At 46.7% G+C, this 144,179-nt stretch overlaps 7 protein-coding genes and 1 long non-coding RNA gene across 8 annotated transcripts; 5 read left to right on the top strand and 3 right to left on the bottom strand.

Annotated features, from left to right (window-relative positions):
• Positions 1–34,860: 34,860 nt before the first annotated feature.
• On the top strand, positions 34,861–35,466 carry LOC135810623 (uncharacterized). The gene has a single exon (XM_065324116.1). It carries the CDS (start codon positions 34,861–34,863, stop codon positions 35,464–35,466), a length of 606 nt encoding a protein of 201 aa, XP_065180188.1.
• Positions 35,467–37,604: 2,138 nt separating this feature from the next.
• On the bottom strand, positions 37,605–38,228 carry LOC135810622 (uncharacterized protein K02A2.6-like). Its single transcript, XM_065324115.1, has one exon. It carries the CDS (start codon positions 38,226–38,228, stop codon positions 37,605–37,607), a length of 624 nt encoding a protein of 207 aa, XP_065180187.1.
• Positions 38,229–56,333: 18,105 nt separating this feature from the next.
• On the bottom strand, positions 56,334–60,353 carry LOC135810621 (uncharacterized protein K02A2.6-like). The gene has a single exon (XM_065324114.1). It carries the CDS (start codon positions 60,351–60,353, stop codon positions 56,334–56,336), a length of 4,020 nt encoding a protein of 1,339 aa, XP_065180186.1.
• Positions 60,354–67,837: 7,484 nt separating this feature from the next.
• On the top strand, positions 67,838–69,527 carry LOC135810911 (uncharacterized). The gene is made up of 2 exons (XR_010552453.1): positions 67,838–68,216; positions 68,900–69,527. It is a non-coding gene; the product is annotated as an uncharacterized LOC135810911 (long non-coding RNA).
• Positions 69,528–81,356: 11,829 nt separating this feature from the next.
• On the top strand, positions 81,357–84,762 carry LOC135810620 (uncharacterized protein K02A2.6-like). The gene is made up of 2 exons (XM_065324112.1): positions 81,357–82,200; positions 82,622–84,762. Exons 1-2 carry the CDS (start codon positions 81,357–81,359, stop codon positions 84,760–84,762), a joined length of 2,985 nt encoding a protein of 994 aa, XP_065180184.1.
• Positions 84,763–91,021: 6,259 nt separating this feature from the next.
• On the top strand, positions 91,022–91,645 carry LOC135810619 (uncharacterized protein K02A2.6-like). The gene has a single exon (XM_065324111.1). It carries the CDS (start codon positions 91,022–91,024, stop codon positions 91,643–91,645), a length of 624 nt encoding a protein of 207 aa, XP_065180183.1.
• A 7,351-nt stretch (positions 91,646–98,996) lies between these two features.
• Positions 98,997–100,127, top strand: LOC135810617 (uncharacterized). Its single transcript, XM_065324110.1, has one exon. The coding sequence runs from the start codon at positions 98,997–98,999 to the stop codon at positions 100,125–100,127; it is 1,131 nt and encodes a 376-aa protein (XP_065180182.1).
• A 38,837-nt stretch (positions 100,128–138,964) lies between these two features.
• On the bottom strand, positions 138,965–139,741 carry LOC135810616 (uncharacterized). The gene has a single exon (XM_065324109.1). The coding sequence runs from the start codon at positions 139,739–139,741 to the stop codon at positions 138,965–138,967; it is 777 nt and encodes a 258-aa protein (XP_065180181.1).
• Between the last annotated feature and the right edge of the window lie 4,438 nt (positions 139,742–144,179).

Here is a 144,179-nt window from a genome sequence, read left to right as displayed (position 1 = left end):
AGAGTTATGGCCGAAAATGTGCCCTTGCAAGGAAAGATTTTTTTGTTGCACGCTGTCATTTGTTGGCAGCACTGTATTTGAATGTGAGCAGACCGTGCGCAACTTGTCGTATCATGGAAACACGTGAAAGTGTGCAGAATTTTGCTCCAAGTCCAAAAAATCAGGTTTTTGAGCCACGTATTGGGCTGCACGGCGGCGGGCGAAGCCCGCCGCCGTGCAGCAGGACTTTTGCCAGCACCCTCGTGACGTTGCAGATATGTGGCTTGATTATTGTAGTTGACATTGATTTAGTGACTTTGGCAAGTTTGAGTCGTGTCAAGAAGTCAGGTAGGATTCAGTACTAGGCAGTAGTGAAACGTGAGTGGTAGTCTTTGCCGGTTTCTGAGGGTATCCTGGATTTGGTGTGCAGCGCTGTGGAAATGGCTTGCTGTGGAGGTCCCAGCACTGGATGTTGTATCAAAGGTACGACCTCGTAGCACACCCTAAACCTAAAAAAATTCAAAAATTGACTTGGGTCTGTGGGAGTGTGTGAGAGAACGCCCACTCGTTCCGTTGTGACAGATTCCAGGGCCTCGTTGAGGGGCCCTACCCCATCACCCATGGCTGCTTCTGGACTTGTTCTAGGTTTGAGTCCCGCGCACGAACAGAATGAGCACGAAAATGTGAAAAATTGTAAATGCATTTGTTTGGCTCCTGGGTGGCTCGCACACCGTGGCACTATGCCGGAAATTTGAGTTTTTCCGGCCTGGAAAGCCTGTCAGTGAGGCGCAAGAACTTGTAAATCATGTCCTGAGGGCCAGCATAGTGGCAGGAGTGTGTGGTCAAATGTTCACTCAAATCCATTGAGAAACACCAAAGTTACGGTCAATTGAATGCCATATGAAATTTATGGGTAGGCTGCCCCCTTAAGTTAAGTTAAGTTAAGTTAAGGTGGCAGACTACCCAAAAATTCGCTGAAAAATCGAATTTGTAAATTCATATTGAGTGCTACGTCTGTTGAAAGAGCATGAATAGCTGCAAATTCTCTGAAAATTGTGTCCCGATCTGGCCGGCCGTTCAAGAGTTATGGCCGAAAATGTGCCCTTGCAAGGAAAGATTTTTTTGTTGCACGCTGTCATTTGTTGGCAGCACTGTATTTGAATGTGAGCAGACCGTGCGCAACTTGTCGTATCATGGAAACACGTGAAAGTGTGCAGAATTTTGCTCCAAGTCCAAAAAATCAGGTTTTTGAGCCACGTATTGGGCTGCACGGCGGCGGGCGAAGCCCGCCGCCGTGCAGCAGGACTTTTGCCAGCACCCTCGTGACGTTGCAGATATGTGGCTTGATTATTGTAGTTGACATTGATTTAGTGACTTTGGCAAGTTTGAGTCGTGTCAAGAAGTCAGGTAGGATTCAGTACTAGGCAGTAGTGAAACGTGAGTGGTAGTCTTTGCCGGTTTCTGAGGGTATCCTGGATTTGGTGTGCAGCGCTGTGGAAATGGCTTGCTGTGGAGGTCCCAGCACTGGATGTTGTATCAAAGGTACGACCTCGTAGCACACCCTAAACCTAAAAAAATTCAAAAATTGACTTGGGTCTGTGGGAGTGTGTGAGAGAACGCCCACTCGTTCCGTTGTGACAGATTCCAGGGCCTCGTTGAGGGGCCCTACCCCATCACCCATGGCTGCTTCTGGACTTGTTCTAGGTTTGAGTCCCGCGCACGAACAGAATGAGCACGAAAATGTGAAAAATTGTAAATGCATTTGTTTGGCTCCTGGGTGGCTCGCACACCGTGGCACTATGCCGGAAATTTGAGTTTTTCCGGCCTGGAAAGCCTGTCAGTGAGGCGCAAGAACTTGTAAATCATGTCCTGAGGGCCAGCATAGTGGCAGGAGTGTGTGGTCAAATGTTCACTCAAATCCATTGAGAAACACCAAAGTTACGGTCAATTGAATGCCATATGAAATTTATGGGTAGGCTGCCCCCTTAAGTTAAGTTAAGTTAAGTTAAGGTGGCAGACTACCCAAAAATTCGCTGAAAAATCGAATTTGTAAATTCATATTGAGTGCTACGTCTGTTGAAAGAGCATGAATAGCTGCAAATTCTCTGAAAATTGTGTCCCGATCTGGCCGGCCGTTCAAGAGTTATGGCCGAAAATGTGCCCTTGCAAGGAAAGATTTTTTTGTTGCACGCTGTCATTTGTTGGCAGCACTGTATTTGAATGTGAGCAGACCGTGCGCAACTTGTCGTATCATGGAAACACGTGAAAGTGTGCAGAATTTTGCTCCAAGTCCAAAAAATCAGGTTTTTGAGCCACGTATTGGGCTGCACGGCGGCGGGCGAAGCCCGCCGCCGTGCAGCAGGACTTTTGCCAGCACCCTCGTGACGTTGCAGATATGTGGCTTGATTATTGTAGTTGACATTGATTTAGTGACTTTGGCAAGTTTGAGTCGTGTCAAGAAGTCAGGTAGGATTCAGTACTAGGCAGTAGTGAAACGTGAGTGGTAGTCTTTGCCGGTTTCTGAGGGTATCCTGGATTTGGTGTGCAGCGCTGTGGAAATGGCTTGCTGTGGAGGTCCCAGCACTGGATGTTGTATCAAAGGTACGACCTCGTAGCACACCCTAAACCTAAAAAAATTCAAAAATTGACTTGGGTCTGTGGGAGTGTGTGAGAGAACGCCCACTCGTTCCGTTGTGACAGATTCCAGGGCCTCGTTGAGGGGCCCTACCCCATCACCCATGGCTGCTTCTGGACTTGTTCTAGGTTTGAGTCCCGCGCACGAACAGAATGAGCACGAAAATGTGAAAAAATTGTAAATGCATTTGTTTGGCTCCTGGGTGGCTCGCACACCGTGGCACTATGCCGGAAATTTGAGTTTTTCCGGCCTGGAAAGCCTGTCAGTGAGGCGCAAGAACTTGTAAATCATGTCCTGAGGGCCAGCATAGTGGCAGGAGTGTGTGGTCAAATGTTCACTCAAATCCATTGAGAAACACCAAAGTTACGGTCAATTGAATGCCATATGAAATTTATGGGTAGGCTGCCCCCTTAATTTAAGTTAAGTTAAGTTAAGGTGGCAGACTACCCAAAAATTCGCTGAAAAATCGAATTTGTAAATTCATATTGAGTGCTACGTCTGTTGAAAGAGCATGAATAGCTGCAAATTCTCTGAAAATTGTGTCCCGATCTGGCCGGCCGTTCAAGAGTTATGGCCGAAAATGTGCCCTTGCAAGGAAAGATTTTTTTGTTGCACGCTGTCATTTGTTGGCAGCACTGTATTTGAATGTGAGCAGACCGTGCGCAACTTGTCGTATCATGGAAACACGTGAAAGTGTGCAGAATTTTGCTCCAAGTCCAAAAAATCAGGTTTTTGAGCCACGTATTGGGCTGCACGGCGGCGGGCGAAGCCCGCCGCCGTGCAGCAGGACTTTTGCCAGCACCCTCGTGACGTTGCAGATATGTGGCTTGATTATTGTAGTTGACATTGATTTAGTGACTTTGGCAAGTTTGAGTCGTGTCAAGAAGTCAGGTAGGATTCAGTACTAGGCAGTAGTGAAACGTGAGTGGTAGTCTTTGCCGGTTTCTGAGGGTATCCTGGATTTGGTGTGCAGCGCTGTGGAAATGGCTTGCTGTGGAGGTCCCAGCACTGGATGTTGTATCAAAGGTACGACCTCGTAGCACACCCTAAACCTAAAAAAATTCAAAAATTGACTTGGGTCTGTGGGAGTGTGTGAGAGAACGCCCACTCGTTCCGTTGTGACAGATTCCAGGGCCTCGTTGAGGGGCCCTACCCCATCACCCATGGCTGCTTCTGGACTTGTTCTAGGTTTGAGTCCCGCGCACGAACAGAATGAGCACGAAAATGTGAAAAAATTGTAAATGCATTTGTTTGGCTCCTGGGTGGCTCGCACACCGTGGCACTATGCCGGAAATTTGAGTTTTTCCGGCCTGGAAAGCCTGTCAGTGAGGCGCAAGAACTTGTAAATCATGTCCTGAGGGCCAGCATAGTGGCAGGAGTGTGTGGTCAAATGTTCACTCAAATCCATTGAGAAACACCAAAGTTACGGTCAATTGAATGCCATATGAAATTTATGGGTAGGCTGCCCCCTTAATAGAACCATTATGCATTAGCAGCATATGTGAGCATAATGCAGAATAATATGATAACTTTTAGCATAAAAATAGCATAATTCTGCATTTTTTTCGGCAATGCGAAAAGCATAATTTCACAAAAATATTAGCATAATCCGTTAAGGCCTAATGGATGTCGTGTTCCTTGGGCACCGCGTGTTGGCAGACGGAATTGCCCCCGGTCCGGACAAGGTTTCCGCGATTCTTGCGTGGAAGACGCCGAAGTCCGTCACTGCCGTCAGGTCATTCCTTGGTTTCGCGGGATATTACCACCGATTCATCCGTGGATTTGCGCAGCGGTCAGCCCCACTGACGGCTCTCACTGGCAAGAATGCGCAATTTGTTTGGACGAAAGCTTGCGACGCTTCCTTCCGCGCCCTCAAGTTTGCGCTATCCAGTGCTCCGGTTATGACATTCCCGGACTTCGGACAGATAATTCTGCATTAACTGCGTTGCAGGCAACCAAGGAGCCCCGTGATCGGAAGGCTCGATGGATAGAGGCTTTGGCCGAATTCGACTTTACTGTTGTTCATCGCTCTGGGTCTCGACACAGGGATTCTGATGCCATGTCCCCCTGTCCTGGTGGCAGATGTGCCGTCTCCTCCGCCGAATCCACTGGCTATTGCCCGTGATGTTCCTTTTTCAGCTGCTGCTGAAGTGCCACTTGCTGCTGTTGTTCCTCGGGCTGCTGAGATTGTTCCTCCTGCCTTTTTTGTACGTCCTCCTGGTGCCTCTGCTGCTGGACCGTCGTAACCTGATTGTTTCAAGCCTCTGAGTCTTCTTGCTCCGTCTGATCCTGTTCTGGCTGAACGTTTCTCCAGTTATGATGCTGCCAATGGCAAGTTTGTTCGTCCGCCTGAAGCCGTATCCCGTCCTCCCGACTGTCAACCGCCCGCCGTTACTACTTCTCGTTCTGACCTGCTGACGCTACCTGATGATGGTCCGCCACTTCAGCCGCCGGCCTCTGGTCCAGTTAGTACTTCTTCTCCTGTTTCTCTTTGTTCTGGCCGTGTTCGCACTGCTCCTGCTCGACTAGCTGACTATGTCCTGGGCTGAGTTTATTATTAATTTTGATTTGTTTTCTTTTGTTTGTTTCCTATTTATTTCGTCCATTCCCGTGGACGTGAATTTTTGCTAAGGGCGCGCTCACACTGCGACCAAAACCAGCGTCCATGCGGCCATGCGGCCAAGTTGCATGGCAACTGCATGAACTTGACCAAAACGTCGCGGCCACGTTTCAAATCGTGACCGCGACCTCCGGAGGGGGGTGCCACGACTTGGCGGCAACATGATCGTAGACGTGAAGCGTATTTGTGTACAACCTGGCCTGAAGTATGTTCAATTTCTCAAATTCCGCTGTGTTGATTCATGAAAATCGGCGGTTGTCGATGTCACCTCGACATTTGCACATTTTAAAATTTCTGTAGTTGTGGTCCTGCATGCACGCACCGCCATATATGCATTCTTTGCCCTTTTTGGACGATGTCGATTTTGTTTTTGTTTTTGTAGTTGCTTCGTTGTGATCGGGTCAGTGACCAATTTATACAGTGTACTCGTTCAATACGATGGCAGCTTGGTCTGGCTTTTCGGTTTCGGAAATCATCTTTCTCTACTTTTCTGCGATGATGGAATGCCATACCTCAAGACATTTCAGTTACATATCATCGGAAAATACAGTTCTAATCTCGGCAACAGACGAAGGAAACCACTACCGGAATTTCCACTGCACTGGCACTTGCTCTGACCACGAGGTCAGGAAAGCAAAAGCGCTTGGATGTCAGCGGCAGTCCCTCAAGAGTCCAAACCTACCTGATTGTATGAATTATTTTCGTCGACTTCAAGAAGAATGGCACTTCTTTCAACATGCAACATGCGAAAAATTACATCGAAAACGGGCCACAACTTTATTAGGAAACGCACGAACTCTTTTGGATACGAACTGCAATTCGTAAAGTTTGTGTGACAACTTCACGTCTACGCGTGTACGAGGTCTTGTGTGAGCACGACTCCCACTTTTCTGCGTTTTGCTGACGCCTGGACGCGTGCCCATGGTCGCAGTGTGAGCGCGCCCTAAGGGGGGGGGGCACAGTGTAATAGGTGTGTTTATGCAACGACCTGTACATACTCACTTTTCATATTTCCCGCTCGTTCCCCTTGGCGATGAGAGCCACCCACGTATAGAAGAAGGCATGCTCCAGTGAATCTCTAGCGTTGTCTGAGTTGTCGTTGTCCTGTTCTCCTTTTCATTCTTGTCTACACTCTTGTCGAAATACTTTCCATACTCAATACTATAAACCGCCTGTGTTCTGGTGTGAGGGGACTTCATTTAGCCGGGAGCTTGCAGTGCTGTGGGAATGGGTGCGTCCACCCTACTACTCTCCATTATTCTATCCTCGTGATTTTTCACTCCAAGTGTATAAACTCTATTGTAGTTTCATAATTCTCTCCACTCACAAATTCCATTGATAATTGTGACAAGAATACGTTCTATAATACTTTATTCGTCGCCATGGTTGTGATATGAGTGCAAATAGAGTTGTATTCATTGCATTATTAAGATTATTGTCTCCACGTCCCCTTATTAGTAACACAGCGATTAATTTTGTTGAAACGGTGCTCGTTCTGAATCAACATTATCTTGATAACAATAGGGGATGATGAAAGAATTCCACATACAATGTACCATGCATTCCTTTGGCACTTATGTTATGCTGTTCACCATCAATGTCATAGCTTACCTTGATTGAAGTACACACGAACCCATGAGTCAACAAGGACACATCCTGAACAGCTGCGGTAATTGTAGATATTGCCGATACTATAAATACTGACAAAGAGACTTGGTGTCAGAATAAGAGGATTGGAAATGAGCGTTCTACAAAGGACAAAAGAGATCAGAGCAAACTTGGGGTTAATAATCGGAAAAAGGAAGATGTAGTGGCAGCTACTTCGGCGGTATTTTGTTATGAAGGGTGGTTTTTACGCCACGCTGGAGCTTGCGCTTATCCAGTGACTTGATACTTGACTTACCCACTACTGCCATCCAGAGCACTTCCAAAGGCCATTTAACCTTCGTTTCGAGAAGGCCATTTAATTTGTTTCGGAAACCCTGCAAGAAAGCGTCACTCTCTATACATCGTTTCGGGGAAATCACTCCTCATCAGTTGAGCTTGAGTAGGCTGAAGAATATTGTGCTGAAGAGCATCACTTATATAGTGCTCTCCAGGTACAAACATCACCACGGGTGTAACTTAGCACAGACACTCACTTTTCAGCGTAACAAATGCCTAGCGAACACCAAATAGCAGTCTGAGTTAGTGTCGCTCTGGGACGAAAAAAAAACAGACGTCGACGCACCCTCTCTCATTCACAATGCTCTCACCTCCGGGCACAACAAAATTGTCTTGCAGGTTTGCCCAGTCGAAGGTTCAATGGTATTATAGCGGTCCTGAGTCCGAGTCAAGTCAAGTCGGCGCAGAGGCGCTAGCTCCAGTGTGGGAAGCAAATCCTTTCCTAAAATACCATCGCCGAAGTCGCTATCACTACTTTCTACTGTGCGCGACAAGCTGGTTTGGAAGTAGCAGCGTTGCGAATTACGGGGAGCCCTCGACACTTTTATTCATTTATATATGTCTGTACCTCATAGCATTTCAAGACAACCAATTGAATTGCGGAGATGGTGCAAATCATGCAAACCAGCCGAAATTGTTTGCATAAGCCACTTCGAATAATATACAAAAGTCCACAACAGTTACAGAAAAAGACAACAAGAAGACAAAACCGACACCACACGGGCACAGAAGCCCACCCACCGCTTCGGTCAGCATTAAGGGCCCATAACGCCTCCAGATCGATTATGCTTGACAAGGAAAATGCATTCTGCTTGGCATCATCTCGTCACGAGTAGCGTTTCCAGCGTATGTCTTCGTCGTCCCCTCCAGCCCCCTGGACCAGGCTCTGCGAAGCACGCTCCCATGCTCAGTAATGGTGAATAGTTTGCCGGGAGCTGAAGGGCGTGCCCAAAGAGCCTCCACCTAGCTCTTGAGATGATCATACCAAGAGAAGAAGAGAGGTACGCTCATAGTCATCCACAAACTCGAGATTGACTGCATGGACAGCGAAACAGGTGAATAAACAGACCCATACCTTGGTCATGGAGGAGTTAGACTGCTTGATAAGCAATGGTCCAAAGTAGTCCAGACCGGTGAACTCAAATGGATGAGCAGGGTTGACACGCTCAGCAGGTAGAGGCGGCATCAAGGGAAGACGATACAGTGGTGAGTCTTGACGAAGGCACACAAGACATAACTTCAGTTCATAGCGAACAGCCTGACGACCATGACGAACCCAGAAGTTGAGGCGAAGCTGTGCGAGGGTGTGGCTTGGACCAGCATGCAGCAGGCGGACATGGATGTGGAGAATGATCATGTCCATGCCGCATCTGTCTCCGCTACTCCCGTTTTATACACGCTTCCCGCTGCTGTGACTGTCCCTGTAAACGTCTCACTTAGTCAGCTGAGGAATAATCGTCTCTTTAATAGTAAAGAAGCAGTTTTATACAGTAAGTAGAATAACAGGTGCCAAGGTTAGCCGTGAACAGTAAGTGCTAGAAGTTGCACAAGGTATGCAACTGATAGGCGCGCACAAGCTGTGCAGTGATAGGCGCGTACATAGGTGTGCAGTGATAGGCGCGTACATAGGTGTGCAGTGATAGGAAGGCAGGAGAAGGTGTAACGGTTACACCACCTCTCGATTGTGCAAAACACAATAGAATGAAATACTTAAGAACACAAGTGGAGCAATGTTTCTTCCGGATTCGTCCTTAAGAAAATTCTCTGGCTCCCAGGTTGTCTCGTCATAACCCTTCCACTTAACCAAAACTCGGGTGTGCCTTTGCATACTCGGTTATCCAAGATTTCCTCCACAATGTACCCTGTGTTGCCGTCCAAATCAGTTGCAGGCGGCTGAGGCGGCTGGCGGCGCCCAGGAATTGCGTTCACTTCGTATGGTTTCAGCGCGGTCACATTGAACACAGGGTGGCAGCATAAGGTTGTCAGCAGGTTTAGGCCATATGCATTGTCATTACCTGACTGGGTGAGATGAGATCCATTAGCTGACGGGGTGACTCCGTGACTGGGTAGCTGGGTAAATGGGTAACTGGGTAACTGGGTGACTGAGTAACTAGGTAACTGGGCAACTGGGCAACTGGGTGACTGGGCGACTCTGGGTGACTCAGTGACTCGGTGACTCTGGGTAACTGGGTAACTGGGCAACTGGATAAGTGGGCAACTGAGTAACTGGGTGACTGGGTAACTGGGCAACTGGGAGACTGGGTAACTGGTGGACTCTGGGTGACTCTGGGTAACTGGGTGACTCTGGGTAACTGGGTGACCCTGGGTAACTGGGTGACTCTGGGTAACTGGGTGACTCTGGGTAACTGGGTGACTCTGGGTAACCGGGTGACTCTGGGTAACTGGGTGACTCTGGGTAACTGGGTGACTCTGGGTACTCTTGAACTGGGTGACTCTGGGTAACTTTTTTTTAAACAATGCCACACAATATTGTGGAAAGGTCACAATACTAAGAAGCAAGATCAAAAGGAAAGCTTTACAATACAGTTGAACATCGACTATCCGACCATTCGATTTTCCGTAACAGTTTTTTTGGGCGCACGTGCCGTAGAGTACGCACTGTGCATGTAGTGAGCCATTCAAAAAATACGAAAATTTTGAAAAGTAAAAAGTAAAAAGGTCGTGCGGCTAGTAATAACCACTGAAAGTGTGTGACAGTTTTTTCTTATCCAGAACATTTGCCTTATCTGAACACCGCCTGACAGTTGTCTGCCCAGAGGTGGTCGGATAATCGATGTTCAACTGTAATAATAATAAAACGTAAATGTTGAGTCACCTCCACCATTACACTGCGCTCTTTAGCCGACTAGACCCTCCTGCACACAACCATCACCATTGCGAGGACACTTCCGTAGACGATATTGATAAACTCCTTCAGAGAGCTGTTTCGCTAATACATAGCTCATCAGTGAAGGTAGATGTTGAATGATTACAAATATAGACCAAACTGCTATTATATAGGGGGTTTCCACATACAAAACTGGCATAGCTGAGGTTATAACGTGGGAAATGGAAAGTGTGAAGTACTGTTGACGCGCATTGGACATGCATGCAGCGTCGGAAATTCGGCGCGGAAAATCAATCACTATTTGTTGCGAAACCACAAGTTCTCGAGAGTGAAAGGCCCTCTCGCTTGAGACATTGTGTTCGTTTCAATGCAGTTGTACCCCGACTCCGCCGTACCGCTGATGATTACGACGTAGTATACGCTACATGCGCTATGTGCGGTTTGCTGTGTGCGCTGTAGTTGTATGTTGTATGTGTATGCTTTTCTCATATACGCTGTCATTTTCACGCTATAACTACCTGGTGGTTTTAGTGTTAGTTATTCATTCATTCATTGTTTAGTTAGTCGATGGAAGTGAAATGTACTGTTGAGAATACCGTACTGGCAATATATGTTGCCGCGTAACGCGTAACGCAGGGGGGTGCGGCGTACCGCGCGACCAGGCTTGTGCGACAAATTTTCGTTGCGTTCGTAACGCGCGTCCGGCGGGGTGCGGCGATCTTCTCATTGCAGTTTGCACTGCAAAGGCTGAAAACTGTGAAAGCACGTGTACCGCGTGGCAAAAAAAAAGGACTGCGGCAATATAGAAACCTGTGTAACGGCTCCTGTGCGACTTTGCATGTAACGCCCTGCGTGCGGTAAACATGTACCAATGTAACGCTTCATGGCCTCACTGCGACCATATAATATTGCCAGTACGGTAAATAGTTGTCCTCGTGCCGTGTGGGTTTTTTTTCTTTTTTTTTCTACAAAATCCACATATCTCCAGACACTGGGGTGAATGATGGAGTGTGATGGTGGGGCCCATTAAGCTCCGCCGACCAGAGGTCTCGGCTTCATAGCTCCATGGACGCACCAAAGGGATATTGGGTAGGGAGGATTAAATTGAAAAAGAAAACAGAAGAAAGAAAATGGAAAGATTGTATTGCTCAGTGAGCAAAAGAATAAGTTGAGTATTGATGTGAACGCTGTTAGACTTTTAAATTCAAGAGGAGACTGTCCGTGAGGAGAGATTACATGTATGTCCAAGCAGGGTAGGACACTGTACCCTCTTACTCGCGTATGCTATGAGTGGCCCAGTGCCAGTTCGTTCTGAGGAGATGGTGATAAGCTGCTGTCTTGAACTTTTGGATGTTCTTTGGGTGAAATGGGTGGGGAATGATAGAGGTAGGCAGCTGGTTCCAAATTGGGATGACGGAGTGGGGAAAGGCTCGGCTCACATTGTTCCGGGAATTGGCAGGAAGAACATTCTGTAACTGATGGGGATGCGCGGTGGACAGTCGTACAGCCTGGCGGGTGAGGCGTGTGGTCCTGGGTTGGTGTGTCGGGGGTGAAGCCATTCTCGAGAGAAGAGAGGGAGAATTATCGCAAAGGGCTTTATACAGGAGGCAGAGGGCAGCGATGGTGCGGCGAATTATGAGGCTAGGAAGCCAGCATTGTGGATGTATTGCCTTGATGGCTCGCTCCTGCACCCAGTCCAGCCGATTCAAGTGGGAAGGAGCTGCCCCCATCCAGACGGTTGGGCAGTACTCCATAACCGGCCGGACAAAGGCTTTGTAGGCTCGAAGCCGGGCAGGAATAGTCAGCAAGTGAAATGCCTTGCGCAAGGCTCCAAGTCTCTGCGTTGCTCGGACTACAAAAGTTTGGATATGCTGGCTGAATTTTAGCTGATGGTCAAACGTGACGCCGAGTACTTTGATGGAGGGCTGCTCCTCGACAGGAGTTCCATTGAAGACAATGGGGGGTATTGGCCAGTCCCGACGATGGTGGGAAATTGTAAGGGCCTGAGATTTGGCTGGCTCGAACTGCACTTTCCAATCCGAGCCCCAACTGGATACTAGGTCGACAGCAGCCTGGAGTACCCTAGCGTTGTCAGGAACAGCACCGAGCGTTGCAATTTCGGCGTATAGGGTTGTGTCGTCGGCGAATGAGGCAAGGTTGGAGCCGATTGGGAGGTGGTCTTCCAGGTCGTTGACGTAGACCAAGAATAAGGTGGGGCCCAAGATACTGCCCTGTGGCACCCCAGCCTTAACTGGGCGTCTGGCTGATGTCTGGCCGGAGATGAGGACTTGAAGTGTGCGGTTGCAGAGGTAGTCTTGGAGCCACCGATGCAGGTCTCCCGAGATTCCATACACTCTAGCCTTGTGCAACACACCAGGGTGAGACACTCGGTCAAATGCTCCAGCAATGTCGATGGCCAGCACTCGAGAAGCTCCTTTATCTCCGGCGGTGTGCCCCCACTGGGGGTGGAGAGCAGTCAGCAGGTCTGCTGCACTGTGACCGCGACGGAAGCCAAATTGCCGTTCTGACAGGACATGATTCGTTTCCATGAAGTTGCTCATTGCCCTGTTGACTATGGTCTCCATAACCTTGGAGAGGATGCTCAGTAACGACACTGGTCGATAGTTTGATGGCGACGATTTAGACTTGCGCTTGTGGACTGGAACTACGTTTGCAACCTTCCACTGTTGTGGCTGGATGCCGGAGCGAAGACAGCATGTAAATAGTTTTGAAAGCGGCCGTGCCAATTCTGCAGAGCAAGCTTTCAAGACGCGGGCAGGTATCCCATTTGGACCAGTGGCCTTGGTGGGGTTGAGCTGGCGGAGAGTTCGCTCGACTGTGGTCTTGCGAAACCGGACGGTGCAGAGGTTGCGATCAGTACGTGGTCGGACGTGAGGAAATGGAGCGGATAGGTCGTCTGCCCCTAAGCTGCATTTGTTGGCGAAGTGTTCGGCCATGCACTCTGCTTTGCTGCGGTTGGTGTCGTGCTCCGTACCATCGGTGCTGCGGAGAGTAGGTATTGATGGGCTGTTTTCGTGGTCAGAGGCCTTCTTGATGGTTCGCCACCATTCACCAGACGCCATACACCCAGAGGCTAACTTCTGCGCCAGGCTTGCTGTGAATGCCTGCTTGGCAGTTGCTAGGCAATGGTTAGCTGAGTGCTTGGCGACATTGTAACGGGCTTGCAGCTGGGCACTTGACCGATCGGCGCAGAGTCTCCTCCATGCTCTTTGTTTCTGTGCTACAGCCTCAGTGCATTCCGGTGTCCACCAAGAGGGGTTAGATGGTTTCATGCACAACTGCTTAGACGGTATGTATCGGCGCATTCCTTCCAGAATATTCTGGGTCAAGTGCATACACATTGCATCAGGATCATCACTGACAGTGGACTGCCAATCTGTTGTTCTAAAGAAGTGGCGGAGTCTGTCCCAGTCTGCGCGTTGGTAACGCCAGACAGTTCTGGTCACTGGTGGTTCCTCTGCCGTGCTTACATGAAAGTCAGCTAGGACACAGGCATGGTCAGAGTTTCCCTGAGGTGCTAAGGTATTGACTGTCGCATCTCCCGGTAGGTCAGTCATTATTAAGTCGAGTGGGTTAAGGCCCCTGGTGGGCTCATGCACGTGCTGCTCCAAGCAGTGAAACGCACACATGTCTTCAGTGTACACACCTGCATGAGTTGTCTTGGTGCTGCCGAGCCAATCCACGTTGTGTACGTTAAAATCTCCAGCCAATACCACATATTGACAAGATTTACGGGCCAGGTCTATGCCAGCACTGATGGCTTCAAGGGTACTGATGTCATTGTCGTGGCAGGAGCCAGAGCGATATGCAGCACACATAGCCACTGACTTCTCATCTACAGTTCTGACACTCAGCCATATTAGCTCCTCATTACCGACCTGGATGTCATCGAGTTCTCGGAGGGCCAGACTGGCTTTAACCCAAACCGCAACTCCTCCTCCATGAGCTGTTCGATCCTTCCGCAGTGGGGAGTAGTACCCAGGCAAGGACAGTTCGGAATCAGTAGCCTTCTCAGGGGTTAGCTTGCTCTCTGTGACAATGGCAATGTCAGGTTGGTGAACGTGCACAGCATGGTGAAAGTCACCAAGTTTACTCAGTAGTCCAATGTGTTCGTCAGCAGGATCCGAAAGGATCTAATTGGAGCTTTGAGCTTGAGTGTCGGAGGACTCGGAGAGAGCGTCACTGTGTGAGCCGGACAAGGTGTCCCCCTTTGGAGCGTCACTGAGAGTGTCACTGTGTGAGCCGGACAAGGTGTCCCCCTTCGGACGCTCACGGTGGCGCCAAACCCGCGCGTACAGTGGCCGAGGCCAAAAGTTTGGAGCAGTGGCGATTTCAAGGTCAGTCGCATCGATCATCAAGCGGGCAGACACTTTCCCATCTTCTGTGGTGTGTATACTGCACTGGTGAACCTTCACCAGTTTGTTCACTGCTGCAGAGCGTTGCTCAGTGAATTCCTTGACACTTTCTTCACTGCTATGTGAGTTCAAATTGCCCACATAGATTACGGCTTTCTTCACTCTGTGAGGTTCGTTTGATACCAGTTTCCACGTGTCATCCGTGATTGGCTCTAGCTTCAGTGGCTTGGGCTTGACAGTGGGCCGCTCAATTGCCTGGGATTTGTCCTCATCCTCGGTTGACGTTTCATGGTCACTGGCAGGGTCACCTACGCTACGGGAAGTGCTACGGTGTTCGTCTGCATCAGTGGTACACGTGGCAGCCTGGCCTGCGCGAGTACGGGTACGCTTGCTGGTCCTTCCCGCTGTACTCTGCATCGTACGCTGGCTGTGCTGGTTGTGGGCAACTCCTGGAGGAGTCAGGGGAGAAGCACTTGCTGCGACAATGGCGGACTCCCTGAGGGCGACAACCTCCTCGTTCAGGCCTGCAATTTGCCTCGACAAATCATCGATCCTATTCTTTAGTCGTGTCTCACGGTCTGCGGACTCCGTCACAAATGTTGCCAGCGTCTTTACTACGTCTAAAATCGAAGACTCGATCCTGGGGAGGGAGCACAGCAATTTTACCTCCGAATCCGTCAGCCCGCGAACGGCAGCTTTTGCTGGAGGCATGGCAGAGGTGGGCCAAAGCTATCCGATGTCTACCTAGTTTCCTACTACTACTACCATACCTAATGTTTGAAACCAGGCCGGCCTGATGCCGGTTTCCTGGCGAGAAACTGTGGGAGCGTCAGAGCGCGAAAACCTGCACCCTGCTCCAAAGTTTTAGTATACGATTATTTTGGGTCGTTCGTACCTGACATTTTAGAGAACCAGAGGGTTCACAACATTTTGCGACCACGCCGGGATATTATTATTATTATTATTATTATTATTATTATAGACAACACCTCATGGCATGAGAAGAAAATCAGCCAGTACGGGAGATGTGGGTGTTAACCAACCATGGTGAATAAAAGAAGAAAAGTAATGGTCAAGACGGAGAAGCATGGGAGGGACAGGTGATGGTGAATCTAGTGAGCAGATTTAAATGCGTCCAGGGTACTGGCATTGCGCGTAGTAGCGGGCAGCGCAAGCCAAGCAGAGTAAGCAACAAAGAGTGGAGAGCGTACAAGGGAGGACGTTTTAGCCAAGGGGAGGGCAACAGAGCATCTTGTCTGGGAGCCATCTGTGATTCGGAACCAGTTATACACGTTAAGATGAGGAGGATGTAGAGCTAGTTTAAATTTGTGAGCAAAAGTGCAAATTATTTTTTGACGGTGGGTCGACAGTGGGCAAGCATTTGCAAGGACATACAGGGAAGCAGAAGAGTAGAGAGGGGGTAGACTAAACAGGATACGAAGAAGTTTTCTATGGTGGATTTCGAGATGCTCAGCGAGAACCAAGGACAAGCCACACCAGCTAACAGCAGCGTACATGAAAAGAGGCAGAATGTATAGTTTGTAAAACAAAATTTTACATTTGAAAGGAAGATGGAAACAATGGGGACGTATAACACCTAGGGCAGAGCTTGAACGGCTGCAAAGAGCATCAATATGGAAAGACCAAGAGAGACGATCATCAAGCATTATTCCCAGGTGTTTATGGTTGGAAACAACCTTTATGGGTTCTGGGAAATCAGGATGGTGTAAAAGTGACATGGATGAGATTGGGGGAAGGAACATTATTTCGGTTTTAGTCAGGTTGGGTCTAAGTCGCCATGTTTGCATCCAGCGTAGGACACTGCATATCTGAGCCGACACTCGAGGTACAAGAGCCGCTGAGGACGAGGATGCTGACAGTAGGGTTGTATCATCAGCAAATAACGAGACACCTGGGTCTATAGAGGGTAAATCATTTACGTATGCTACGAACAAAAGAGGTCCAAGTATGGAGCCTTGGGGAACTCCAGAAGACACTGGTAGAGGATCAGAGTTGATGGAGAGGGCAGAAACAAACTGTGATCGGCTACTCAGATAGGACTTCAGCCAGGACAGAGCAGGGCCAGACACACCAAAGACAATATGTAGCTTGGCAAGGAGGCCACGATGCCAGACAGTATCAAAGGCCTTTGCCAAGTCAAAGAAACAGAGAGCGATATGGTGTCGAGCATCACGAAGGGTGGCAATGTCTTGTACTAGACGAGCTAGTTGGTCAGAGGTTGAGTCGTTGCGCCGAAAGCCAGATTGGGAAGGGCTAAGGCATGGTGAAATGTGGCAATACAACTGGTCGTAAAATACCTTTTCACATACTTTTGAAAGGGAGCAGAGAAGAGATATTGGACGATAGTTTGAGGCTTGTGATCGGGAGCCTTTACACTTGTAGATGGGCGTGACCTTAGCGATCTTCCAACGATCAGGAAATACGCCGGAGGAGTAGGAAAGGTTGAATATAAGGCACAGTGGGTACGCCAGAGATGGAGCCAGAACTTTGAGAACTTCATTTGGTAGGGCATCAGGACCAGGGCTTTTGTTGCTTTTTAGTCTTTTTAGGTAGCTGCGAACAGATGATGTGGTGGTATGTATAGAGCGCAGATCAGAAGACACAGTCGCAGAACGTTGCAGAGGTGGTATTGGAGAGGAATGGTCGTCTGGAATACCAGCTGATGTGAATTGCGCATTGAGAGTATTAGCTATAGACTTGGGGTCAGTCACCATCGAACCATTGGAAGCTAATAACGGTGGTATGTCTTGACGTGTACTAGTTGTCCTTTGAGTGCGAACAAAGGTATACAGGTTAGGCCTGGAAGAGGGGTGAGATAGGGTGGTAGTGAGCGAACGTAAAATATGTTCGATACTTAGAACGTGACAATGACTTCACCAGATTGCGCTGTTTTTTTGTATAAAGAAATATTAGCATAGGTGGAGTACTTCTTACTTAAGCTATAGTAGTCATATTTGAGTTTAATTGCACCTTGGAGATCTTTGTCGAGCCAAGGGATCTTGGGGTTACGGCTGGACTGACGAGGGTGGTGGCTACCATGTTTGGGTGTAGCGGGTCTTGCTCCGTATTGTGGCACATAGAAGGAGAGCACGTCATCAAGAACTGTGGTGAACTTCTCCACAGCTTCATCAACAGTAGTGGAGGTGAATAAAAGATGCCAGTCACAGGCAAAAAGTGCAGAGTTGATGATTGACCAAGTGGAGGGTGTAACCTTGCGGAAGGCATATCGCGGAGGGGTAGGAGTCTGATAGCAGTTGTAAGAGGTGTTAGCAGTGGCAATGTTGTAGGCTAGCGTTGTAATGACTTGCAAATGATCCGATGCACCAAGCGGGGCAGCATCGTCAACAGACCGTACAGAGAGGGGGCGGTTCGTAGCAAGCAAGTCCAGACAGGACAGTCTTCCATTCGGAGCGACACGGGTGGGGAAATTGACAAGCTGCTGGAGGCCAAAGCTAGAGAACACGTGTGATAGCTCCGTACCAGCACGCGATGTGGTGTCACCACTCCACCAGTCAGAATTGTGGGCATTGTAGTCACCGGTAAGAAAAACATCAAATAAAGAGAGGTCCAAGGAACACAGCGTGTCGGTAAGTATGTCGCAAAAGGAGGTGATATCAAGAAGGGATTGTGAAGGGGGGCGGTAATGACAGCAAATGAGTAGCGGATTGGCCCGGAGACCTGCCGGTGCACCAAGCTCAAGCCATAAGGCCTCGCTTTGGGGAGAATCAAGGTCATGGCGACGGGTGCAATGTGGGAATGTCCCATCACGTATGAGAATGGCCACGCCACCATAGCCACGTAGGTTTGATCTCAGGTTCTTATGTGTGATACGAAGCGAGCATTGCACAGGAACTATGGATCATTGAAGCCAGCTTTATCGCTAGCGGAATTCGGTATGGATTTAAAGGCGATAGGTTGAGAGAATACGTGGAGAAGAGGCTCCGACAGAGTTAGGAGTTTGAAGAGCGCAGTGCTAGGCGGCAAGAGGGTGCGCTCCGCATAGAGTTTGACGAAAAGCTCAAGAAGATGAACGAGCGCATCGCCAGCAGTAAATATGTAGGAGCAAAGCGAGATTTGCTTGCCTCACGCGAAAGGACGCCGGACAAGGCGTGGAAGACTTTGCTTACAGAAAAGCAGCGGTAAGAGGAGTATTCGAAGCCAGTGGGAGGATTAGATCCAGGCCCACTGCGTCGGTGCAGTGCATGGCTGCCCAGCAATTTAAGCTTGCCTCCATCCCCTACACCTTGCAATGAATGCTCTGTCTGATTTTTCCCGTCCACACACCACGTCATTTACTCTTCTCTGCGTGCTTGTGCGCTTATGAACTCTTTGTGTTCCCTCTGTTGACGCTTCAAAATCGCTCTATTGACACTGCAAAATCGCTCTGTTGACGCTGCAAAATTGTTTATCATCTCCCTCCCTCCCTCCCCCTCCCCTCTCTCTCTCTCCCCGTAGCTCTCTCCCTTTTGAAATTCGCTTCCAAAGAATTGGGCACCATTGCCCATTTGGCCTTGCGAAGTAAAATAAAAATCAACAACAACAACATGGCGACATCGGTCGGAGACACTCAGAAGCAGCTGGAGTCTCGGCCGAAGGACGTAGAGGCGCAAGACGTGGAGGCGCAAGACGTAGAGGCGCAAGACGTAGAGGCGCAAGACGTAGAGGCGCAAGACGTAGAGGCGCAAGACGTAGAGGCGCAAGACGTAGAGGCGCAAGACGTAGAGGCGCAAGACGTAGAGGCGCAAGACGTAGAGGCGCAAGACGTAGAGGCGCAAGACGTAGAAGCGCAAGACGTAGAAGCACAAGACGCAGAAGCGCAAGACTTAGAAGCGCAAGGCGTAGAAGCTGAGGAAATGAGAAGGGCGATACTGGTTAGCACGGAAGAAGTAAGCGGCGAGACTGTGCGGAACACGGAGATCGAATGTAGGTTGTCTGGTCCAGCGTCCGCCCCATGTCGAAGTGGATCGGTGACAGTGTCGTGTGCGACAGCCCACACCGGCAAGCTTCACGAAATCGTGTTGGCCGAAGTGTTGGGCATTAGTGATATTCTACCATGGCCACCACCGCAGCAGCAGATGACGCGTAGTAAGCCCCAAATCGTTTGACTTGTGAGTTGTTGTATGGCGGTGAGAAGCCCTTTGGTGGGGAGAATGTTATGAAACGACAAGTTCTCGAGAGTGAAAGGCCTTCTCGCTTGTGACATTGTGTTCGTTCCAATGCAGTTGTATCCCGACTCCGCCGTACCGCTGATGTTTACGACGTAGTATACGCTACATGCGCTATGTGTGGTTTGCTGTGTGCGCTGTAGTTGTATGTTGTATGTGTATGCTTTTCTCATAATATACGCTGTCATTTTCATGCTATAACTACCTGGTGGTTTTAGTGTTAGTTATTCATTCATTCATTGTTTAGTTAGTCGATGGAAGTGAAATATACTGTTGAGAATACATAGTTGTCTTCGTGCCGTGTGGGGTCGTTCGTTCCTGACACTTTAGAGAACCAGGGGGTTCACAACATTTGAGAGAACTAGAGGGTTCACAACACTATTCAATGCAGAAATAACGTGCCAGAATCAGAATCAGAGTACTATGTAGCTAGTGAGAGTCTGTGTACTAGCAATGCCGTTGTCCGAGCGCCATGAAGGCCTGCGAACGCACCTCACGACCCGCCGATGTTGACAGCCACAGCAGCCCCTGGGGCATGGCACTGTACTGCTCGCCCGTCACGCCAAGACGGTTGGCAGTCACTAGGCTTCATGCCACCGATGTTGTCCGCAAGCTACCTTGTTATCTGCCCATCACCCACTGCCGCTGACACGCTGGGAGGCCCCGCGGCATTCGCTCAGTATATCGTCGCCAGAGCTGTGTCGACGGTACAATAACGCTGGTAGAAACAAACAGTTCGTCGTATGGTATTCACTGATTCACTGATGAGCTATGTATTAGCGAAACAGCTGTCTGAAGGAGTTTATCAATATCGTCTACGGAAGTGTCCTCGCAATGGTGATGGTAGTGTGCAGGAGGGTCTAGTCGGCTAAAGAGCGCAGTGTAATGGTGGAGGTTACTCAACATTTTCTTCAATGGCCTAGAGCTCTGTTTCACCCTGTGAGGATAATAAAACGTAGCCTGTAAAATGTAAAGAGTCACTGAGTACAGTTTAATTCAATATCCACGTCCAGTATTTATTATAAAAATAATTTGCTGCAATTTATAGATTCTCACATGCGAGCAACCTGGGCCTCAGCAACAACCAGCTCAGCAGACTCCGGATGCCGAACCGATCGCTCACGGCGAAGACCTCGTGAGCCCCGCAAACACGTGATTCATGATAGCAACAGGGCAAATGAGAGACGGCATCTGATGTAAGATATTACGTGGGAGTACTGCTCCTTTCTCCTTTCCGCTCTCAATAACGCGATATGGCGATGGAGTGATGTCGCCGCTCTTCCCATGCCACCACTTGCCGACAGCACAACAGGCATGAACATCGCATGCTCCACCTCTCTCACTCTCTCTTCATAGCATCGTCGCTTTTCTTTTTCCTGGCGCCGATAGACAGTGGTGTGTGTTGCAGATCGATTTAAGCGTGCATGATGATTAAAAACCCGTATATCAAGTACAGTACGCTCAAAACGACTGCCCCACAAACCACTGACTGCTACATCAAGCCGCGCATGCTCCTCCAAAATAGCAGACCTGTATCTCATTCTCTCTTCAGTGAGTGGCTGAAGCAGTGGCTCGATCGAGACATTGTGACAGGTCTCTTGAAGGAGAGAGGCTGTCACATCCCGGATCTCATTATGGCGGATAATGGTAAAACTACCAAGGGGACATGACAAGGCATGGTCAATACCATTTTCCCGTCCACAAGAGCAATGAGTTGGTAACCTCGGCGGCATCCAACCATAACGAAGGCACAAGCCGTCCATGAACTCAGCCTTGCTCAGTGAAAAGCCATACTTTTTCAATGGACGGCAAGTCAGCCAACTCGAGGTGCCAGGTTCACGGGCGAGGACAATGGTGTGTCGCAAGGCGTCCGACGCACCATTGCTGATACGCCGTGCCGACTCCGCCTGGCTATGACGTACTTCCTTCTTCCTCTTCGCCTTCTCCCGCTGGATGCCAATCAGAGAATTCTCAATATCAGAAACACGATCCACGATTTGCCGGGAGAGAGATGCTGTGATGGCGACAGACGGCTCATACTGGGAGCACAAAGTCATCGGGCTGACCAGGCCCAGGCCACCTAAACGACAGGGCATTGCGAGTACTTCCCTCAACACTGTGCCAGGCGGTGGCCGACCCGTCATTGCTGGTATAAGCTTCGTGCTTATCACGTCCTCCAGTGGCTGGAACTGGGACGGAGAAATAGACTGAACGCTGAATAGGAAAGCCCAGCGACTTCTCAAGCCCGAGACATATGCATAATATGCTGCCGGGGGCTGCGAGCGAGCGAAATCAGCCAATCGAGTTAGCTCATCAGCCCACTCCAGGACCTTAGTCGATACAAAGTTCTCCTTGAAGTCAGCTGAGCCGATGGCTGCCCCCAGATACCGAGCTCCATTACACGTAATGACGACACTGGTGTCGCTGAATAGCTCAACTGCCTCACGATAGCAACGCTCCTTCACCACCAGAATCGATTTTGATGTATTTGGGAAATATCCATAAGCTTGGCCATCACTTGCCAAGATGTCCCACCAACTACGGAGCCTACGCAACACACTCGCCGCTGCGGAATCATCTGCAAACCAAGACCGGATAGTCCCGGCTTGTTCAGCTTTGTGCACGAGAGGCATCATGCCAATGCCATACATGTACATTGCCAGAGGGTCTCCGTGGGTTGTTCCCTCCTCCAACAAGATGCAATCAACGTCGACATATAGGCATGCAGGAGTCCTGTAGGTGTTAATTAAAACAGTGGCCAGAGGCGGGCAAAGATGTTGAACATTCCGAATGCAGACGCTGCGATTCAGGCGATTGAAACCATTTGTTGCGTGGTGGTGGAGTGCACAGCATCACTGATGAAATTGACGGTGTTCCAGTAATCGATATATTGAAGCAGAAGCATTATGAGGCTGAGCCCGTGTGCGACGAGGCTCTGATACCGGGACAGCCGCCTCCTCCTCCGCATCCCATCTATTTTGCTTCGCTGGGGCGCCGTGCTATCCGACAGGCAGCGCTAGGTGCACAGGGCGCAGCGGGACCAAACGATGTGGATGCTACTCGCTAAAGCGGGTTGTTGGCTGCTCCCAGCTGTGCGCCGGTCAGGACTGCGGGGTGGACGCGGGCATACATGCTATGCAGGAGGCGTAATTCCATCGGTCTCTTCACGAGCAAACGCCTCCTGCATAGCCTGCTGAACCGCAGGGCCCACAATTGACACAATTGCTTTCCCCACAATGCGACGAACAACCTCGCCGATGCCAATTGGTCTGACACCGTGCCGCTTGTCCAAGGGCAGCAAGCGACTTGCAGTGAACGCCATCAATGCACCAGCATCAATATGCTCAGTGGCCACTCTCCTGGCACAAGAAGCAAGCGTGTTACTCCACCACTATGCTCTCTATCTCTTCCAGCTAGCACTCCAGCACACTCGCACATGCACTGAGCCACAACTATCAACAAGGAATCAAGAGAGTTGAAATATTGAAATAGTGGTAAAGTTGGGAGAAAAGAAAACTCTTCTTTTTTCCACGAGATCCAAGATCCATCAAGAAAAAGGACATGCACAAAATGGCGACCATGTCGTCCATTGACGCGTAATCATGGTAATCACAAACTAGTGCAGCGACCAAAGAAAAGACACAAGTGAAGAAGAAGAAACAGCGCTGCAGCAAGAAGATCGGATCGCTGCAGTCGCTAAAATGCACTAGCCTACTGACTGTAGTTCCACGTGAGCATGCAGTCACGTGGTCATAAACAGAGTGCGTACACACTCACGTCATACCGATACGTCATACATGACAAAAAGAAAAGAAAGGAAAGTCACGCGCGAGTCAAACAAATCAAAGAGCGCGAGACTACGTACTGCAAATACTACGAAGAATTTGTTGCACAAGACGAGGAATTTGTTGAGAACAATTGGACAAGAATATATATCTCTTCGAAACTAGAATGGAGTCCGTGATGAGAATTCCAACGATCCTGGACGCAGCTACAAAGTAAGAATACAATCAAATAACTAATATCGTCAGAACTATTGTAACAATACAAGCAGTCGATTTACCACAGTGTTATCTCTATATTTACAAGCGCCTCACACAACCCATCCGAAGCGTTCGTGAAACTGGAGCACATATGACGCCAGGCCTCAGCATCCACATCGTTTGGTCCCGCTGCGCCCTGTGTACCTAGCGCTGCCTGTCGGATAGCACGGCGCCCCAGCGAAGCAAAATAGATGGGATGCGGAGGAGGAGGCGGCTGTCCCGGTATCAGAGCCTCGTCGCACACGGGCTCAGCCTCATAATGCTTCTGCTTCAATATATTGATTACTGGAACACCGTCAATTTCATCAGTGATGCTGTGCACTCCACCACCACGATCAGCTCCAAGGCAGCGCAGAGCAGCCGATAGCCTCCCAGATGCGACACAATCCGCAAACTCTCGTGCAGGATCATCAGAACGACCTCGACCCCTTGTACTGGACTTCTCTCGGAGATTGTGGATGGTCTCTGTTTCCAACAATAATTCATTAATCTGACCATGAAACCACTGGTCCAAACGCCTGTCCAGGAGCTTGGCATGAGCAGGAGGATCACTGCGCGGAACCTGCAGTATCAGCATCTGAAATACTGCTGCCACCATCAACACGCTGTCAGCGTATGATCCTGCATCACCAAAACAGTTGAAATAAGTAGATAGAGTTCTTATAAATCTCCGGCCAACATTTCCGCGAGGCACTAGCTTGAAATGCATTCGGAGCAAGATGCACACACATGTCATATGCTGTGGAAAGAGCCGTCATAGTCTCAGATGCCGTCAAATTCCCCAGACAAAACGTTTCACAAGGGGCTGTCACATGGCCGCAGTCATCCACACCAGGTACTACTGTGGTCGACAAGGGTCGATCCTGAATATGTTCCTCTGGAGAAGACCCCGCCAATGGCTGAGCACAATGAACCGCACCATCACCACGAGCAATTGATGCACATGACGAAGCAGCACAAATGCCATGGACAGCATTGTAATGTTCGATCTCGAGGGTCCTGCCCATGAAGTTTCGGCAAGATGGCGCAGGTGGAAGAGATCATTCCAGTACTATGTGGATGGGCAGAACATAACATCCGCGAAGAGGCAGAGGAGTCTGTTGCTGTACTTGGCTGGTATGCCAGTACAGGAGAAATTCGAAACGCTAACAGAAGATGAGGACACCGACAATTTATTCGAGCGAGCTGTGAGTGCTTTGGACAAGGCGTTTGAGTTCGTGGCCAACAAGAGGTTCGAACGGTATAAGCTTCGTCAGATGTCACAACGGACTGGTGAAACAGTATCTCAGTTTTCGACCCGTTTGCTTGGGCAAGGCAAATACTGTGACTATGGCACCGACATGGAGGATCATGTATGCGACCAGCTCCTGATAGGGATATCGGACAATCGCCTCAGAAAGAAATTGTTAGAAGTCGACGACCTCACTTTGGCGGTGGCCTTGAAAAAAGGTCGCGAGTATGAAACAACGGAGCAGCACGCACGTGATATGTCAACATCGACAAGTGCAAGTCACAGTGCAAGCCATGATGGGCATGGGTCCAGTTCGTACGGTACGGGTGAAGCTGCACCAGGAAGTGTGAATGCTGTGCACGGCGTACCCCAGCAAGAGTGTCACAACTGTGGAAAAGTTGGCCACTTCGCCCGCGACCGGAACTGTCCTGCACGTGGCCAAAGGTGTAGAAAGTGTGGCATAAACGGTCACTTCGCATCCAAATGCAACGGAGGTGACAAACAGCGTACAGGCAACACGCGTCACGCTCCCAAGTCGTCGGGAAAGGCAAGTTTGTACAGAAAAGAAAATCACTCGGCAAATCAAATTCAAGATGTAGACGATTTTGTGTTTGGAGTGCGAGGAAGTAATTATTTGACACAGGCCTCTATCGATGTCAGCTTCAATGGTGTGTCGACGCGAGTGCTAGTCGATTCTGGAGCATCATGCAACTTGTTAGGAGAATCGACTTTGGGCCAGCTGCAATTGCAAGGCCTCGGTGTCACTTTGACGAAGTGCACCAGGAAGCTTTTCGCGTATGGAGCACACCAGCTGAATGTCGTCGGCAAGTTTACTGCAATTTTCCAATGCGGCTCAGAGCGCACTGAGGACGAAGTGATCGTCGTCAGAGGAGATGGAGAGTTCTTGCTGGGACGTAGTACTGCACTCAAGTTAGTTGAAGGCCTTGGTGCTACCTGACGTGAATCAAGTTGGCAGCGCCACAGCTAGCCCCAGTATCAACGATGAAATCAAGAATGAGTATCCTGGTGTGTTCAGTGGTGTGGGCAAGTTAATTGGCTACCAAGCACGTGTTCATGTAGACTCTGAAGTTCCACCTGTGGCCCAACGCCAGCGTAGGATACCATATGCGTATGAAATCAAGGTGGATGAAAAACTTCAGGAGTTACAGCAAGCAGGAATTATTGAAGAAGCTGTGGGCCCGACGCCGTGGGTAAGCCCAATTGTGATAGCACCAAAGAAGCATGGCGACATCCGTTTGTGCGTGGATTTACGCCGGGTCAATGAAGCCATCGTCCGAGAACGACATCCAATGCCAACAACAGAGGAGCTGCTGCATGAAGTCAATGGCAGCACGGTGTTTTCGAAGATTGACCTGAAGTGGGGATTTCACCAAGTAGAGTTGGAAGAAGAGTCCCGCTACCTGACAACTTTTGCTGCAAATGGGAAGTTGTACCGGTTTCGTCGACTGCCATTTGGTATAAGTTCAGCACCAGAGCTGTACCAGAAGATCATCAGCGATGTGATCAAGGATTTGGCCGGTTGCAGAAACGGAGCTGATGACATCTTGCTACATGCGGAATCACTGAACCAGCATGATGTGAGGGTTCATGCATTGATGAATCGCTTGCAGCAGGTCAACCTCACAGTCAACCCAGCAAAGTGTGAGTTCGCTAAGAGCTCCATTGAGTTCTTCGGCTTGCAGATACGCTTTATCTCGCCTGCCCGTTGCAGCGGCGGATCCAGGAATCAGCAGTGATGAAGAGTCGGTTAGACTAATCACTCAGACAGCAGCACCCATCGCTATCGGTATCAGAACGATTGAACGTAGCTCAGCTGAAGATGAAGAGCTATCTGCTGTTCGCAAGTGCCTTCACGACGGATCTTGGGATGGTCTGCCAGCAGCATACCGTCAGGTCCGAGGAGAATTGACTGTTGTTGGCAAGGTGGTGCTCAGAGGTCAACGCATTGTTATCCCTACAGAGTTGCGACACCAGACCGTGCAGTTGGCACATGAGGGCCACCAGGGCATCGTGAAGACGAAAGAGCGTCTACGGTCCAAGGTTTGGTGGCCAGGCATGGATAGCGAGGCCGAGAAGCTCTGCAAGTCGTGTCATGCCTGCCAAGTGGTTGCAGCACCAGCCAATGCACCGCCAGTCAAGTCCACTCCTCTTCCAGATGCGCCATGGCAGCATTTGGCTGTTGACTTGCTGGGTCCACTACCGTCTGGCGAGCACATTGTGGTGCTTGTGGATTACTACAGTCGATATTTCGAAGTAGATGTGGTCAAGTCAACCTCAGCTGAAGCTGTGATTCCGATGATTGAAGCCCAGTTCAGCCGACACGGTATCCCGACGAGTTTGCGTACAGATAATGGCCCACCTTTCAACTCGGAAGGGTTTGCGAAGTTTCTACATGAGTGTGGTGTTCAACAGCTTCGTACTACACCACTGTGGCCGAGAGCTAACGGTGAAGTTGAGCGACAAAATCGATCCCTGATGAAAGTGATTCGTGCTGCATATGCGGAAGGAAAGACGTGGAAGCGGGAGGTTCAACGATTTTTGATGGCATACCGCTCAACGCCACATAGCACCACCGGAGTTGCTCCAGCTGAGTTATTGTTTGGGCGCAAAGTGCACTGCAAGGTCGTTACTGTCAGGAACCAATGCGACAGGGACGCTGGCACGCAAAGGTCCAGCCATGGAACTGCAATGAGAAACAACAGCCACTGGCACTGTTGAAAGGTCATCACCCACATGTGCACTCTCATCAGCAGCCACCATCCGAAGAACAGCATTATGGCTATGGTTCGAGTTACCACCACCGCCGGCATTGGACAATACCACGTGGTTCACTGGAAACAGAGGACCCACATCGCCGTCCGGCAAGATTAACAAGATGTTGTGAGGATTCCGACATTTCTCACTCACGCCAGGTTTGCAATCCAAACAAGCCCGATCATCACGTTTACATTTGCATTGTCGGCACTGATCAAATCCATTCTGTTCCTGATGCCTCGTCGCGTCCCTGGTGGTAACAGTTTGGCATGGAAGTTTAACCTCATAGTGCATTGGCGCATGGGCCTCCGTGCTCCCCTCCTGTAATGTGCTAGAATTAACACCATAATTATTTGGCATGTACCCTCACTTCGTAGAGCAGAACGACGCGCTCTTCTTCTCCGTGATGTGCACAGTTGTATCTTCTCTCCCCCCTCTGTATAGAGGTGACATAACTCGCATCATTATTTTATTTTTTTGGCGCTACACTCTGTGTAACGCCGTTCACAGAGCACAATGCGCGCTGCCTTCTCCTCCGTGATGTGCTAGTTGCGCCTTTTCTCTCTCTCTCTCTCTCTGTCCCCCCCCCCCTTCTGCATACTAGGTGACATTATTCGCATCTTTTTTGGCGCTTCACTCTGCCTATATATACTGCTCTTGTGTGGCTTCCACGTATTCATTGTTATTACCTGACGATGGCCAAGTGCCGAAACGTAAAAAATAACGGAACTGGTTCGGATGTGATGTGCAGCGCTATGGGAATGGGTGTGTCCACCCGAATTCTTTTCCAACATATACAGTTAAGAAAAGTAGATGGCCTTGTGACGTGTGGTCATTCGTTCCTGACACTTGCGAGAATCAGAGGCTTTATAACAAAGCATTTCACACACAGCGTTTACAACTGTTTCCTTCAATCAGTGCAGCAGATAATAATACTCACCGATAATCGAGGTTTGTTCATCACGTATTCAGCAGTACTCTATATATACACAGTTATAATTACTGTTCTCTGCGTTCAGTGGTGCAGATGAGAATACTTACAGGATTTCGAGTTTTGTTAGACCAGAGAACACACCGTCACTTAACCTTAATTTGGCCCTCACAAGAATTCAGCGTATTCTTGCAGTTTTTTTCTTTTGTTTCGGCTTGTATTGGACCAATTCAGCATGTTTATAAGTTTGAACTGAATATGTCCATGCGTGATGGAAATATTTATATGTTCCCAAAAGGGAACGTTGACCGGACCGCGTACCAAAAAGACCCTGGTTTTTATGAAGGGAAGATTCAATATGATATAATGGATTATGTTGCCTTCTAAGTGTTTGTGGAGCAATGCAAACATGAACAAGCAGTTATGGAGAAGAAAAAATATGTAATAGTCGTCAAGGAGTGTCCAGCAATGTTTCTTAGTGTTTTCGTCTGCTACCATTTGCGTCTCGTATACACCGTGGTATTCGATCCACGATCGAAATGCAGTCGAACTCCACACTTAGAACAGTAACATATCGTGGTTTGTCTGCACCATTTACAACGACACTTTGTTGTCCACATTCTGTGTTGTCAAACGCCCTTATATTGCACATCAACAGCAAGACACTGGTGGTTCTGGGCGGGGTCGGCTATAATAAAATAGGACGGCGATCTCGGGATGAAACTGAATGTAGGACATCGGCTTGGGGTTCGCCGCTGCTTGAAAAATTGGCACTCTCAGATTAGTTGTAAGACTGTGGAGCCACACAAAGAGAATTACAATGAATCTCTCAAGATTGTCGGTCTCCGAGCTAATGTGGGCCTTGTCCGTATCGCGGGTATCGCGCAGTACTTACTCGTCCAATAGTGTTTAGAGATGTACAGGGTGTGTATATCTCGCGATTGGCAAGTGGGTGATGCTGTAGTGATCTCGTGGTGATCGTGAAGGGATTTGTCCGGTTCGATTTCAGGACGCCTATCGTAAACACCAGTCTATTTCACCCAACGCGTTGCTCCAGCGGATTAGCGTTTTTTTGCCGTCGCACTCACTATCAACAGGACAGGCACCAATATCATCATCCTCTCCATTCGTCACCTTGTAGTTGTCTAGGTCCATATATCTTGCAAGTTCGATGAAACCCTTATCATCCGTTGAATCATCTGATTACTACTCTATTTCATCGTCCACGTTCAGATCAACGAGAAGTGATGAGCACACATGCTCTTTCCCTGGGCGCAGCAAATTCACTGCATCAGAATCACTGAATCATTAGCACCATGCAGTGAACTGAGTTGTGAATTTGCAGTGCTCAGGGAAGGAGCAAGTGTGCTCACCACTTCTTTTCGAGTTATGAAGCTGCAGGATGCCTTACCCCTATAGCGCTTACGTTCAGATTGCCAGTAATCGGTGGCGCTATGACTAGGTCCTGAAGTGTGTTGGAGTTCTCAACAATGTCCTTAGCTTCCATTGGAATCACTTTTGAGTCCCTTTCCAGAAAGGACTCTGCTACTGTAAAACTTTCCCTCTGCCACACCTAAAGCGATATTTTCTGACAAAAATGCAACCGCGCGAGGAAAAAATCATCGAAAGTCCAGGAGAACGGCATAAAGCATCCATACTTTGCTGAATATTGTTCAAGTGAATCTTGTTACACAAAAGAAACCCTACTTCAGAAGTATATCCCTTTGGAGACTGTTTATTTACTTTGGCAAATGTCATGCTCGCAAAGCATTGCTGTATCCCGCATGCTAGTAAATCACAAGTATATGACCAAATTTGGTTACCATGGAGATGGTCCAATCACCATCAAAACATCAAAAAGGCTCCATCAGTTATATATCCACGTTTACGGATGTTATAAACAAGGCATATGCGCAAGATATACTGGTTCCTGAAATCTGGTGAAAATGAGGTATATCTGGGTCTCGGATCAGGCCAATGTTCCCTTTTGGGAAGATCGAAGAAAGACGGCGGGTTTCTATGTGCCATGACCAAATTTCCGGTGAATCTTTAGGCCAGTTTGGTGGCCATAGTAGCAGAGTGCACTTCTTACGTGTGGATTAGTCACACCAGAATTCTCAATTTCTGAAGTATGGCCGAATACCGAAAATTCACATTTCGCGTTACATCCCGATACTTGAAAATTTCAAAAGCCTGACAAATATTCCAAGATTCATGATCATCAGCCTTCTAGATATGTATATAAACAGAAAAGGCGGAGGAAAAATGAATTTCCCTTGACCAAATCGCATGCGGAAAGATATGTTCCCTTTTGGGAACATTGGCCTGATTAAGGTTATTAAAGTCCGGATCTGATTACTGTTCAACTCTCTACAAACGACAAAGCACAAAGACAATGTTGTTCTTGCTTAGTTGCGGGTAGTGCACAAAACACCGAGTCTAGGGTATTATTATTTTATTATACGCACGTCCGCGTTTACGTCAACAGTAAGTCCACGTGTTCGCATGTGCCAGAAGACAGGCAGAGTGGGCAGGGAGGAAAACAAAAATAAACAAAAGTAAAAAATAAATGTAAGACAGCAGGCGATAGGCACATAACTCATGTTCGATGATAGGTGCTCAATGCACGGGATCTATTCGAAAGATCAAAAAAATAAAACAAGAATAACAGACAACGACGATAGGTTTGTAACTCATGGTCGATGGTAAGTGCTAAATGCACGGGATCTGTACAATGCCTCTGTCCCATCCGTTAGTTACTGTGTACATCCTGGCACAGCTCGCGCCACGCAGGCCTGTCAGCGGCGATGGCCCGCAGGTGCTCCAGGTCTGCCAAGTTCCTCAGACTCCTCAGTCCTGCTGATTCTAGGTCCGCGGATAGTGTGGACACGATGGTTGTCCGTGGCCGCCCTCGCCATACCTTTTCCCCACAGGTGAAGTGACTCCGCATAGCGAGGGCGGCAGGCGTGTCTTGAGGGAGTCTAAGAATATGCCCAAACAGGCCCCATCTGGATCGCCGCATGAGGGCACTGATGGGCTCTGCGTGGCATCTGCCGTACAGGGCTTTGTTTGGAATCACCTGCGCCTAGGGTATAGTGGTTCTAATCTAAAAGGCCGAAACATGACGCTGTTTTCAGGAACAACCTAGACTCCTAACCACAACATGATTCATAATTATGCAAATTGGTTAGGTTGCACAGTTCACATACACCACTGTAACATATAGTTTCCGTCATTTTTCTTTCCATTGTCAAGCATGAGGGTTTTTGCAAAGCTAAGAAAACGCATTTTCTGAAGTTACTTTATTTGACACTGCAGAAAAATAACTAACCACCGAAGCATGAAAAATAGACTGGCTTGAATTGTTACAAGTTTCGTGAGAACTGAATATGACGTTAAACAGTGTACCTAAACGAGGACTTCCCCAGGGACTCATAGACTCATAGTCTTTGGTGGATAATGGCGGTAGAAAAGGTACAAAAACCCGTTTTTTTATGGTTAGTGTAGTTAATATTTTGTTATGTTGGCAACCGCCATTTTTGTTAGGAACATGAAGAAATGGAGCAGAAATAACGGAAGTGCGCGCTACAAGGTTGAAGGTTCTGGAAATTTCAATGCTTTTCAAGTAGAATCTGTCATTGTTTTAGAGAATTATCCACAAAGGGCGAATGATTCATGGATTCAATAATATTATTAGTAATCTAAAGGCCATAATTATAATCTTCGTTCCGCGTTTCCTAAAACTTCAGAACATTTGTAAGTTAGAGAGGGATACATGATTTTTCTTTAGACACTGTAGGGCAGCTCTGAAAACGTAGGACATTTTGCTGCTCCATTTACTGTGCGTGGCTGTCAAGGTGACCAATGCATGTAACCCTTTACATCCATACATCCAACTATTAGGGCTTCACTTCTTGACGGTACCCAGTTACTGCTCTGGACATCTGGACACCGTCTTCCATTCTCTCAATGGACTCTGACTTTCTTTCAAAGTCTTGCTCGTTACAATCAGGTAGACGCAACCTCTCTGTGTAGGATCTGATTGCGCTCGTCCTTCATGCCATTTCCTCTTTGCGTATCAACTGTGATTGTCGGCTGTAGCAGGATATCCCTTTGCTATTTGGATGGGGACTTAGTGAAATGGAAATAGCGTTGTTGTCCCACTGGCCCCCGGCACACAACAACGCGAACTCTTGATTGTGTCTCCATTCCTATTATTATAACAACAAATGACGAGGGCGCAGGAGAAGAATGGAAAACAAAGGTCAAACGAAAAGTCAGTGCATATCTTGCAGGCTAGGCTGGTCAGGTCTTGAAAGTGCAGTACATAGTCGGAAGTGCAAGTGCGCAGCGTAATGTTTTGAAGAAATAAAGAGACATTCGAGGGTAATGCATGGAGTTTTCAGGAACATTCTGTATCAAACAAAAACACGTCACTTTACCGGGAGTTTTTGTTTGAAATCCCCGAGATCCCGAGAGTAGTGTATGAAGCCTCTTTTACCGTCGAAAGAAGCACAATGGAGGAAAATGCAATACAAATTTAATATGTCGCATCCCTGGCTCTCAGTGACTGGACCCAAGAATCACTACGAGCGGCGACTGAATAGACGTGTGGCCTCACGACAAGCCCATCACATCCCAGGGGCCAACCAATATAGCTGGCTTGGTCCAAGTTCAACCCCACACGATCAACAGACAAAGACTGTTAGTTTTACGTTGTGAGTAGTCATTCAAATCAGAGCTCAAAGTAAACCAAGACAGAGAGCTGAGACCAAGTCTAGACGGCAGTAGGAGAGAGAGCGAGAGCTTCTTTTACATGTTGGGTTAGCTTTTGGGCTAACCCTAGTTAGCGATAAGGCCGATGCGCTGCTCTCTATCTCATGCTAGCTGCGGCTGAGCTGGCTTTACACGTGCACTCAACTGCTGCGCATGCGCGCCCAAATCAAATCGCCTTGGGTAGCTCTTGCTGCGCTGACTTTGGCTTGCGCTTTCCTTTGCAGTGTCACTGAGCAGCAACCGGAATTTGTTTGCCGAGAATAGAATTAATTATTCAGACTCCTTGTAGATTCCTCGCAGCCGTTTACTGCACGACAAACATGTTGTCTTCCTCTGAAGCACGCCGTATGAACGTGTCGGACTTGCGGGCCGAGCTGGAAGGCCGTGGGCTGAATTCGAGTGGAACAAAGCCCCAGCTTCTTGCCCGTTTGCTGCTCAGTATCCAGGACACATCGAGCTCGGCGGCACGGGAACCTCGATCTCCGTCGGCCACGCCATCCTTGCGGCAGGAGCACGAGCAGGAGCAAGAGCAGGATCTGGAGAGTGCTGCAGCATCTTCTCCGACTCCCCAGATCCCGGACCGGAGCAGGAATGACGATTTGCGCCAGTTTGTGCGGCAGGAAGTACATTCCGCCGTCACCGTTGCCTTGTCGGAGACGATTGCTCCAATGCTGGCCCCCATCACTGCCCCTGGATCCGCTGGAACTCAACCTCCGGAGTCTGGATCCGGAGTCTTCCAACGCTGGTAATCTCTCCGTTCCCCAGACTATACGAGAGAAAATATTGAAGGGTGACTTTGTAGATTTCACCCAGCTGCTGCCCGATACTATCGCCACCTCGTATTTTGCCCCACGCCTGCTTCAGCTGCAGTTCAGCAGTGGCGGCCAGTCTCTGGAGGTGGTGAAAGGTGGAGCGGCGCAGCCCGTTCGTCGACGCGTCCACGACTTGCCGACATGGCTGGAGGCATGGACTCTCTTCATGAACGTCGTGTGTTCTGCCAACCCGTTCCGCCTGCAGGAGATGCTCTCCTACCAAGCCACCATAGTTGCAGCCAACAGGCAATACTATCCGGAGGCTTGGCTGTCGTACGACACCCAGTTTTGCCCTACCATTTCTGCTCAGCCAGGCAAGCGCTTTGACGTCATCGACATAAATCTGTGGCAAATGTCCGTGACTTGCCGATCAAAGCCCACATGTGAGTCCTGCCGCCTCGTCCATCCCGGAGGCGGCCAGTGTCCCTTTCGTCCGCAACGTAACAACCAGCCAGCCTTCAATGGAGTCCGTACGGTGTCTAATGGCCAACCGATCTGCCGGAACTTCAACGCTGGGCGTTGCAGTCTCAGCACATGCAAGTACGCCCATGTCTGCAACCGCTGCGGGTCCAAGGACCACAACGGATCTAAGTGCGGTAGGCGCCAGTAACTCTGCTGCTTTGGCTGCAGCTCCCGCGATTGTACATATTTCTCCCTGCACTTCACGTTCTACTGATTTCACAAGCGCATGTCCTGCTGTCCACATGCCCCTCTCTGTTTCTCGCTTCGAATCACTGCTCCGTAACCACCCTGACAGTTCATTGGCTTCGTATGTTATTAACGGCCTCCGCTGCGGCTTTGACATTGGCTTTACCGTCAACCGCATAACTAACCAGCACTCGTCCAACCTCTCATCAGCATTCCAGCACTCTGCATTTGTGTCTGCACAGCTCGCCGCTTCCTGCAACGTCAGCCACACGGCTGGCCCATTTGACTCGCCCCCATTCCCATTTATGTACTGCTCTGGCATTGGCGCTGTTCCGAAAAAGAATGGCAAACTACGCTTGATACACCACCTGTCCAGCCCTGCCGGCTCCAGCGTTAACGACGGGATCCCTGCCGAGCCTTTCTCTTTGCAGTACATCAGCATTGATGAAGCCATTAACATCATTATGTCCTCCCCGTCTCCTGTCTATCTCTCTAAACTCGATGTGAAGAGTGCTTTTCGTCAAATACCTGTCCGCCCACAAGATTGGCATCTCCTCGGCATCCTGTGGCAGGGGAAGTACTACTACGACCGTGTCTTGCCAATGGGCTCCGCTCTAGCCCGGCGGTATTTCATGCAGTGGCAGCCACCATTGAATGGATAATGCACCACGAATTCTCCATCCCTAATTTGCTGCATTTCCTAGACGACTACTTGTGCGTGAGCGTGGGCCAGGCAGTGGCGAATCGGCAGCTGGCCATTCTTCTCCGTGCATTCTCATACCTCGGAGTCCCGCTCGCGCCTGCAACGGTGGAAGGCCCGTCTCATACCCTGACATCCCTGGGCATTATCCTGGATTGTGAGAAGATGGAAGCCCGGCTCCCTGACGACAAATTGGCTGACATCAAGCGCCTGTTGACTGCAGCGAGCATCAACCCCACCATGTCTCAGCGCGAACTCGAATCTCTTCTGGAGAAACTCTCCTTCGCTGCAAGAGTCATCGCACCCGGCCGGATATTTATGCGGCGCCTGTGGTCTATTTGCAGTCGCTACCAGCAGCCTCACTACCGCATCAGTCTGACTACCGAGTGCCAGGAAGATATCCAATGGTGGCTACGGCTCCTGGAACAATGGAACGGAAAATCATTCTTCCTGTTCCCAGATTGGACACCATCTCCAGACTTGGAGCTGACTTGGAGCTGTTCACTGATGCCAGTGGCACCCTGGGCTGGGGCGCATTCAACAGCGGCCGCTGGCTTCAAGGGACCTGGTCGCCTGAGCAACTCACTCACAGCATTGAGTGGAAGGAGCTCTACGCGTTGGTCATAGCGTGCACGTGGGCCAAGGAATGGCGCCAGCTTCGTATCACAATCTCGTGCCTTAATAACTTGTTCTTAGCTCTCGTGCATTGGTGGTGAACGCTTGCTGGGGTGCCGTGTGCTGGTTTTCTGGGAACAGCTTCCTTCAACTGGTTGCTTTGCTGCTACTATCTCTGCTTAAAATTGCATACTATTGGTCGGCTGTTTGCGACGCCAATCAGTAGTCATTGCACCCGGTCGCGGGTACAATTGCCGCTCAAGCATGAGCGATTGCTTTGGCCGTTTGCAACGCCAACTGCTTCACTCTGGTTGGCTGTTTGCAACGTCGATCAGGGAACTTTGCACCTGGTCGCGGGTACTGCTGCAGCTCAGTCGTGAGCGATCACTTTGGCTGTTTGCAACGCCAATTGCTTCACCAGTTGATCGAAACCAGCACACTGGTGTACCCCAATCATCCTTGTGTGGTGTTGTGAGAATACGTGGGTATGCATGCAGCTTTGCTCTGTGACTTTCCATTGCATGTAGTCACTTGGCTCTCCCATTTCCTATACACTGCTCTGATGCATTCGGGTGCAAGCGCTAAATGATTGGTAAGCTTTTGGGCTAACCCTAGTTAGCGATAAGACCGATGCGCTTATACATCAACGCACCAGCAGCTTTCTCAGTGAGCTTGACAGTGCGGCCAGCGCGGGTTACATAGCCCTCGCGATAGAGCGAACCAGACTGGGCATCGGGCCGTGGTAGGCGTGATTGACGACGTGATTGGTCACTGGACTCGGGATGAATCTTAGCATCGGCCTCTTTAATCTAAGATTCCACTCCTGCTTCACATGGAGCAGTAGGCGTAGCAGGTGGCACATCTGCATTAGGTGCCGAGGATTTCACTTCTGACTGTAGCTGGCTGGGGATCTGGCGTCGGAACTGGCTGGAGATCCAAAGACCGAGAAGAGGTGGCAGTTGATGACGCAGGTGAAGCATGTTCTCGCACATGCTGCCGATTTCGGAGCAGTATCCGCCTGCCATCAGTGACGCCGACTTCTCTGCCATACTGCTCCACAACACGCCAAGGGGTAGTTGGGTCGGAATAGCCATCCTGCAAGACTACCATTGTGCCGGGACGCAGCATAGGCAACTGGCGGACACCGCGGCGACTATCATGCGAGACTGCCATGTCATCTTTGGCGCGAATCTGATGAGACGCGTTCACAATGCGTGGGGTAGAATGGTGAGGTAGATGGGTGCGAACCATGCGACCGAAGAAAGCCTCATTGGGTGACATGCCCAGCATTCGGTGCACTGAGTTGCGAATATCAAAGAGAACATGTTGCAAACGGCGTTGCAAAGACAGGGACGGTCGTAGAGATTGAATTCTCTCTTTGACGACTCGATGAAGACGTTCCACCATGCCATTAGATCTGGGGTAGCGTGGGCTTGATTGATTGTGCTGGATACCCAACCGCTCCAGGAACTGGGTCATTTCGGCTTAGGCAAACTGGGGGCCATTGTCGGACACCAACACCCTAGGCAGGCCGAACCTCGCGAACACTTCCATCAGCCGGTCAATGACAGCTGCGGTTGTGGTAGCTGACAAGGGAAGTAGCTCCGGATAGCGTGAACCGTAGTCAACGATGGATAATACTTGTTGACCCTCGATACACACCAGATCAACCGCCAGTTTCTGCCACACTCCTTCAATTTCTGATGGCATCAGCTCTTGTGCGGAGTTTGTATGACGGCGCCAACACTCCGAACACTGCTCGGCAAACTTGTCGGCATCTTTAGACATGCCGGTCCACCATACTCGTCGTCGCAAAGCATCCTTGAATATGTCCAGACCAGGATGACCTTCATGGGCAAACTGCAGTACGGCATGTCGGAGAGCTTCTGGTATTACACAGCAGTTACCGAATAGCAGGATGCCGTCAATGGTCGTCGGCTGATCTCGGATAAGGTAGTATGGCTCTTCAGCGGGTGTGACTTGTGACCATGATTGCATCAAGACGCGCTGCTGTATGCTGCGCAACAGTGGGTCATCACTAGTCACCTTGGCGATATCGTCGATATTGACTGGGCACTCTTCCAAGACCAGGCCAATGAACTCAATCATAGAGCAGGCTTCTTCTGGTGAGGCAGTTGAGTCTTGGACAGGCGCTCTTGACAATGTGTCTTCACACACCATCTGCTTCCCAGGTGCATGTGACAAGGTGTACTGGGGATGGCATGAGAGCGACCATCCAGCACTGCAGCCGTGGTGGTACTTCGTAAAACGGCTTCTGGACGATTGAGATCAGGGGCTTGTGGTCGGTCACAACTTGAACAGATCTCCCCAGGACGTATTGTCGGAATCGAGTCAGAGAGAATACGATAGCAAGCATCTCGCGCTCAAACTGGGAATAACGAGATTCAACATCGGACAATGAACGACTGGCGCAGGTGACAGGTAACCAAGTGCCACTCTTGTCTTGCTGCCACAGAATAGCACCCAGAGCAAATGGAGATGCGTCACATGTTACCTTGGTTGGGACGTCCAAGGATGGCTTAAAGTACGCTAAGCACTCTAGCGACGAGGCGACGGCTGTCTTCGCATCGGTGAACGCGGCCGTCACCTCATCATCAACGACGAATGGTTGTCGCTCAGCCAGTTTCCTCAGCGGCTCAGTTGCCTGTGAGAGCTGCGGTATGAATTTACCAAAGGTACGTCACCATACCAAGGAAACGCCGTACATCTGCCAACATCTGCGGCAGCTGACCCTGTTGGATTGCCAGCAGCTTGTCACCGTCAGGACGCACACCATCCTTGATCAGCCAGTGTCCCAAGTACTTGATTTCTGACTGGCGTAACTTTGTTTGGTTTAACAACAGGTTTTTTAAACTCTTCTACAAACTCCTCCTGCTGTTGTTTGCCGATCCTTTTTCCAGTTGACGTTGCTTGAGAATTTCTCGATTTTTGAGAAAGGTGTCAATGACCTCCTTCCGATGTTCAGGATTTTCTACTTGAGTAAAACGAGGCATGCTTATCTACCAATACTTTTTTTTCTTATCACTTCTCCAAGAACCTATCGAATCCACATCCGTACATCTCTGGCTGATATGTTGCTGTTTTATCAAGCATGAAAAATGAATGTGGTGTCTCTGTTGTCATTTCATAGGCATCCGCAAACTGGGTTTTCTTAAGATTTTTGGAGTGATCATGTGCTAGACATTGGACGTCTCTGTTGTCTAAGCCCTTGTACAGCAGGAAGCACATGGTATTTCTCCGGATATATTTCGGTTCATCATAGTATGGTTGACAAAGATATAGTTACATTTCTTGTTCCGAGAAAGACTTTTAAAAGTATTCCATCAATTTTGTCATGTTCTTTTTATCAATCTTGATGTCATCAAAAATTATCACCTTATTTTCCTGATCATCGAGATCCTCCACTGGACAAACCTTGTCTGGTTGTTCAATGATAAGATTACCAGGAGATATTCCATTGTAAAACCCGTCAAGAATTTGGTATTTTGGTTGTTGAGGATTTATTGCATAAAGGATGACCTTATCACAGTTCAACCATGATTGTAACATTAGAAGCATATTACATAAGGTGTTTGTCTTCCCACAGCCCGTTTGTCTGATCATCATGTAGTGATAATCAGGAAGCAAGTAATGGTGCTTTGTTGGTTTCTCCTTGTGCTCATCAAAGTTTATCATTTCCATGGTTTGTACCTGAAAAGAATTTTTTTTATTGTTCCAACGCTGTCAAGAAAAAAACGGAGTTTCCGCCGAGTGTTCTGTGCTACGGTGCACCGTACTATGCTGTACTTTGTCCCCTGTGACAGCTGCTGACGGTTTGCCGCTCGTTGTTGCGTGTCCAGCTCCAACTGCCCTTGACCTTGGCCTGCTGCCGCTCATAGATTTCGCAATGGCGGATGTCTTGATGGTGACCAAATCCTCATTTAGTCCTTTGACTTCTGCAGATAGCTCTGAAAGTCTGTGGCTCATCCTGGACGCACTGTCTGCAGATTCTGTGGCTAGGAAAGATAGCGTCTGGACAACTCCTAACAGCGAGTGCTCAATCCCTGGGAGGCAACAAAGCAGTTTCGTCTGGGCTTCGCTTGAAAGCTCACCCATTACGACGGCCTGCCACCGTTGTGCTACCTAGACTACAACTCCACTATACTACTACTACTATCTACCTAAAAATACTGTACCTTCCTCCAGTCCGGCCTGATGCCGGCTGGGCTAAAAGAGAGGCAACAAATCAAATCTACGAGCTCGAAAAACCGAACTGCACTCGATCTCTGATGCATATGGAGGAGCCTTATTTGTATGCTTCGCTTGCTGGCCAAAGCCCCATTGACCGCGATGCGTGCGTACCCGCAAACGTCATTCGAACTTCTCCACGTCGCCTAGCCCCGCCCCCACCGCTTCTGTGTAGAGTTCCGGTTTTATTTCTCCTTGTTGATTACTTCTCCCAATATTAAGTTCGGCTGTTGTTTTCTATATACTTACCTAAATAATTGATTTCCAAGTTTCAGTCCTTTTATTTACCTTGCAGTCAGAGTCCGCCGTTGTGAGTGCTGTGTGCGGAGTAGTAGTGGTGAGTAATTGTTGTGCGTGCGTTACACAACACGCACAAGGCTCCTTGCTGTTATGTCAGAGATTACCGGACCTGACAAGACATGCCTGATTAACCATTTGCTGTATGGTACAACATTGTGAAGAAGAGGTTGGTGCGACTTCGGCGATAATGAGGGAATTGGGTGATGCTCCCTATGTGGGTGCTTGCGCTATTCCTGCCGACTCGAATTCTCAATTCACTGACTCACGGCTGCCATCAAGAGGATATGAGAAGTCCACCGAAACGTCCACTCGGCAAACCTGCAAGAAAGCACCACTCCCTGATCAAGACACAGTGTTTCGGGGAATTCACCCCTCATCAGTTGAGCTTGAGTAGGTCGAGGAAGATTGTGCCTGAAGAGCACCACTTATATAGTGCTCTCCAGGCACAAACATCACCAGGGATACAACCTTACAGAGACGCTCCGTATCCATCTCGACAAACATCTCGTGAACACCAGATAGCAGCGTGAGTCAGTGTCGCTCATGCAGGTGCTGAACAGATGCTGAGGAGATGATTTAGAGGCCACGCTCGCTATGACTGAAGATAGTGAGGTGGACACCGAGTATAGCGCTAGTATTGGTAAGATGGCCCATGTGCTGCTAGCAATGGCAAAGCAGTTGATCTTGGAACAATGTGAATCTGAGATGAAGACCAACCTGATCTACTGGATGTCTGTGCGTCAGGTTCAGGAGCACGGTGCGTATTACCAGGCCGCACACATACGACAGGGTGATACTGCCAAGAAACCAGTGGGAGGATCAGGTCTAAAGCCCACTATATCGGTGTATTGCATGTCGATATCGGTCGGACACGCCGAGAAGAAGCTGGAGTATCTGCCTAAGGAAAGGAGGAGGCGAGACTGTGTGGAACACAGAGATAGGTTGTGTGTTGTCTGGTCCAGCGTCTGCAACGTGTCGAAACAGTAAGCCTGTGACCGTGTCATTTGTCACAGCCTACATCGACGAGCTTGGAACAATTGAGTTGGCAGAAGTGGTGAGCACTGATATTCCACCTTGGTCACCATTGCAGCAGCAGATGACACATAGTGAGCCCCGAATCGCTTGACTTGTGAGCTGTTGTACGACGCTGAGAAGTCCTTTGGGGAGGGGGGGGGGGGATTTTACAAAACCACAAGTTCTCGCTGGTGACATGGTATTCGCTTGAATGTCGCATTTCGACTCCGCCGTACCCCTGATGCATCATGCATGGTATACGCTATATGCGCTGTGTGCGATTTACTGTGTACGCTGTCATTTCCATGCTATATTTATCTGGTGGTCTTAGACTGAGTCAAGCGTTAAGAGTCAATAGTTGTCCTCGTGCCGTGTGCTCGTTCGTTTCTGACACTTACCAGAATCAGAGGCTTCATAACAAAGCATTTCACACACAGCGTCTACCACTGTTTCCTTCAATCAGTGCAGCAGATAATAATACTCAGAGATAATTGAGGTTTGTTCATCACGTATTCAGCAGTACTCTATATACACACAGTTCTACAACTGTTCCCTGCGTTCAGTGGCGTAATTGATAATACTTACAGTCCTCCGTATGGGAATTTTGTTTGACCAGAGAACACACCCTTACTTAAAGTCTTGATATCATTATAACCCAAATTTCTACAAACGACAAAGTACAAAGGCAATGTTGTTCTTGCTTAGTTCCGGGTAGTGCACAAAACACCCAGTCTAGGATAATAGTAGTTCTAATCTAAAAGGCCGAATCATGATCTTGTTTTCAGAAATAACCCACACTCCTAACCCACAACAAGATTCATATGCAACTAGGTTAGGTTGCGCAGTTCGCATATTTTACAGTGTTATATTATAACACTGTAAAAATATAGTCTCCGTCATTTTCTTCTATTGTCAAGCATGAGGTTTGTTGCAAAGCTAAGAACACACAATTTCTAACGATACTTTGGTTGATATTGCAGAAATATAGCTGAGTGCCAAAGCATGAAAACCATTCTGACTTGAGTATGTTACAAAATGCGTCAGAGCTGAATATGATATTACCGTATTTTTCCGGTTGTAAGTCGACCTTTTACGACGTAAAATAGAAGGAGAAAGGGTGGGGGTCGACTTACAACCGGGATTCGACTTATAACCGGGAACTATCAGAATCTTACAAAAAATCGACCTGCACTGCATGCACGAGTGCACTATGTGTACACATTTTTCCAGTTTATTGGTCTTTTGAAGGATTGGGATGGTATAACCTCCAACAAGGAATGTTTACATGATTTGTTGATGTGTTAATAGCAGGGAAGGGTTAGTAGTGCTTCTTTGGGTGAAAACTTTAAAACGCAGAATTGAGACCTCCGGATACGGGGGTCGACCTATAACCGGGGTCGACTTACAACCGGTAAAATACGGTAAACAGTATACCGAAACGGAGACTTCCCCAGAGACTCATAGGTCCTTCGCGGATCATGGCCATAGAAAAGGTACAAAATTATCGGTCTTCTTTATGGTTCGTTTAGTTAATGTTTTGATATGTTGATACCCCCCCCCCCCTTTTTGGTATGTTGATGAAGAAATAGAGCAGAATTTTAAGGAAGAGGGTGCCATAAGGTTTGAAGGGTCTGCAAATTTCAATGCTTTTCGACCAGAATCTGTCATTGCTTTAGAGAATTTTCTGCAAAAGGGCAAATATCCCATAGATTCAATCTGCAATCTAAAGGCCATATAATCTTCGTTTCGCGTTCCTTAAAACTTCAGAACATTTGAAAGTTATAGAGGGATACATGATTTTGCATTTTGCATTAGGCACTGTAGGGCAGCTCTGAAAATGAAGAGAGATGTTGTTGCTCCATTTACTGTGCGCTGCTGCCTTAGTATCCCATGCACGTAACAATATTTAATCCAATAATTAGGGTTTAACCTCTTGACGGTACCCAGTTACTGCTCTGGACATCTGGACATCGTCTTCCATTTTGGGCTCTGACTTTCTTTCAAACTCTTGCTCGTTACGTCTCAGGTAGACGCAACCTCTCTGTGTAGGATCTGAATGCGCTCATTCTTTAAAGAGGAAATAGCATTAAACTGCCCTTTCCTCTTTGCGTACCACCTGTGATTGTCGGCTGTAGTCGGACGTTCCCTTGCTATTTGGATAGGGACCAAGTGAAATGGAAATAGTGTTGTTCTCCCCTGGCCCCTGACACACATCAACACAAGCTCTTGATTGTGTCTCAATTCTTATATCATAACAACAAAATGACGAAGGTGCAGAAGGAGCATGGAAAACGAAGGTCAAACGAAATGACAACAGGAAAGACACGGAGAAACCACAAGGAACAAGCAGTTAATATTAAATAATAAAGCGGATAAAAATCCATACCGACCAGCCACCAAAATCTCTATTCCTTGACAAGACATACAGAATCCCTGGATTTCTCTCAAAATCCCTGAATGTCACGAAAACAAGTGAAAAAAGAGCTTTCCCGCCAAAAAAAGGTTTGACGGCATAAACTGCAGATCCAGTCAATACTGTTCAACCCTGCAGTGCAGTTCGATCAGACGGCACCCGCGCCTGCAAGTGCAGATCTTGCAGGCTAGGCTGGTCAGGTTTTGAAAGTGCTATGCACAGTTCAAAATGCGATTGCGCACTGCAATTTTTGGAAGAAAAAGAACGGGACATTCGAAGCGAATCCATGGAGTTTTCCAAAACATTCTGTATCAGACACAGATGTGAATTTAACGTGAGTTTGTTTGAAATTTCCGAGACCCCGGTAGTACTGTATGAAGCCTCCTTTATGGGGAAAAGAAACACAATGGATGAAAATGCAATACAAATTCAATGCAAGCTCAGAAAACCAGAAAAGGAGAACAAATGTAACCCAAAAGGTGTTCGTAATGTTGAGTTCGAAACAGGACGACTGACGACACATTACAACGGGAACAGGTAGGTTAGGGGAACGACATTTATTATAGACGACGAGACAAGAGACCAAGACGAACGAAACGACTACATTGAAGAGTGAGAAAAGAGAGAGCGAGAGATCAAGTCTGAACGGCAAGATAAAGGGCCTGGGTAGCTATGGCAAATATGGGCGCGCAAGTAGCTACCCAGGCCAACGGAACAAAAGGAGACAAAAGGTGAGTACGTAAGTGCATGCAGGCCAGCTAGAAAGGGTACGGGAGGAGGTACCTAACATACCACCCCTCCATGAAAAAAATCCCGCGTCCTCGCGGAGAGAAAAAAAAGAGAGAAAAAGATTTAAAAAAAATGAACTTGAGGAGAAAACACACACACACACACATACTGCACGCGCGCATGGATCTCACGAAAGTGTGTACTAAAATGCACTCGTACAGATCATTCCTGTACTACTTATTGTGTGAAATAACTATTGGAGTTTGACGAGGAACGTGAATTACTAGTATTTTGCACGGCTAATACAGCCTAGTTACACTTTTGCTAAACATCCAAAAATTAGAGCGTGGCTCATCATGATCGGACCCCTAACTTGGTAATGTTTTACGAACACACGCGCGCGCACACACACTAAAAAAATTCACGAAAATAAATTTGACGAAGAAGCATACAAAAAAAAAGAAAGATAGAAAGGTAGCTGACCTGCATGGCTTGAACGAGAATAGACGAGGTAAGGTTGGCGTAGGAGAGACGAGGTTGATAGCAACTCGCGACAAACTTCGGGGGATTTCAAACCTGCAACCAACTGGTCTCGCACCTGTGAGTTTACCACGCTGTCCACATCCGTCGCCCCGAACTTACATAAGTCCACTCTCTCGTAAACGGCCAACGAAGGTGGAGACGGATTCCTCCGGCCCTTGTTTGAGCTGCCGGAATTTGTGACGTTCTGACGTCGTATTGATGGTGGGACGGAAGTGCGCCAGAACGGCGTCCGTCAGTGCTACGTATTCGTCTCCAGGAGAACCATCATCATTTGCTGGCGGAGAAGTAATAACCAGGCCCTTCACAACTTTGCGAACTGAGAGTCCGGCCAAATTCAAAAAATAAACGCTTTTTGTCAGCAGCAGTAGAAATATTACAAATTGCTAAGTAGTCATTGACATCCTCGAGCCAAAGCTCAAAATCGGCCCCGATGTCGCCGGCGTAATCGGGTACAAAATCCTTGGGCACTCTGCCCTTGGTTGTCATCTCGACCTGTTCACTGCGCCAATGTAGATGGGCAACACTACAACAATGCAAGTCTGGAGGTAGCCATTGCAGGCTTCATCTTCAAGCTCTGCGAGTTCTCTACTGCAAGCATGCACGCATGCGCACACTATACATACTTGGTCCGGCTCATCGCAATTGTCGCTTATCTCCCACTCACTTTTTGACAGGTAAAACCCAGTCCAATCACGATATCTAACTTACTTTTGCTTGGGCGGTTGTGATGGCAAGATCAACTGAGGCACCAGTAGTATAGGGGGAGGGGGTTCTGGCTCACCTTCCAGGTGAGCCAAAATCGACTTTATCGATCGGCCCTTCGGGCCTCCCTCCAAAGTCTCCCCCCTCCCCCTATACTACTGTACTAAAGGATAGACACCCAAGTACTAATATTACAACTCCAAGTACTAATTTTACACCTCCAAGTACTAATTTTACAACTCCAATCACTGATCCCATGTTGGCTCAACCCAGTTCCAGAAAAGTGAGCCAACTTGCTGTCTCTGAGAAAATCGGAAGTGAGCCAACTTCAGCTTTTTCACTTACCCCATCTTGGCTCACTTCGAGGACTGATGTGGGATCGGTTTCTGAGCCAACTTCGAGTGGTTCAGCTTTGGATGAGGATTCCTAATTATTCTGTATTAGAGGAACGGTTGCCATAGGTATAACCAACGATTCTACACAAACTTTCCAAGATGACAAGCAAGAAACCTACTCCGTTTGACACAGCTACTGTTCTCAATGACTTCATTGATTATCGAATCACTATCAAGGATGGGAATAAATGTGGATCACTGACAATCAATGGTAAGGAACCATACATAAAATTCACTGATGAGACAAATATCATGAATGTTGTGAAGAAAGGACAAGAGGACTCTCTGAAATTTTCTACTGACAGTGACATTTGTAAATCCATCCGTCGGATCGAGAAGCAGATAGAATCCGAAGGAAATGTGGTTAGAAGCAGAATTAACACAGCAAAATGTGACCACCCAATACTGTTTCTCCAGATTTCTCCTGATTGTACTATCTTTGATGAGGATAACAAACCATCAAAAACCAACAAGATCAAGCGAGGTGACACCGTCAATGGTATCGTTCACCTGAAGTGGGTTTACAAAGACAAGACCGATGACACTCTCAGTCTCAAACTTTTGTTGTTGCTATAAAGCATTTCCAGAAAGAAGAAGTGAAATTCTCAGCAAACGATTTGTAAAAATAGTCAAACAATCCACAAAAACAAAAAGCAAAAAATATTTTTTTTAGAAGTGAAATCATGGATGCCTGGTTTGATGACGACTACTCCACAAACAAAAAAGAAGAAGTGATGGATACATGGATAGATGATGAACACTCTACCAGGAAAGATAAGATGATAGCGGACTACATTGACTATAGAAACCAGGAATGGTTTCCTACAGATATAGAATTGATGATTTTGGAAAATGAAGTAACTCCAGAGGATCTTGAGGTGTATGAGATGAAGAAAAATGATCTGTATGATACCACATCTGTAATAGTTTTACCTTGACACTTCTTGCTTGTCTTATGGTAACACCTTGTGTTCCTACTATTCTCACTCCTGCGGTTCTCACCTTTCTTTTGCTTTATAACCTCTGGTTTGAACATCATTCGACGAATTCTCCAATCAATCAAGTCTATACTGTTACACTGGTAGCTTGAGGATGGTTGAGATCATCGTTTGCCCTTTGACGTGCCTTGTGCTCCTGGCCGCTACTGCTCTGCTATACGCCGCTTTCCGTGAGATCCGCCGCGCTCGGGACAACGTGGCTGCTACAGTTGGACGACATCAATTACCTGCTACATCAAGCTCAAGTCCTCCGGATCTAGCCCCGTGTCGATCGCGTTCTCTCTCCCAGACAAGCCCGAGCGTCAAACGCGTTACCAGAGAACCGAATGTTTTCCATGGCAACCCTTCCGAGTTCAAAGAATGGGTATTTACGGTCGAGTTAGCCTTGAAGTGCTCACCTCAAGGTGACCCGGAGAGCCAAGTTAACTTTGCGGCTAGCTACCTCGCTGGGAATGCGCGTCTTTGGCTAATTTCTTCCCTGCAAGCAGGTGAGCAATTTTCGGATTGGCATTCTTTGAAAAGCGCCCTAGCGCGAGTGTATGGCCCGCACTATGATGGGGAAAGAGTGCGGTTGGATATGTTCTCTATCCAACAGCGTGGGTCAATTGAATCGTACGTAACGGAGTTTTCTCGGCTAAGTTTACAGGTGCCGGAACTTGACGAACTCTCCAGAGCCTTGCTATTTGTCAACGGCCTGCACGGTAACATGCGGACCTTGGTAGTGAAGGAACACCCCACTACACTGTCAGCCGCCGTTCAGTCAGCGCTAGCAGTCGCATCAGACAGCCGATTTCAGCGCAGACCACCACTGGCGACCGCGCCGGGATTCGCACCACCATCAGGTAGCAAAAAGCTAACAAAACTAAGCCCCGAGGAACGTGAGACATTACGAGCCCAGGGGGGCTGCTTCGCATGTCGTCGACCAGGCCATATGGCCCAGAATTGCCCGCAGCATCGAGATCACCCAAACGGTGGACGTCAGTAAGGCCGATGCGATTACTGACGCAGCAAGAAAAGGCATCACCTGCGTGTAGTGTGTGCTCCGTCTCTACCCGTAACCGATTCAGTAGCCTCGCTGTGGAGGATGTTGACGATGATGCTGAATGCTCCGAAGCCAATTTCAAGCGAGATGTTACACCAACTATTGAGGCCCAGGTTACCAGCGTCAATGTGGAAACGGAACATGAGCTCCTGCGTGTAGAAGGCAAAATCAACGGTCGTCGCGCGCTTATGTTAATAGATTCGGGCTCGACCCATGATTTCATTGCCGAACAGTTTGCCAGGAGAGTTAACCTGCCAACCGAAATTGGCTCGGAAAACCTGAATGTCACGCTGGCTGATGGAGCATCAAGCTCGTTTCCCATGGAGACGACCCATGAATTGAAGGTTATCGTAGGCGACTTCAGCGATAACCAAACCTTCACGGTGTTCCCCCTTCATCGCTATGACGCTATATTGGGGAAACCTTGGTTAACGCGTAACAATCCAGACATAAACTTCCGGACGAATGAAGTCAGGTTGAACTCGAATGGTTTGCCTTGTGCGTCGCCCAGTCAAAGCGAACCGACCGCTCCTGTGGAGGCGATGTTCATATCTGGTCGTCAGGCTAGGCATGCCCTTAGGAGTGGAGACGAAGGTGTTCTGGCGTGGGTCAGCGTAGAAGACGGCATTGGCAAGGAACCTCCCGACAAATCCACTCAGAACGAGCACCCAGATCTCAAGGCCATGTTCCGTGACTATGACGATCTTTTCCCGGATGATCTGCCAGCTAGACTCCCACCAGAGAGGTCTGTAGACCACGAAATCCGCCTGGAGGAAGGCTCATCACCCCCATCGCGACCTGCCTATCGCCTGCCCAGGCCAGAAATGGAGGAATTGAAGAAACAGCTCACAGAACTCTTGAAAAAGGGTTTCGTAGAACCAAGTAAGTCCCCCTTTGGTGCACCGGTGTTTTTTGTCAAGAAAGCTGATGGTTCGTTACGCATGGTCTGCGATTGGAGGGAGCTAAACAAGATAACTGTTAAGAACAAGGCGTGCTTGCCCAATGTGGATGATTTATTCGATACCGTACAGGGCGCTAGGTACTTCACGAAACTAGACCTCCGATCAGGGTATAATCAGATTCGCATTCAAGCTGAGGACGTGCCCAAAACCGCGATTAACACTCCCTTTGGGCATTACCAATTTAGGGTCATGGGATTTGGTCTCACCAATGCACCGGCAACATTTCAATCCATGATGAATACGATTCTTCAACCATATCTGAGGGAGTTCGTAGTCGTGTTCCTAGATGACATACTCATCTTCAGCAAAACGTGGTCGGAGCATATGCAGCATGTCCGGTCGGTATTGAGCGTGCTCCGGGACAACCAGTTATTTTGCAAACGGTGAAAATGTGAATTTGGCGTGGAGAGTGTGCGGTTCCTGGGACATTGCATCGATGGACTGCACATCGCCCCTGACCCAGACAAGATTGCCGCAGTAAAGGTCTGGCCCGCTCCGACTTCCGTCACAGAGGTGAGGCAATTTCTTGGATTTACGAATTATTTTAGGCGATTCATAGATCAATACTCATCGCTCTCTAAGAACTTAGAGGAGATAACGGGAAAACATGCACGATTCGAGTGGAACAGCTCTCGGCAACATGCCTTTGAATCGCTAAAGCATGCCTTGTTGAATGCGCCCCTATTGCGGCTGGCTGATGTGAACCGACCATTCAGAGTGGTAACAGATGCAAGCGATTTCGCCTTGGGATGTGTTCTTCTCCAAGAACTAGAGGAAGATGCCTGGCATCCAGTGGCTTATGCTAGCCGAAAATTGTCTGCTGCGGAACAGAATTATACAGCTACAGAAAGAGAAACATTGGCCGTAGTGTTTGCGCTAAAGACCTGGCGCATCTACCTCTTTCAACACTTTGAGGTCATTACAGACAACATGGCGGTAGTTTATCTGAAAACAAAACCAAGCATTACAAAGAGAGAGGCGCGATGGGTTGAATTCCTAGCTGACTATAACTACACAGTCCGTCACAGACCCGGCAGAGAGAACCCTGCAGATCCCCTTTCGCGTCGCCCAGATCTCCATGAGAGTAACCTCGTGGAGAATGCAGTACCACGTTTGAATGCTATTGAGTATGCTTTAGCAATGAAAGATGACGTGTCCAATACAATATCAGATGCCTACCAGAGAGACAAAGAGCTAACTCCCATCATAGAAAGATTGAAGCATTCTCTCCGAGATAATTTGCATGATCGCTATTATTGGGACGAATCCACTGATCGCTTGTACCTCAAGGCATCCCCCAATAACCGGTTGTGCATACCACAGTGCGGTGTCCGGTTAAAGCTCATTCAAGAACACCATGAGTGTGCAACGGCTGGCCACCCGGGTCGTGATCGAACGTACTTCCGCCTAGCACGTTTTTTCTACTGGCCCCGAATGGGTCTCGATATCAAGAGATTTGTCAAAACCTGTGATCTCTGCCAGCGAACGAAGGGAGGTCAGCCACGAACAGGGCTTCTCCAGTCACTTCCAATACCTAATAGTCCTTGGCAGGATATCTCAATGGATTTTATTGTTGGATTGCCCCTTACTTCTCGTGGCTTCGACGCAATTTACACCTTTGTGGACCGACTTACGAAATGCGTACATCTTGTTCCAACAAACTCGAAGATTGATGCTAAGGGCAGCGCTCAACTGTACATTCAAAACGTGTTTCGTCTGCACGGGCTGAGCTCAACCATTGTTTCCGATCGCGATCCACGATTCACTGCAGCTTTTTTCAAAGAAGTATTCTCTCAGCTAGGAACTAAATTGGCATTCAGCACTGCTAACCACCCTCAAACGGATGGTTTGACAGAGAGAGTTAACCGGCAAGTGGGAGATGTTCTAAGAGCATTTGTGAACTTGAGACAGGACAATTGGGATTCGCTTCTACCACTCTGCGAGTTTGCAATAAATAGTTCACAACAGTCATCTGTAGCTAATACACCGTTCTATCTGAACTATGGGTTTGACCCTAAGTCCCCGCCTGAATTCATTCTTACGGGAGGGGAAAGGAGTGATTCGGTCGATTGGCTTCATGAGCAGGAAGCCGCACTAAGGATAGCTCGAGATGCTATGCTCGACGCCCAGGCAAGGCAAGCTCTATACGCAGACCAGACGAGAACGCCCAGTGATTTGAAGGTTGGTGATAGCATTCTTGTCTACAGAGACTTTCTACTGACCCCGGAAGCTCGTGGCCAGCCCTCTCGGAAGTTGCAACCCAAGTGGTTTGGTCCGTATCGTATCCAGGCTAAGATTGGAGCGAATGCTTTTCGCTTGGAACTACCCCGTGAACTTCGCTGCCATCCCGTGTTTAATGTCACTGCTCTTAAACGCTACGAAGAGAACACGATTCCTGGAAGACACCAACCCCCGCCTCCGCCCTTCACAGATCTAGATGGACACACACGCTATGTTGTCGAAGCCGTTTTGAATCACCGACACCGCAGTGGTGAGCAACACTTCCTGGTGCATTGGAAGGGTTACCCCAGCAGCGAAGCTACGTGGGAGCCCGCTGACAACCTATGTGATGAGTCTGGTCGGAATATTAAACCGCTGCAGAACTATCTAGCCTCACAACGACAGCAGCCTTGATCTAACTGGGCTGAGCCATATGCATCTCTTACTGAGATAGTTAATAATTATGTTATAGACTGATATAGTTTTGCGTCATCTCCTTGTGAGAGTGATGAAGTTGAGTTGGATTACACTTCAATGTGGTTATGCATGTGCATGAGTGATTATTTAATATTCCCCTTTCCACAATTGCATCTCCTAACTGGATTGTGTTATCTAATAGAACCTTGGGCTTCCTATGGGGCCGGGAGAGTGTAATAGTTTTACCTTGACACTTCTTGCTTGTCTTATGGTAACACCTTGTGTTCCTACTATTCTCACTCCTGCGGTTCTCACCTTTCTTTTGCTTTATAACCTCTGGTTTGAACATCATTCGACGAATTCTCCAATCAATCAAGTCTATACTGTTACAACATCTTTCTTCGAAGAAATAGAAAAATCCAAAACCAGAACAGGAATCGAAACAAGTTTGGAGATAACCCTGAACAAGGTTGGTTTACCAAAATATCTTAGCAAAACTCCATTCAACAATCTTGTTGATGAAATTCAGCGTATCAAGGTAGTAGCAAATAAAGAGAAAAAAGTCAAAGTGAGTTATCCATTCCTACTTTCGAAACTCATTGATGATGAAGATGATGTGATCAAGATCAAACCATTCATTCCAAAGTGTAAAACATCACAACAAAGACTTGATGCGATATGGGAGAATTATAGAAAATCGAATGTGTAAGAAAAAGTAAAAAAAATGTCTTTCTTTCTTCTTCCTTTTTTTCCTTTTTTTCTTTCTCATGATCACTGGACGAACTGCTTCCTCATATCCGGAGCATAACTCATGAATGAAATGCTGCTATCAAACCCCTCCTCAGTCAGATATCTTGGTATTTCATGGTGTCCGAACGCTAACGTGCTACATCCATCTTCTGTGATGTATCGTTTTGTGTACAATGGTGATAACTTGATAAGGCTATCTTATTAACCGTTTCTCCGAAAATAACGTGTCTATGACTTCGGAGTGTTGTCATTTCTCGATGGAACACGGATTGATCCAAGAGACAATTTCGGAAATCATCATGTGTGATAGTTTTCTTGAGCACTGCTGTTTTCACCCCCTTTGCTCTTTTTCCACTTTCCTCACCAGAGTAACTGTACATCTTGGAACGAAGTCCCACAAACTCAGTGATCAGTTTCCCACCGAGTTCATCTTTGAACAGGCCAACAATTTTCTTGTTTTTCTCGGAATATAACGGATGTGATTGATCATAATTGCTTGTATCATACTTCTCAAGAAACTCACTCATGTCATCAAACAGATTATCAGTAAAGAAATGAAGAACCAAGCTGTCTGTATCGGTGTACAAGAGTCTCACATCAGAGCCATACATTGCTTTCAGGTGATTGTAGTAAAAGTCATACATGAGTGTCTTTGAGAGATCCAAAATCGACATTCCAACATATATGGGCTTGTTGGGGACGACCTTTGTCCTGTTACTTTGTACCCCGACCCGGTCTTCGTTGAAGATCACATGGCGGTTGTACGTTGGTTTGGCAACAAGCTGTTTGATTTTTTTCTCCTCACGACTTCTCAGCAATTTTATGTTGACTCTCCTCCGAACGTTCTCCATAGTTTTCCCAAACACCGCATTGTTCATCAGTTTATAGAAGTCTTTGGAGAAATCATCATTTGCCTTCTTCCGGAGATCTGTATTCTTCTCGATGTAGTTTCTCATCCACGGTTTCTGAGTAAATTTCAGAGCACGATGGATTTTGACACAACGTAGTCCAAGCTGAGTGTAGAGTTTCAAGTTTCGATAGTGAAGAACGTACTGTGTCTTATCCCTCAAGTTTGGTACATGTTTGAGAGAATCTACTCCGGAAGAATTGAGTCTATCAACAAGCTCCTGCTGATATGGAGATAGCATGTCCTCATTGACGGAAAGACGTTCCGGAGCAACTGGATAATCGTTGTGCTCGTCATGAAGTTCGTGTGGATATTCCAGATCACACTCGACGATATACCCCGATGAGGAATCCTCTTGAGTATTCAGTATCTTCTTCAGGAGTTTCTCTGATGGTTTCTCCCACCGAAAATCAGACACTGGGAGATGCTGTGACATTGCCCAACCATAGAGATTGTTGGCATCGAGATACTGGATAAATGACGATGGCTGATCAACATCAAATTTCTCCTGATAGTGATTATTAGCCACAGCATATCGTTGTGAGACCATCAACACACCGCCTCTCATTCCTGATTCTACAAACAAGTGCTGATCATAGTCTGTTAGTAAATCCAAGGATACACCTGAGTACATTACCAGAGCATCCCAGGCAAATCCAGGCAGAGTGTAGTAATTTGCTGGATCCAGCTGATACGTTCTGACAGCTTCTACTCTGAAATTCTCAAAGATGTCAGCCAAGAGAAACATGTCGGTCTTGAGATACAAGTCGTGATAATCACCAAGAGTCTGACAGTCGAATTTCATCCACATTGTCTCAGCATGTTTGTAGTCATCAACACTCACCCCCTCATCAGACAGTGAAGAATAGAACTTACTCTGTGCTGGTAACTGAGTCTCATCGAACCTGGAGAAGCTGTTCATGTACTCATAGGGGTATACCCCTTTCCTCATCAACAGCTGATGGTTTGACAACGTCTTGGTGTGAGTGAATGACTCATCTGGTGTCGTTTTCACAAGTCTATCGAGTGACGCATTGAGAAACTGGCAGCTGTCGATGAACCGGAACTGTCTCCATGTGAATGAGATGAATTTCTCCATGTTGTTGGGAATGACTGATATCTCACCCACAGTTTTACTCTTACACACACCATCCTTATCCGTGTATGTGACGGTCTCAACATCTGTCTTGCCGATTGCTCTGATGAGATGATGACTGTCATAGCCTTTCAGGTTGTGAAAAACCACAGGGATGTGCTGCTTGTATGGATAAATTCTGAGTTTGATGTTACAATCATTGTGTGCGGCACCGCGGAAATCACCAGTGATGTGGTCGTGATCACGGACTCTGTCCTCACCAAGTTTCTTTTTACAAATCCAACAGTCTTCTGTCTCTCTGAACAATTTTTCTTGATCCTTAGAGAGATCCATCGGTGCTGGATTATTGAGTGCTGATTGGATTTTCTTCTCCTCAACTTTGAGTTTATCAAAGAATACATCCATGGCATCAGCGCCCCGGTAGAAACACTGACTTGTCATCACTCCGTCAGAACGCACCACGACATAACCAAAACCACAAGGAACATGCTGTGAATCCCGGCTGGTTTGTTGGCTTTTCACTCCATCAATTTTCTTGATCAGTGCTTCAGTGTCAGCATAGATAATATAGGTGCATTGTAGCATTTTGTGATGATTAATGAACTTCAGTGTTAGTAGATTTCCATCTTCGTCCGTTTCTGGTAGTACCATATGTGCTGATAATCCAGTGACATTATCACAATACTCCTGATGGTTGCTCAGGGATTTCTCTGTGTTGTGTGGTTGGAGATATCTTGTACAGAAGAATTTCCTGGCTTTATGGTTTGACTGATCGTAGCACAATCTGCTGAAATCTTTGATCCAACAGTAGTGATTCTGATCTTCTTTTTGGTATAGTAGAAGATTGATCACTTTCTCACCTCCTTTCTTTGTCAGCAGTAGTGGATAGATCACGTTATCCTCATACCCAAAGACATTGATAGCTAGGCTGTTTTGCTTCTCGACTTTGGAAATTTGACTCAGTGGTGTTGGAAAATCGATTCCGAACAGATCAAGTTTGTTGCTATAGTCTGTATACTGAGTTACCCTGTCACTATTTTTCTTTGCTGGATACTGTTTCGGGGTAAACAAGTTAGTTGTTTACGATAGGATTATATTCTCACTTGGCCATTGTAGGCAAATCATAAGAACCACGACATCTAAAGGATGCTGCATGAAAGTAGGCAGCTGCGAGATGCGTATCTCGCGCATGCTCTTGCATGGCTACGTAATGCATTACATCATAATACAACATCCCCTTCGTCATAAAGGAGTTTAACAACCTACATAACATACCGTACGTATATGACGGCGTGTTCACAATATAGAACATAACATCCAACAATAGCTCTATGTACAAGGTAACAATCATGAATGGCACACGACGGCGTGCTAACAATACAGAGACATAGTATCCAACAATAGCTCTATGTACAATATAACAATGGCACCTCAGCTACTGTGACATAAGCGAACAGGTCCATGAGGCCTCTCTGGCCCTACACATCCAGGATTGACCTGGGTGCGACTGCGCGGCCAGACCGTGTTCGATACAGCTGGGTGGCAGGTTCAGCAGGCTGGCTGACGTCACACGGTGACGGCGGCTGAGACTGGCTAACGTCGCTCCACGGCGACGGCACGTCACTCGGCGGCTGAGGGCCTGCGAGACTGGCATCCGGCGGGAAGTGGACCCGCCTCTCTCTGAGGTGGGTACGGTTGCGCCGCACTTCTGTCCCATGGTCAGGCTGCACCATGTATGACCGTGGCCCGTTGACAGACTGGGTTACGATACCAGGTTCCCACAGGTGCGTGGTCGGGCTGCGGATGCCGACGTGCTGACCAGGAACTAGGGGGCGGAGAGACTGCGCTCGCTGGTCATGGTGTACTTTCTGCTGGTCCTGCCGTTCCTCGAGCTTCTGTCGGATGGCCTCGTCCCGAGTGTCGCGCTGGTGTTTGCGAGGCAGGTTGTCCTGTACCTGACGACCGAACAGCATCTCGGCCGGCGACGGTAAGCCCTGGCACACTGGGGTGGCGCGAATGCACAGCAGTGCTAAGTGCGGGTCGGTCCCGCTCTCCCTTGCCTTCTCGAGAGCTCTCTTAGCGATCTTGACTTGCGATTCGATAAACCCGTTACTCTGCGGGTGATGTGGCGACGACGTACTGTGGCGGAATCCATATTCGGCAGCAAACTCCGCGAACAGATGGCTGCTGTATTGCGGCCCGTTGTCCGACTTCAGCACGGCTGGGATGCCGTGCTCACCGAAAATCTCCTTGAGGTGCTGGATGATGGCCCTGCTGGTCGCTTGTCCGGCAGGCAGCTTCTGGGTGATAAAGTACTTGGAGTAGTAGTCGGCGGCAATGAGGTATTCTGACCCGCCGAGGTAGAACAGGTCCGTGCCTAAGGTGTGCCATGCCCTTGGCGGAATATCGGGCTGCATCAGTGGTTCCTTGGCTTGACTGCTCTGGTGGCGCTGGCACGTCGTGCAAGATGAGACAGTTGCTTCGATATCCTTGTTGATGTCCTTCCAGAAGACGGACGTTCTGGCTCGCAGCTTGGTCTTCTCTATGCCTTGGTGGCTGGCGTGCAGCTTGCTGAGGATTTCCCCCCGCATTGGCGGGGGAATCAGGACGCGACTGCTCTTCAGGATGAGACCGTCCTCGGTGCTCATCTCGTCGCGGAAATTCCAGTACGGGAGCAGAATTGCCGGCACCGCGCTCCTCTCTGATGGCCAGCCACTGAAGATCATCTCCTTCAGTGCTGACATCTCGGCGTCTTTAGCCGACTCCTCGCGGATCCTCGTCATCGCTGCATCGCTGAATTGCGGGAACACGGCGTGTACACTGACGTCGAGGTCCTCAATTGGCTCTGTTTCCTCTGGCGACAGTCGGGATAGCGCGTCTGCGATCGGAATGTCCTTTCCGGGGCGGTACTTGATGGTCATGTCGTACGGCTGCAGCTTCAGCAGCATGCGCTGTAGACGCGGCGGGGCTGCGCGGAGGTGCTTGAGCTTGATTGACTCCAGCGGCTTGTGGTCGGATTCTACTGTGAATGACTGACCGAATAGGTAGGTGTGGAATCTTTCACACCCGTATACGACAGCTAAGAGCTCACGCTCAATATTGGCGTAGCGAGACTCCGTCTCGGTAAGCTTCTTGCTGGCGAATGCAACAGGCTTGTCGTCCTGCAGCAGAGTGGCGCCGAGACCTTTCATGGAAGCGTCTACTTGTAGTGTCGTTGCCTTGCCTGGGTCAAAGTAACTGAGCGTTACTTCTGTCGAAATGGCGGCCTTGACCTTGTCGAAGGTGCGCTGGTGGCTGTCTGTCCAGGCGAATGGTGTATCTGGCTTGGTCAGCTCACGCAGGTGCGCGGTCAGTGTGCTGGCATTCGGTATGAACGGGTTCATGTACGTGACTAGCCCGAGGAACGTCTGGAGCTCGTCCTCGTTCTCGGGGTGCTCCATCTGCTTCAGCGCTGAGACCTTCTTCGGGTCGGGCTGTATTCCGTCAGCGCTGCAGATGATGCCGAAGAACTTGATCTTGTCCTCTTTGATGCGGCATTTGTCTGGGTTCAACTTGAGACCAGATTGTTCGCAGCGAACCATCATCTGGTGCATGTTGAGATCATGGTCCTCGTCTGACGTCCCGTATGTGACGATGTCGTCTGCGATGCCGGTGACGCCTGAGCACCCTTCGAACGTCTGGTCGATCCTTGCTTGGAAGACATCTTGCGACATCTTGAGGCCGAATGGCATGCGAAGGAATCTGTAGCGCCCGAATGGTGTGTTGAAGGTGGTGAGGTAACTGGATTCGTCGTCGAGCTCCACATTCCAGTACCCACATTTGACGTCGACGATCGAGAACACTTTGGCACCTCTCAACTTCGGGGTGATCTCCTCAATGGTGGAGACCACGTGGTGCTCTCGCAGGATGGCGTGATTGAGGTCCTTGGGGTCTAGGCACAGGCGTAGCTTGCCATTGTCTTTGAGGCGGAACACGAGGCTGTTCACCCATGCTGTTGGTTCGCCTTCCTGGATCTTGGTGATGATGCCGTTCTGGATCATGTCCTCCAGCTCCGTCTTGATCTCGTCTCTCAGTGCGATGGCGTGGAGGTGGCGTGGAGGGTGTACAACCGGGACGACGTTGGGGTCCACCGTGATGTGGTACTTGCCTGGGAATTTCCCAATGCCATCGAAGCACTTCGGGTATTGCTTCATCAGGTCGTCCTTGTCTCGGATGCTCGCTGGCTTCTCCTGGACAGCGCAGTTCAGCGTGACTAACTGCAGGGCTGTCGCTGTCGGGAGGCCGATGATAGCAGTGCCAGGGCAGTCCGTGATGTAGAAGTCAGCGAGTTGACTCTTGCCATCGTAAGAGCACGGAATAGGACGGGTTCCGCATTGCTTTATCTTGGATCCGCCGTACGCTGTGAGGGTGGTACTTGACGGCTTCACGGACTTCGGCTTTGGGTATCCGTTTGGTCCGACGTGCTGGGGAAACATTTGGCAGAACACTCTCAGCGGCAATATATTGCCCTGGGCGCCCGTATCCACCTTGGCTCTCAAGGTGGCCGGTCTGTTGGTGTTGTCCAGGCTGACATTGAGGGTCGCGAACACCTCTCGCTCTAGTGGCGGTTGGTGACGCTCGACGCTGTCGATGATGACGGCGTCGAAATGCAGTGCGTCGAAGCGTCTCCGTGGGCTGGGGCTCCTCTGGGGGTAGCGCTCCCGCGGGCTGGGGCTCCTCTGGCGCCAGCGTCCGCGTTGCTGGCCCCTTCCATGTGCCTCGTCTCTCCCCTGCGAACGGCATACGTTTGCCCAGTGATTCGCCTTCCCGCATTTGTTGCAGGTGGAGCCGTGCGCTGGGCACTTGCTTGGGTGGTGGGTTCGTCCACACTTGCCGCAGTCTGCGTGTCCCACAGATTTGGAAATGGCGTGAACCGTTTCAGGTAGACGGCTGCTGCTGGTGGCGGTGGACAGCTGCTCCATGTGGCGCTGTGTTGCTTCATAAGTACGGGCCTTGTCAAGCGCTTCGTCCAGAGTCAAATCACTACCACCCTCCAGCAGGCGTTCTTGCACTTTCGAGTGCTTCGTCCCCACGATTAGCTGTTCTATCAGGCGATCGTTAGTCTCCTGAGCGTCCCTGAATTTGCACTTGGACGTCTTCTTCTTACACCTCGCAAAGAAATCATCTACAGACTCGTCGGGTTGCTGGCGGTATTTCTGAAGCTCAAACCGAGCCAGTCGTGCATTTACCCGTGGCTGCAAATGCTTATTAAATTTCTTGAAGACGGCAGCTACTTTGGATTTGTCGCTTGCATTATCCCACTCGAAACTATTGAAAGCATCAACACCAGTTCTCCCGATCCATAGCATGACATAGGCGACCTTTTCCTTTTCGGACTTGTCGGAAAAGGGCCCTTGGAAAACTAGAAGGCAGTATTGTTGGAACCGCTCGAATTCATCAGGTAAATCTGCGGCTTGCCAATCCATCGACGGCGGGGTAAATCCGGCTGCTTCTGCCATTTTACCTCTTGCACCGGTGGCGCTACTGCGACAATTCTAGGGCGTTTATTTAATTTACTTCTGACACCATGTTTCGGGGTAAACAAGTTAGTTGTTTACGATAGGATTATATTCTCACTTGGCCATTGTAGGCAAATCATAAGAACACGACATCTAAAGGATGCTGCATGAAAGTAGGCAGCTGCGAGATGCGTATCTCGCGCATGCTCTTGCATGGCTACGTAATGCATTACATCATAATACAACAGATACAGAGCTGAGAGCAGTGCCCACATCAGACATTTATCATCTTTATTCTTGACATTGATGATTGCCTTCTTTTTCTTGAGGTCGTTCGGTAAATCAATGTAGGATTTACCTCTCATTGGCTGATATGCTGCTACATCAACGTAAAATCCGAAGATATGATTGATGTGCCAGTTTGATCCATTCTGTATCCACTTATCGATATTTCTATGAATTTGTGTGTGTGTCGTTCGAATACCATCATCAATCTCATGAGATGCTGTGACTGTCATTGGTCCACTCCTGAAGTATGGTGTGTCTGTGGTTGTTATGTCATCTCCTTTCTCCATTTCTACTTTTAGTGTCAGACTGACTTTCACACCTTTGAGATTTTCCAGTTCTTTCTGTATCAATGTTCTCAGTGGGATGTTGATACTGTCAAAGAATATATACAGATCTGGATGATTCTCTTTCGGTTCATAGATGAACGATTTCAGAATCCCTTTGGGTACTGACTTTGAGATTGTGAACGGTGGTGTGACAATCGGTTTCCTCTTTCGATTCTTCCGATTCTTCCGAATCTGTTGCTTGAGAAGTTCCCGATTCTTTCTTTGGTCTAATTTTTTATGAATCCACCGGAGTTGTTTCTCAGTCTTGAGTTTTCAATCAGTGATATTACTGTATAATCACTACCCTCTAATACTTAATAGAGGATAGATCTGACCGTGGATTCGAGTACAAGATCGTGGGTTCGAGTCTCGGTTTTGGGTTTTTTCTTTTTTTTTCTTCTTTTTTCTCTTCTCTTCTTTTTATCTCTTCTCTCTTTTTTTCACAAGACACGCTCTGATCAGATCATTGGCATGTGTTCATGTGTTCTCAGAAACAGGATTCAGACATACGCATTGTGGCATGTGGTCTCAGTTTCGTGAAACAGGATTCAGACATGCGCATTGTGGCATGTGGTCTCAGTTTCTTGTTGTGAAACAGGATTCAGACATGCGCATTGTGACATGTGGTCTCAGTTTCGTGAAACAGGATTCAGACATGCGCATTGTGGCATGTGGTCTCAGTTTCCGGGATTCGAACCCGTGACTCTCGATTTCTTATCCTGTGTGTAGTAGATTTACCAACCAGGCTATCGGGGTCAAACACATATGGAGTTGTTTATGTCTATTAGTACTGACAAGAGTCCGGATCCGGAGTTGTTGACAGTTAGTAAGTCTACCCCGTGATTTTTTTTCTACAAACAAATCTGCTACTGTGATCCGTGATCACAACCAGCTGAGTTGATCAAACGGGATCCAGTCCGAGTCGGAGCTTTTTCAGAGCTCACATATTTTTTCAGTTTCGGAGTCGGAGCTTTTTCACAACCAGCTGAGTTGATCAAACGGCACCCAGCTGTCGAATCTTGCCGAGTACCCTTTCCACCTCACAAGGGCTTGTTTCTTCTTGTTGTCCTTTCGGAGCACTTTCTCGATCCTGTAGATTTCTTGAGTAGTTTTCTGGAGCTCTTGTTCATAGAACGACTCGTCAATGGGTTCACCATCGAGGTCCTTGACAGAGTACGTAGTCGGTCTGGTCGGGAGAATATTGGTGATCCGGAAAACCTCCCTGGGGTAAAACTGGAGTTTGGGTACTTGTGTATCTACTGAAAAAGGATGAGCTACTTCTGGACAGCCGGGCATCGGCTGGCCTGTCAAACTGCACGGATAAGCCCTGTGACCATTGATTTGACTGTCTCGACCAGCACTCTATGTGGTACGGTATCTGTGCACCGTATGTGCCGGATACGGTGTGGATATGGAGATTCCATACATGTACGCCGGAGCCATCTGGCTGGATTTAACGGCCGTTATTTTCGCCTGGTTTACTCTGAATTTTGGCATTTTATATGTTTTTTCGGATTTATTTCCAAATTTGAATTTGAATGTGAAAAGATGGGTGGTCAGTCACAACTTAAAGTTTCATGCCAGTGACTGATCAAGCCATCTGTTGTTCTGACTAGTGTGTATTGCAATTTATATAATATATATTCGCCGGAAGTGGTCAAGTGGTCACCCGATGCATGGTTACATGCACAGAGATTTTCCTCCAAAATAAATTTGCTGGATATTTTTGAATTGCTAGAATACATGACGTATGGCTATGCACAAGTCCTCGACCAAATATGCTTGCGCATATTTCCGCATATTTTGTGACACAGTTCATATATGGCATATTGAGCGACAAAGGGAATATTGGAATGAAGCCAGCATATAATTCAAATATTCTGAAGAAAATGAGGAAAAGTCATTCATATTATGGACAAAATGCGTTCAGAAATGCCTTTTATGAATGAATTTGGAATGGTTGAGGCGTTTGCTACATTCCCCCATGGATGAACACTATCATTACGGTTGCTGGGGACACACCCCAGCCATACTATTCCGCATGTGTTTTGATTTGCACCATAAGCATGATAGCCGTGAAGCCAATGAATATTCCAAGGTTGTAATTTTACTGAAATGATCTACACTTTCTGCTTATGTCGAGCATATTTTGGCATATTTTGGCATATCTTTTTGCATATCTTGCTAAGCCTTTGGCACATTATGGACGTTTTCCCTGATATGCGACGAGCATAATATGCTCTTTTTTTTAGCATATTTGGGCGAGGCCTACTATGCACCGTATGAGGAAAACCCTGCGGCCTGACTAAGGGAGTCGTAAAATACCCGGTATTTTACGACTCTCTGGCCTTTCTCATGGAATCTCCATATCCATACCGTATACATGTACAGTCATGTTGTTGGTTTAACAGAGTGAAACAAACAAAGCAACAACAATAACAATACAACAATAATTCAACATGTGTAAACTAGAACAAGGTTTACATATGTATCTAACACCTTGTACATGTATACAATCATGTACATGTACGTAACGGATATGGAGATTCCATGATTCCGAGGGGTTCTTCAGCTCCTTATAAGAACGATTGTCGGCCCCAACAGCCTGTGCAACTTGCGTTGACTCTGAGCAGTTTCAATTGTTTCTCATTCGTTTCTCTTGATTAACCGCAAAACTGAAACACTTCAACGTTCCCTTCAGTATTGAAAATGGCCGCTCCCCGTAAATTTATTATTCCACCTGAGGAAGTATTGGATTACAACGGTATGCTCGAGGGGATAGTATTCCTTGACACCATCATCATCGAGTTCTGTCAGGGGCGTGGAATCGAGCTAGTGGCACGTTATGGATTGATTGCTAACGTTCATGTGTGTCCAACGTGCAATCAACGCTGTACCTTTTCAGTGTATAACGGAGGCATTGATGGATATCGTTGGCGATGCCAACGTGACAGCTACGTCAAGAGCGTTCGTGTTGGCTCATTCTTCCAACGGAGCCATTTGAATCTTGATTTATTGATGAAGATCATCGTCTTCTGGGCCAAGCAAGAGCCGCAGAAGGAAATTACAAGGTGTTACAAGGTGACGGAGAAGCCACTCCTTGATTGGTATAATTTTCTTCGAGACGTGGCAGGTGAGTACCTCACCAATAACCCATACCATCTCGGAGGCTTCGATGATGAAGGCAAGCCTCGGGTGGTGGAAATTGATGAGTTGAAATACTTTCACCGGAAGTACCATCGCGGTCAATGGAGAGATGGCCACTGGGTCTTTGGTGCAATCGAAAGGGACACCGGAACTTGCATCATGCAAGTTGTTCCTGATCGCACGGCAGCAACACTGACTGCCCTAATAGCTCAGTGGCTCCTCCCCGGGACACGCATCATGTCGGATGGATGGGCTGCATATGCCAATCTCTCGACGATACATGGGGGCATCTTTCAACATGATGTTGTGATTCATGAAGCTAACTTCGTGAACCCCAATGACCGCGATGTCCATACCAACAACGTGGAGAATATGTGGATGAGAGCAAAGCGGCAGCTGAAACGCATGTTCGGAACATCTGACACCTTATTTCCCACATACTTGGTGGAATTTATGTGGCGTGAGCGGTTCAAGGAGCACCAGGATCGGTACTTCGAATGCATGGTGCATTGCATTCGACAATCATACCCTGTGCCATCCGCTTGACCAGTGACCACATCTATTTTCAGTTCCGCTTTCCCAAAATGTTAAAATAAATTTTGTAGAAGAGGTGTTCTGTTTTGGGTGTGCTGGTGCATGAGTTCCCACGGGAATGGATGGATATCCTTTTTGTCAAATATCCGGCGATTGGCCGCGGGAAGTTAGTTGGGAATTCCGGCTGTCGCGGGAAGAGCATGATCTTTGCTTTTAATAGATTTGGGGTTACTTTGAGATTGATGAAGAATGGTAAAACCAAGTCACAAAGTCTTTTCTTCGCTTGTTCTCCTGAGCAATCTAAAACTTAGTGCAACTAAAAGCAAGAATCATTGTAATCGAAAGAAGAAGAGAAAATACTTCAAAATAGCCCAAGTACTTAGTTTACAGTGTACTTCAAAATACTCGCTACCTTTCCTAGGGAAAACAGCCTGGATCATGACTTGTAGGCAAAGTTTGCCGGTAATTCTCTAAGCAAAATATCGGGAATTTTGACAGAAAAAAATCCATCAATTTTGAAGTAAAGTTTCGAAAATATCACGAAACCTGGAAGATCTACCGAAATCTATCTAACCGAAAAAATCATATAAAATGCCAAAAATTCAAAGCAAACCTGGCGAAAACAATGACCGTTAAAACCAGCCAGATGGCTAACATGTAATCTCCATATCCACACCGTATCCGGCACATACGGTGCACAGATACCGTACCATAATTTATTATAGAGTGCTGGCCGAGACAGTCAAATCAATGGTCACAGGGCTTATCCGTGCAGTTTGACAGGCCAGCCGATGCCGGGCTGTCCAGAAGTAGCTCATCCTTTTTCAGTAGATACACAAGTACCTAAACTCCAGTTTTACCCTCGGTCCAGTTCGGAGTGTATCCTTTCTCGAAATGTCGTTTCTGCTTCACCAGTCGGACGTGGTCATCTATCTGGAATTTAGTGGACCTGGATAGTGGAGATTTCTCACCCAGTGAGTCACGGATTCGATCAGCGTTCTTCTCCCGTGATGCCTCAGTTGGTGTCATCCGAACACCTCTGTGTTTTGTCGTGTTGTACTTCTCTACCAAATGTGGAAGGACATCGATGTACCTGCTGGTGGAGTTAGTACTGAAGTATTTCCACATCCTGGTTTTCAGAGTTCGGTTGAAACGCTCAACTACAACAGCCTTTCCTTCGTTGTGAGTGCTGTACATCGTGATCTGATTCTCATCAAGCCAGTGTTTGAACGTTCGATTATAGAACTCGGTACCCTGATCAACCCACAGCTTACGTGGTTTCCTGCTGCTAGTTTTCACGATGGATCGAAATGCTGATTGGATGTCAACACCTTTCTTGGATTGGAGTGGGACAACCCAAGCATATCGGCTGAACAGATCAATGACAGTAAGCAGAAATTTGATTTCATCATTGTATTTACGAAAAGCTGTCATGTCCACGAGATCGGCAGACCAGATTTCATCAATCTCACTCACAGTCACTTGTCTCCTTGTAAAATTCACACGCTTTGGTTTGTGTAACTCATCAGCCAGATCGTTCGTCCATTTCATATCTATCTTTTTTTTACTCCTAAACCTATCATCTTGAACAAACCGGACAGGAATCCACCTTCTTTGATTTCCGATTTCTTGATAAATTGTGAACATGATCGACCACATACTGAGCAATTACCCTTGACATATGGTTGACCAGTTGATGTGACTTCTCCTTGTACCCCCCTCATCTGTTGCTTTTTCTTACACGATAGGCAATGAACATTCATCTTTATCTATCTATCTACTTTTTTATTTCTCATGTATACAAAGATGTTTCAACAATCCCATATTTTCACAGTGATCTTCCAAGCTCTCATCAATCTTTTCAGCACAAACAAGTCTGAAATTTCCATTATCCATCTTGTCAAGCTCTGCTTTTGTCAATGATAGAAAAATCTGTGGATTTATGGTAAATATGTGGATGTTGATCGTGTCATGCTCCTGATCATCTTTCGTGAGTTCCAAACTCACCCCCAGAATATTTCCACGGAAATGTGGAATGTTGGAGAGAGAATATCCAAACCCAACTGTCCCACGGCAGATTATGTGATACATTTTCATGTTTGTCTATCTATCTTTTTTTCTTTCTTTCCACCCATATCACAAATTATGTTATCTAAACTGTTCATACTATAGGGTAATATCCAACAAGTTTGATAGAATTTGTAAAATCAATTACCTACAACGATGGCTGCGTCTTTTCCAAGTGACTATTTCTCCTATGAGGACTTTGACTATGAACCTGATACTCCTGATTGTGGTGATCCTTGGGAGGATGTCCCGGTTCCGGATGGTGATCCAAGGGATGTGGATGAGATGATTGAAAGAAACATGATGGATGATTATCATTCAATGAGCAGTGATTTCATTAATGATGTGTTTGAAACTGCTCTTGATGAAGAAATGATTATCATCCTAAGCATTTTCCTGGAAATTTGTGAAAATCCAAAGTATGAAGGATTCTGTAGTTCCTACACCAACAATCACCTATTAGAGATGCTTCAGGATGATATTGATAAATATTTGTCAGAAAAATAGAAGAGAGAAAGAAAGTAGAAGAGAAGAGAAAAGAGGTGATCAACTCTCCTCTTTTTCTTTTTTTTCTACACCGAATTATCATCATAAACGGTTATTTGAATCCTGTTGTATAGAAGTATACCGATGAGAATTCCAAAGATTTTCTATCAGCAAAGATGACTTCCCCTTGTAAGATTTACAAACTTGTGAGCCAACACACCGATCAGGTATACGTTGGCTCCACTTGTCTACCACTGAAAAATCGGATGTACTGTCACCGATCAGCTTACAAAGCCTACCAAAAAGGTGAACGGGGTTTTATGACCTCATTCATTCTGCTTGATCTCGGACATGTAGAAATTGTCCAGATCGACTCTCTGTCAATCTTTGATGAAGATGAGCTTAAAGGGGCACTCCGGCTTCATTTTCGACGCCGAGTTTTCGATGCCAAGACGAAGGTAGGTGAAAGAGAAGACACCTCGAACAAGAACGAGTCTCCAGAAGCGATCGAGTCAAGCAGGAAGACGACTTTTGAATTTCGGCCGAGCGAGCGCTGATGACGTAATGAGGGATTAGCTTGCCAGTGGAAATGCATCTGCGCACATACATTTCACACACTTTTTGGCCAGTTTTCAATCGAAGAAGAGGTTGTTTGCTATGTTCTCCCAACGCCGTGAGCGATCCCGTCTTCTATACCCTTCCAGGTACCCTGAAGGTCCTCCAGAGGAGAATTTATCTCCATCAAAGCGTTGTTGATCCGCTAAATTTGTCTCGAGACATATTCACCCAGTGCAGTGCTGATAAATGTAGAATGTTGAATCTGTGATAATTGTCGACGATGGAGAGAGAGGCTGATAGCCGCTGTCGCAGGGAGAGTGAAGCTGCTGGAAGTAACAACAGGGAGCCCGTTTGTATCACCTGAACAACCAGACTTCAAAGCAGCTTGACCAAATCGGAGGGTGCCTCGTTGCTTATCGTGAATATTACACCGGCATGAATTACTACAAGTATACTGGTGAGTTTTTATCTTGTTTTTGTTCGTATGCTAGTACCCTGGCCTGGAGTTCTCGTTAGCAAATTCCTATTCCCTGGCGTTTTCTAAACATTCCGTGTAGGACTGAATACGTGATCAAGTATTCCGATTTGGGTAAATGTGGAATTTGGACATGTATTTTATTAAAAAAATTCTTTTCCAAATAGAGCGTTTGTAGAGAAATGGTTGCCCAAATACAACAAAATTTATTCTGCAGTTCTACAACTAACTTGTACTGAAATCCAGTCGAAGTAAAAATGATTTTTCATGACAGTTGGGGTCAATGAAATCTGATCCAGGCATAACGAATGGTGACGCCTGCCACCCCGGGAACGAATGCCCATTTGCTGGGGGATACCAAAGTACTCGAAAGTAGTGCGTGTTTCAATGTGGCATGGAAGTTTTATATGATCTCTGGTCAATGCAACATACAATAGCCATCATGAATTGCAGGCCTCGAACGCAACTCCGACCAGAATTGGCAGTTCCCTAAGTTAGATGCTTTATAATTCCATGGCCCCAGCTGTAGTTATAGAGGGTTTTTTGCACATTATTCTTATAGTCGATAGGTTTATACTGATGGCCACAAACAACGGCAGTTCAAACTTCACTGATGTGTTCATGAGCTGAGAGATTTCTCTCCACTATTTCTGTTGTGCACACAGGTTTGTCCAATATGCATTGACCGTATTGGGTATGGTACCTGCTCTGAGAAGGGAATCGCTGGAGCCACAGTCCAACTATACAGGCTTTCAAGAAACAGAGAGGAGCCATCTTTGCAAGCTGATACCTGATGTGTACCGACAGAATTCTCACGAGATACCTTACAGACTACGCCTGGTGTATACTTCATAGTACTCCTTCGACTACTGTCTAGAATCAAGTCGACTGAAGCAAGTTCAAACAACTCTGGCTTCAAACTAGCCGTCGATTAGACAAACAAAACATTCTCTCATATACTAGAGCACTCTGACAACTCACGACCTATTCCTAACGATTGCCACCGCTTATAAATATGTAGAGTACTGATTGGAATGTGCTCACAATCTCAACAATCCAGTGCTATAATTATTTGAACTATGTGTTCCTTCCATAAATGTTGTATCCACATATAATCCACAGTGCTGCAAAGTTTCAGAGTTCTCAGGGTATCAAACAAAATTATTTCAAATGCAGTGAAATAGTTCGTGGACATTATAGCGTAACTTGTAGTTCCCTGGTCCTTTTCTTTGCTATAAATTAATCCTTTGCTCTCTAGCCACCGGCGAGTCCAACAGTGAAATTGTTAGTTCATATTTATGTGGGTATGTGGGGGGGGGGGTGAACATATTTCTATGTAAGGGACCTGCAACTGTAATACCACAGTACAGTAGATAGCAAATATGTAGAAAACAGAAATGCATGTTCCCATCATTGTATGTGGACGGGCGCAGCAGGCCGAAGCTATCAGCCAGAACAGGATTTACAATCGCCTAGAGATACTTGAGCTTTTCCAGTATTCTCCGTGAGCTGTCCCATTCCACAATGGTTCATGCCACCATTATTTCTGGTAGTATCCATGTGCATAATTCCAAGAACATCTCGGATTCTTCAACAATTTGTGCCACGGCAAAAGACAACGCTTGACTCGGTCACTGGGGCTGTCAAACTTCACATCACAAATGAACTTCAATTTCTCATCTGGTTCAAGTATATGTACTGCCATGACTTGACCATGCTTCATCCACAGCTGGGCGAAGATTGTGGCGTTGAATTCCATAGTGCACCTTCTTGCTGCCATGCAGGAATATGTTGAGAGAAGTGAACATATTTTTACTAAAAAAACAACAGCCACTGAAGAGGATAGCATTAGCAATAGCCTTGGGTGAATTTCCTGCAGGTACACGTTGTTGGTAGGTCTACTGGTCGGTCTCCGTATCGTCAAGTTCAGAAATCACCTGTACTACACATCTTGTAGAAGGGATCCTGATCGAAAATTTTTCTGATCATAAAATTCACTAAACTGAGGGCGAGACAAATAGTCAGTACTCCCCGATTCCGTCTAGCTGCTTTGATCAAGTGATGCTAACAAGCTCCCCGTTGTTACTTCCAGCGGCTTCACTTTCCCTGCGACAGCGGCTATCAACCTTTCTGTCCATCGTCGACAATTATCACAGATTCAACATTCTACATTTGTCAGCACTGCACTGGGTGAATATGTCTCGAGACGAATTTAGCGGATCAACAACGCTTTGCTGGAGATAAATTCTCCTCTGGAGGACCTTCAGGGTACCTGGAAGGGTATAGAAGACGGGATCGCTCACGACGTTGAGAGAACATAGAAAACAACCTCCTCTTCGATTGAAAATTGGCCAAAAAGTATGTGAAATGTATGTGCGCAGATGCATTTCCACTGGCAAGCTAATCCCTCATTACGTCATCAGCGCTCGCTCGGCCGAAATTCAAAAGTCGTCTTCCTGCTCGACTCGATCGCTTCTGGAGACTCGTTCTTGTTCGAGGCGTCTTCTCTTTCACCAACCTTCGTCTTGGCATCGAAAACTCGGCGTCGAAAATGAAGCCGGAGTGCCCCTTTAAGAGGAGAGAACGATACTGGATCGAAAAACTGGATACCGTGAATAAAAACAAGCCTGGAAGATCAGCATCAGAGTGGTATCAAGACAATCACAAGAAAATCAGACAATATGCCAATGAAAGAGTTGTCTGTGAGAAATGTGAGAAGTCTTATCCAAGAAATCACAAATCCCATCATGAAAAAACGAAATTACACAAACTCAGTGAATGCTAAACTGATGATGCTTATACAATGAATACCAAAAAAAGAGTTTTTGTGTTTTCCTTTTTTTATCTTTTTTTCTTCCCATTTTTTTACAATACCAACTGCTCATTTTCTTGACTGGGGTGCTGAGTGAAATCCAACAAGACATCAAGAGCACTTCTGCCTTTGTTTCTTTCTTCTATGAAATGTATACAGTAGTATCCACACAGGACACTATCATTCATCTGTATCTTTGATGAGTTATACCAACATTCTTTGTGGTGCTTCTTCATGCATCTGACTACCTCCTCTGGTGGTGGAAGACCAAAGGAGTCAAAATATTGATTTCTATAAACACAAACCCAGTGAGTACCACCACCGTCCAAGAAATCTTGGAGATTGATTACCAAACAATCCTTTGATGATAGAGGTTGTGGAAGCTGATCTTTGCTGAAAGTTCCTCTGAAATGTGGAATAGATCTCAGCATTTTATCAATGTCAAAGTTGGTTAGTGGTCTCACGTTCCTGGTAGACGTAACCCTTTTCCTTTTTGGTCTTTTTTTACCCCTCTACCCCTCCGTGTTCCAGGAAGTTGTAATCCTTCACCAGTGTTTCCTAAACCTATCATTTTTCCCAGAGCTGGTGCTAATAATCCAGCTGCTAATGCTCCGAGAAACCCTCCTTGCTTCTTGAGTTGAGTACTGGATAACTTGAGATCCATTCCTACTCCTTTTTGCTTGGATTTTTTAATTTTGGTAACCTGTCGGTTTGTGAGCAAAAGCATAATCATTTCCGGATAACTGATTTTTTGTCAACCGGAGTGTGATTCCATCCTGAGCACTACCAAGTTTCTTCTTTTGGTTTGGAGTTAACATCAATCCATATTCTACATACTGACCGATTCAACGACCAGCTGTGGCTCTATGTGTGCTTCCAGAAACAGCACCAGAAATACCAGCCAGTCCTAGTGTACCAAGGATGTTGGGAGCATGCTTGATCACAAGTGGAGATAGTTTCCCAACCAATCTTCCGATCACAGAACCGATACTACCACCTTTCTTCTGTGTTAGTTCCTTTGTTAATAAAATCTCAATGTCCTTTTCCAACTCATTCATGGTTCCTATCTACTATAGTATATCTTTTCCTTACACCACAACACTCATTTTACCATTCATACCATTGAGTTTGAGATGACGTTCGGAGAGAATCAAACAGATGGTTTGGTAAGAAGCAGCTGTACCAGTGGGAAACTCAAACGGTTTTCCAAGTCTCCATCGAACTTCGATATCAGCAGAGCTGTTCCTCAGCTTCTCCTTATGCTTACTCACATCTACATGAATGATGGTGTACAAAGAGGCAAAATCCTCCACACTTACCTGACTTCCACTGTCTGTGTCAGCATATTTTTGGATGGCTTCTTGGAAAAGCATGTATGCTCTTGTATAATTCCGAGAAGCTGGATTGAAATTCATATCCAAATCACGTTCTGGGAATCTATCGCTGTTGATGTACACAGACAAGCTTCTGAGGTCAGCATTGTCGAAAACATGGTTGTTCTGTTCTTGACTCCCACTTCGATCGGCTGCTTGGATAGCAAAGAAGATATGAGTTGGAAGTTCCTCATTACTGTGAGTAGTCACTCTCCAGGATGGGTTTATCTCCGTTGTTCCATACTGATTTCTATAAATCCGGACTTGCTCAAAGTAGAGATCTCGGAGGGTGGACTTAACCAACTTACTTTCAATCTTACTAGCTAGTTGGAGTGATGGTCTCACCTTTGGTATCCACAAAGAAAGATGTTTGATGTCAAACCTTCCTGGATCAACACCATTTGCTCTGTGAATGTAGTTGGCTGCTGATTCTCTAGTAAGATTGAGTGTATGCTTGACTCCCATGAATACTGTATCAACATCTTTACAAAACCCCAACAGTGATGATAAAGGAAGCAACATGGTTGTATCCTTATTTCCAGTCGTGATGAGTTGTCGGGCTCTGAATCCGGTATTGTAAGCAGGATTCTTTAGAGCTCCTGTCTGAAAATACTGCCTGAAATTTGCTCCAGTAAGTGCTGTTACGTCTGTGATAGGATTTACTGGCAACAATGCACCTGAATCCCTAAACTCATTAGGAGATGCTCCTCCGATTCCTGTGTCCTTGTACCAGAGCATGTTGGTAGCAGAACTTCTCCCATAATCATCACTAAACTGGACCAGATTGAGAATGGTAGAAGCTTGTGGTACATGACTATCAACTCTCTCTACCATATTGTTGTCAAGTTGATACTCAACAGTCTTGAATAGTGACCATCCGTTGTTAGAAAGAGTGATGACATCATCAGGACCATAATTGGAACCATCTGCTTCTTTAACGAGACGTCCACGAACCTCAAGCAGTGCTTTATGAGGAAGGAGGTACTCATCAAGATCCTTGGTTTCTATGATATGCTGATCTGTATTCATGTCATTACTGTTCCTGGGTAGATATTCTATGTACTCATACTCAGTTGTTGATTCTTCCTTTGGCGGGTCTGTGAAAAGATCGAAATGTGGACTTGTGTAAGAGGCCATGGTTTCTACCTATATATTTTTTCTTTTTTTTCTACAACCTTTTCATTCCTGAACCAGCAATGATGTTTGATAGGATAGCTCTCTGATTATCTTGGAGAAGCTCTTTACTCTTATCCAACAAAACTCGTTTGATGTTCTTGTTGTTTGATAATTGATTGATGGTATCTCTAACATGTGGATTGATAGCTTTGTCTTTACCAATAGTAGTAGCAAGCTGCTTTGCCTCTTTCTTTACTTTCATTTTTACTGCTTTTCTGTCACCCTTAGCAAGATCTTTTGCCAAATCAAAGACCATGTCTGGAGTGATCTGCTCTTTTGCTGCCTCCAAAGCTTTCTGAGCTGTCATTTTTCCTATGGATTTGACCTTTGGTGCTAAGATTTTGCTGGTGTTGTATAGTATACCTTTGGCTTTGTTGTACAGATTTCCAAGAAGACTTCCTCCGATAACCTTTTGTCTGGTAAGCTGGTTTCGTTTCAAGAACATGATGTCATCTATCTAGTCTTATTTTCTTTCCCGGAGATGAAGACTGAACGTGGTTCTTTCATTGTTGAGGTTCAGTTCCTTTCCATCTTGGTCAGTTATCCTCATTGTTACATCCGATATTCTATCAGTTTTCGTTACTGGTAAAAACGTCTTCTCATTCGGTTGGATGTTGAGTTGGAATCCAGGAGGTTTATCCGGTGAAAAGGAGTAAATGACATCACCAGTTCTACCATTGAGATATGCCTCACTTACCAAGCTACAGTGAATGAGGATGTTGTGAGTGTCAGTGATATTCACAATGAAGTCAGATGTAGAAGTTGTATCAATCAGTTTCTTGGAAAATCCGAGCACAGGAGCAAGTGATGATGGGATGTCAAAGTCAACCTTGTATCCATGTTTGAGATAAATTTCACTGTGTAGAGTGTTGAAGTTTGGCTCAATCGTTATCCCGTCCTCATTTTCGATTTTTCTCTGGATATATCGATTGATGTCAGTCAAGTTGTAAGCACCTCTTGGAATGACATGAGTTTTCCAGGCTTTCCCATCAAAAATCCGAATTTGGTTGTTTGAGGTGTTGATGTTGAACCAACTATACCAGATGGTAGAATTGATCAGAGCAATTTCATAGGTCTTCTTTTCATCAAGTAGTAATGGAGGGTTGAAAGATGCTTGAAAGTTTTGACTTGTCCCTGTGATTTGTGAACTGTGACTGTCAAAAAATAGGATGGTTTCCATGGTTCTATCTATACATAAGATTTATATATCTTCTTGTATTCACTCTTTTTTATCACTTTCTCATTCAACAAACGGTCCAAGATCTCAACTAGTTCGTTAATGACTTTCTTTGATGTATTTCCTGCTTCTCGGGAAGTGCAAAGTAAACTCAGTCATTTTACTAACTCATCATGTGATTTGTAAAATCTGATTCCACTTCCTTCCAAGGAGTGAAAATCTCCTTCTGAGAAATCTGATTCTGGTGATGGTTGTCGATCTAACCAAAACAATTCTGGACTTTTACCTTCAACATATCTGTATCTTTCCCCTGGCTTAGTGGACTGTGGTGAATCAAAATCATTAAGCCTAGTTGCTTGATCTGCTTGCGGAACTGGACTTGAGAGTTCTGGACTTTTTGGATTGATACCTTTCCTTCTGTTTCTTTTCTTTTTCTTAGTGGACTGTGATGATAGAGTTGCTCGATCTGCTTTCTGATCTTGTACTGGTTTCACTCTACTACCTTTAGCACTGATCATGAAGTCTATCCATTTCCTCACCTTGTCTATGGAATCTATCACAAGTTTCTTGTTTCCATCTTTATCACTTACTGAACCAGAGCGCAGTTGTACCCCTTTTATTCTCCCCAACACGTCTTTTACCTTCTTCAAGTTATTACTACTTTTGATCTCTTCACAAAGGCACACAATGAAAACCTTGGCAAATTTATTCCGTTGTGACTCCGAGTTTCATGGCTGAACCAATCATCAGACAACGATGATTGGTTCAGCCATGAAACTCGGAGTCACAACGGAATAAATTTGCCAAGGTTTTCATTGTGTGCCTTTGTGTACGCCGCTCTGCCTGAATCAGGCATTGAGCACTCTTGCAGAACCAAAGCATATTGCCTCTGTACTTTTGATCTCTTCTTCATTCGGTATTTCATCATTAGTTCCTATATACTCATTGATGAGGTCAATATCTTTCTGGTTGAATGAGATATCAGTTTCTCTGATCCGAGAAGTTTCACCACCCGGTTCTGGAGTACTACCTCCGATGGGTTTGATGAATGAACCCACAACCGATGGAATTTGATGGAGGGCTGTTGTGATTGCTGCTTGGTTAGTCTGAAGTTGTCCAAGGAGCGCATCCTGCCGTTTATCGTATTCCTCACTTTGTTTGGTTAAATTTTTAACAACAGGTTTTTGAAACTCTTCTACAAACTCCTCCTGCTGTTGCTTACCGATCCTTTTTTCCAGTTGACGTTGCTTGAGAATTTCTCGATTTTTGAGAAAGGTGTCAATGACTTCCTTCCGATGTTCAGGATTTTCTACTTGTGTAAAATGTGGCATGCTCATCTACCAATACCTTTTTTTCTTCTCACTTCTCCAAGAACCTATCGAATCCACATCGGTACATCTCTGGCTGATATGTTGCTGTTAACACGCATGCACTCACTATTGCAGACCAGTGGAGAGCACACATCATATGGAGGATTCATGGAGTGCTGGGCAACCGAATCTGGCATGTGATAATCGTGTAGGATAGTCCACGCACGAGGTGCAGCCCATGAAATGGGCACCCATGAACTGGGCGGAGTGTGGACGGCCTGTATGATAGTGTGTATGTATGTCCACGCACAAAGTGCAGCCCATGAGATGGGCGCCCATGAAATGGACGGAGTGTGGACGGCCCACGCACACGAGGTGCAGCCCATGAAATGGGCACCCATGAACTGGGCGGAGTGTGGACGGCCTGTATGATAGTGTGTATGTATGTCCACGCACAAAGTGCAGCCCATGAGATGGGCGCCCATGAAATGGACGGAGTGTGGACGGCCCACGCACGAAGTGCAATGCCCGTTAGGAGGCAGGAGTGTGGGAGTATGAGTGTGATGGCCGAAGGCCGTGATAATTGCCAGATGAGAGGAGATAGCTGGCCCAGCACTCCTATTTATTTTCGTCTTGTATGAATTATGATACCTGTGTTGAATCAAGGATATCAATATTATTCATAGATGGGAAGAGGTGGGTGGGTGAGAAAGGAACAAACCGGTGTTCTTCTCACTACCCAAGCAAAGCAAATATGAAGTAGCAATACGGCCAGCGCGAAGTATGGTGTATGCGTTACGGGTTCAAGCTCCGATGTGTGCTGCAGCCGCATATGGCTGGTTGGCTGGCGAGTTCAGGTGAGTTCCGGCGTACGCATGTTACATGCCACCACAGCGTGCATGTACGTGTTACTTGACATGCATCAATGAATAGCGTGGGATCTGCGGGCTCTTTGGAAGCCGCTGGAGCGCGTGTGAAGTGGTGGCTTGTGCAATGTGTTAACCTACATCACCGCAAGCTCTAATGTGCTATTAACACGCATGCACTCACTATTGCAGACCAGTGGAGAGCACACATCATATGGAGGATTCATGGAGTGCTGGGCAACCGAATCTGGCATGTGATAATCGTGTAGGATAGTCCACGCACGAGGTGCAGCCCATGAAATGGGCACCCATGAACTGGGCGGAGTGTGGACGGCCTGTATGATAGTGTGTATGTATGTCCACGCACAAAGTGCAGCCCATGAGATGGGCGCCCATGAAATGGACGGAGTGTGGACGGCCCACGCACACGAGGTGCAGCCCATGAAATGGGCACCCATGAACTGGGCGGAGTGTGGACGGCCTGTATGATAGTGTGTATGTATGTCCACGCACAAAGTGCAGCCCATGAGATGGGCGCCCATGAAATGGACGGAGTGTGGACGGCCCACGCACGAAGTGCAATGCCCGTTAGGAGGCAGGAGTGTGGGAGTATGAGTGTGATGGCCGAAGGCCGTGATAATTGCCAGATGAGAGGAGATAGCTGGCCCATGGTTGCCCAGCCTCCATGCTAAGTTGTGACACATTGCAATGCACGTGAATGACACTGTTGTTGCTATCAGCGCAGTTTGTCAGCACAATCCTAGCAGAGCAAGTTGCTGTGCTGTTCCAAACGGTCAGCCGTGTGGGTACGTGCATGGGTGTGAGTTGCGTGCCCGCGTGGCGGGTTCTTACATACCTCCATGCGTTCTGTGATGCGCTTGTACCTCTGACAGCTTTTGGGTCAGCTGCGCCATGTCTGTGTCGGTTGTCCTGATGTAGCGCAAGACACTGTCGCTTCTCCATCGGCCCATTGCCCTGATTAGCCAGTCCGGGGTACCCGCCATGGCTGCAGTTGTGGCGGCACCGATGCGGAACGAATGACCAGCGTAATCGCGTGAATTGGGTGTTCCCGTGAGTGGGAGAAGCTGTCGGAGCTCTTCTGTCAGTGCCTGCCTGGTCAGCGGTCTCCCAGGGCGGTAGCGTAAGAGTGCGTCAGACGGACAGACTGTAAAATGTGCCAGGAGGGCGGCAACCGGGCGAGGTTGTGAAGTGGTACTACCGATTATCTGCATGGCCCTGACGAAGTTGGTCCGTCTTCGATTGCTTGATGTGGAAGCGGATATATGTGCGTCCTTGAGTGACATCCAGAGTCACATCCTGGCGCGTGGTATGAGTGGCAGGGTCAAACCCGGCTGGAGGCACAGTGAATTCAGCGCATCGAAGAAATCCGAAGAAGGCGAGCACCATTGCCGCCTTGAGCATGCCCTTGTCCTGCTGGTGACGCCGTTGGTCCAGGCTGAGTTGGTTGAGGAGCTTCCGCAGCAAATCAATGGTGATTGGGAGGCGAGTGCGCTGGATTGCCGGGTCAGTCGCCGTCCTCTTGATGCCTCGCATAACACGTGGCGGCAGCAATGCGTTCATCGTTGGATCTCGGAATCCGGCTTCGAGATGCATGTTGCGTACTGCGGCCATGTAGACATGAATTGTCTGTGGTTGAACCGATTGTGTGAGGTGTGCTGCGAAGCAGCTGGGCATCGTGTCTGTAGCCGGCATGGGCGTCCATCTCTGCAACGCACAGAATTGCGTAAATTTACTTTCGCCAGTGGCGTACGTGCGCCGTGTTGTCGGGGCGATTGCCATGGCTGCCAGGTCGGCGACCTCCTGCATCAGTCCAGGAGAGGGAGGCGGATTGCAGTGTCCGGGGCTTGCTGTGCCGATGGTGCCGGCTGCTGGAATGCCTGTCAGAGTGATACGGAAATAGGGCTTGGCGCGGCTAAACCTCTTGTTGATATCCCATAAGCGCCGCGTAAATGTTCTGCCTGGTACGACGACGCTCGACGCAAAGGAGAGTTTCCCCAGGAAGTGATCGAGTTTGCGTTGCGTGGTCTGGGTGCCGCGTGACAGCTCGCTGAGGAGCTCGCGGAGGTCCGTCGGTTTGTCGTCTGGGAGACGGGCTTCCATGCGCACCGTGTCCAGCACAATTCCTAGGAAGGCAGTAATGTGTGAAAGCGAACAGTGTTCAGGGGAGTGGAAGTCGGCTTACTTTTTCTCAGTGGGCTTCGAAGTCTTCTCGTGGCTATCTGCAGGGCGCTGCTACCTGAAGCGGGTGGTGCTGGTGCAGGATGTGGCGGCATGACCTTTGTCTTCACATGAGCTGCAGGCGTAGAGACGGTCGCAGGGTGTGCGGGAACAGGGCCTGCCGCGGTTGAAGTTAAAACAGACTTGGCGGGTGCTGCCCGCCACTGATGGAAAGGGCTGCGCGTGTTGAGCTACGGCATGTGGGCAGGCAGCGGTCGCGGCTGTTTTGGAGCGTGCATTTGGTGCATGACAGACGGGGAGAGCGGAGTAGGCGAATACTCCACAGCGTCTGATTGATCACGTCCCAGCGCAGTGCCATGCTGGCGGTGTGTTGGCGAAATGCTCGATCATAGTTCAGCACAGGAGACGTCTGCATGACAGACGGGGAGAGCGGAGTAGGCGAATACTCCACAGCGTCTGATTGATCACGTCCCAGCGCAGTGCCATGCTGGCGTTGTGTTGGCGAAATGCTCGATCATAGTTCAGCACAGCAGACGTCGTGAACTGTTGGTTCGCAGTACAAAGTATGTGCTGGTAGCAGACGAGCTCATGAGCTCGGTCAGGACGAGCAAGAACGACGATGCCCATGTAGATCGTCCAGGCCTCCAGCCAAGCCGAGAAGTCGTTGATCGCGCGCGTGTGCTTTGCGCTGAGGTTGAGCGAGAGCTGAGCCATGTCGCCGCCAGCTGTAACCAGTTGTATTGGCTCCTGTCCCTGGGAGCTGAAATTTTCCGGCAAGAGTTCCTCAAGTTCCACAAACTCTCCCCGCTGGATTTTTTCAATCGCACGACGTGGCGGTGTGGGTAGAACCGAGGGCTTGGAGAGAACTGGAGGTCCTGGCGAAGTCGGAGGTTCCGATAGAACTGGAAGTTCCGGGCAGGATAGGTCCGGAGCTTGACGCTCGGAGCGTGGGAGCGATCTTTCGGGTGCGGAGCGCGCGCGTGGGAGAGATCGGCTTCCAGATCAGACTCAGCACTGTCTGTTCTCCAGGGGTTCCACGCGTTCGAGGAGAGGGTGGAGGGCGTTCATCTTCATAACGGCTGAGGAAATGATGTCCGGGGAGAGCAATGAGGGCTCGTCCTGCATAGAAGCGTCGGTGCCTGGAGCGGGGTCAGAAGTCTGAACTAGCTGCTGACGGTGTGTCGGAGGCATCAGGCGCGAAGGCGCGCATGCCGTCAGTCCGCGCGTATGGCGAGGTCGAAGCCCTACCCGAGCGGCGACGGGTAACCTCGACGGCATACCCGCGTCCGCGTCCACGTCTGCTTCCTCGTACAGAGCCTCGTGGCATGGTGAAAGAGAGAGAAAGGGAGTGAGAAATGAGAAAGGAACAAACCGGTGTTCTTCTCACTACCCAAGCAAAGCAAATATGAAGTAGCAATACGGCCAGCGCAAAGTATGGTGTATGCGTTACGGGTTCAAGCTCCGATGTGTGCTGCAGCCGCATATGGCTGGTTGGCTGGCGAGTTCAGGTGAGTTCCGGCGTACGCATGTTACATGCCACCACAGCGTGCATGTACGTGTTACTTGACATGCATCAATGAATAGCATGGGATCTGCGGGCTCTTTGGAAGCCGCTGGAGCGCGTGTGAAGTGGTGGCTTGTGCAATGTGTTAACCTACATCACCGCAAGCTCTAATGTGCTATTTTATCAAGCATGAAAAATGAATGTGGTTGCTCTGTTGCCATTTCATAGGCCTCCGCAAACTCGGTTTTCTTAAGATTTTTGGAGTGATCATGTGCTAGACATTGGACATCTCTGTTGTCTAAGCCCTTGTACAGGAGGAAGCACTTGGTATTCCTCCGGATATATTTCGGTACATCATAGTATGATTGGCAAAGATATATAAAGTTACATTTCTTGTTCCGAGAAAGACTGAAGTATTCCATCACCTTTGTCATGTTTGTGATGTTGCAGGCCTCCTGGTTGATACTATATTATAGTATTGTACTATTATAGTATCTTGTACGATATTTATATGTGTATCTGTTTTGTTCCCTTTCTCTGTGCTTTCTGTTCCTGGTTCTTGGTCTTTAGTTTTGTCTTTGTTAGTGCTTTGGTTTGACCAGTACTGTAATAATAATAATGTCCCAGAACATTACATTGGCGACGAAGATGAACTGGATTTAATAGTTATAGTCATATGGATGACCTGAGTAGGCCTCAGTGACAATGGCGCTCACAGGAGTAGGCCCGGCTTTGGAGCCGTTCGATCTCGAGGGTCCTGCCCATGAAGTTTCGGCAAGATGGCGCAGGTGGAAGAGATCATTCCAGTACTATGTGGATGGGCAGAACATAACATCCGCGAAGAGGCAGAGGAGTCTGTTGCTGTACTTGGCTGGTATGCCAGTACAGGAGAAATTCGAAACGCTAACAGAAGATGAGGACACCGACAATTTATTCGAGCGAGCTGTGAGTGCTTTGGACAAGGCGTTTGAGTTCGTGGCCAACAAGAGGTTCGAACGGTATAAGCTTCGTCAGATGTCACAACGGACTGGTGAAACAGTATCTCAGTTTTCGACCCGTTTGCTTGGGCAAGGCAAATACTGTGACTATGGCACCGACATGGAGGATCATGTATGCGACCAGCTCCTGATAGGGATATCGGACAATCGCCTCAGAAAGAAATTGTTAGAAGTCGACGACCTCACTTTGGCGGTGGCCTTGAAAAAAGGTCGCGAGTATGAAACAACGGAGCAGCACGCACGTGATATGTCAACATCGACAATTCACACAAGTGCAAGTCACAGTGCAAGCCATGATGGGCATGGGTCCAGTTCGTACGGTACGGGTGAAGCTGCACCAGGAAGTGTGAATGCTGTGCACGGCGTACCCCAGCAAGAGTGTCACAACTGTGGAAAAGTTGGCCACTTCGCCCGCGACCGGAACTGTCCTGCACGTGGCCAAAGGTGTAGAAAGTGTGGTATAAACGGTCACTTCGCATCCAAATGCAACGGAGGTGACAAACAGCGTACAGGCAACACGCGTCACGCTCCCAAGTCGTCGGGAAAGGCAAGTAGTTTGTACAGAAAAGAAAATCACTCGGCAAATCAAATTCAAGATGTAGACGATTTTGTGTTTGGAGTGCGAGGAAGTAATTATTTGACACAGGCCTCTATCGATGTCAGCCTCAATGGTGTGTCGACGCGAGTGCTAGTCGATTCTGGAGCATCATGCAACTTGTTAGGAGAATCGACTTTGGGCCAGCTGCAATTGCAAGGCCTCGGTGTCACTTTGACGAAGTGCACCAGGAAGCTTTTCGCGTATGGAGCACACCAGCTGAATGTCGTCGGCAAGTTTACTGCAATTTTCCAATGCGGCTCAGAGCGCACTGAGGACGAAGTGATCGTCGTCAGAGGAGATGGAGAGTTCTTGCTGGGACGTAGTACTGCACTCAAGTTAGTTGAAGGCCTTGGTGCTACCTGACGTGAATCAAGTTGGCAGCGCCACAGCTAGCCCCAGTATCAACGATGAAATCAAGAATGAGTATCCTGGTGTGTTCAGTGGTGTGGGCAAGTTAATTGGCTACCAAGCACGTCTTCATGTAGACTCTGAAGTGCCACCTGTGGCCCAACGCCAGCGTAGGATACCATATGCGTATGAAACCAAGGTGGATGAAAAACTTCAGGAGTTACAGCAAGCAGGAATTATTGAAGAAGCTGTGGGCCCGACGCCGTGGGTAAGCCCAATTGTGATAGCACCAAAGAAGCATGGCGACATCCGTTTGTGCGTGGATTTACGCCGGGTCAATGAAGCCATCGTCCGAGAACGACATCCAATGCCAACAACAGAGGAGCTGCTGCATGAAGTCAATGGCAGCACGGTGTTTTCGAAGATTGACCTGAAGTGGGGATTTCACCAAGTAGAGTTGGAAGAAGAGTCCCGCTACCTGACAACTTTTGCTGCAAATGGGAAGTTGTACCGGTTTCGTCGACTGCCATTTGGTATAAGTTCAGCACCAGAGCTGTACCAGAAGATCATCAGCGATGTGATCAAGGATTTGGCCGGTTGCAGAAACGGAGCTGATGATATCTTGCTACATGCGGAATCACTGAACCAGCATGATGTGAGGGTTCATGCATTGATGAATCGCTTGCAGCAGGTCAACCTCACAGTCAACCCAGCAAAGTGTGAGTTCGCTAAGAGCTCCATTGAGTTCTTCGGCTTGCAGATATCTGACAAGGGCATACAGCCAACTCCGGAAAGGATACGATCCTTGGCGGAAGCATCCAGGCCAAGCAATGCGTCGGAAGTAAGAAGCTTCCTCGGTACAGCCGGTTTCAGTGCAAAATTCATCCCTGATTTTGCTACAGTTGCTGAGCCACTGCGTCGCCTCACGGTCAAGGGAGCTCAGTTCAAGTGGACTACAGAGCAACAGCAAGCGTTCGACCACCTGAAGCGACTACTGGTGTCCAGCTCAACACTGGCATACTATGATGCTGAAGCGCCGATCGAGTTAGTGACGGATGCCAGTCCAGTTGGGCTCGGAGCTGTGCTTGTCCAGAAGCAGGATGGTGTTTGGCGGCCAGTTGCGTATGCGAGCAGATCACTGTCAGCGGTAGAGCGGAGGTACTCGCAGACCGAGCGAGAGGCTCTTGGTATTGTCTGGGCGTGTGAACGATTTCACACCTATCTGCTAGGCAGGGAGTTTACACTCTGCACCGACCATAAGCCGCTGGAAGTGATTTATTCGGCAAGATCCAAGCCCAGTGCCAGGATCGAGAGATGGGTCCTGCGCCTACAGCCGTACAGCTATCGAGTCAAGCACATTCCTGGAAAGACGAACATCGCTGACGCTTTATCTCGCCTGCCCGTTGCAGCGGCGGATCCAGGAATCAGCAGTGATGAAGAGTCGGTTAGACTTATCACTCAGACAGCAGCACCCATCGCTATCGGTATCAGAACGATTGAACGTAGCTCAGCTGAAGATGAAGAGCTATCTGCTGTTCGCAAGTGCCTTCGCGACGGATCTTGGGATGGTCTGCCAGCAGCATACCGTCAGGTCCGAGGAGAATTGACTGTTGTTGGCAAGGTGGTGCTCAGAGGTCAACGCATTGTTATCCCTACAGAGTTGCGACACCAGACCGTGCAGTTGGCACATGAGAGCCACCAGGGCATCGTGAAGACGAAAGAGCGTCTACGGTCCAAGGTTTGGTGGCCAGGCATGGATAGCGAGGCCGAGAAGCTCTGCAAGTCGTGTCATGCCTGCCAAGTGGTTGCAGCGCCAGCCAATGCACCGCCAGTCAAGTCCACTCCTCTTCCAGATGCGCCATGGCAGCATTTGGCTGTTGACTTGCTGGGTCCACTACCGTCTGGCGAGCACATTGTGGTGCTTGCGGATTACTACAGTCGATATTTCGAAGTAGATGTGGTCAAGTCAACCTCAGCTGAAGCTGTGATTCCGATGATTGAAGCCCAGTTCAGCCGACACGGTATCCCGACGAGTTTGCGTACAGATAATGGCCCACCTTTCAACTCGGAAGGGTTTGCGAAGTTTCTACATGAGTGTGGTGTTCAACAGCTTCGTACTACACCACTGTGGCCGAGAGCTAACGGTGAAGTTGAGCGACAAAATTGATGAAAGTGATTCGTGCTGCATATGCGGAAGGAAAGACGTGGAAGCGGGAGGTTCAACGATTTTTGATGGCATACCGCTCAACGCCACATAGCACCACCGGAGTTGCTCCAGCTGAGTTATTGTTTGGGCGCAAAGTGCACTGCAAGTTACCAGCCCTCGGTGAACCAGCGACAAACGAGGCCGTCAGAGATCGTGACAGCGAGCGTAAGCAGAGTATGCGTGACTCTGCAGATGACGCCAACCATGCCACAAGCCAGTCAACGCAGATAGGTGACTCAGTATTGCTAAAGCGTTCGGAGACACGGTCGAAGGTCGACACACCATTCCATCACCAACCTCACGTGATGGTTAGTCGGAATGGGGACCAGGTAGTGGTTCAGGCACCGGATGGGAAGCTTGTGCGGAGGAACGTACAGTTCACCAAACCATTCCGGCAGCAGCATCCAGCTGAACCTAGCCCCGAAGTGCAAGAGGCACCCCAGCATCGTGCGGAGCCCCGCAGGTCAGAAAGGTTAAGCGTGAAATGCTAAGGAACCTGTCCGGCCCTTGTTCTGTTCGGCATTGACTAGGCTGTGTGACAGTTGTGTTTGACTGGTCGTTCGGCTAACAATGTATGAGCTTACATTATACTGTATATTTACATATTTTATGACATGGATTGATAGAACGCTTTTGGTTATTCGTCGCGTTTTGGACAGCCTATTTTGGTATATTTAGTTTGTTGAAATGCTACGTTGAAGTTTGCTATGGTCAGTATTTCTATGGACTGTAGTTGTAGACTTTCGAGAAAAGGAGGAATGTGATGTTGCAGGCCTCCTGGTTGATACTATATTATAGTATTGTACTATTATAGTATCTTGTACGATATTTATATGTGTATCTGTTTTGTTCCCTTTCTCTGTGCTTTCTGTTCCTGGTTCTTGGTCTTTAGTTTTGTCTTTGTTAGTGCTTTGGTTTGACCAGTACTGTAATAATAATAATGTCCCAGAACATTACAATGTTCTTTTTGTCAATCTTGATGTCATCAAAAATTATCACCTTATTTTCCTGATCATCGAGATCCTCCACTGGACAAACCTTGTCTGGTTGTTCAATGATAAGATTACCAGGAGATATTCCATTGTAAAACCTATCAAGGAGTTGATATTTTGGTTGTTGAGGATTTATTGTGTAAAGGATGATCTTATCACACTTCACCCATGATTGTAGAAGCATATTACACAGGGTGTTTGTCTTCCCACACCCCGTTTGTCCGATCATCATGTAGTGACAATCAGGAAGCAAGTAGTGATGCTTTGTTGGTTTCTCCTTGTGCTCATCAAAGTTGATCATTTCCATTGTTTGTATCTACAAAGGATCATTTTTTATTGTTCCAACACTCTCAATAAAAAAATATATAGAGAGATAAGGAAGATGAGTTCAAAATTTGGAACAGCCTTGGAAGCTAATTCGATCAATCTTGATTCCTATGCCAAAAAAGGGAGTTATTTGTCATCAGTGAAGAAAAGCTGGATAAAGCTGGTGGAGATGTGAATGGACATATTGACATGAACTATCATAGCATCTGCTTTCTTGGTTATGATGGAATAAGTACCACTTGTGCGGCGCCTACGGGGTGGGTTACAAGTGAGATAGGAAAAGTGGATACTTCATTGAGGAAGCATGTTGATGATGATAAAACACGACTGAAGGTGAGTGGTACACTGAAAATGGAAGGAAATCTTGACATGGGTGGAATGGAAATTGTGAATGTGAAGCAACCATCAACAAGTACATCTGTGGTAACATCAGAATATCTCAACACAGCACAAAGTCGGACTCTATGGACTAGTGGACTCAACCAGATGAAAGGAAATCTTAACATGGGGTTGAAACACATCGTCAATCTCAAAGACTCAACAGAGGATGACTCAGCAACAACAAAGGAGTATGTTGACAGAAAGGAGGGAAAGGTGAAAGTCAAAAAATGAAGAATATCATCCCGAGCTCATCAACCACTCCACCAGAAGCCACACTTCGTGCTTTTCCTATTTAAAAAAGTCCAACCAACAAACTGATTGTCATTGAGGATCTCTTCATAGTCGGTCAAGAAACAAGTGGTAGCAGAAGACGTTTTCATGTATCATATCGAGATGTGTTAGGAGAAAAAGCGGTAATCCGATACATCACAGAAAATGATATAACAACGGCATATCTGACCTTCATCAACAACACATTGACATTACCAACTGTGAGTGGATACAATCTCATTGATGAATGGGAGCTGGTTTATCATGAGTACTGAAAATCTTAACTATATCTAGATAAAAAATGGAAATACCTCATTTGTTAATACTGTTAACCATGCTACCATTTACTCTTGGTTGTATTCGTGACCCGTTGGATAAGGATGGACTCTGTTTGACAACGAAACCTCCTACTGTCATCCAAAGTGAAAGACCAACTCCGGTTGACATCCCTAGTGAAACATCACCACCAACAGACCATATCACTACACAACCCCCTTACGATCAGACGAAACCAGTAAACGGGGATAACCGTCATTTGACAGACCCCAATCTTTATCTTTTATCTCTGATTGTTATTCCTGTAGTTGGTGCTGTTGTATATGTCATAAAACGTTCCAGCTGTTCGATGAGTTTTGACCCTGAAAATGATCCAAGAAATTTACAACATCAACCTAGGTTAGATTTTGATCCGATACCATTATCAGATATGCTTGGTGTGAACATTCTACCAAAATCACCTTCAACCTTTGATGTAACTGGTATAGTCTGATGGGAAGAAAGAAAACGGTTTATGATAGAGTAAAAAAAATGATGAAACTGAAAATGATATCTGTTCTCTTAGAAATTATCATGTTGTGTAGTGTTTCACATTCCTTTCCAACTCCTGGGAATATATGTTGGGTAGTGGGTGATCATATAGCCTGTGTTCCTTCTCAACCACTTTTTCCTCCTGATAATGTACCAGTAGCATCGGTAGCACCGCTAACAACGGGAAAGCCAACAACAAGGTTAATACCAACAACGGTAGCTCCAACAACACCGGCAACACTGACAACACCGACAACATCGGGAACTACGCTAACAACATCGGGAATTACATCGGGAATTACATCGGGAACATCGGGAACATCGGGAATTACATCGGGAATACCGACAACATCAATCCCAACGTCAACATCGGGAACATCGGGAACATCGGGAATTACATCGGGAATACCGACAACATCAATCCCAACGTCAACATCGGGAACATCGGGAAATACATCGGGAAAATCAAACAACTTGATATACCTCCTTTTCCTTCTTCTTCTCATCCCCATTGCTGCTGTTGGATTTCATAGACAAAAAATATATATTATCATAGAAAGAAGGATGAGGACCTTCTTACTCACGAAACCACCCACCTCATGTAAAGATGATCAGGTGAAAAATATGACTTTCATACCCACAAAAGAAACCCTTGCTAAGGTGAGAGCAACACTCAACTCAGGATGGAGACCACCGATTATAGAAAAAGATGATGAAAAACAAAAAAAGATATATGAGGAAATGATCAATCCCTTAGCAAAACTTAAACAGGAAAAAGTTAAGTATGCTGAGGTGAGAGCTAGAGTAGCACTCAACTCAGGATGGAGACCACCGATTATAAAAAAAGATGAAGAAAAACAAGAAAAGATATATGTGGAATTGTTCCATTCCTTAACAAAACTAAAACAGGGGGCAGTTGAGTATGATGAAAAGATAGATGAGGAAATGAGCAACCCCTTAGCAAAACTAAAACAGGAAACAGTTGAGTATACTGAAAAGATAGCACGAGAGTATGAAGATGGGAAACAGTATATTGTTGATGATGAGATGGAAAATGGGTATGAGTTACCGCTTGACGGTGGTGAATCCTCATCCATAGCTGAACCACCCGAAGTTGGCTCAGAAACGGACCCCACATCAGTCCTCGAAGTGAGTCAAGATGGGGTAAGTGAAAAAGCTCAAGTTGGCTCACTTCCGATTTTCTCGGAGACAGCAAGTTGACTCACTTTTCTGGAACTGGGTTGAGCCAACATGGGATCAGTGGTTGGAGTGGTAAAATTAGTACTTGGAGGTGTAAAATTAGTACTTGGAGTGTTTATCCTTTAGTACAGTAGTATAGGATGAGGGGGAGACTTTGGAGAGCGGCCCGAAGGGCTGATCGAGAAAGTCGATTTTGGCTCACCTGGAAGGTGAGCCAGAACCCCCTCGTCCTATACTACTGGCACCAAAGAAAAAATGATCGCGAATAGCGCTTTGAATTGCGATGTGTTTGACTTTTTTGGGAAGTGGAAATCTGGCCTTTCACTGTCTGTGTTGCCAAATGCCAAGCGCAGCGATCCGAAGACCAGAACTGTAGCAGGGGCAACTGACATCCTGGAGAGCGTGACAGGCACGCGTGCACGGCAGAGGAGTACGAGTATGAGCGTCATGCTGATGAAGAAAGGTGTTTTCGATGCGATGCGCGCATGCGAGGGACGTTTTGGTTGTTCCTTCGTGGACCTGGCAGCAGCATTTCAGGAATCGTCTCAGCGTATCCAGTGGAGCGTATGACAGTTGTCTGGAGAGGCATGTGTGCCTCATTCGAAGGCTCTGTTGAAACACACTGTGGTGAAACACAGGTCACACTGCCCACGATTCCTTCAAGGACCGAAGTGACAGACACAACTGTTCCTTTCCCATTGCTGCCGTACTGGCGACAGGCTGACAAAGCAAGAGATACTCTACCAGTCTATGCCAGCAGCTAGACACCAGCAATTTAGTGTCAGCTCATGTAACGGCGGCAGCTCGAGTGATGGAGAGTTGTATGAACTCTGGACCTGTAAGAGTGTGAGTGCAAAAACGCGCTTCTTCGCTGATTTGTTTCGTGCATTTTGCTTACCTTGCTTCCCTTATATGACTTGCTTCACCTGATTCCATGGCTGATTTTTTTTCTTGTAGCGGAGAATATTCATGTGTCATGCTCCCTCACTATGTCTATTGAAAATTTCACAGAGCGGCAACAAAACGCCTGTTCTGAGTGGTGATAGACAAGCGACAATTGCGATGAGCCGGACCAAGTATGTACATGATTACATCACTACATACGCCAGTCAGAAATCAAGTACTTGGGACACTGGCTGAGCAAGGATGGTGTGCGTCCTGACGGTGACAAGCTGCTGGCAATCCAACAGTTGTAGCTGCCGCAGACGTTGATAGATGTACGTCGTTTCCTTGGTATGGTGACGTATTATTATTATTATTATTATTATTTGTGCTCCCGCGTCAATGGGCTCGCCCAAATTCGCTTGCACCGAACCATGCGAAAAAAGGCCGCCAGCAGGCAGGCAGGCAAAGAAAAATAGAAAATGGTGTCACATAAACTAATACAAACAAGAATATCATTACTGATGACATTAATATACTGAATGAATGGCAAAGGCCATGTGAATACGGATAATATGGATAATCAGAGTACCAACAACAAAGAATGTAGCTCAAACCATTGCAGTGCCAACTTCCTTCACCAGTACTCTGCCTTGTACGCATCTGTAACTGCGTTGCACAGATATGTCCATTCACGGCGATCCAGTGCTCGCTGAGCCATCAGCTGCAAGTCCCTTGGAGTCCTCAGACGGCAGCCCATATGTATGGTGACGTACCTTGGTAAATTCATACCGCAGCTCTCACAGGCAACTGAGCCGCTGAGGAAACTGGCTGAGCGACAACCATTCGTCGTTGATGATGAGCTGACGGCCGCGTTCACCGATGCGAAGACAGCCGTCGCCTCGTTGCTAGAGTGCTTATCGTACTTTAAGCCATCCTTGGACGTCCCAACCAAGGTAACATGTGACGCATCTCCACTTTCTCTGGGTGCTATTCTGTGGCAGCAAGACAAGAGTGGCACTTGGTTACCTGTCACCTGCGCCAGTCGTTCATTGTCCGATGTTGAATCTCGTTATTCCCAGTTTGAGCGCGAGATGCTTGCTATCGTATTCTCTCTGACTCGATTCCGACAATACGTCCTGGGGAGATCTGTTCAAGTTGTGACCGACCACAAGCCCCTGATCTAAATCGTCCAGAAACCGTTTGACGAAGTACCACCACGGCTGCAGCGCTGAATGGTCGCTCTCATGCCATACCAGTACACCTTGTCACATGCACCTGGGAAGCAGATGGTGTGTGAAGACACATTGTCAAGAGCGCCTGTCCAAGACTCAACTTCGTCACCAGAAGAAGCCTGCTCTATGGCTGAGTTCATTGGCCTGGTCTTGGAAGAGTGCCCAGTCAATATCGACGATATCGCCAAGGCGACTAGTGATGACCCACTGTTGCGCAGCATACAGCAGCGCGTCTTGATGCAATCATGGTCACAAGTCACACCCGCTGAAGAGCCATACTACCTTATCCGAGATCAGCCGACGACCATTGACGGCATCCTGCTATTCGGTAACTGCTGTGTAATACCAGAAGCTCTCCGACATGCCGTACTGCAATTGGCCCATGAAGGTCATCCAGGTCGGGACATATTCAAGGATGCTTTGCGACGACGAGTATGGTGGACCGGCATGTCTAAAGATGCCGACAAGTTTGCCGAGCAGTGTTCGGAGTGTTGGCGCCGTCATACAAACTCCGCACAAGAGCTGATGCTATCAGAAATTGAAGGAGTGTGGCAGAAACTGGCGGTTGATCTGGTGTGTATCGAGGGTCAACAAGTATTATCCATCGTTGACTACGGTTCACGCTATCCGGAGCTACTTCCCTTGTCAGCTACCACAACCGCAGCTGTCATTGACCGGCTGATGGAAGTGTTCGCGAGGTTCGGCCTGCCTAGGGTGTTGGTGTCCGACAATGGCCCCCAGTTTGCCTAAGCCGAAATGGCCCAGTTCCTGGAGCGGTTGGGTATCCAGCACAATCGATCAAGCCCACGCTACCCCAGATCTAATGGCATGGTTGAACGTCTTCATCGAGTCGTCAAAGAGAGAATTCAATCTCTATGACCGTCCCTGTCTTTGCAACGCCGTTTGCAACAAGTTCTCTTTGATATTCGCAACTCAGTGCACCGAATGCTGGGCATGTCACCCAATGATGCTTTCTTCGGTCGCATGGTTCGCACCCATGTACCTCACCATTCTACCCCACGCATTGTGAATGCTTCTCATCAGATTCGCGCCAAAGATGACATGGCAGTCTCGCATGATAGTCGCCGCGGTGTCCGCCAGTTGCCTATGCTGCGTCCCGGCACAATGGTAGTCTTGCAGGATGGCTATTCCGACCCAACTACCCCTTGGCGTGTTGTGCAGCAATATGGCAGACAAGTCGGCGTCACTGATGGCAGGCGGATACTGCTCCGAAATCGGCAGCATGTGCGAGAACATGCTTCACCTGCGTCATCAACTGCCACCTCTTCTCGGTCTTTGGATCTCCAGCCAGTTCCCATGCCAGATCCCCAGCCAGCTACAGTCAGAAGTGAAATCCTCGGCACCTAATGCAGATGTGCCACCTGCTACGCCTACTGCTCCATGTGAAGCAGGAGTGGAATCTGAGATTAAAGAGGCTGATGCTCAGATTCATCCCGAGTCCAGTGACCAATCATGTCGTTAATCACGCCTACCACGGCCCGATGCCCAGTCTTGCTGGCTCTATCGCGAGGGCTATGTAACCACGCTGGCCGCACTGTCAAGCTCACTGAGAAAGCTGCTGGTGCATTGATGTAATATCTCCATTTTGACTGACCATGTTGCACAACTATGCCAATTTGTGATTTAGTTGCTGGTTTGGTTTGTTTTGTTTGTATCGTGGTACAGGTTTGATGTATCTTCAGTGAGTTGACCCGTCATTGTCAGGGTGTATCGAATTTGTTGCTTTGAATTGATTCTTGCTCGTTTCCTCTGCAATTTTATTGCTCTTTTCTTGTCTGCAATTTTCTTCCTTTTTTTCTTCCTTTTTTCTCTCCTTTTTCTTTTTCTCAAACAGGTTTGCATTTGCAGACAATTTTTTTCTTAGGGAAGGGGGGTAATGTGGTAGTCATGCATTGTACATCACGGCTGTAGTACTGATGTGCACAGTCATTGAAACAGTGCATTGCGTAACGCTCTTGGTCATATGCTGCTGTTGAGCTGGTTTTACAGATGAAGAATCTGAGAGACACAATGGCTAGTTGTCTATTCTTTCCGTGTGCTTAGTCTGGCTTCTTGCATGCCTACACGCGTCCTGCCGTTTATCGTTTTCCTCACTTTGTTTGGTTTAACCACAGGTTTTTGAAACTCTTCTACAAACTCCTCCTGCTGTTGTTTGCGGATCCTTTTTTCCAGTTGACGTTGCTTGAGAATTTCTCGATTTTTGAGAAAGGTGTCAATGACCTCCTTCCGATGTTCAGGATTTTCTACTTGAGTAAAACGAGGCATGCTTATCTACCAATACTTTTTTTTCTTATCACTTCTCCAAGAACCTATCGAATCCACATCCGTACATCTCTGGCTGATATGTTGCTGTTTTATCAAGCATGAAAAATGAATGTGGTGTCTCTGTTGTCATTTCATAGGCATCCGCAAACTGGGTTTTCTTAAGATTTTTGGAGTGATCATGTGCTAGACATTGGACGTCTCTGTTGTCTAAGCCCTTGTACAGCAGGAAGCACATGGTATTTCTCCGGATATATTTCGGTTCATCATAGTATGGTTGACAAAGATATAGTTACATTTCTTGTTCCGAGAAAGACTTTTAAAAGTATTCCATCAATTTTGTCATGTTCTTTTTATCAATCTTGATGTCATCAAAAATTATCACCTTATTTTCCTGATCATCGAGATCCTACACTGGACAAACCTTGTCTGGTTGTCCAATGATAAGATTACCAGGAGATATTCCATTGTAAACCCATCAAGAAGTTGGTATTTTGGTTGTTGAGGGTTTATTGCATAAAGGATGACCTTATCACAGTTCAACCATGATTGTAGAAGCATATTACATAAGGTGTTTGTCTTCCCACAGCCCGTTTGTCTGATCATCATGTAGTGATAATCAGGAAGCAAGTAGTGGTGCTTTGTTGGTTTCTCCTTGTGCTCATCAAAGTTTATCATTTCCATGGTTTTTACCTGAGAAGAATCTTTTTTATTGTTCCAACGCTCTCAAGAAAAGTGTTCTGTGCTACGGTGCACCGTACTATGCTGTACTTTGTCCCCTGTGACAGCTGCTGACGGTTTGCCGCTCGTTGTTGCGTGTCCAGCTCTAACTGCCCTTGACCTTGGCCTGCTGCTGCTCATAGATTTCGCGATGGCGGATGCCTTGACGGTGACCAATTCCTCATTTAGTCCTTTGACTTCTGCAGATAGCTCTGAAAGTCTGTGGCTCATCCTCGACGCACTGTCTGCGGATTCTGTGGCTAGGAAAGATAGCGTCTGAACTCCTAACAGCGAGTGCTCAATCCCTGGGAGGCAACAAAGCAGTTTCGTCTGGGCTTCGCTTGAAAGCTCACCCATGACGACGGCCTGCCACCGTTGTGCTACCTAGACTACAACTCCACTATACTACTACTGATATCTACCTAAAAATACTGTACCTTCCTCCAGTCCGGCCTGATGCCGGCTGGGCTAAAAGAGAGGCAACAAATCAAATCTACGAGCTCGAAAAACCGAACTGCACTCGATCTCTGATGCATATGGAGGAGCTTTATTTGTATGCTACGCTTGCTGGCCAAAGCCCCATTGACCGCGATGCGTGTGTACCCGCAAACGTCATTCGAACTTCTCCACGTCGCCTAGCCCCGCGCCCACCGCTTCTGTGTAGAGTTCCGGTTTTATTTCTCCTTGTTGATTACTTCTCCCAATATTAAGTTCGGCTGTTGTTTTCTATATACTTACCTAAATAATTGATTTCCAAGTTTCAGTCCTTTTATTTACCTTCCAGTCCGCCGTTGTGAGTGCTGTGTGCGGAGTAGTAGTGGTGAATAATTGTTGTGCGTGCATTACACAACACGCACAAGGCTCCTTGCTGTTATGTCAGAGATTACCGGACCTGACAAGACATGCCTGATTAACCATTTGCTGTATGGTACAACATTGTGAAGAAGAGGTTGGTGCGACTTCGGCGATAATGAGGGAATTGGGTGATGCTCCCTATGTGGGTGCTTGCGCTATTCCTGCCGACTCGAATTCTCAATTCACTGACTCACGACTGCCATCAAGAGGATATGAGAAGTCCACCGAAACGTCCACTCGGCAAACCTGCAAGAAAGCACAACTCCCTGATCAAGACACAGTGTTTCGTGAAATTCACCCCTCATCAGTTGAGCTTGAGTAGGCGTAGAAAGATTGTGCCTGAAGAGCACCACTTATATAGTGCTCTCCAGGCACAAACATCACCAGGGATACAAACTTACAGAGACGCTCTGTATCCAGCGCGAAAAATATCTCGTGAACACCAGATAGCAGCGTGAGTCAGTGTCGCTCTTGCAGGTGCTGAACAGATGCCGAGGAGATGATTTAGAGGCCACATTCGCTATGACTGAAGATAGTGAGTTGGACACCGAGTATAGCGCTAGTATTGGTAAGATGGCCCATGTGCTGCTAGCAATGGCAAAGCAGTTGATCTTGGAACAATGTGAATCTGAGATGAAGACGGACCTGATCTACAGGATGTATGTGCGTCAGGTTCAGGAGCACGGTGCGTATTACCAGGTCGCACACGGACAACAGGGTGATACTGCCAAGAAACCAGTGGGAGGATCAGGTCTAAAGCCCACTATATCGGCGCATTGCATGTCGATATCGGTCGGACACGCCGAGAAGAAGCTGGAGTATCTGCCTAAGGAAAGGAGGAGGTGAGACTGTGTGGAACACAGAGATAGGTTGTGTGTTGTCTGGTCCAGCGTCTGCAACGTGTCGAAACAGTAAGCCTGTGACCGTGTCATTTGTCACAGCCTACATCGACGAGCTTGGAACAATTGAGTTGGCAGAAGTGGTGAGCACTGATATTCCACCTTGGTCACCATTGCAGCAACATATAGTGAGCCCCGAATCGCTTGACTTGTGAGCTGTTGTACGACGCTGAGAAGTCCTTTGGGGAGGGGGGGGATTTTACAAAACCACAAGTTCTCGCTGGTGACATGGTATTCGCTTGAATGTCGCATTTCGACTCCGCCTTACCCCTGATGCATCATGCATGGTATACGCTATATGCGCTGTGTGCGATTTACTGTGTACGCTGTCATTTCCATGCTATAATTATCTGGTGGTCTTAGACTGAGTCAAGCGTTAAGAGTCAATAGTTGTCCTCGTGCCGTGTGCTCGTTCGGTTCTGACACTTACGAGAATCAGAGGCTTCATAACAAAGCATTTCACACACAGCGTCTACAACTGTTCCCTTCAATCAGTGAAGCAGATAATAATATTCACAGATATTACAGGTTTGTTCATCACGTATCCAGCAATACTCTATATACACACAGGTATAATTACTATTCTCTGCGTTCAGTGGTGCATTTGAGAATACTTACAGTCTTTGGAGGTTTGTTAGACCAGAGAACACACCATCACTTAAATTATGGATCTTATTTTTCTCCAAATATCTACAAACGACAAGCCACAAGGACAATGTTGTTGTTGCTTAGTTCCGGGTAGTGCACAAAACACCCAGTCTAGGATATAGCAGTTCTAATCTAAAAGGCCGAATCATGACCATGTTTTCAGGAATAACCTAGACTCCTAACCCACAACATGATTCATATGCAACTGGGTTAGGTTGCACAGTTCACATATAACACTGTAAAATATAGTCTCCGTCATTTTCTTCTATTGTCAAGCATGAGGTTTGTTGCAAAGCTAAGAACACACAATTTCTAACGATACTTTGGTTGATATTGCAGAAATATAGCTGAGCGCCAAAGCATGAAAACCATTCTGGCTTGAGTATATTACAAAATGCGTCAGAGCTGAATATGATATTAAACAGTATATCGAAACGGAGACTTCCCCAGATACTCATAGGTCCTTCGCGGATCATGGCCATAGAAAAGGTACAAAATTCTCGGTCTTCTTTATGGTTCGTTTAGTTAATGTTTTGATAGGTTGATACCCCCCCCCCCCCTTGGTGTGTTGATGAATAAATGGAGCAGAATTTTAAGGAAGAGGGTGCCATAAGGTTTGAAGGGTCTGCAAATTTCAATGCTTCTCGAGCAGAATCTGTCATTGCTTTAGAGAATTTTCCGCAAAAGGGCAAATATCCCATAGATTCAATCAGCAATCTAAAGGCCATATAAACTTCGTTTCGCGTTCCCTAAAACTTTTAATCCAATAATTAGGGTTTCACCTCTTGACGGTACCCAGTTACTGCTCTGGACATCTGGACATCGTCTTCCATTCTGGGTTCTGACTTTCTTTCAAATTCTTGCTCGTTATGGCTCAGGTAGACGTATCCTCTCTATGTAGAATCTGAATGCGCTCGATCTTTGAAGAGGAAATAGCATTAAAATGCCCTTTCCTCTTTGAGTATCACCTGTGATTGTCGGCTGTAGTCGGACGTTCCCTTGCTATTTGGATAGGGACCAAGTGAAATGGAAATAGTGTTGTTTTCTCCTGGCCCCTGACACACATCAACACAAGCTCTTGATTGTGTCTCAATTCTTATATTATAACAACAAAATGACGAAGGTGCAGAAGGAGCATGGAAAACGAAGGTCAAACGAAACAACAACAGGAAGGACACGGAGAAACCACAAAGAACAAGCAGTAATAAATAATAAAGCGGATACAAATCCATACTGACCAGCCACCTAAATCTCTATCCCTTGACAAGACATACAGAATCCCTGGATTTCTCTCAAAATCCCTGAATGTCACGAAAACAAGTGAAAAAGAGCTTTCCCGGCAAAAAAAGGTTTGACGGCACAAACTGCAGATCTGTACAATACTGTTCAACCCTGCAGTGCAGTTCGATCAGTCGTCACCCGCGCCTGCAAGTGCAGATCTTGCAGGCTAGGCTGGTCAGGTTTTGAAAGTGCTATGCACAGTTTGAAGTGCGATTACGCACTGTAATTTTTGGAAGAAAAAGAACGGGACATTCGAGGCGATTCCATGGAGTTTCCGAAACATTTTGTATCAGACAAAGATGTTACTTTAACGTGAGTTTGTTTGAAATCCTTGAGACCCCGGGACGTATGAAGACTCTTTTTACGGGGAAAAGAAATACAATGGATGAAAATGCAATACAAATTTAATGCAAGCTCAGAAAACCAGAAAAGGAGAAAAAATGTAACCCAAAAGGTGTTCGTAAGTATCTGCGATCTGCTGAATGGCATTGGGCCTCTACGCACCTGTTATTTGTGTGTGTATGCTTGTGTGTGTGTGTATGTGTTCGGATGCCTGGGTGTGTGTATAAAACAAACACATATTTAATATGTGTTTGTGTGTGTGTGTGTGTGTGTGTGTGTGTGTGTGTGTGTGTGTGTGTGTGTGTGTGTGTGTGTGCGTCACCAGAAGAGCAGGGTCAGCGTTTTCGGAGACATTTCTCTGGAGTGCTGAACATCCATAGCACATGGTCACTTAGTGCGCTGGACTACATCCCACAACTGCCGGTAGACCAAGATCTCGCTAGTCCCCCTACACTGGAGGAAGTTCGTCGTGCTATTGGCAAGCTCCAGAGCGGGAAATCGGCTGGAGCCTCTGGTATCCTCCCGGAAATGCTGAAATTTGGTGGCGAGCAGCTGTTCCTCAGCCTTCATGGGCTATTTGGCGATGTGTGGCGTGAGGGTCGTGTCCCCCAGGAGTGGGTAGATGCCATGCTGGTGCCAATACCCAAAAAAGGTGACCTCTCCAGGTGCGATAACTGGCGTGGGATATCTTTGCTGGATGTCGTAGGCAAGGCACTAGCAGGAGTCATTCAGCTATACCTCCAGTCTCTGGCCAAAGAATTCCTCCCGGAATCGCAGTGTGGCTTTCGCCGTGGCAGATCATGCTCCGACATGATATTTACCATCCGCCAACTCTTGGAGAAGACAGTTGAACATCAAACCAAGGGTTTCTTTGTCTTCATCGATTTGCGCAAAGCTTACGACTCGGTTCCTCGTGAGTGTCTCTGGCAGGTATTGGCTAGAGCTGGCGTCCCTTCACCCATGCTGGCGGTGATCAAGTCGTTTCACACCTCAATGGCTGCTGTATTACGCATGAGTGGTACACAACTGTAGATCCCTTTAGCGTTCATAATGGTCTACGCCAGGGTTGCTCAATGGCGCCCGTGCTGTTTAACATTTTCATGTGGGCCGTGGTAAGCAGGTGGCAGCAGCGCGTTAGTTGTGTACCTGGTATTGGTTTCAGTTTCTCGCACATTTCTGATACTGGTAACCTCTACAGGAAGTCTCACCGCACCGACCCTGTCACTACCGCTACGGAGGCTCAGTTCGCTGATGACTCGGCATTGGTCTCTACATCAAGAGCTGGTGCTGAGGACGCATTGGCAACCTTTGACAACACGGCGTCCGAATTTGGCCTCGCGGTTAGTGCCACAAAGATAAAGTTTTTGGTTGCTGGTGCTGATGTGTCTGCTGCTGACCGCGTACCCCTCAGTCTAGCTGGTGTCGACATTGTCTGTGCCACCGAATTCAGGTATCTGGGTTCGGTAATTCACAGCGGCGGCCTTTCATCCTGCGATGTTGACTCCCGCATTGCGAATGCCTCCCGAGCGTGTGGCGCTTTGCAAAAGTCCATCTTTGGCAACAAGCACCTTGACCTCCACATCAAGAGTTGTGTGTTCAACGCCTGTGTCTTGTCGCTCTTGCTGTACGGTTCGGAGTGTTGGACGCCTCTTCAACGGGATTTGCAGCGGCTCTCTGTCTTCCACCACCGATGCATCCGCTCGATCATGGGAGTGTCTCGCCAACAATGCTGGGATGACCACATCACCAATCACCAACTACGTGTGAGGTGGGGTGATCCCGACACCATCTACACGAAGGTGGAGTACCGCCGCCTTGAATGGCTCGGACATGTTGCTCGGATGGAGGACCACCGGCTGCTGAAGCAAGTTCTCTTTTGCACGCTTCCGTCGCGTCGCCCAGCTCATGGCCCTCGTCGGCGCTGGAAGGATTGTATTATGTCTGACCTTCGTTCTCGCGGCCTCGAGGGGGAATGGCGAGCTGAATGCGAGTTGCGTTCCACCTGGCGCTCGGCGTACTCAGCACCAGTAGATCCCCAGCATCCCCCCCCCCCTCCCGTCATCTGCTACACCTGCGATCGACAGTTTGCACGCCTCAGTGATCGCGCAGGCCACAAGTGTAAGGTTGAGCGTGCAAAGCCGGTTGTGGAGCAGAAAAGGTGCATGCCAGTGTGGAGAGTGTGGCCGTTGGCTGAAGTCCAGTGAAGGTCTGGCAAGGCACAAGTGTACTTACCCCCAGTCAGCAGTCGGTGCGCCACTGCCGCTGCCTGCTTCTCCGCTGTGCTGCGTCGCTCACTGCCAGGCTTGTGACCGCTGCTTTGCGTCTACACGTGGCCGCGCCCGTCATCGCTGCTCACGGACATGTAGTCGTCCGACCGTTCAGGACCATCAGGGTTTCACATGTGTTTGCGCCTGCTCCCGCCGATTTCACTTATAGCATCACCTGGATCGTCACAGGGCTGTGTGCTCTTCCTCTCTCTCAGCTGCCCCTTGGGGACCACGTAACCTTCATGGCAGTGTCTCAACAGGACAGGACAGGTGTTTGCGTGTGTTTGTGCATGCATTCGAATACATGTGTGCGTGTGTATAGTGCTTGTATTTGCGTGTGTGTGTGTGTAAAAAAAGAGTAAATTATCGTGTCCGTTCCCGAAGGAAACTCACGACGGCCGCTAACATCCGGTAAATCCTAGCGGCATTAGCTGCATCCATGTACCCCTTGTGCCTGGCCACAAGTTCCCAGTTGACTGTGGGTAGCAGCACGGTGGGGAAAAACGCTTCCAGGCAGGACGTAAACCAGGTACCTCTCGTATTTCAATCATGGTATTTGACCAACCCACTGTGCCTGCCTGTGTGTGTGTGTATATATAATACTTGCGTGTGTTTGTGTGTGTGTCATTGAATCCGAGTGATTCTTGGTGTGTCACGGGCCCAGCAGTGGCAGGAGCGCATTTCTTCTATGGAACTAGCCCGTCGTTTCGGTATGCCGTCGTCAATGGCGGGGGTCGCAAGCTGTCACCATTCACGCTGGCTTGGCCACCTTGGGCGAATGGAGGATTCTCGTCTCCCCAAGCGCGTTCTGTTTGCTGAGGGACGCAACACAAGGCGCAGACACGGTCTCAAGAAACCTTGGAGGGACATCGCCACTGCTGATCTGAGTGGTCGGTGTGTGACAGGTGACTGGTGCGACTTTGCGCAGGACAGGCAAGACTGGCGCGTCATGTGCAATCATCCCCGGCCGTGTGTGCAAAAGCCTAGAGTGTTCATTTGCGGCTGTGGCAGGGACTTCCGTTGGCCCAATGATCTAACTCGCCACAGGAAATACTGTAACTCCTAATGCTATTATTGCACGGAGCAATGGTCAACCAATGGTCTAATGGGGGGGGGGGGGTATAAATGTACACTAGTAGCAAGTATTACCTTCACTGCAGGGGTAACTGCAGTTGTATCCCTCGACGGATACACTGATGCCTTCAATGCTTTTTCTGCACCTTGTCCTCACCCACTTACTGAGGTGTGGTGAGCCCATAAGTGGGATCATTTTCAAGTCCACCCAGAGTTTTGGGGATTTCAATAGCCAATTGAGTCATCTTTCCAAGATTCCTTTTGAGTCTCTCCCCCCCCCCCCCTCCCGGGGAGACCCACGTGACCAGGTTTGGCAGTGAGCAACAAGTACAATAAATTCATCGTCAATAATTCTTGTGTGTGTGTGTGTATGTTTGTGTGTGTGTGTGTGCCTGTGTGTGTGTGTGTGTGTGTGTGTGTGTGTGTGTGTGTGCGTGTGTGTATGCATTTGGATGGCTGCTGCTGGGCGTATGCAGTCAATGTATTGCGCGCCTGAACCTCAACTTTTTCCTCTCATTCAACACATTCCGTGACCGCGCTGCCGCCCTTGTTTCCCATTTGGTCTGTAGTAGGCATTTCCAAAATCTGCAGGCCGAGAAATATGCCGAAAACTGCGGTTTTGAAGAAATCACCGATCTTTTGGCCGAATATGCATTTTTCTCACTGAATTCGTCGAAAATCGATGTTTGTTACTAGCCAACATGGTATTTCGCTATTTAATACGCTGGACAGGTTAAAGACAGCAATACGATTCGTACTAGGAATATATACAACAGGATTGACTATGTGGTTGTTCCACCACATTGACAGCCTATCAATTACAAGGCCCGATCGTATCCTGATACAAAAGTGTTCAGTTATTGCACCACGTATGTAGCATTATTTTCGATTCACTTTGCAGTGTTGCTAACCACCCGTATTTGTCCGTATTTGTACGGAAAACGAAGTTTTGTCTGCAGTACGGATTTCAATCCAGTATCCCGCAAACGATCATGTATATGAACGATTACTAAAACCATCGTAACTCCATCGTTTATTGTGCTAATTCAATAATCGAATGGCCTACGTGGTAGAAAAACTCCAAACTGTCCAATGCAACAATGGCTGAAGCGATGTCGGACTAATGAGGATATCGCGCGCCGTATTCAGGCATTCTTACCTTGGCAGAATCAAATATTTGGTCGAACTCTTCGCCATTTCGGGGGGAAATCCTTTTTGCGTGCTCTTTGAGCGGAGACAACTTGCTGGCTGCGCATTCCGGTCCATGTACCTTATCTGGTTCCGACGTGGCGAAATCAGCGAGCGTCTCAGGCTGCGACTGTATGAGGCGTACATCATACCTGTCCTCACATACGACAGTGGCACCTGGGGTCTTACCAAAAACTGAAATGGCCTGAATGGACATTTTCCACCGACGACAGCTCCGCTCAATCATTGACATGCATCATCCCCGGCACATATCGAACGAAACCCTGTACAGGAGGTGCAAAACCCAGCCATTAAGCATCACCATCAACCGCCTGCGGATCGGACTCCTCTGGCACGTTCTGCGCTCACCAGTCGACACCCCGGCACAACTCGCTATGGGTGCGTACTTCCGCCGGGCCAGCGATCCAGCTGCACAACGCTTCCACGGTCGGCCGCGTACCACCCTTGCAACCACCGTCATCGCCGATCTGACCAGCCATGGTATTCCCACTTGGACGCAGACCGATCTTGAGACCTGGTGCACCAGAGCCCAAGACAGAAAAGGCTGGCGCACCCTGAAGGCAACTTGCTAGGACCAAACTGTTCAAACCACTCCAGACCGATTATTCAGAAATGACGAAACAACTCACCAGCTATTATATCAATGAACTAGTAATTTTCACCTTTCTGTAGCGCATCCTATCGATCACAGCTATTGTGCTCTACAGCATTGTTCCTCAAGATTCTGAGCTTTCTGTTTGTCTTTCTCTTTATCATCATCCTGGATGGCACAAGTGAAGTAGGTATCCCTGCTTACATCGCGATAGTGCTAATAATAATAATAATAATAATTTGAGCGACTGAGCACTTTATAATGATGTAGGGGGCTGAAGATTTTCTTGAATCGGCTCGAAATATTTCAGCGTTACGTGAAGGAGGAGAGTGGAATGGTGTTGTTGGGACGATTTGCTTGCATATTAGGCTTGGAGACGACTTTGCTCGTATTACCGCGCCTGCTTTGTTACAGCTTCATAATGGAGGTTGGCGTCCTGGCGTTGACCCTACTTAGGGCTTTCCAACGAGCCCTAGATTGTGAAAATCAAGCTAAGTAGACCAAAGTTATGACCTGGTGAAGTTGACAATTGTACTGAATTCGTACGTAGGCTACACAAGTGAACTAAATCAGTCAAAATGTTGACCTGAAAAAAGAGTACGGAAAACTCTGAAAAATTCTGCAAAATGGCACTGGGCAATACGCATGGGGTAGAGGGCACTTGGTAACACTGACTTCGTCTGGTTTCAGGCCTGGCCGAGGCACATGGGGTGTGGACACAGCACTAGATTTCAGCTAAAGCCACCCACTTCGTGTGGGATCGCCACGTCCTTGGCCTCGACATGTCAAAAGCATTTGACACCAGTAGCTTCATGAAGTAGAATAGTTCGCCTCTTTTTGCACACGTATTATGATACCATAATGTGGGTTATCCGAAAAAGAGGGCAGATTCCCAATGAGGCTGTTCTATACACACCTGCTATTGAAGGACCATACATGTACATAGCGCTTCTTGTCGATTTGGAATAATTTATTTTATTTTATATACATTTTTTGGTCTGAATCCTTTTTTCTTCTGAGTCCTTTTTCATTATTGTCATCTGTTTTGTTTTTGGTCTTTTTGGTGAAGCACGTAAAAGCGTAATTAGCTGTTTTCTCGAGCATCCTGCGACCATCCGCTAAAGCATAATCCGGTCATTTTCTGGGCATAATCCGATTACCCCTACTAGTGTGCAGAAGGAACTATGACACTATGTAGAATTACAGGGGTTGTGACTGAGAGGAGCATCATGGCGAGTCGGTTGTCCGAGTCGGTTGTATTGCGTAGATAATGATAGACAAGAGCAGTGATGTAGCAATGGGATTTGGGATAAAGAAAACGAGCTGTGAGACGTTGACGGGTCACTAGAATGATAAAGCACTTTTAGGCTCCCGCTCATATTGTCCACGCGTCAGGCGCCCAGCCTCCCTGCCTATCCGACCCGCTATACACAACAACAAAACTGAACTAAAGTTTTACATAATTTAATTATTCCACAAGACGGAGACGGGCAACGGACAAACAAAGAAGACCGGACACAACAAGGGAAACTAGGAACTGAAGAAAATGACAAACATAATGGCAGCACATGAGCATGCTCGCAAACAAAAACGCATGACAATGACGTAACCGTTCCATGGTGCATGCACAAACTGGATGTGAAACCAAAACAGTCCAACTGGGGGAAAAGGAGAGTGCAAAACAAAACAAAATAAACCGAAGGACCACACAAAAATGGGGCCATGAAACGTCTTTCTTTCCAATAAAAATGATATGCAAAAAGCGCTTTACACAAAGTGTCTACAACTTTACTGTTCCCTTCAATTCAGTGCAGCAGATACTAATAACCGCAGCACGGTGGGGAAAAACGCTTCCAGGCAGGACGTAAACCAGGTACCTCTCGTATTTCAATCATGGTATTTGACCAACCCACTGTGCCTGCCTGTGTGTGTGTGTATATATAATACTTGCGTGTGTTTGTGTGTGTGTCATTGAATCCGAGTGATTCTTGGTGTGTCACGGGCCCAGCAGTGGCAGGAGCGCATTTCTTCTATGGAACTAGCCCGTCGTTTCGGTATGCCGTCGTCAATGGCGGGGGTCGCAAGCTGTCACCATTCACGCTGGCTTGGCCACCTTGGGCGAATGGAGGATTCTCGTCTCCCCAAGCGCGTTCTGTTTGCTGAGGGACGCAACACAAGGCGCAGACACGGTCTCAAGAAACCTTGGAGGGACATCGCCACTGCTGATCTGAGTGGTCGGTGTGTGACAGGTGACTGGTGCGACTTTGCGCAGGACAGGCAAGACTGGCGCGTCATGTGCAATCATCCCCGGCCGTGTGTGCAAAAGCCTAGAGTGTTCATTTGCGGCTGTGGCAGGGACTTCCGTTGGCCCAATGATCTAACTCGCCACAGGAAATACTGTAACTCCTAATGCTATTATTGCACGGAGCAATGGTCAACCAATGGTCTAATGGGGGGGGGGGGGGTATAAATGTACACTAGTAGCAAGTATTACCTTCACTGCAGGGGTAACTGCAGTTGTATCCCTCGACGGATACACTGATGCCTTCAATGCTTTTTCTGCACCTTGTCCTCACCCACTTACTGAGGTGTGGTGAGCCCATAAGTGGGATCATTTTCAAGTCCACCCAGAGTTTTGGGGATTTCAATAGCCAATTGAGTCATCTTTCCAAGATTCCTTTTGAGTCTCTCCCCCCCCCCCCCTCCCGGGGAGACCCACGTGACCAGGTTTGGCAGTGAGCAACAAGTACAATAAATTCATCGTCAATAATTCTTGTGTGTGTGTGTGTATGTTTGTGTGTGTGTGTGTGCCTGTGTGTGTGTGTGTGTGTGTGTGTGTGTGTGTGTGTGTGTGCGTGTGTGTATGCATTTGGATGGCTGCTGCTGGGCGTATGCAGTCAATGTATTGCGCGCCTGAACCTCAACTTTTTCCTCTCATTCAACACATTCCGTGACCGCGCTGCCGCCCTTGTTTCCCATTTGGTCTGTAGTAGGCATTTCCAAAATCTGCAGGCCGAGAAATATGCCGAAAACTGCGGTTTTGAAGAAATCACCGATCTTTTGGCCGAATATGCATTTTTCTCACTGAATTCGTCGAAAATCGATGTTTGTTACTAGCCAACATGGTATTTCGCTATTTAATACGCTGGACAGGTTAAAGACAGCAATACGATTCGTACTAGGAATATATACAACAGGATTGACTATGTGGTTGTTCCACCACATTGACAGCCTATCAATTACAAGGCCCGATCGTATCCTGATACAAAAGTGTTCAGTTATTGCACCACGTATGTAGCATTATTTTCGATTCACTTTGCAGTGTTGCTAACCACCCGTATTTGTCCGTATTTGTACGGAAAACGAAGTTTTGTCTGCAGTACGGATTTCAATCCAGTATCCCGCAAACGATCATGTATATGAACGATTACTAAAACCATCGTAACTCCATCGTTTATTGTGCTAATTCAATAATCGAATGGCCTACGTGGTAGAAAAACTCCAAACTGTCCAATGCAACAATGGCTGAAGCGATGTCGGACTAATGAGGATATCGCGCGCCGTATTCAGGCATTCTTACCTTGGCAGAATCAAATATTTGGTCGAACTCTTCGCCATTTCGGGGGGAAATCCTTTTTGCGTGCTCTTTGAGCGGAGACAACTTGCTGGCTGCGCATTCCGGTCCATGTACCTTATCTGGTTCCGACGTGGCGAAATCAGCGAGCGTCTCAGGCTGCGACTGTATGAGGCGTACATCATACCTGTCCTCACATACGACAGTGGCACCTGGGGTCTTACCAAAAACTGAAATGGCCTGAATGGACATTTTCCACCGACGACAGCTCCGCTCAATCATTGACATGCATCATCCCCGGCACATATCGAACGAAACCCTGTACAGGAGGTGCAAAACCCAGCCATTAAGCATCACCATCAACCGCCTGCGGATCGGACTCCTCTGGCACGTTCTGCGCTCACCAGTCGACACCCCGGCACAACTCGCTATGGGTGCGTACTTCCGCCGGGCCAGCGATCCAGCTGCACAACGCTTCCACGGTCGGCCGCGTACCACCCTTGCAACCACCGTCATCGCCGATCTGACCAGCCATGGTATTCCCACTTGGACGCAGACCGATCTTGAGACCTGGTGCACCAGAGCCCAAGACAGAAAAGGCTGGCGCACCCTGAAGGCAACTTGCTAGGACCAAACTGTTCAAACCACTCCAGACCGATTATTCAGAAATGACGAAACAACTCACCAGCTATTATATCAATGAACTAGTAATTTTCACCTTTCTGTAGCGCATCCTATCGATCACAGCTATTGTGCTCTACAGCATTGTTCCTCAAGATTCTGAGCTTTCTGTTTGTCTTTCTCTTTATCATCATCCTGGATGGCACAAGTGAAGTAGGTATCCCTGCTTACATCGCGATAGTGCTAATAATAATAATAATAATAATTTGAGCGACTGAGCACTTTATAATGATGTAGGGGGCTGAAGATTTTCTTGAATCGGCTCGAAATATTTCAGCGTTACGTGAAGGAGGAGAGTGGAATGGTGTTGTTGGGACGATTTGCTTGCATATTAGGCTTGGAGACGACTTTGCTCGTATTACCGCGCCTGCTTTGTTACAGCTTCATAATGGAGGTTGGCGTCCTGGCGTTGACCCTACTTAGGGCTTTCCAACGAGCCCTAGATTGTGAAAATCAAGCTAAGTAGACCAAAGTTATGACCTGGTGAAGTTGACAATTGTACTGAATTCGTACGTAGGCTACACAAGTGAACTAAATCAGTCAAAATGTTGACCTGAAAAAAGAGTACGGAAAACTCTGAAAAATTCTGCAAAATGGCACTGGGCAATACGCATGGGGTAGAGGGCACTTGGTAACACTGACTTCGTCTGGTTTCAGGCCTGGCCGAGGCACATGGGGTGTGGACACAGCACTAGATTTCAGCTAAAGCCACCCACTTCGTGTGGGATCGCCACGTCCTTGGCCTCGACATGTCAAAAGCATTTGACACCAGTAGCTTCATGAAGTAGAATAGTTCGCCTCTTTTTGCACACGTATTATGATACCATAATGTGGGTTATCCGAAAAAGAGGGCAGATTCCCAATGAGGCTGTTCTATACACACCTGCTATTGAAGGACCATACATGTACATAGCGCTTCTTGTCGATTTGGAATAATTTATTTTATTTTATATACATTTTTTGGTCTGAATCCTTTTTTCTTCTGAGTCCTTTTTTCATTATTGTCATCTGTTTTGTTTTTGGTCTTTTTGGTGAAGCACGTAAAAGCGTAATTAGCTGTTTTCTCGAGCATCCTGCGACCATCCGCTAAAGCATAATCCGGTCATTTTCTGGGCATAATCCGATTACCCCTACTAGTGTGCAGAAGGAACTATGACACTATGTAGAATTACAGGGGTTGTGACTGAGAGGAGCATCATGGCGAGTCGGTTGTCCGAGTCGGTTGTATTGCGTAGATAATGATAGACAAGAGCAGTGATGTAGCAATGGGATTTGGGATAAAGAAAACGAGCTGTGAGACGTTGACGGGTCACTAGAATGATAAAGCACTTTTAGGCTCCCGCTCATATTGTCCACGCGTCAGGCGCCCAGCCTCCCTGCCTATCCGACCCGCCATACACAACAACAAAACTGAACTAAAGTTTTACATAATTTAATTATTCCACAAGACGGAGACGGGCAACGGACAAACAAAGAAGACCGGACACAACAAGGGAAACTAGGAACTGAAGAAAATGACAAACATAATGGCAGCACATGAGCATGCTCGCAAACAAAAACGCATGACAATGACGTAACCGTTCCATGGTGCATGCACAAACTGGATGTGAAACCAAAACAGTCCAACTGGGGGAAAAGGAGAGTGCAAAACAAAACAAAATAAACCGAAGGACCACACAAAAATGGGGCCATGAAACGTCTTTCTTTCCAATAAAAATGATATGCAAAAAGCGCTTTACACAAAGTGTCTACAACTTTACTGTTCCCTTCAATTCAGTGCAGCAGATACTAATAACCGCAGATATTAGAGGCTTGTTCATCACATATTCGGCAGTACTCTATATATATACAGTTATACAACTGTTCCCTGTATTCAGTGGTGCAGTTGATAATACTTACAGTCTTTGGAGGTTTGGTAGACCAGAGAACAAACCATCACTTAAAGTCTGGATCTGATTATCGCCCAAATCTCTACAAACGATAAAGCACAAGGAGAATGCTGTTCTTGCATAGTTCCGGGTAGTGCACAAAACACCGAGTCTAGGATGTAGTGGTTCTAATCTATAAGGCCGAATCATGACCCTGTTTTCAGAAATAACCTAGACTCATAACCACAACATGATTCATATGCAACTTGGTTAGGTTGCACAATTCACATACACCACTGTAACATATAGTCTCCGTCATTTTTCTTCTATTGTCAAGCATGAGGTTTGTTGCAAAGCTAAGAAAACGCAATTTCTAAAGTTACTTTGACACTGGAGAAAAATAACGACTCACCCAAGCATGAAAAAATACTGACTTGAATTGTTACAAATTGCGTGAGAACTGAATATGACGTTAAACAGTATACCTAAACGGGGACTTCCCCAGGGACTCAAAGTCTATGGCGGATCATGGCGTTAGAAAAGGTACAAAACCCGTTTTTTTAGGTTCGTTTAGTTAATATTATGTTATGTTGGCAGCCCCCTTTTTTTAGGTAAATGAAGAAATGGAGCAGAAATAACGGAAGTGCGTGCTATAAAGTCGAAGGTTCTGGAAATTTCAACGATTTTCAAATAGAATCTGTCATTGTTTTAGAGAATTATCCACAAAGGGCGAATGACTCATGGCTTCAATTAGTCTAAAGGGCAAAATTATATTCTTCGTTCCGCGTTTCCTAAAACTTCAGAACATTTGTAAGTTATAGAGGGATACATGATTTGGCATTAGGCACTGTAGGGCAGATCTGAAAATGAAGGGAAATCTGCTGCTCCATTTACTGTGCGCCGCTGTCAAGGTATCCAATGCACGTAACCCTTTACATCCAACTATTAGGGTTTCACCTCTTGACGGTAGAGAAGATGGAGAATGCAAAAATTATGATAAATGGAAAACAAAGGTCAAACGAAAAGTCAGTGCCGGTCTTGCAGGCTAGGATGGTCAGGTCTTGAAAGTGCCGTGCACTGTTCGAAGTACAACTGAGCAGCGTTTTTTATTTGGATAAAAGGGACATTCGAGACTAATCCATGGACTTTTTAGGATCATTCTGTATCAGACAAAAAACGTCACTTTACCGGGAGTTTTTCTTTGAAACCCCCAGGACCCCGAGAGTAGTGTTTGAAGCCTCTTTTATGGGCAGAAGAAACACAATGGATGAAAATGCAATACAAATTTAATGCAAACCCCGAAAATCAGAAAAAGGAAAAATTCAAACCAAAAGAATAACAGTAGAAAGGAAAAGGACATATGGAAACGAGTTAAGAGTAACTCTCCACCACTGTAACTAGATACTATATACAGTCAGAAAGTGCAACAACTAGGCAAAAAACTGACAGAGTACTGAGACATTCGACGTCCTGACACCTAGCTTCAACACATCTCCGTAGCGCTAACCGACAGCCTTCCAACTTGGAAGGTTCAAGGTTATGGAAAGACCAAAGGGGGGAAGGCAAGCGCAACGAAAACGAGCACAAGCTACAGTCCCAACGGAACAAAGAATGTCGATTGTCACTGGACGATGACGAGACCAGTAGGCGATTTGACAAAGCGGTCTAACTACAATTCGAAGCAATTCGTTTTCGTTGCGCTTGCCTTCCCCCCTTTGGTCTTTCCATAACCTTGAACCTTCCAAGTTGGAAGGCTGTCGGTTAGCGCTACGGAGATGTGTTGAAGCTAGGTGTCAGGACGTCGAATGTCTCAGTACTCTGTCAGTTTTTTGCCTAGTTGTTGCACTTTCTGACTGTATATAGTATCTAGTTACAGTGGTGGAGAGTTACTCTTAACTCGTTTCCATATGTCCTTTTCCTTTCTACTTTTATTATTGGCTCAATACCCGAGTTTCAAAAGAAAAACAGTGCGTGATTAACATTATAGAGTAGTAATTGATTTTCCGGGATTGTTACGGGAAAACCGGGAGGGTTCGCCTGTACGCAAATTGTGACGACCAATCAGGGACCAATACGTACAGAACACATGACCAATCACACACCACTCTCATTCCCAGACAAAACTAACACTGCGCATGTTCAGGCTTCACTTGACAGTCAATCTCACAGAGACGGAAACTGATTCTCACACTCTGACACGGCGTACTCTTGCATTTTGTTTGCTGAGGGACTCAACACAAGGCCCAGGCACGGTCCCAAGAAAAGTTGGAGGGACATCGCCACTGCTGATCTAAGTGGTCGGTGCGTGACAGGTGACTGGTGCAACTTGGCGGAGGACAGAGGGGACTGGCGCCTCAAGTGCAATCGTCCCGGGCGGGGTGTGCCAAAGCCTAGAGTGTTCATTTGCGGCTGTGGCGGGGACTTCCGTTGGCCCAACGATCTAACTCGCCACAGGAAATACTGCAACTCCTAATGCTATCATTGCACGGAGCAATGGGCAGCCAACGGTCCAAAGGGGGGGGGGGTGGGGTGTATAAATGTCCACTAGTATCAAGTATTACCTTAACTGGGGCAGGTGTAACTGTAGTTGTATCCCTCGACGGATACACTGATGCCGTCTATGCTTTTTCTGCACCTTGTCCTCACCCACTTACTGAGGTGTGGTGAGCCCATAAGTGGGATCATTTTCAAGTCCACCCAGAGTTTTGGGGGTTTCAATAGCCAATTGAGTCATTTTTCAAAGATTCCTTTTGAGTCTCACTCTCCCCTCCCGGGAGACCCACGTGACCAGGTTTGGCAGTGAGCAACAACAAGTACAATAAATTCATCGTGAATAATTATTGTGTGTGTGTGCGTGTGTGTGTGTGTGGGTGTGTGTGTGGGGGGGGGGGTGTGGGTGTATGTGTGAGAGTGCATGTGTGTGTGCGTGCGTGCTTTTGTGTATGTATTTGGATGCCTGCTGCTGGGCGTATGCAGTCAATGTATTGCGTGCCTGAACCTCAACTTTGTCCTGTCATTCAACACATTCCGTGACCGTGCTGCCGCCCTTGTTTCCCATTTGGTCTGTAGTAGGCATTTCCCAAATCGCAGGCCGAAAAATTCGCCGAAAACTGGGGTTTTGAAGAAATCACCGATCTTTTGGCCGAATATGCATTTATCGCACTGAATTCGCCGAGAATCGATGTTTTTGTGCCTTCTCAAGTGCAGCCAAGTAGCTACACAGTCCAGCAGAAAGTCTCTTGCCAGTCTGGACAGGCCAGAGTAGTGAGTGCAAGAGATCAATCAGCCAGACCTACAGCCAGCAGCCAGAATCCTACAGCCAGCAGCCGGAATCCTGCAACTACTTTCTACCCACCGTATGTACAGCAGCAAAGTGCACCAGCAACTGCACAGAGTCAGTTGTCTATGCAGTATAGTCAGCCAGATGGACAACGTCCATATACATCACCAGCTGCGTACCCTCATGCCGGATCATACAGATCCCATTAATTTTGAAGCCGTTGAAGCTACCGCAGTTTGTACTTTTGATAGCTTCGCGCTGGAGATCTCGCCTATGGCGCACAGATTTTGTTATAGATTGATCTATTATTAATAATTGTGGTACGATCTGCGATCTACGTTCTGCTACGCATGTCGTTCTACGTTCCTTTGATGAATGCATGGCGAAAAGTGACAAGAGGGCCGTTGCGTACTATTAAGGGTCAGTCTGCCAAGATCCAGCTTCAACGGTCACTCACCCCCAAGAGTTGCCGTTCCCGTCCTGTCCCGTACGCCGTCCGCACTAATGTTGAAGCGGAGTTGTTGCGTCTAGAGGGGGAGGGGATCATCAAGCCGGTCTCTAACGCTGATTGGGCATCCCCGTGGTGGTTGTGAAAAAGAAAAACAACAACATCCGCTTATGTGCAGATTTTTAAAGTGTCTACAAGTGTAGCGGGCCGCAGTCTCTAGGCGGCAAAAATACAAGGGTCTCAGTGAACACACTGTAACTGGCAATTGAAATGTACTGGCAACGAAATTAACTTATTGGCAACTAAATTAACTAACTGGCTATAAAAGAATCATGAGCAGCAGCTTTGATACAAAGGCAGACTCCGTACTCCGTACGCTAATGTATGGGGATACAGTACGGGGGTATGCTTTACTCTAAACCCTAAACGCTATACGCTTTGAAGTCCCCAGCGTGCCAACGCTACACCTCCCCTCTCAAATACAATCACGTCCTCGTGATTCGAACACTACATGTAGGTGATAGCTGGACATCAACAAATGGCTGCTATTTAGAAAAAAAACTGGCGGCCTGCATGGTCGCGTCGGAATAAACTCGACGATAAGAGGTAGGCAGAATGGATGGATGACTTGAATAATATAATACAGGTATGGAGTCGTGAACATTATAGTAGATCGCGAATTACTGGGAGAGCGTCAACCGGAGTATGGCAAATAATATCGGAAATGATAACGTTTGGAATAGAAAGAAGAATGAACTGATAAACAAATCATAAAGTAGAAGCACACCAGGTTCACACGATCTCACGGGGTCAAAAGGGAAAAGAACTGTCCTCCAAATAGGACCTGAAAAACCACAGAACTCTTGCTGCACAACGCTGGCACAACCCGCCAGAAACATCGCAGTTCAAAAGCCGAACTGAATACACTATAACTATAAGGGGCGTTGTAACACACATTGTCCCACGTTAGCTGGGTAAACCGTGGCTCACCATGATCACACGCCTACCAAACTAAACTGGATTCACACACTCGCATAAAGGAAGACTGAAGAGAACAGGGAGACTGAAGGAAGACGGGAAAGAAAATGCCATACCTGGAATCAGCGTTAGTAACCACGGCGGCGGCTGGAGCTATGGCGGAGGGCGAGCCAGGTTTTATCTTCATCTTGGTTCAGCCGGTCACTCAGAGCGGCTAGCTCGGCGTCAGACAAATAACCTCCCTCCTCGTCTTGAATCGTGGTCTTCACATTGTCGATAGCATCGTTTGGCGCGACGTAAAGAGTGATGGTCTAGCCAGGAAGAGTGTTGACGAAAATCTGCATTCCACCACGGAGACGAAGTATCAAGTGAATAGTGGACTCCTGCTGAACGTTGTAGTCATTCAGGGTTCGGCCGTCTGCCAACTGCGTGCGGGCGAAAATCAAACGCTGCCGGTCTTGGGGAATACCCTCCTTGTCTTGGGCAGCAGCCTGCCTGTCGTCGTCCTCATCAGCTTCGCCATCACCACCGGTAGGATACATGTAGGTAGCGGGTCGCTTGGAATCGCCATCGGAGTCTCCAGTGTGGGCCGTGCGGAGAGAAGGGTGATCCACGCTAGCACCCTGACTGAGCTGCAGGCTAATAAGCAGGGCCAAGCCCAAGAAGGCAAGAACCATGATTCTCATCTTGATTCGTCGCACGGAGCTGCAGCAGGTTGAGCCATGGGGTCTGAGAAACGTGTAAAGTAACAAAGTTAGGTACAGAATGAAACAAAATGAATTTACCGCTGCCACCAATTTGTAGCGGCATTGCTACCAATGTAAAACAGGTGGGGTCGAATCTGACAAAGTTGACTTTAACCACCGCTGCCACCAATTTTGTAGCGGGCCGCAGTCTCTAGGAGGCAAAAATACAAGGGTCTCAGTGAACACACTGTAACTGGCAATTGAAATGTACTGGCAACGAAATTAACTTATTGGCAACTAAATTAACTAACTTGACGCGAAGTGAAAGTAGGGTGCGGTTTGACATTTTGTGCTGCGAGGATTAGCCTCGAAGTGCGTCTCTCTACCGTCTACTACCCCTCCCCATTATTGCTTAGAACTAATAGAAGAGACCAACAGTACCAATGGCGACAAACGAAGGCATGGACCTGGCTTTGGTTGGCTATGAGGAGCTCATCAAGATCGGCGAGCAAATGTCTGTGGATAAAGCCTCGAGCCTCTCCCGGCCGGATCTGATGAGCGAGCTGAGGAAGCGTGGAGTGGGCGTGTTGGCGCAGAGTTCGCTACCCACATCGGAGCTCCAACTTGCAATTGTAAGCCTTACTGACTCAAATAGCTGCATGTCGCAGGAAATTGTCTCCTTGAGACAGGATAGAGCCGACAAAATCCTGAGTCTGGAATTAGAAGTGCAACAACTCAGGCGGGAAGTTCAGGGGCTCCAACAACCGGAAATCTGTACACAGGAAGCACAGCAAAATTTGGCAATGTCCGGCGGGAAGTTGTACAGCACCGCCGTAGGAGACTTGAATCCCCCACGTGCACGCACCCATATTTCCTCTGGTCCTATGCAGTACACACAGGGTAGTACGGGTTCTAGTACTCACCATATGACCCCCGCTCACACCACCTCCAGCCATTTGTCGCAGCCTGTTTTGTCAATGCATGGCACCAGACCACACCCACCTGAGCAATCCAACCCAGGGTCGAGTGCTGCAGGTGCAGAATGGTCGGAAGTCACACGCCGTAGGGTTACGTCACGCTACGTGAAACCACAGCCCAGAGCAGCCGACCCGCGTGTGCTAACAGGGCCTGAACGTACAAAGAAGCTTGTTCTGTACGTTGGAAATGTCAGTCCGGGTTGCAGGGCAGAGTCAATAACAGCGTGGTGCAAGGCCCGCCAAGTTGACGTACTGAACTGTTCGATTTCAGAAAACACGTACCTGGGAACTTGCCATGCTCGCGTAACCGTGGCAGCATCGGACGAGGACAAAGTTCTGGACTCCAAATTCTGGCCGGCCACCATCCAGCACACAGTGCGAAAGTGGCGCTTTGCTGATGCCCAAGGTAACAAGTCGTCTTCTACTTCGCGGCGAGGCAGTGATGATCAATCCTGAACTGTCATGCTAACAAACCAACATACACAACGATGCAGCAACAACGACTAAATCCCAACGCCCCTGTATTCACCCCACGATCGAAACTAGCCCACCCGCTCTACCCCGGTCAGCCCTCCTCTGGCCGACCCGCACACATTGCATGTGCAGCGCTAAATCCATCAGCGTTCCCTTTTTTCCCTAAATCCCAGCGTGATTTAACCCTAGTATCTCTGAATTGTCGCTCTGTTGTCAACAAGTTGTCTGAGCTCTGCGTTATTGCCGAATGTGCTAAGCCTGACATAATCTGCCTAACAGAGACGTGGCTCTGTCCCTCGAACCCGCTCTCACTGTCAGGCTATATCTGCATCCGCAGAGATCGACCTCTGGAAGACAATCGGTCAGCACTTTGTAGCCGTGGGTATGGGGGTGTTGCCGTACTTGTCCGTTCGGACTCCTTTCCGTACGTCTCCCCTCGTGCCGACCTTCAACGCCCTGGCTGCGAGTCTGTGTGGCTTGAACTTGGCTCCCCCTCTACACAATCTCAGAATCCCATTTTACTATGCTGCATGTATCGACCACCCTCACAGAGCACAATGCAATTGTCGTACTTTTGTGACATGTTTGTTGAGGAATTACAGTCAGTCTGTTCAGATTCTTATGATCTGTTAGTGACTGGCAATTTCAACGCCCACAACTCAAGCTGGTGTCCCACCGATTCTACCTCGAAGGCTGGTGATCTCCTTAGCACAGTATTTGCTGCTCTTGGGCTCCACCAGATGGTTGACTTCCCCACTCATTCCTCGCCTAATGGCTCTGTGTCTTGTCTGGACTTGGTGATCACCAACCGACCACGCCTCGTGCGCTCAATTGATCAAGCACCTCCCTTGGGTATGTCTGACCATATACAGATTGTTTGCACTTTATGTTACGCCCCTATTTCGAACTACTTCCCCAACTCTTCCACTGGTCCTCCCTCTTCACTGTATCGCTTCAAACAAGTACCTTCGCACCTTTGGCAATTAATCAACGCTGATTTAGCTGGCTACAACTGGTCCTCTCTGAACTCGTACACTGATGTTAATGACGCACTTCATCACTTTGATTGTGAGCTCCAGTCCGCCTTCCGTCGTCACCTCACCTCATTCGGAGCCACCCACACTGTGACATCTCCACGACCCCGCATGCAATCTCCACCATGGGTTACTGCTGAGCTCAAGTCTGCTGTAAAACGCAAGCTTGATCTATATAGTGTGTACAAAAAATATCCGACAGCAGTAAATCATGCAGCTTATACCCGACAAAGGAATGCTGTAAAGCACCTGTCTCGGCAAGCACATCGTCAATATATACGCTCCATCCAAGCATCACTAACGTCACCGGATCGACCTACACTAGTAGTATAGGGGGAGGGGGTTCTGGCTCACCTCAAGGTGAGCCAAAATCGACTTTCTCGATCGGCCCTTCGGGCATCCCTCCAAAGTCTCCCCCCTCCCCCTATACTACTATACTAAAGGATAGACACCCCAAGTACTAATATTACAACTCCAAGTACTAATTGTACACCTCCAAGTACTAATTTTACAACTCCAACCACTGATCCCATGTTGGCTCAACCCAGTTCCAGAAAAGTGAGCCAACTTGCTGTCTCCGAGAAAATCGAAAGTGAGCCAACTTCAGCTTTTTCACTTACCCCATCTTGGCTCACTTCAAGGAGTGATGTGGGGTCGTTTTTCTGAGCCAACTTCGGGTGGTTCAGCTTTGGGTGATTTACCACCATCAATCGGTAACTCACACACATTTTCCATCTCATCATCAACAATATATTTCCCCATCTTCTTGCTCTCGTGATATATTTTAGCATACACAACTGTTTCCTGTTTTAGTTTTGCTAAGGGATGGATCATTTCCACATATATCTTTTCTTGTTTTTCATCAGCTTTTTTTGTAATAGGGGGTTTCAATTCTGAGTTGAGTGCTGATCTCACCTCAGCAAGGGTTTCTTTTGTGGGGATGTAAGGTGTATTTTTCACCTGATCATCTTTACATGATGTGGGTGGTTTCGAAAGTGTGAAGGTCTTCATCTTTCCTTCTGTGATATATTTTTTTTTTGTCTGTGAAATACAATAGCAGTAATGGGGATGAGAAGAAGGAAAAGGAGGTAAATCAAGTTGTCTGATTTTCCCGATGTTCCCGATGTAATCCCCGATGTAATTCCCGATGTAATTCCTGATGTTGTCGGTGTTCCCGATGTAATTCCCGATGTAATTCCCGATGTAATTCCCGATGTTCCCGATGTAATTCCCGATGTTGTCGGTGTTGTCGGTGTAAATCCCGATGTAATTCCCGATGTTCCCGATGTAATTCCCGATGTTGTCGGTGTTGTCGGTGTTCCCGATGTAATTCCCGATGTTCCCGATGTAATTCCCGGTGTTGTCGGTGGTGTCGGTGTTGTCGGTGGTATCGGTGTTGTCGGTGGTATCGGTGTTGTCGGTGGTACAGATGCTGCTGGTACATTAATAGGTGGACTAAGATGTGTAAGCGGAACACAAATCCAGATGTTGTAAATTTCTTGGATCATTTTCAGGGTGAACACTCATCGAACAGCTGGAACGTTTTATGATATATACAACAGCACCAACTATAGGAATAACGATCAGAGATAAAAGATAAAGATTGGGGTCTGTCAAATGAGGGTGATCCCCGTTTCCTGGTTTCGTCTGATCGTAAGGTGGTTGTGTAGTGATATGGTCTGTTGGTGGTGATGTTTCACTTGGGATGTCAACCGGAGTTGGTCTTTCACTTTGGATAACAGTAGGAGGTTTCGTTGTCAGGCAGAGTCCATCCTTATCCAACGGATCAAGAATACAACCAAGAGTAAATGGTAGCATGGTCAACAGTATTAACAAATGAGGTATTTCCATTTTTTATCTACATATAGTTAAGATGTTCAGTACTGATGATAAACCAGCTCCCATTCATCAATGAGATTGTATCCACTCACAGTTGGTAATGTCAATGTGTTGTTGATGAAGGTCAGATATGCCGTTGTTATATCATTTTCTGTGATGTATCGGATTACCGCTTTTTCTCCTAACACATCTCGATATGATACATGAAAACGTCTTCTGCTACCACTTGTTTCTTGACCGACTATGAAGAGATCCTCAATGACAATCAGTTTGTTGGTTGGACTTTTGTAAATAGGAAAAGTACGAAGTGTGGCTTCTGGTGGAGTGGTTGATGAGCTCGGGATGATATTCTTCATTTTTTTGACTTTCACCTTTCCATCCTTTCTGTCAACATACTCCTTTGTTGTTGCTGAGTCATCCTCTGTTGAGTCTCGGAGATTGATGATGTGTTTCAACCCCATGTTAAGATTTCCTTTCATCTGGTTGAGTCCACTCGTCCAGAGAGTCCGACTTTGTGCTGTGTTGAGATATGCTGATGCTACCACAGATGTACTTGTTGATGGTTGCTTCACATTCACAATTTCCATTCCACCCATGTTAAGATTTCCTTTCATCTGGTTGAGTCCACTCGTCCAGAGAGTCCGACTTTTTGCTGTGTTGAGATATTCTGATGTTACCACAGATGTTCTTGTTGATGGTTGCTTCACATTCACAATTTCCATTCCACCCATGTCAAGATTTCCTTTCATTTTCAGTGTACCACTCACCATCAGTCGTGTTTCATCATCATCAACATGCTTCCTCAATGAAGTATCCACTTTTCCTATCTCACTTGTTACCCACCCAGTTGGTGCCGCACAAGTGGAACTCACTCCATCATACCCAAGATGACAAATTCTATGATAGTTCATGTCAATATGTCCATTCACATCTCCACCAGCCTTATCCAGCTTTTCTTCACTGACGACAAATAACTCCCTTTTTTTGGCATAGGAATCAAGATTGATGGAATTAGCTTCCAAGGCTGTTCCAAATTTAGAACTCATCTTCCTTATCTCTCTATATGTAGGACTCAGTATAGAGTCCATGCACTATATGATGTCCAGCACCCTATATAGAGTCCATTGGTCCAAAATCCACTATACAGAGTCCAAAAGTCCACTCAGTTTTGATCAGCTTCATCCTGCCGCGCAATCCCCTATAAGGAGTACACTTTTTCTACAAGTCCCCTATTCACGGTCCAGGAGTCCAGTTTATCCAGTCACGTCGACCTGTGTGTTGTGCCCGAAAGATAACAAACACCTTTTCAGTTTTGCTTGCCTCATGGCAGCGCATTCCTTTCTTCGCTTCAGCCATGGCTGCCAGTTCTGCTGTTCAGTTGCTGACAGTAATCTGTCTCGAGGTAACCAAGGAGGATAAGGAGACGTTCAAAAACAAATCTGGAAAGCGTATTGTGGTTCTCTGAAGACGTTTCATCAGTGCGCGGGATGAAAGCAGAAATTGCAGAACGAGAAAAGTTCAGCACAGTTCAAATCTGACGAGTCAGGTACACTGACACTCTCTTTCGTTCGACGCCACAAGGATCCCCTGTTTGGCTGGCCATTGCTGCCAGTAAGGCGTTTGAACGGTTTCATCAGAGCGAGGGATGAAAGCAGAAAGCGAAGAACGAGAAAGTTCAGCACAGTTCCAATCTGACGAGTCAGATACACTGACACTCTCTTTCGTTCGACGCCACAAGGATACCCTGTTTGACTGGACAAGAGCTGCCTGTACCACCGTGTCGAAAGGCTGTCCAAGTACATGGCAGGACGATGACTGAGGTAAGGAAGCTTTTACTCGTTTCGATTGGCCTGCTGTTCTGTCGTTATGCTTGAATTTTTTTCCATTTTCAAGGATCGTATCGCATTTGTTTGATGTTGCTTGAATGAATGCCCTAAAAGTAATCAACCACTTCGTAATAGTCCTCAAGGACTGCAAGGACTTTGCATCAATCGTATACGATCGTCTAGCTATCATCAATTATTATTTTATTTCATGAGAAAGGTATTTTTATCCCTGTGATAATTATGTGAACTCCACGACACTCTTCCTCTACTAGGCTCTAGTATGATGGCAAATACAATGGGATCCACAAACGCAGTGCCAGTGTACTAGTAGTAGTAGTAGTAGTAGTAGTAGTAGTAGTAGTAGTAGTAGTAGGAGGAGGAGGAGGAGGATTTCTTGTATGCCGATGATAAGAAAAAGCTTCTCAAGCTAATATATGTACTCGTATTCCATGAAGTAACCGTTTTGATGTCACACACATGACATTGTGTCAGTGAAACTGCCTCGTGACAACAAATCATTGCATTTCCATCTTGGAGAAGACTGACTGACTGCAACGCTGTACAGATTGTTTAAATCATCTCATTTCAATTTAGTTGCAGTGGAGTGAAACACTGTGTACACTACATGTATGGTGGTGTGTCTGTGCGTCTTGAGTGTGCACAAACGATCTTATTCCTCGTATTAATAATAGATTATTATCCCCACCGTCACCTGTTCACAGGTCTTTGTGTGGATGGTTTTTCATTGAGCATCACATTCGTTGAGAACTTGGTAGTTGTGTGCTCCCATGCATCATTACGGTAATATGCGTATCCTTGTGCTATCTATTTGTTGCAGGTGTGCTGATCTTCAGAAGCTTGCGGAACTGAGTGCTGCTGAACATTTGCATGGCCATGAGCAATGGTGAAGCTTGCTATTGCACTCTCAGCATGTGCTAGTATTATGCTGACTACTGCACTATGTTACTCTCTTACACTACTACATGTATGGAAACGTGCGTGCATCCGCCCACGTATGCATTCGTTTCGTATAATTATTTGTTATCCCTCTTGACTTTACGTGTAAATGGGTGGACGTTTGCATGGCTGTTGGACTTGCTTGTGTATTGTGTCTCTACTCTTTTCTTAGTGTTTTCTTGGCGTTGTATAAGTTTGTGTGTGTGTGTGTGTGTGTGTGTGTGTGTGTGTGTGTGTGCGCGCGCGCGTTCACAATAATTTGAAAACAAATAATTAATCCTTGGCTCTCCATTATTCTCTTTCGATTCTTGGTTTTTTCTAGGTATTTTCTTGGCGGTGTGTGGGTGTGTGCATGTGTGTGTGTGCGTGCACAATAATTTGGCAACACTACATGATTGAGATATTGTAATTTGCAGCGTCTGCGAAGAGACCACTTGATTTGAGGATGGTCCTCGTAGGGTTTTTTCATGTAATGAAGTGGCTGCAGTGGCGCCTCAATACTTATTTTTTATCTTGAGAAGTGAATGATGTAAAGGATTAAAGGGAGAGGCCGTTTTCTGGTTAATATTCACTGCTTACAGCAGATCCTATGTCTAATTTCGAACTCTGGATAAGGGATGCCTAATTGGCTGGACTTTTTACAGGGAGTGTTGTCCACAGAAAGACTCCTTATAGTTGATTTCAAAGTTTGGACTCCATACAGTTGATTTTGGACCAATGGACTCTATATAGGGGTGAAGCCAATTGGCTGGACTCTATACAGGGAGTGATGTCCATCTAAACTTTGAGCTCACAGATGATTCCAAGTTTGGACTCTGTACAGCGGATTTTGGACCAATGGACTCTATATAGGGGTTGGACATCATATAGGGGCTGGACGCTCTACTGAGTCCAACATATATATTTTTTTATTGAGAGTGTTGGAACAATAAAAAAAATGATCCTTTGTAGATACAAACCATGGAAATGATTAACTTTGATGAGCACAAGGAGAAACCAACAAAGCATCACTACTTGCTTCCTGATTGTCACTACATGATGATCGGACAAACGGGATGTGGGAAGACAAACACCCTGTGTAATATGCTTCTACAATCATGGTTGAAGTGTGATAAGGTCATCCTTTACACAATAAATCCTCAACAACCAAAATATCAACTTCTTGATAGGTTTTACAATGGAATATCTCCTGGTAATCTTATCATTGAACAACCAGACAAGGTTTGTCCAGTGGAGGATCTCGATGATCAGGAAAATAAGGTGATAATTTTTGATGACATCAAGATTGATAAAAATAACATGACAAAAGTGATGGAATACTTCAGTCTTTCTCGGAACAAGAAATGTAACTGTATATATCTTTGTCAATCATACTATGATGTACCGAAATATATCCGGAGGAATACCAAGTGCTTCCTCCTGTACAAGGGCTTAGACAACAGAGATGTCCAATGTCTAGCACATGATCACTCCAAAAATCTTAAGAAAACCGAGTTTGCGGAGGCCTATGAAATGGCAACAGAGAAACCACATTCATTGTTCATGCTTGATAAAACATATCAGCCAGAGATGTACCGATGTGGATTCGATAGGTTCTTGGAGAAGTGAGAAGAAAAAAAGGTATTGGTAGATAAGCATGCCACGTTTTACTCAAGTAGAAAATCCTGAACATTGGAAGGTAGTCATTGACACCTTTCTCAAAAATCGAGAAATTCTCAAGCAACGTCAACTGGAAAAAAGGATAGGCAAGCAACAGCAGGAGGAGTTTGTAGAAGAGTTCCAAAAACCTGTTGTTAAAAATTTAACCAAACAAAGTGAGGAATACGATAAACGGCAGGATGCGCTCCTTGGACAACTTCAGACTAACCAAGCAGCAATCACAACAGCCCTCCACCAAATTCCATCGGTTGTGGGTTCATTCATCAAACCCATCGGAGGTAGTGCTCCTGAACCATTGGATGGTAGAACTTCTTCTTTCATGACTGACACTGATATATCATTCAACCAGAAAGATATTGACCTCATCAAAAAGTATATAGGAGCTAATGATGAAATACCGAATGAAAAAAAGATCAAAAGTAGTAATAACTTGAAGAAGGTAAAAGACGTGTTGGGGAGAATAAGAGGGGTACAACTGCGCTCTGGTTCAGTAAGTGATAAAGATGGAAATCAGAAATATGTGATAGATTCCATAGACAAGGTGAGGGAATGGATAGAATTCATGATTAGTGCTAAGGGTAGTAGTAAAGTGAAACCAGTACAATATCAGAAAGCAGATCAAGCAACTCAACCTCTAACAATAAGAGTGTCACGAGAAAGAGCATCCGCGTTTAGGCCTAGACTTGTTGATTATACTCCACCACAGTCCACTAAGCCAAGGAAAAGATACAGAGATGATAAAGGTAACAGTCTAAAAAGTCCAGAATTGTTTGTGTTTGATCGACAACCATCACCAGAATCAGATTTCTCAGAAGGAGATTTTCACTCCGTAGGAAGTGGAATCAGATTTTACAAATCACCTGGTGAGTTAGTAGACAGACTGGGTTTACTTTGCGCTTCCCGAGAGGCAGGAAATACATCAAAGAAAGTCATTAACGAACTAGTTGAGATCTTGGACCGTTTGTTGAATGAGAAAGTGATAAAAAAGATTGAATACAAGAAGAGGGTGTTGCCTGATGATTGCGTAAGCATGAATACAAGAAGATATATAAATCTTATGTTCAAAAAGAACGAAACAGCATGCTGTCCGCAGATTGAGTATTTCGCTCCTGCTCTTGTAGCAGTTGAGCACTCTTGCGTGGGGTAGTGCCTTTGCTGTTTGCGTTATGCAGAGCTCACTGACTTGTCAGTTTGAGCACTCTGGCAAGGTACGTTCGGGCCTGATTGGAAATTTTTATTTCCATTGCTGTCAGGTTCGGCCTCATTTCCTCTGTGCTGCGCTGATGAGTTCAAAAAGAACGAAACAGCATGCTGTCCGCAGATTGAGTATTTCGCTCCTGCTCTTGTAGCAGTTGAGCACTCTTGCGTGGGGTAGTGCCTTTGCTGTTTGCGTTATGCAGAGCTCACTGACTTGTCAGTTTGAGCACTCTGGCAAGGTACGTTCGGGCCTGATTGGAAATTTTTATTTCCATTGCTGTCAGGTTCGGCCTCATTTCCTCTGTGCTGCGCTGATGAGTTCAAAAAGAATGAAACAGCATGCTGTCCGCAGATTGAGTATTTCGCTCCTGCTCTTGTAGCAGTTGAGCACTCTTGCGTGGGGTAGTGCCTTTGCTGTTTGCGTTATGCAGAGCTCACTGACTTGTCAGTTTGAGCACTCTGGCAAGGTACGTTCGGGCCTGATTGGAAATTTTTATTTCCATTGCTGTCAGGTTCGGCCTCATTTCCTCTGTGCTGCGCTGATGAGTTCAAAAAGAACGAAACAGCATGCTGTCCGCAGATTGAGTAAATCTTATGTATAGATAGAACCATGGAAACCATCCTATTTTTTGACAGTCACAGTTCACAAATCACAGGGACAAGTCAAAACTTTCAAGCATCTTTCAACCCTCCATTACTACTTGATGAAAAGAAGACCGGCTATGAAATTGCTCTGATCAATTCTACCATCTGGTATAGTTGGTTCAACATCAACACCTCAAACAACCAAATTCGGATTTTTGATGGGAAAGCCTGGAAAACTCTTGTCATTCCAAGAGGTGCTTACAACTTGACTGACATCAATCGATATATCCAGAGAAAAATCGAAAATGAGGACGGGATAACGATTGAGCCAAACTTCAACACTCTACACAGTGAAATTTACCTCAAACATGGTTACAAGGTTGACTTTGACACCCCATCATCACTTGCTCCTGTGCTCGGATTTTCCAAGAAACTGATTGATACAACTTCTACATCTGACTTCATTGTGAATATCACTGACACACACAACATCCTCATTCACTGTAGCTTGGTAAGTGAGGCATATCTCAATGGTAGAACTGGTGATGTCATTTACTCCTTTTCACCGGATAAACCTCCTGGATTCCAACTCAACATCCAACCGAATGAGAAGACGTGTTTACCATTAACGAAAACTGATAGAATATCGGATGTAATAATGAGGATAACTGACCAAGATGGAAAGGAACTGAACCTCAACAATGAAAGAACCATGTTCAGTCTTCATCTCCGAGAAAGAAAATAAGACTAGATAGATGACATCATGTTCTTGAAACGAAATCAGCTTACCAGACAAAAGGTTATCGGCGGAAGTCTTCTTGGAAATCTGTACAACAAAGCCAAAGGTGCACTATACAACACCAGCAAATTCTTAGCACCAAAGGTCAAATCCATAGGAAAAATGACAGCTCAGAAAGCTTTGGAGGCAGCAAAAGAACAGATCACTCCAGACATGGTCTTTGATTTGGCAAAAGATCTTGCTAAGGGTGATAGAAAATCAGTAAAAATGAAAGTAAAGAAAGAGGCAAAGCAGCTTGCTACTACTATTGGTAAAGACAAAGCTATCAATCCACATGTTAGAGATACCATCAATCAATTGTCAAACAACAAGGACATCAAACGAGTTTTGTTGGATAAGAGTAAAGAGCTTCTCCAAGATAATCAGAGAGCTATCCTATCAAACATCATTGCTGGTTCAGGACTGAAGAGGTTGTAGAAAAAAAAAGAAAAAGAAAAAATATATAGGTAGAAACCATGGCCTCTTATACAAGTCCACATTTCGATCTTTTCACAGACCCGCCAAAGGATGAATCAACAACTGAGTATGAGTACATAGAATATCTTCCCAGGAACAGCAATGACATGAATAAAGATCAGCATATCATAGAAACCAAGGATCTTGATGAGTACCTCCTTCCTCACAAAGCACTGCTTGAGGTTCGTGGACGTCTCGTCAAACCAGCAGATGACTCCAATTATGATTCTGATGATAACATCACTCTTACCAACAACGGATGGTCACTCTTCAAGACTGTTGAGTATCAACTTGACAACAACATGGTAGAGAGAGTTGATAGTCATGTACCACAAGCTTCTACCATTCTCAATCTGGTCCAGTTTAGTGATGATTATGGGAGAAGTTCTGCCACCAACATGATCTGGTACAAGGATACAGGAAGAGGAGGAGCATCTCCTAATGAGTTCAGGGATTCAGGTGTATTGTTGGCAGCAGGCGATGTCCCAAACGCAACAGCACTTACTGGAGCAAATTTCAGAGAGCATTTTCAGACAGGAGCCCTAAAGAATCCTGCTTACACTACCGGATACAGTGCTCGACAACTAATCACGACTGGAAATAAGGATACAACCATGTTGCTTCCTTTATCATCACTGTTAGGTTTTTGTAAAGATGTTGATACAGTATTCATGGGAGTCAAGCATACACTCAATCTTACTAGAGAATCAGCAGCCAACTACATTCACAGAGCAAATGGTGTTGATCCAGGAAGGTTTGACATCAAACATCTTTCTTTGTGGATACCAAAGGTGAGACCATCACTCCAACTAGCTAGTAAGATTGAAAGTAAGTTGGTTAAGTCCACCCTCCGGGATCTGTACTTCGAGCAAGTCCGGGTTTATAGAAATCAGTATGGATCAACGGAGACAAACCCATCCTGGAGAGTGACTACTCACAGCAATGAGGAATTCCCAACTCATATCTTCTTTGCCATCCAAGCAACCAATCGAAGTGGGAGTCAAAGACAGAACACCCAGGTTTTCGACAATCCTGACCTCAGAAGCTTGTCTGTGTATATCAACAGCGATAGATTCCCAGAACGTGATTTGGAAATGAATTTCAGTCCAGCTTCTCGGAATTATACAAGAGCATACATGCTTTTCCAAGAAGCCATCCAAAAATATGCTGACACAGACAGTGGAAGTCAGGTAAGTGTAGAGTATTTTAGCGTCTTTGTACACCATCATTCATGTAGATGTGAGTAAGCATAAGGAGAAGCTGGGGAACAGCTCTGCTGATATCGAACTTCGATGGAGACTCGGAAAACCGTTTGAGTTTCCCACTGGTACAGCTGCTTCTTACCACACCATCTTTTTGATTCTCTCTGAACGTCATCTCAAACTCAATGGTATGAATGGTAAAATGAGTGTTGTGCTGTACGAAAAAGATATACTATAGTAGATAGGAACCATGAATGAGTTGGAAAAGGACATTGAGATTTTATTAACAAAGGAACTAACACAGAAGAAAGGTGGTAGTATCGGTTCTGTGATCGGAAGATTGGTTGGGAAGATATCTCCACTTGTGATCAAGCATGCTCCCAACATCCTTGGTACACTAGGACTGGCTGGTATTTCTGGTGCTATTTCTGGAAGCACAAACAGAGCCACAGCTGGTCGAGGAATCGGTCAGTATGTAGAATATGGATTGATGCTAACTCCGAACCAAAAGAAGAAACTTGGTAGTGCTCAGGATGGAATCACACTCCGGTTAACAAAAAATCAGTTCTCCGGAAATGACATGCTTTTGCTCACAAACCGACAGGTTACCAAAATCAAAAAATCCAAGCAAAAAGGAGTAGGAATGGATCTCAAGTTATCCAGTACTCAACTCAAGAAGCAAGGAGGGTTTCTCGGAGCATTAGCAGCTGGATTATTAGCACCACCTCTGGGAAAGATGATAGGTTTAGGAAACACCGGTGAAGGATTACAACTTCCTGGAACACGGAGGGGTAGAGGGGTAAAAAAAGACCAAAAAGGAAAGGGGTTACGTCTACCAGGAACGTGAGACCACTGACCAACTTTGACATTGATGAAATTCTGAGATCTATTCCACATTTCAGAGGAACTTTCAGCAAAGATCAGCTTCCACAACCTCTATCATCAAAGGATTGTTTGGTAATCAATCTCCAAGATTTCTTGGACGGTGGTGGTACTCACTGGGTTTGTGTGTTTGGTAATGAATATTTTGACAGCTTTGGCTTATCACCACCAGAGGAGGTAGTCAGATGGATGAAGAAGCACCATAAAAAATGTTGGTATAACTCATCAAAGATACAGATGAATGATAGTGTCCTGTGTGGATACTACTGTATACATTTCATAGAAGAAAGAAACAAAGGCAGAAGTGCTCTTGATGTCTTGTTGGATTTCACTCAGCACCCCAGTCAAGAAAATGAGCAGTTGGTATTGTAAAAAAGGGAAGAAAAAAAAGAGATAAAAAAGATTAAAAAAAGGAAAACACAAAAACCTTTTTTTTCTTTCACTAGTTCCTTTTTCTTTTTTGGTATTCATTGTATAAGCATCATCAGTTTAGCATTCGCTGAGTTTGTGGAATTTCGTTTTTTCATGATGGGATTTGTTGTTTCTTGGATAAGACTTCTGACATGTTTGACATTCAACTCTCTCATTGGCACGTTCCCAAATCATATCATGATTATCTTGGTAATACTCTGATGTGGATCTACCGGGTCTGTTTTTATTCACGGTATCCAGTTTTTCGATCCAGTATCGTTCTCTCCTCTTAAGCTCATCTTCATCAAACATTGACAGAGAGTCGATCTGGACAATTTCTACATGTCCGAGATCAAGCAGAATGAATGAGGTCATAAAATTATTGTGGAAGAGAAAAGGACATATGGATACGAGTTAAGAGTAACTCTCCATCACTGTAACATGATACTATATACAGTCAGAAAGTGCAATAACTAGGCACAAAACTGACAGAGTACTGAAACATTCGACGTCCTGACACCTAGCTTCAACACATCTCCGTAGCGCTAACCGACAGCCTTCCAACTTGGAAGGTTCAAGGTTATGGAAAAGACCAAAGAGGGGAAGGCAAGCGCAACGAAAACGAGCAAAAGCCACAGTCCCAACGGAACAAAGAATGTCGATTGTTACTGTCAATTAGTCCATCACAATGTCATGCATGAGGAGTACTGTAGGAGTTTGGCTTTCGGCTTGTACAATTCGTTTTCGCAAAGCTTCCCTTTCTTTACTTATCTTTGATATTTATGACCCACCCAAGTTGGGTGGTGTGCTGCTTTGCTGCTTCGAATTGTAGTTAGACCGCTTTGTCAAATATCGTACTGGTCTCGTCATCGTCCAGTAACAATCGACATTCTTTGTTCCGTTGGGACTGTGGCTTTTGCTCGTTTTCGTTGCGCTTGCCTTCCCCTCTTTGGTCTTTTCCATAACCTTGAACCTTCCAAGTTGGAAGGCTGTCGGTTAGCGCTACGGAGATGTGTTGAAGCTAGGTGTCAGGACGTCGAATGTTTCAGTACTCTGTCAGTTTTGTGCCTAGTTATTGCACTTTCTGACTGTATATAGTATCATGTTACAGTGATGGAGAGTTACTCTTAACTCGTATCCATATGTCCTTTTCTCTTCCACATTTATTTATGGCTCAACATCCGAGTTTCATAAAATTATGATTACCTTTTTGATATGCTCTGAAAGTGGATCTATGAAGACCCATCCTATTTTTCAGTGGTGGACAAGTGGAGCCAACGTATACCTGATCGGTATGTTTGCTCACTAGTTTGTAAATCTTACAAGGGGAACTCATCTTCACTGATAGAAAATCTTTGGAATTCTCATCGGTATACTTCTACGCAACAGGGTTCATATAATCGTTTATGATGGCAATTCGGTGAAGAAAATAAAGATAGATAGACAAACATGAAAATGTATCACATAATCTCCCGTGGGACAGTTGGGTTTGGATACTCTTTCTCCAACATTCCACAGTTCCGTGACAATATTCTGGGGGTGAGTTTGGAACTCACGAAAGATGATCAGGAGCATGACACGATCAACATTCACATATTTACCAATAATCCACAGATTTTTATGTCATTGACAAACGCAGAGCTTGACAAGATGAATAATGGAAATTTCAGACTAGTTTGTGCTGAAAAGATTGATGAGACCTTGAATGAAAACTGTGAAAATATGGGATTGTTGGCACATCTTTGTATCCATGAGAAATAAAAAAGTAGATAGATAGATAAAGATGAATGTTCATTGCCTATCGTGTAAGAAAAAGCAACAGATGAGGGGAATACAAGGAGAAGTCACATCAACTGGTCAACCATATGTCAAGGGTAAATACTCAGTATGTGGTCGATCATGTTCACAATTTATCAAGAAATCGGAAATCAGAGAAGGTGGATTCCTGTCCGGTTTGTTCAAGATGATAGGTTTAGGAGTAAAAAAAAGATAGATACGAAATGGACGGATGATCTGGCTGATGAGTTACACAAGCCCAAGCGTGTAAATTTCACAAGGAGACAAGTGACTGTGAGTGAGATTGATGAAATCTGGTCTGCCGATCTCGTGGACATGACAGCTTTTCGTAAATACAATGATGAAATCAAATTTCTGCTTACTGTCATTGATCTGTTCAGCCGATATGCTTGGGTTGTCCCACTCCAATCCAAGAAAGGTGTTGACATCCAATCAGCATTTCGATCCATCGTGAAAACTAGCAGCAGGAAACCACGTAAGCTGTGGGTTGATCAGAGTACCGAGTTCTATAATCGAACGTTCAAACACTGGCTTGATGAGAATCAGATCACGATGTACAGCACTCACAACGAAGGAAAGGCTGTTGTAGTTGAGCGTTTCAACCGAACTCTGAAAACCAGGATGTGGAAATACTTCAGTGCTAACTCCACCAGCAGGTACATCGATGTCCTTCCACATTTGGTAGAGAAGTAAGTAAAGTAAAAAGTAAATTATCGTATCCGTTCCCGAAGGGAACTCACGACGGCCGCTAACACCCGATAAACCCTAGCGGCAGATGCAGCGCCTATCGGTGGGGGTGAGTGGGTAAGTCTCACAACCACTGGCACAAGTGCCGAAAGCGACCCCATTAGCTGCATCCATGTACCCCTTGTGCCTGGCCACAAGTTCCCAGTTGACTGTGGGTAGCAGCACTTGGTAGAGAAGTACAACACGACAAAACACAGAGGTGTTCGGATGACACCAACTGAGGCATCACGGGAGAAGAACGCCGATCGAATCCATGACTCACTGGGTGAGAAATCTCCACTATCCAGGTCCACTAAATTCCAGATAGATGACCACGTCCGACTGGTGAAGCAGAAACGACATTTCGAGAAAGGATACACTCCGAACTGGACCGAGGAGGTATTCCGGATCACCAATATTCTCCCGACCAGACCTACTACGTACTCTGTCAAGGACCTCGATGGTGAACCCGTTGATGGGTCGTTCTATGAACAAGAGCTCCAGAAAACTACTCAAGAAATCTACCGGATCGAGAAAGTGCTCCGAAAGGACAACAAGAAGAAACAAGTCCTTGTGAGGTGGAAAGGGTACTCGGCAAGATTCGACAGCTGGGTGCCGTTTGATCAACTCAGCTGGTTGTGAAAAAGCTCCGACTCGGAAACTGAAAAATATGTGAGCTCTGAAAAAAAAGCTCCGACTCGGAAACTGAAAAATATGTGAGCTCTGAAAAAGCTCCGACTCCGAAACTGAAAAATATGACTGTGAGCTCTGAAAAAGCTCCGACTCGGACTGGGTCCCGTTTGATCAACTCAGCTGGTTGTGATCACGGATCACAGTAGCAGATTTGTTTGTAGAAAAAAATCACGGGGTAGATCTACTAACTGTCAACAACTCAGGATCCGGACTCTTGTCAGTACTAATAGGCATAAACAACTACATATGTGTTTGACCCCGATAGCCTGGTTGGTAAATCTACTACACACAGGATAAGAAATCGAGAGTCACGGGTTCGAATCCCGGAAACTGAGACCACATGCCACAATGCGCATGTCCGAATCCTGTTTCACAACAAGAAACTGAGACCACATGCCACAATGCGCATGTCTGAATCCTGTTTCACAACAAGAAACTGAGACCACATGCCACAATGCGCATGTCTGAATCCTGTTTCTGAGAACACATGAACACATGCCAATGATCTGATCAGAGCGTGTCTTGTGAAAAAAAAGAGAGAAGAGGAAAAAGAAGAGAAGAGAAAAAAGAAGAAGAAAAAAAACCAAATTCGAGACTCGAACCCACGATCTTGTGACTCGAATCCACGGTCAGATCTATCCTTTATTAGAGGGTAGTGATTATACAGTAATGCTATCACTGATTGGAAAAATCCTTGTGTAGTGTAAAGATGGAATTTGACCTGAGCAAACTCACTATCACCTATGACGGGAAGAAACTCAAGACTGAGAAACAACTCCGGTGGATTCATAAAAAATTAGACCAAAGAAAGAATCGGCTCAAGCAACAGATTCGGGAGAATCGGAAGAGGAAACCGATTGTCACACCACCGTTCACAGTCTCAAAGTCAGTACCCAAAGGGATTCTGAAATCGTTCATCTATGAACCGAAAGAGAATCATCCAGATCTGTATATATTCTTTGATAGTATCAACATTCCACTGAGAACATTGATACAGAAAGAACTGGAAAATCTCAAAGGTGTGAAAGTCAGTCTGACATTACAAGTAGAAATGGAGAAAGGAGATGACACAACAACCACAGACACACCATACTTTAGGAGTGGACCAATGACAGTCACAACATCTCATGAGATTGATGACGGTATTCGAACGGCACACTCACAAATTCATAGAAATATCGATAAGTGGGTACAGAATGGATCAAACTGGCACATCAATCACATCACCAGATTTTATGTTGATGTAGCAGCATATCAGCCAATGAGAGGTAAATCCTACATTGATTTACCGAACGACCTCAAGAAAAAGAAGGCAATCATCAATGTAAAGAATAAGGATGATAAATGTCTGATGTGGGCACTGCTCTCAGCTCTGTATCCAGCAAAGAAGACTAGTGACAGGGTAACTCAGTATACAGACTATAGCAACAAACTTGATCTGTTCAGAATCGATTTTCCAACACCACTGAGTCAAATTTCCAAAGTCGAGAAGCAAAACAGCCTAGCTATCAATGTCTTTGGGTATGAAGATAACGTGATCTATCCACTACTGCTGACAAAGAAAAGAGGTGAGGAAGTGATCAATCTTCTACTATACCAAAAAGAAGATCAGAATCACTACTGTTGGATCAAAGATTTCAGCAGATTGTGCTACGATCAGTTAAAGCATAAAGCCAGGAAATTCTTCTGTACAAGATGTCTCCAATCACACAACACAGAGAAATCCCTGAGCAATCATCAGGAGTATTGTGATAATGTCACTGGATTATCAGCACATATGGTGTTACCAGAACCGGATGACGATGGAAATCAACCAACACTGAAGTTCATTAATCATCACAAAATGCTACAATGTCCCTATGTAATCTATGCTGACACTGAGGCACTGATCAAGAAAATTGATGGAGTGAAAAGCCAACAAACCAGCCGGGATTCACAGCATGTTCCTTGTGGTTTTGGTTACGTCGTGGTGCGTTCTGACGGAGTGATGACAAGTCAGTGTTTCTATCGAGGTGCTGATGCCATGGATGTATTCTTTGATAAACTCAAAGCTGAGGAGAAGAAAATCCAATCAGCACTCAATAATCCAGCACCGATGGATCTCTCTAAGGATCAAGAAAAATTGTTCAGAGAGACAGAAGACTGTTGGATTTGTAAAAAGAAACTTGGTGATGATAGAGTCCGTGATCACGATCACATCACTGGTGATTTCCGCGGTGCCGCACACAATGACTGTAACATCAAACTCAGAATTTATCCATACAAGCAGCACATCCCTGTGGTTTTTCACAACCTGAAAGGCTATGACAGTCATCATCTCATCGGAGCAATCGGCAAGACAGATGTTGAGACCGTCACATACACGGATAAGGACGGTGTGTAAGAGTAAAACTGTGGGTGAGATATCAGTCATTCCCAACAACATGGAGAAATTCATCTCATTCACATGGAGACAGTTCCGGTTCATCGACAGCTGTCAGTTTCTCAATGCCTCACTTGATAGACTGGTGAAAACGACACCAGATGACTCATTCATTTTCACCAAGACGTTGTCAAACCATCAGCTGTTGATGAGGAAAGGAGTATACCCCTATGAGTACATGAACAGCTTCTCCAGGTTCGATGAGACTCAGCTACCAGCACAGAGTAAGTTCTATTCTTCACTGTCTGATGAGGGGGTGAGTGACGATGACTACAAACATGCTGAGACAATGTGGGTGAAATTCGACTGTCAGACTCTTGGTAATTATCATTATTATTATTATTATTTGTGCTCCCGCGTCAATGGGCTCGCCCAAATTCGCTTGCACCGAACCATGCGAAAAAAGGCCGCCAGCAGGCAGGCAGGCTAAGAAAAATAGAAAATGGTGTCACATGAACTAATACAAACAAGAATATCATTATTAGTGCAATTAGGAGTATAATCGATGCAGACATGGCCAGACAACAACGAGTTCGTGGAATTTTTAAGGATTTTTATGTTATTCAAAATCGATTTTCGTGTTCCGCTCATCAGTGAATAGTATCGGAACTGAGGGTACTGTGTACAAAAATAGAACATTTTATAACAGCATAATTAATTAAAAGTGTGAACAACAAAGGAAGTGCTACAGCATTACATAATAGGTGTCAAACATAGTGCTAACGTATATAACTGAGTGCAGCCACAAAGCAAGAAGTGATACAGTGCAACATGACACAACATTTACATCTGATAACCAGCTACGAGAACAACTTTAGCGCGACTACGTGCTTCTTTTGTTTACAAAGAACAGGATTATGCACACGAATACATACAGCTTCCAGAACCTTCAACTGCTTAACATAACTTGCACGGCACAAAACAGAAAAGTGAGAATCATCGTACACACTAAGACAATCTGGACGTGATAACAAGTGACAAAATACAGCTGACTTTTTGCTCACGTCGCTCTCTTCCGTCTCATCCCGCTCCTTTCCTTCGACCTCCTCCGCCCTATCCTCGTCCTCCGTCTCATCTTCATCATCATCGTCCTCATCACCACCATCATCATCATCATCAGTCACTTCCTCATCATCCGTTTGATGCTCAGTCTCACTGCACTCCTTATCAGCCTCCAACATGGCTCCATCATCTCCACCAGCATCACAAGTCGTTTGACCGCTGCTCCGCGTCACCGTTGCTGGGTTCTCTGCTACTGCACACCCATTTCCATTGTCCATTTTGCGTGGGCCAAGTCCATTCCGTGCATAAATTTCAAGTGAATAGTTTGCTGTGCTTCTTCTGGGTCTATGAGTGAGGATATTGGTTTCATTTTGGTTTGTCGATGATCTCCCTCTCTGTCCAGACACAGTCGGCACCGTGGATCCCAGCACGGGGGGGGACCACCGTCTCGGTAGTCACCAAAGGTAAAGGGGGTGGCTCAGGTGGAGGCAAGGGCAACTGCCGAGGTGAAGGTTCATTGTCTCTCGGTGGCCCCTCCTCCATTCCGGGACGATGATGTTGTGCTAGAGTAGGCTCCGCTGCCGTTTGCAGTGGGTCGAGAAGTGGTGGCCAGGTCAATGATGGCAAACCCACCCCAGCCCCAGCCACCCACGGCACCCCAGGTGGTGGGGCCGGTGGTGGCACGGGAACAGGCGGCGCTGTCGGCACAGCGTGTTTGTCTACTGAGCTAACTGGGTTCTTACACGGCCTACCACGCTTTGGCCGCTTTGCTCTGGCTGCTGGTGGTAATAAGTGCAACGGCACATGTTGTCTGATACGTGCGTTCAGGTGTTGAAGAGTCCTACCAACGTACCGGGCAGCACAATTCCGGCACTCAAAGAGATAAACCAAATGGCTTGAAAGCTGGGGAGGTAGGACATCCTTCCTCACCATGAACGCACGTACCGTGGTGAACACGGGGATGAAGTGGGCAGCAAAGTATGTTTTATTGACTAGGGTCTTGATAGCTCTGGACATGCTGACAGACGCGTTGCCTTTCCAAGGCAGGCATAAGTAGATAGGACACTTCCGAGGACCTGTGAATGTATCTTTGTTATTAGATTCTTGCTTCAGTATTTTGTTCAATAAGTCATGTGGGTATCCATTCTTAAGGAATATTGATCTGAGAAATTCCAGCTCGTCGTTTAGCTTCGTTTCAGAACAGAGCCGCTTTGCTCTCCCCACCAGGTTACGTACCAGGTTCACCTTGTATTGATGTGAGCAATATGAATCATAGACGATGTACTGCCCAGTGAAAGTGGGCTTTCGGTAGACTGATGTTACGACGCTGTTATTAGATTTTTCTACCTGCACATCCAGAAAGGCGAGTTTGTTGTCATGCTCATGCTCACATGTGTATCTAAGCGCTGGGTGTAGGTTGTTTAGATGATGAAAGAATGTGTCACATTGCTCAACGGAATCAAAATATGTACAAGAATCATCGACGAAACGAACGTATACCTTAGGCCACATCGACTCATTGATCAAGGATTCACAGTATCCAACGAATATATTTGCCAAAACGGGTCCAAGGGGGGACCCCATGGCCACACCGTCCACCTGCCGATACATTATGTCGTTGAACGAGAACTCTACGCCAGTAGTGACCAAGGACATTAACTTACGGAAGGCTGTCTCCGACAACCAAGGAGTATCTACCGAATCATTTCGATACAGTACATCAGCACAAAATAATATCGATTGTCTCATCCAATGGTACGTTCGTGAACAATGATACTACGTCAAATGAACACATATGAGCACTAGCGGGAACCTGATGAGAGCGCAAGATATCTACAAACTGGAAACTGTCTTTCACTGTGCGCGTACAGTAATAACTTTGTACGACCCCGAGAATAACACAGAGCCACTTAGAAATGCTGTACTGTGGAGATGAAACCATTGATAGTATCGGTCGCAAAGGACAATTGGTTTTATGTATTTTTGGCAAGCCATAAAGTCGTGGACGGATGGAACCCATTGGCTTGATTTTAAGAAACTCGCCATTGGTAATTTCCTTTTCGGCTTTTAGTCGCTTGAGATACGTAACTAGGTTCTTCTCTACTTTTACGGTGTTGTCATGAGTCGCGACTGGGCCTAATTTTGAGAACTTCGAGGTATCATCAAGGATGACTGCCATTTTAGAAAGGTATTCCTCTCTAGTGAGGATGACTGTGGCCCGTCCTTTGTCAGGTCGGGTGATAATGATCGCATTGTTTTTAATGAGTTCCTGGCGAGTTTTAAGATGTTCACGAGATAAGGAGAATGTGCTACGATCAGGAGGCTTCTCGGCATGCTCCTCCGCTATTGCCCTAACACTGGCAGTGCATACGGCTTGTTGGGCATTAGATACTGGCGTAAGGTTGATGAGTTTTTTGTGAAATAATTCAAATTCTGTTAGGATGACCTCTTTCTTGTTGCTGCTTGGAGGAATACCGAAGTCCGTGCCTCGGCAAAGTAGTTCCTTTTGGACGGTAGTAAGCTGGATGTTAGCGCGGTGACGCGGAGCAGCGGTCAAACGACTTGTGATGCTGGTGGAGATGATGGAGCCATGTTGGAGGCTGATAAGGAGTGCAGTGAGACTGAGCATCAAACGGATGATGAGGAAGTGACTGATGATGATGATGATGGTGGTGATGAGGACGATGATGATGAAGATGAGACGGAGGACGAGGATAGGGCGGAGGAGGTCGAAGGAAAGGAGCGGGATGAGACGGAAGAGAGCGACGTGAGCAAAAAGTCAGCTGTATTTTGTCACTTGTTATCACGTCCAGATTGTCTTAGTGTGTACGATGATTCTCACTTTTCTGTTTTGTGCCGTGCAAGTTATGTTAAGCAGCTGAAGGTTCTGGAAGCTGTATGTATTCGTGTGCATAATCCTGTTCTTTGTAAACAAAAGAAGCACGTAGTCGCGCTAAAGTTGTTCTCGTAGCTGGTTATCAGATGTAAATGTTGTGTCATGTTGCACTGTATCACTTCTTGCTTTGTGGCTGCACTCAGTTATATACGTTAGCACTATGTTTGACACCTATTATGTAATGCTGTAGCACTTCCTTTGTTGTTCACACTTTTAATTAATTATGCTGTTATAAAATGTTCTATTTTTGTACACAGTACCCTCAGTTCCGATACTATTCACTGATGAGCGGAACACGAAAATCGATTTTGAATAACATAAAAATCCTTAAAAATTCCACGAACTTGTTGTTGTCTGGCCATGTCTGCATCGATTATACTCCTAATTGCACTAATAAAATTGCTTTCTCCACGCTGACTCTTTAAATATCATTATTGATGACATTAATATACTGAATGAATGGCAAAGGCCATGTGAATACGGATAATATGGATAATCAGAGTACCAACAACAAAGAATGTAGCTCAAACCATTGCAGTGCCAACTTCCTTCACCAGTACTCTGCCTTGTACGCATCTGTAACTGCGTTGCACAGATATGTCCATTCACGGCGATCCAGTGCTCGCTGAGCCATCAGCTGCAAGTCCCTTGGAGTCCTCAGACGGCAGCCGACTCGCTCCGCGTCTTGATTCAGCAGGACTGGTAGCGTGATCCGCGGCCGCCCACGGTATCCCGGCACGGAGCAGCCAAAGAATCCACTCATGGCCTCCCTAGCCGGTGTGTGCTCATCTGATTGCAGGATGTGGCCAAACAACCGCCATCTTGCATTCACCAGAATGTTGCCAAGTGGAGCAGCACTGCAGCGCTCAAAAACCAAATCGTTCGACAGTCGGTTGGGCCACCTGATACCCAAGATATGCCGAAGTTGCCGCCGATGATACGATTCCAGCGCTTCAATTGTCTGTCGAGTGATGCCCCATGTGGAGCAGTTGTAAAGCAAGACAGGTAACACGAAGCAGTTATACAGCCGGACGCGCACCTCCAGACTCACTTGGTCTCTTCTCTTCCATAACTGGCAGAGGGACTTAAACGCTATCGCCGCAAGCTGCTTTCTGCGGGTGACATCCTCTGCATCACCAAGGAGAGAGCCGAGTTTCTTGACCATACGCCATGGCTCATCAGCACGATCGGCCTCTCGCTGGATGGCTGTGAATTCTGTCTTGGTCTGGTTGACGGTAAGGGACCATGTACCCAAGATGGTGGCAACTTGTGGCTCTAACATCCGAAGCCAATCACTAGAGATACTGATGCTCTTGGTGATTATCATGACTTGTAATTACTAACAGGCTATGATCAGCACTTGTTTGTAGAATCAGGAATGAGAGGCGGTGTGTCGATGGTCTCACAACGATATGCTGCTGCTAATAATCACTATCAGGAGAAATTTGATGCTGATCAGCCATCGTCATTTATCCAGTATCTCGATGCCAACAATCTCTATGGTTGGGCAATGTCACAGCATCTCCCAGTGTCTGATTTTCGGTGGGAGAAACCATCAGAGAAACTCCTGAACAAGATACTGAATACTCAAGATGATTCCTCATCGGGGTATATCGTCGAGTGTGATCTGGATTATCCACACGAACTTCATGAGGAGCACAACGATTATCCAGTTGCTCCGGAACGTCTTTCCGTCAATGAGGACATGCTATCTCCATACCAGCAGGAGCTTGTTGATAAACTCAATTCTTCCGGAGTAGATGCTCTCAAACTTGTACCAAATTTGAGGGACAAGACAAAGTACGTTCTCCATTACCGAAACTTGAAACTCTACACTCAGCTCGGACTACGTTGTGTCAAAATTCATCGTGCTCTGAAATTTACTCAGACACCGTGGATGAGAAACTACATCGAGAAGAATACAGACCTCCGGAAGAAGGCAAAGGATGATTTCTCTAAGGACTTCTATAAACTGATGAACAATGCGGTGTTCGGGAAAACTATGGAGAACGTTCGGAGGAGAGTCAACATAAAATTGTTGAGAAGTCGTGAGGAGAAGAAAATCAAACAGCTTGTTGCCAAACCAACGTACAACCGCCATGTGATCTTCAACGATGACCTGGTCGGGGTACAAAGTAACAGGACAAAGGTCGTCCTCAACAAGCCCATATATGTTGGAATGTCGATTTTGGATCTCTCAAAGACACTCATGTATGACTTTTACTACAATCACCTGAAAGTGATGTATGGCTCTGATGTGAGACTCCTGTACACCGATACAGACAGCTTGGTTCTTCATTTCTTTACTGATAATCTGTTTGATGACATGAGTGAGTTTCTTGAGAAGTATGATACAAGCAATTATGATCAATCACATCCGTTATATTCCGAGAAAAACAAGAAAGTTGTTGGCCTGTTCAAAGATGAACTCGGTGGGAACTGATAACTGAGTTTGTGGGACGTCGTTCCAAGATGTACAGTTACTCTGGTGAGGAAAGCGGAAAAAGAGCAAAGGGGGTGAAAACAGCAGTGCTCAAGAAAACTGATAGCCTTATCACCATTGGACACAAAACGATACATCACAGAAGATGGATGTAGCACGTTAGCGTTCGGACACCATGAAATACCAAGATATCTGGCTGAGGAGGGGTTTGATAGCAGCATTTCATTCATGAGTTATGCTCCGGATATGATGAAGTAGTTTGTCCAGTGATCATGAGAAAGAAAAAAGGAAAAAAAAGGAAAAAAAGGAAAAAGAAAGAAAAACATTTTTTTACTTTTTCTTACACATTCGATTTTCTATAATCCTCCCATATAGCATCAAGTCTTTGTTGTGATGTTTTACACTTTGGAATGAATGGTTTGATCTTGATCACATCATCTTCATCATCAATGAGTTTCGAAAGTAGGAATGGATAACTCACTTTGACTTTTTCTCCTTATTTGCTACTACCTTGATCCGCTGAATTTCATCAACAAGATTGTTGAATGGGGTTTTGCTAAGATATTTTGGTAAACCAACCTTGTTCAGGGTTATCTCCAACCTTGTTTCGATTCCTGTTCTGGTTTTGGATTTTTCTATTTCTTCGAAGAAAGATGTGGTATCATGCAGATCATTTTTCTTCATCTCATACACTTCAAGATCCTCTGGAGTTACTTCATTTCCAAAATCATCAATTCTATATCTGTAGGAAACCATTCCTGGTTTCTATAGTCAATGTAGTCCGCTATCATCTTATCTTTCCTGGTAGAGTGTTCATCATCTATCCATGTATCCATCATTTCTTCTTCTTTGTTTGTGGAGTAGTCGTCATCAAACCACGCATCCATGATTTCACTTCTAAAAAAAAAATGTTTTGCTTTTTTGCTTTTTGTGGATTGTTTGACTATTTTTTACAAATCGTTTGCTGAGAATTTCACTTCTTCTTTCTGGAAATGCTTTATAGCAACAACAACAACTGTGACTGTGGAGGCAGCCGACGAGGAGAAAGTAGCCAATAAGGCATTCTGGCCTGACATGCTTTCCCACACCATCCGACCCTGGCGCTTCAAAAGTGACAGCTTTGGCACCAGCACAAACGATGTCGCAACAGCTAGCGAATGATGGCCAATTCCCACCTAAATCCACTGGCTCGGCCCTACTACCCGCGCTTCCAGGAAAAGCTAAACTTGTTCTCCATTAACTGCCGCTCCGTTCTCAACAAATCCGCAGAATTGTCGGCTATTGCCGAGATCCACAGACCTGACATTATCTGCCTCAGTGAAACCTGGTTAGCTCCAAGTGTCGCTCTTAGTATCTCTGGATACACCACCTTTCGGCGTGATCGACCTCCTAACGAAAACAAGTCTGGTACCGCCTCCAGGGGATATGGTGGAGTCGCTATTCTCGTTCGTGATCATCGTTTCAGTTGTATCCAACTTCGCAACGACCTCAGTCGTCCTACCTGTGAAACAGTGTAGGTGGAGCTTAAACCTTGTTCCGGCTCCCCAAAGCCTATTGTTGTCTGTAGTGCCTATCGCCCACCCTCTGCTAAAAGCACAGAGATAAATCACTTCTGTAACATGCTCACCGATGCCCTGGTCACTATCCCCATGTCCTCGTACCACGTCATACTGGCTGGAGACTTCAACTGTAAGCACCAGCACTGGTGCCCAACTGACTCAACGTCCCCCGCGGGAGCTGCACTCTACCGCCACCTCACCTGCTTCGGACTAGAGCAGCTTGTGAATACCCCAACGCACACAACACCTGCAGGGACCCAGTCGTGCTTAGACCTTCTTTTCGTCAACAACCCCCAGCTTGCAACGGATATTTACACGACTTGCGCTCTTGGATCCTCGGATCATCTGACCGTGTCATGTCGGTTCGAGCTCTCACCATCGCCTGGCCAACATCTGCAGCAAGCACCACGCAAACATTTCCCTTACCGCTATCGTCATGTCCCCTCTCACTGCTGGGACTCTCTTAATTCCGATCTCTCTCATTGTGACTGGTCATTTCTACGCCCAGGCAATTCCCCAACTGTTGACGACGCAGTCGATCGATTTTCAATCGTCCTGGAACAAACCTTCCAGCACCACCTCGCTGATTTTTCCACCCATTCTTGTCGGTCAAACACACGCACATCGTCTGTGACATCCAATCCACCCTGGGTGTCGACTGTCCTCGTATCTGCGGTGAAACGTAAACGAGACCTCTTCAGTGTCAGCCGAAAATTTCCAACACCTGTCAATATGGAGGCCTACCGAGTTCAACGCAACTTTGTCAAATACCTATCCCGTAAAACCTACCGCTCTTACATCAGCTCCCTCTCTGCAACAATCTCATCACCCAATCGTCCTTCTCTCTATCAGTTCATTCGCACCCAGCGTCCCAGTGTCTCTCGCGCCCCAATCCAGTGCTTGATTGATCCTGATGGCAACCGTCAGTCTGAGGCAAAGTCCATTGCGGACACTCTGAACAAACAGTTTGTCTCTCCCGGCCTTCCCGACGATCCGAACTGGGTTATCCCGCCCCTGCACCCAGCTCCAGAGCTGCGCGCTCCACTTCTGGAGGTCTTTACAACAACTGGTGTGGTCCGCAAACAACTGAAACGTCTTAAGAGCTGCAAGTCTCCTGGAAAAGACGGTATTCCAAATGAAGTCCTTAAACTGCTGGTGCCTTCCTTGTCGTATCCCCTGTGCTTGCTCTTCAACTTGTCATATCGTGCAGGAGTCTTCCCATCTGCGTGGAAATCTGCTATTGTTGTCCCGATCTTTAAGAAAGGACAACGCTCCCAAGCTGTTAATTACAGGCCCATCTCCCTCCTACCAACTATATCCAAGGTCTGTGAACGCATCTTCTATGAATCTCTCTACCACCATGTCACCCCTGCCCTCTCCTCTGCACAATCCGGCTTCTGTCGTGGCGACTCAACTACTTTGCAATTGACACGCTTAATCAAGGATATTTACGGACATCGTAACCTGAAGAAGCATGTAGGTCTTGTCTTTTTTGATCTGTCAAAAGCGTTTGATACAGTCTGGCATCGAGGCCTACTTGCAAAGCTTGAGTACATTTTTCTAGTACGTGGTACAGCTCTGCAGTGGCTGTCGTCATATTTGTCGTCCCGTCATCAAACTGTCCGTGTCTATGCTTCCTTGTCCGATCCTTTACCTGTAGTGTCTGGTGTTCCACGGGGGTCCATACTGGGTCCACTCCTTTTCCTAACTTATGTGAACGATCTGCCCTCTCTAGTTCCAGACGTCAGCCTTTTTGCTGATGA

Source organism: Sycon ciliatum, chromosome 2, assembly GCF_964019385.1.
Source record: "Sycon ciliatum chromosome 2, ocSycCili1.1, whole genome shotgun sequence".
Classification (NCBI taxonomy): Eukaryota; Metazoa; Porifera; class Calcarea; order Leucosolenida; family Sycettidae; genus Sycon; species Sycon ciliatum.
The sequence above is the reverse complement of the archived record's forward strand: the minus strand, read 5'-3'. Positions and strand labels throughout refer to the sequence as shown.

Bases quoted from the DNA above. Each gene is read 5' to 3' on its own strand.
- LOC135810623 (XM_065324116.1), top strand. From the start codon at position 34,861: ATGCCCCTCTCTGTTTCTCGCTTCGAATCACTGCTCCGTAACCACCCT.
- LOC135810622 (XM_065324115.1), bottom strand. From the start codon at position 38,228: ATGATTGAGTTCATTGGCCTGGTCTTGGAAGAGTGCCCAGTCAATATC.
- LOC135810621 (XM_065324114.1), bottom strand. From the start codon at position 60,353: ATGGCAGAAGCAGCCGGATTTACCCCGCCGTCGATGGATTGGCAAGCC.
- LOC135810620 (XM_065324112.1), top strand. From the start codon at position 81,357: ATGGCGCTCACAGGAGTAGGCCCGGCTTTGGAGCCGTTCGATCTCGAG. The intron at 82,201-82,621 runs GTAGTTTGTACA...ACGTGAATCAAG, and splicing joins CAAGTCGTCGGGAAAGGCAA to TTGGCAGCGCCACAGCTAGC.
- LOC135810619 (XM_065324111.1), top strand. From the start codon at position 91,022: ATGGCTGAGTTCATTGGCCTGGTCTTGGAAGAGTGCCCAGTCAATATC.
- LOC135810617 (XM_065324110.1), top strand. From the start codon at position 98,997: ATGGCGCCCGTGCTGTTTAACATTTTCATGTGGGCCGTGGTAAGCAGG.
- LOC135810616 (XM_065324109.1), bottom strand. From the start codon at position 139,741: ATGATAATCACCAAGAGCATCAGTATCTCTAGTGATTGGCTTCGGATG.